The following is a 144,179-nucleotide window of genomic DNA, read 5'->3' on the forward strand; positions in this document are numbered from 1 at the left end:
TAAAATGTTAAGTCTCATTTGACCAGTAATTTCACTAGGTACGGCACCCTTCAGACCAAAACACAATAACATTTACATATTGTCTACTGTTTCACGGCAGAAATAGGCGCCGTTGTGGTACCCATAATCTAGGCGGCATCCTGTGCAATGGAGCCTCCGAGCGTATATACCATGTTGGTACGTTTATTCCCATTAAACACGATTGATACATTATGAACATTGCGAGCTGCCTTCTTCTGCATGGAATTCGCTTAATTCATATACTCCCTTCATATTTCATATTTATCCTTAGGATGTTCTTTACTACTGGTGTTTCTTAATTATATTTTTAAAAGTGAATCTTTTTAAAAGTGATAAAACTAAAAGATGATGTATTTTCTAAGATGCACTGTTAGAATATTTCTCATGAATCTATTCGTTATGAAATTATATATTTTTGACTATTTTTCTTCCAACTTGCATTGACATTAATACCAAAATATTAACATATTATTCTTATGCCGCCTGTAAGAGTTGTTAACTGTACATAATGTTGTTGTAAGCATTTTCATTGTCATTTGCCGCGATTCATAAACGCATGCATTTAATGCTTGAAAATGAAACAATGGTACAAACGATATTTTTGTTTTTTATTTTTGAAAATAAGGGAAGAGACTATCAAGACGTTCAGCTGATAGTAACTGATACGCCCTACCCATTACGATGCAGTGCTGCTCAGGATTCTTGAAAAACTCAACAATTCTGAGAGGCACTACAATTGAGCTCGTCAATAATTTCACTAGCTACGGCGCCCTTCAGACCGAAACACAGTAATGTTTACACATTACTGCTCCACGGCACAAATAGACCCCCCTTGTGTTACCCATAAGCTAGCTGACATCCTGTGCAAAGGAGCCTCCCACTGGTAATAAGGTTAAATTGATTTGTTTTGTTTTTATTTCCTATATATTGTTAGATTTTTATAAAGGGCGATTGCTATCGACAATTTGTAATCCAACTCACAATATAGCAAAGTGATTGTATCTTAAAAATTTTCATACTGATTCATCAAACTATTCCCATCACCGCAACCAATTGAAAACGGAAATTTAAAATTTACAACCGAGATTGCGGGAAGTCGTTAATACCCAATAATTTAAATATATTTAATATTATTTTTGACCATTTCAGTTACGTGATAAAACAATACGAATTAATTTATAACCTTTGTTGTAATTCCTGCAGTGTTAAGTGAATAATTTATGCTTGTCACCATTTTGGAGCAGAATCCAGAGTATTCAGTATTGAGCGAAACAAACAGAGGGCAAAGTTAATGACTTTAAAGATTAAGTTGTGCTTATGTAGCTTTAATGTTGCACTTTTTAATACGAGCTGCATACAACTCTTAGCATATGAAAAATATTAAAAAATATGATTTTACAACAAAACTTCATGAAATCTTATACGATATCGTTATAATGATTTTCGATTTTTGAACGACGTAATGATGAGAAGATTAATTGGCAAATTTTAATTTTTTATTGGCTGTTAACCGTAACCGGCCAATATTCGTCGGTTAAGGGCGTTTTCAATAACGTATCTTTAGTTACGGATACATTGCTGTCACCGTTTAATGACAAGATCTTATCTATCCATAATTATGTCCTATATAGTTTATAGTCCAATGCTTTATGCCGGTAGGTTATTGAAATGTAAGTAAGCGTTAAAGGATGTATACCTCTAGTAAGTTAAACTAAGAATAGATAGGTTTTTGACGGCCGTAAAGCTATTGTTAACGTTAAATAGCTAAATAACGACTTGCCAAAAGTTTCGAATAAATATTCGATATTGACTTGATATTTCACTTTTTGATTTAAAACTTAACTATGCCAAGGAATACGGTGTTGCAACACATTTCACAATCTTATATAAAGTCTACGTTACTGTTAACGTCAAATTTGACTTAATCTTAACTAAAGCAGCTAATATGATTCACCCAGCCTTAGTAATGTTATAATTTAAATTTTACATTCCATTACATTCAATCTGCATTCAATGATATGCCAAAAACAAAATGAGCAGCACAGAATTCCGTGGTTACATACAAAGTGCAATAATTCGAAAGCTAAAATGTTAACTATATTCTATTCAACTTTGCTTTAAACTCAGAGTAAAACAGAGAATCACGATTTCAATGGCGCATTAAAATCTCTTTAACCCAGATGAAAGAATCAGTTACCATTAAGTATTTTTAAATGAAAATCAAAGTTGGTTTCTAGATTCTGAACATCCCATGTGAGTCAATCTATAAAATCCATTAATGATCAGAGATATCCACCTATGTATTGACTCATCACGATATCTGGGGAATGTAGCGTTGGGCAGCGTTAGATAGCTTAAAGAAACGAGGTACTTTTAATGAAATTCTTACTTTTTCCGCCAAAAGTCCCTTTGGGGCAAGCTCCGTTGGTGAATGTAGAGCCTTATCTGGTGAATTTATGCAAAACACCGTTGTCGCTTTACTGTGGACTTAATACACCCACGCTCGTCAGTTATAGCTAGAAGTATTAAACCAGCAGCTACGTCGTAACAGGTTCAGAAAGTATCACTAGAAATCAAATATATGATCTAATACTTTTTAAAGTTGTTGAGAATTCTCGTTTGATAGATGTAAAATATGTTTTGAAGGCAGACACGTAAATAATAAGGAATTAAATTATTTCGCGTCATGAAACGCGGGTCGACTTTCAAGGAATGGGCAATATAATAAGGTTGACGAAAAAGACTAATAATATAGTATGTATAAACTTGTAATAGCATCTGTTTGACTGTACTATTTGTATCTGGCTGATTTTAAAAACATTAAAAAGGTCACATTTCAAAAGAGAAACAAAATTGTTGATCTTGTGAATGGCGTTTATGATATTATAGACACCGCTAAAGATGCTTGTGTGCGTGGCATCTTGACACTCAATGACATCTTTCAAATTTTGTAACTTATATACGCTTCGTGTTATATTACATTGAATTTAATAAAATATGAAATACTTACTGTTGATATTATGTGATCCCCGTGTCTTTGTTATTTCTTGTAGTATTATTTTTACAAAGCTTAACAACGCAACCCGGCATTTTAGTTTCAATTATAACCGAAGGTTAACAGAAAATGTGGCACGTCAACGTCACACCTTGTTCGAGACTGGCTCGAGTACGCCCACTTCGGCTTAGTATTAGTTGTCCCACTTTACGACGACGCCTGCGGTATCTAGTTGGAGCGCAGCGCACCAATCCTTTATCTCAGGCTGAAGCTTTTGAAAATGATATAAAGTGAAACAGGATGAAACCAATTGGGTAACGAAGAGTATATTACGAAATTGAAAGAAAAAATAATTACGGGACATTTGAGCTCGGGAAGTGTAAGGGTAAAAAATAGGTAATCTCGATTCCTATGTACAAGTCCTATGGAAAAAAATTACATAGCAAAGTTATAGATATTAAAAAGATTACTTATTTTTATCTTTTAAAAAAGAAACCTTCTTCTTTAAAAGATAAAAATAAGTCTTCCACGACATTTGGTGAAAAGAAACCTTTTTATATCCCAAATACACTGTAATTTATTTGATTTGAAAAAATGTAAAACTATTACACCTTATTTTCACTCAAGATCGAAAATTTTCAATCAAAAATTCTCATATCAATATATCAGCTTTTTCAAAAAAAATCGGTGGTTTTTTTGTTCATTCAAATATTTACTTTTTGAAAGTGAAAAAACAATATACATAACTTTGGTAAATGTAACCAGAAAATGCACAGAAACGAAAAAAACTCGAGTCCGAATTTTATTTACATGTACATTTTTGACCCATTATTTTATTTAATTTATTACACTTTAATTACTCTAAAATCAAAATTATTTATAAATGTGAAAAAGGATAATAATTTGGTTTTTATTTTCCTTTTAACATTTATAAATAGATTTGATTAATTTGTATAAGATTTATTTTGTTTGAATAATATATTTGTAACCCATATTTTTCGACCTCAGATCGCCCGAAAATATTTTCCCTTTCATTTTTGTTATATTCTCTTCCATTTCCAATGGGTTTCATCCTACTATTATTATTTTTTATTTAAAAAATTATCGACCCTGTTTTTTACGGCTTATAGACATTTTAATACTAATTTTGTAAAATATAACATGGCCAAAGTAGCTTCGTAATTTCTAATATATCTATGCTATTTTTATTGCTGGAAAATCTCTCTTGATTCGTCTAATGCCAGTCTACAAATGGTAGTTGGACAGGTGCCATGATAATCGGATTCTGTCAGTATATTCGTTTGAGATTCGCCAAAGAGAGTGTATCTTATTAGGTTGCCCAAATATCCAAACATTGTACGCATTTGATAATAAACTACTACTGAATGAAATATACGTCTACAGTTGCCATATAGTTGGTAGTCTTGCCTATTTCTCTGCATTTTACAGTACAACCTATACACTGTCTTAGGTTCGGCTAGTCTAGTGAGTCGGTATTACGTGTATAGAGGTAAAGCTATCATTTATTTATTTATTATTTATTACATAATTATTGTATTTCATAATGGAAGCACTTGTGGCTGTTATCGCGACGGCCGCCTTATTGAAGATAGCTACTGAAAATCAGTGTTGGGTGATACCCAACTAATATGCTGAGCAGCAAACCTTTTTGGGACAAAACACTGCAAACACCACCTTATTATGTTGATATAGAATAAGCCTTACTTTAGTTTTTTCTTTGGTTTTTAAGGTATGTTAGTTTTAATTAGATTAGGCATCTAGGTACATATTCGCAATGTGTTCGTTCGTGTTTGTTCCAAATAAATATATACTTACTTACTTACTAAAGCTATCATTTTATAACCCACAAAATATTCTGATGAAGTACTACGAGTACTTTGTAAAAATATATTAAGCTGTTTAATTATACTCTCTGCGCCAATATAAGTGCATTACAACCTACGGTAAATATTTTTACGCTAGAAATAAATCATCAAAGGTTTGATATGAATTTATAAACGCGTCAGTGAGCTGAAAATTGGGATCGCTTAATTTAAATATGCAAGTGTATACATTAATTAAATTAAAGCAAGTTTGTTTATATCAATATAAACATCAGATATATGTAACTGTTCCTGTTATTATTCAAACAAAACAAATCTTATAAAACTATATTTACAATTCTACGATTACATAAAATTAAAACTATCATTACGTGGAAGCGTACAAAGAATATTGGCAGCATTACCGCGTTGGATAGCAAGGCTGATCCGTTGACCGAAATAACTGCCACCGCTTGGGTTTCCAGTAGCCTTATTGAGGCGCGAAGATAGTATTTTGAACATTCTCCGCGCCTCTGGGTCCCACGGGCCAAGTGTCTCGACACCAAACTGCACAAAGATGTATGACTCACTGAGACTAAAATATTTGCGTCGCTTGCTGTCTTCGGCAGTCGAAGCAGCTGCCCCAGCACTAACTGACGTAACTCGGGCATGAGAAGGAGCCAGAGTGTCGACGCAAGTAGCGTCCCACACCAGCGCCCTTCCCCGTGCCCAAGCCACCAGCGTCATTCCATCAGGACAATTGCCATCGCGGTGGGTAATACCATTTGGCTCTAAAACAGCTGGTATATTAAGAGCGGCAAATGCCCTGCGGATGACTTCATTAATGCTGGCGTGACGACTGATACGGCCTGCCGATTTTAGGCAGGATAACCCGTGGCGTCCAAGAGCATCTACCTGAACGCCACATCTACACTGATGTGCTTCATTCAGTTTTATACCTAGCCGGAGTGATACGCATATTGACAATGTCATATTGTCAAGTAGCGTTCCAATCGGCGCAGAAGGCAAGGCTTGTAACCAAAAGCCCGACTCATTTTGTTAACTCCACTTTCAGATATATGAATGTTAATACAATTCCTGGAAACTATTTTTTTTATTATTCCTGTCTGCCAATCTGTTATCGCCAGCTGACTTTTCGTTGGCAGATAGCTCAAAATTTAAATACAGCGTAGAAAATTGTTAAGGATTCGCGATTGAATAAAACAAAAATTCTTTGACTAGTTTATAAAATTATATCATATTTTACTTTACCAGTGGGAGGCTCCTTTGCATAGAATGCCGGCTAGATTATGGGTACCACAACGGCGCCTATTTCTGCCGTGAATCGGTAACGTGTAATCATTACTGTCTTTCGGTCTAAAAAGGCGCCGTAGCTAGTGAAATTACTGGGCAAATGAGACTTAACATCTTATGTCTCAAGGTGATGAGCGCAATAGTATCGCTCAGACTTTTTGGGGTCTTTCAAGAATCGTGAGCGGAACCGCATTGTAATGGGCAGGGCGTATCAATTACCGTCAGCTGAACGTCATGCCCGCCTTGTCTCTTATTTTCTTAAAAAAATATAAATACCCACTCTTTAGATTGTAATAGTATTGTTTTTATAATTACTACTTGTACTTAATACATTATATGCAAATAATTTTAAAACGAGGAACTTAATTAAAATGTTCCGAATTTTGTCTGCACTATTTTGAATTTGGTGGTAATATCTGCCGAAGACAAAATATTTCGTCTTTTCATATTTATTGGGTTGTACTACCCGGTTACATTATCTCTGGAATTGACGTCGATGACGTCACATCTTCGTTTTATTACGGTTTGCAAAATAATCATCACTCGGATATTATTATTAATAAATAAACTATGGTTTATTTCTTCTGTATTATTGATTGATGTAAAGATGTTGTGTTGTGATGCTGATTATTATGAAAATTATTATAATGATGAAAAATCAATGAAAGAATGTGGGTTGAGTCCAAAACGTTTTGTTTTTCTGTTATATATATTATTAGAACTATCATAGCGACAAAGAACAATAGAAACTCCAAAAGTATATATTATATCAAAAGTTGAAACGTAACAATGAACAAAGCAGTGATAGCACGAAAATACCTATATATCTAATATATATACGACATGTATCGCTAATGAACCTGCAAACCGTACTGTCGCAACAGAACGTGTGCGAGGGGAGGTGAGGCGAATGTAACAGGGCATCGTGAAATTAGGTTTATGTTGTTTTTTTTTTTTTAAATCCCGTTATTGAGTTATTTTTCAAACGATTATTGTTTAAATTTTATCAATTTTTGTTGAAATTTTTTCACGCTTTTATGATGATAATGAATGGGAAGAAATATAAACTTGTTAATACATATATGATTTCTTACATTAAACTGGGTGCTTAAGCTGGATTTACCACACGATTTGTAATTTGGTGTACTTAGGCGTTTGAATAAGCAGAGGATAAGTATTTTCTCATAAAGAGGGTTAAGTTTGAATTTACACCAAACATGAACAGAGCTGAATACTAATAACTATTTATTTTATTACGGTTTTTGAAATTGACAACACGATCCTAAGGCAATTTGTATAAATTAAGCTTTCTATTTGTTCACTATTTTACAAGTTCTACTGCAATCCATGGGCAAATACATATGTTTTTTATTTGTACGTATATTTTTTAAAATATTATAGAAAATTACAGAATTCAGGAGTTGATGTCTTTGAAGTAATTGACGACCTATATAGCCGAATGGTTAGTGACCCTGACTGCTACGCTAGAGGGTTCGATTCCCGGTATGTGAAAACATTTATAATATGATGAATATGGATGTTTCTTTCTGAGTCATGGATGTTTATATTATTTATTTATGTATGTTAAAGTAAGCATATATGTCATATATGTATGTATTAAATATATCGTTGTCTTGCACCCATAGTACATACAGGCTATGCCTAGTTTGGGGCAAGATAATTTGTGTAAAAATGTGTAAATATTATTATTTAAAATTACTTTGACAACTATGAATCTTAGATTATTTCTTCGTGAAGATAGTCTGTGAGAGTAAGAGCTGTGAAAAAGTCGAAAAAAAAATTATTGTGACAGTTATCCTTTATTTTGAGCAATGCACGCACACTAACACAAAGTAACATACAAATTGAGAGTGTTAGACGTGGCTTGTAACGTATAACGTAACGTAACAAACCTGGCCTGTTTTCATCGGTTGTCTAACAGCAAGAGGCTCTATCTAGATGTATAAATTATATAAGGTATGAATATTTAATTATAATTAATTGAAGGCTACGATACACATATCACTTAGCCTATCAACATGTAAACTGGTATACATAATTATTCGAAGATTGCGATTATTTTAAAAGTTTCCAAGATCTTCCACTCATTGTATAGGAACACTGCTATAAAATAAAAGTCATATTACAAAAAAATATTTATTTCATTCAAATATTGTAGCAAATTTATTTTTTGGAAAATCTATGTCAGTTTATATTTACGCTACAATTTGAAAAGTATTTAACTTACAGTACAGACTTGTATCTATGATTATATTTAATAAGAAACATAATATCTAGGTAACACTGAAAATGTTTAGAAAATGAAAAACGGCTTAATGTAGATAGTTGTCAATACTTTTATTGTTTTTCGAAGTAATCTCCGTTCCTCTCTAGACATCGTCGCATTCGATGGAACCACTGAGAAAAACTGTTTCATTTTATTGGCGAATTATATCATTAAATTTTATAATTCGTAATAACTATTGACTGTTTCTCTATTATCAACATAAAGCCTCATTATTCGAATTTCCTATAGTGTGCGTTTCGTAGGATTTCTAAAAACTTATGGTTATTTTTAAATAAAATTTTAAATAGAAAATTCATATAGGTTATAAAATAACACTTATGAAGGTCAACGTATGACATTTTATCATTTTCTTTTTAATGAGAAGAAGTGGTAGGAATTCATAAGCACTATTTTAAATGAATATTTACAGCTTGATCGTAACACATATTATTTTAACTACAATCTATGCAAACCGATGGAACACACATACTCGAGTAAAATAAAATAAAAAAGAGAATATAATTTAAAAAAAATATCACATGATTTATTGACTACAGTAGACATATTTATTAACAATGTAAGCACCTATAATTATCTCAGTATTTTCTAAGCTAACTTTATACTTTGTATATAATACAAATAATATATACAAAAGAAACATTGATTTTTCTTGAATTAAGGTATAACACACAAGCGAGATAATAATATAATGTGGTCAGTATCGTGTGTACTCACCCTCTTGGCTTTTAGAGGCATCGTTTCACTCGAAATGTTAATTTAGCCTCACTTAAAGTTAACTGGCAACGAAACCCCTGAGATGTAACGTGATGACAGTTTTGTCATCTAGCTATATAGTTTGTCATATAGCTATGCTAGTAACATAATATGTACGGTTTATTTTGTATGGGCGAGCATATTCACCAGTGGGAGGCTCCTTTGCTCAGGATGCCGGCTAGATTATGGGTACCACAACGGCGCCTATTTCTGCTGTGAAGCAGTAATATGTAAACATTATTGTGTTTCGGTCTGAAGGGCGCCGTAGCTAGTGAAATTACTGGGCAAATAAGTCTTAACATGACGTATGTCTCAAGATGACGAGTGCAATTGTAGTGCCGCTCAGATTTATTGGGTTTTACAAGAATCCTGAGCGGCACTGGATTGTAATGGGCAGGGCGTATAATAACAATCAGCAGAACATCCTGCTCGTCCCTTACTGTCATAAAAAAATATTTTCTTATAGCAACGAATAATAACAAATAAAAATTAACTATAGTTTTATTAAAACACCCGTTTGATAATTAATTGTATTAATTATTATGATGAGTAACATTTTTCCAGTCGATTGCTGAATATTTTTGTGTCCAAAAATTTCGTGAAAAAGGAAGGAAATGTTAAACAGGAAACAGGGAAAGCTCGCTCTATTTGTAGTGACCAACGAGCTCGTACAGTGATGGCTGTAGGATAGTGTCAATCCATTTTTCGTGCATTACAACTAAATATCTAATATATAAAATTCTCGTATCGCGGTGTTTGTAGTTAAACTCCTCCAAAACGGCTAGACCGATTCTCATTAAATTTTGTGTGCATATTGGGTAGGTCTGAGAATCGAAAACGAATCATTACAACTAAATGTTGAGGGTAGTCCACCCCCACATTTTAATTTTTTAATTTGTAAATAATTTTTGTTTTTTTTTTTTTTTATGTTACAACATTAAAAATACATACAACCCTTAATTCTCACCCGTCTACGATCAACGCCTATTTTTGTATCGCGATTTTAATATTCCATCAACAGATACGCAACAAACAGAGTTGCAAGATGGCAATCGAATATAATGATTATTGTAGTATGATAAATTTTATGTACGATATATTCGGTAGATCTGAGAGTCAGTCGTTATTTATTTTTTATACGCCAAAAATATTAATTATTGATTTTTTTATTACTTTTTATGGCACTACAACGTTTGCTGGGTCAGCTAGTAATAAAATAAAAGTTTTAATTATTATTACTACAGTTAAACTTGCGGGAGCGAGCGCATCTTAATAATGAATTTCAAAGTGGATTGCCATGTTTAAAATATATTCGACTAATCTTATGAGGAATAAATTGGCTTTACATGTATTACATCTCAATTCTATAGTGGGATAATATGTCAGCATAGAGGATGCAAATACTGTGTAATAAGAGGCGGAACGGCCTAAGTAAAAATTGAAATTTAGTTTTGTATGAAACAGTCATTTGGCATAACTTTCGAATAGTAGTAATTCCAGTATTGCGATTGGCCACGAAGTATAATCTGGCTAAGTTTGAAAGCGAACAGTTGCCTAGGACGTAGTGGATTTCGTTTGTCTCCGTTTTTTACAAGATTATAGCCGTCATCTGTCAATCTGTCAATGACTGCACGTTTCATACAATCGAGTCAATCGCTTTTTTCTTAGAGAGTTTCACTAGGCTGCATTTCAGATGTTAGACATCAAATGTGACTAGGTACTATCTGTCTCTTGTTTTTTACTTACATTTTTCAAATTAATGTCCATTTTAATAACAAAAATGTTATGTAACCTAAATTTAATGTGTTACCTTGAATTGAATCATACCAGTAAGATTAATTTTAATAAAGTCTTATTGGTTATAACGAGTATATGATAACAGTTATGTAACCATTGTGCAAAATGAAAGAAACATCTAGTACAAATTGGGTTTACTTAATTTATACAATGTCGCATTTTCAAGATTTGACGGAATATTATCTATTATTCTGGAGGCTGAAGCTAGCTCCATGATTTCCCGAGGGCTCAAAGAATGTACAACTTCGTAGGACAAACTAATTAATTAATTAGCCTCACGTAGTCTCAGACTTAGAGGGGTGTGTAAGAACGCAATAAAACACATTTCTACTATTCCAAACTTTAAAAAAAATCGTAGCGTATTTAAAAAAATATGACTGAAGTGAAAATTAAATCAATGCGAGGTTAAAATGCGAATTACAACAAATTATGTTCTATATTCATAAAGTAATAATATTTATTTCATTTCCATTGTCGCTATCTTATAACTATATTTACAATACTATGATTACATAAATTTAAAACTATCATTCCGGGAAGCTTACCAAGAATACTTGCAGTATCTATTTCCACTTTGGATAGCTATGCTGACCCGTTGACCGAAATATCTGCCAGCGCTTGGGTTTCCAGCCTCATTGAGGCGCGAAGATTACTTTGTACATTCTCCGCGCCTCTGGGCCCCACGGGCCAAGTGTCTCGACACACCAAAATAATAACATTTATGTATTAAATTATAATTATGTAAAAACTAGCTTTTATTTGCGACTTCGTTCAAGTTAAACGAGTATCGCGCTCTCTTTTCCACTTAAAAATATTTCAAGTTGTGTGGCAAACATCTGAAGCATCTCAATGAATATTGAATTCTTTGATTCCTAGTCTAGTCCCAAAAGATCTGAATTTTCTCCAAAAACTCAAACGCATAAGTAGCCACCGATACAGAAAAAGCCACGGCAAATTTTCTTCCCTAACCTAAAAGTCTGTCGGTATTCACTGGCCCGACAAAATTTCCAACGATCATCTTTGGCAACGCTGTCAAGGAAAACGCTAACTTGGCTATCCAAAGCAAACCTGTCGGCGGGCTGTCATTGACTGGAGTGAAATTAAGAGAGATGCTCAGGACCGTGTGGATGACCTCTGCCCCAGCTAGGGGATACAGGAACATAAGTCAAGTCAAAAGTCTGTCTGTTCGTCGTTCATCATTCACTTCAACTACTTCCATTCTTCTCCATTCAAACTGCACAAACAAGCACCCTGTGAAATAACGCAAAACTACAAAAATATATTTTAGTTCATAAATACATTTATAAAGGTCTTATTCGATAAACAATTCATTGTCGAGGACATTTTAATTCGTAGAGTCGGCTTTAGTTTATTATAAATTCATTACACGATTTTGAATAGACGTTCCTCCTTTATCCTCTCGCTTTGTGCAATTCATTTAAGACCTTAAACTGATGTTGGGCAAATAAATTATTAATTTAATTAAAGTAGCTTTTTACATTCATCTTCGGAAGTATTATAGGTTGTATAATAGGTTTAGATCATTATGTTAAATCAATAATTGATCATACTAAAATTTAATCCAATTACAAATTTGATTGGATTTCTAACTAAAATTCTAATTTCATACAATTTTCTTAGATCTAACTCCCATTATTGCTAATTATAAGAACGATTCACAAACGAACGATAAATATTTCAGGTAACCTGCTCAAATAAAGTATATTTGACTTTAAAAAACAATTAATTATCTTATATTAAAAGATGAGGAATGAAATTACTGTTTAACTTAGTGATGGAATATTCTAAATATAATAAATAATTGTTGCTTATTATAAAATTATCAATTTTGATTGGTAAGTAAAACAGTATAAAGTATCATAAGTGATATTGTGATAGGCATACTCAATGCCTCATGAAAATTGGTATAATTTTTTAATTCTGAAAGTAACTGTACACGCAGCTGCCGGCTAACACTCTAAGGGTCTTCAATTACAAGTGCAGATCCGTATGGAGTATTGCTGTCATCTCTGGCAGATGTACCCCAATATCAGCTTGAACCAATTGAGCGCTTTGCTTGAATTGCTGTAGAATTGTCGAGTATCAAGTGCTCTGTGACCGACTAGATTACTTGGCGTTGCGTAGGGACGTCCCTTCATCGTGTGTCTTCCAACGCATTTATCACGGGAGTGTTCTGAAGAGCTGCTTGACCAGAATTCCTGCCGCTGAATTCACACGCTATAAATTAGAATGTCATCCCCACCATTTGAATAGGTTTTGTACCTCTACAGTGCGGTTTTCAAGGAACAAGGTTTTTTCCACGTACAATCAAACTATATAATTAGCTTCTTTGTGCGGTATTTTGATAAATTTTTCTTAAAGGTCTGTAACGCTCTTTGGATTCCTCTGGTGTTGCGAGAGACTGTGGGCGGCGGTGACCACTTAACATCAAGTAATACGCTCATTTGTCCTCTTTTTCATAAAAAAACACATACATAACCACGCCTGTCTCCTTGAGATGGGAGAATAATAATGGAAATCTACTCAAAATATCGGGGGGATCCGATACTGTGTAAATGGCTTGCTTGCGTAGATGTATCACAAGGAGAGTTCCAATGAGCTTTTTGACCTAATTTTAGTCACCGAATTCGATACCGATTTCGACGCTGCAAATAGAAATCTTATCATCTGGATGTGTGGCGTTCCTCCACAATGCGGCTTTCATGGAACTTTCCGCAACGTTCAACCAAAACAAAATTTTCTTTGTGCGGTACTTTCAGGACGATACGAAAAGGACACCTTCATAAAGCGTGTACACCTTTGTAAAATCCGGTCCGCTTCTGTGATTTCTCTAGTGCTGCATGAGAATGTTACGAATGATACGTCGTCATAATATCTTTATATCAAGTGAACCGAACACTTGATTGTCCATAAGAACAGTAGGTAAAAATTAAGGACCTCCATCGGCCTTGGTTCTGACAGTTTCCTTGCTTCTAATCCCATGAAGCCTTTCATACGGTCTTATTTATTATACTCCTGAGCTTCTATTTATTCCAACCTCAACGTCAATATATGCCTAGCTTTACTACCTTTCCCAACACATTCCATGAAAACTGTAAGTTCGTGCAGCCAATATTTTATCTCAAAATATTTTCCCTCTACCACTTGTATGCTGATGACTTCGCTTAAATCCACGCAAGACGCAGGCAATCGTTATTGGCAGTTCATTCTATATATCTCGTATTGATTGGTCGAATCTTCCTACAATTTGCCTAAATTGTCATAGTATCCTTCAGTAAGTCGGTAAAAAGTTACACATTACATTGATCAGACATTATCATGGCACACACAAATTGAGAACATCAGTAAAAAGATTTTCGCAGCCGCGGATACCTTAGGTAGACTTTGTAATTAATTACCTATTCCCACCAAAATTTGCTGGCTCAATCTCTTCTAGTCTCTAATCTGGACTATGTAGATACTAGTATCCAAATCTTTCTTACGAGTAAAATAACAAACTTTAGCGTCTTTAAAATTCGCTATTAGGTTCATATTTGGGTGGCGCAAATATGATCATGTATCTGAAACAGTAATAATTCGATTTTTTTCTGAAAATAAGGGACCAGACACCTTTAGAACCTGGAAGAGATCGCTGGATAGAGATAAGGTCGCCTAATTGTGCTACTATAACTGCTACATTCATAATATTATCATAATATGTGACCGAACCACTTCAACATTTGATTTTCTACCAAAGAGCATTCACCCACTGCGTTGTGTATTGAGTTTTACAAACTTTTGGCGCAGCGAATTACAATAAAAGTCTTGTTAGTATTGTATTAAAATTGTGTTTCCACGAACAGGCGCTCTTTCGCAAAAATGCGATTAAAACATGAATTTTTAACAATCACTTCGTCTACAGTATCTTGCAATTTATAACCTCGAATATGATATTATTTTGCTCAATTGTCGAGGGATTTTAAATAAAATTATATTTAAGGTTACGATGAGGAATTGAGGGAAAACATAATTGGAAATTCTTAATATCTTTAAAAAAATATTTAGGTGTGAAAATTGTTGCATAAATAAAAACATAAAAATATTTGACGAATAGGAAGAACAATTGTTATTTATCTAAATAAAAAATTATATTTAAAGTATACTAGTTGTGTCCGCTATAGCTACATATACTATATATACATTAGTGTGGCCTTAAATCTAAACGCAACAGGGCTTTAATACTGATAATTTAATACTAACTAACCAGTGGGAGACTCCTTTGTACAGGATGCCGGCTAGATTATGGGTACCACACCGGTGCCTATTTCTGCCGTGAAACAGTAAGTATAAGCATTACTGTGTTTCGGTCTAAAGGGCGCCGTAGCTAGTGAAATTACTGGGCAAATGAGACTTAACATCATTTGTCTCAAGGTGACGAGCGCAATTGTAGTTCTGCTTAAAATTTTTGGGCTTTTCAAGAATCCGGAGTGGCACTGTATTTTCATTAAAAAAAAAACTAGGATTTCAAGCTAGTCAATACAATCATTATTAGTTTTCACAAGTAATATCAGGGGTACAGAAATCTAAAATTTATTTGCACCCATCTATTGGACTCATCGCGATATCTCTGGAACCATAAGGCGTAGAGTCTTTAAATTTTGTAGGAACATTCATTTGCCAAGAAGAAATCGAATTCGAAAAAGAGTTTTTTTTATTATGTACAGAACAACGTCTGTGGGGTTGCTAGTGTTTGTATGAAATATTATGTAAGTCCGTTATTTTAATAGATATGGAAGCGCTATAAGACTCTTATACGGATATTCTTTTGGTGTTGCAAACCACTAACGGCCGTTCCCAATATTCAGTCTATCTCTTACTTGAAATGAAAATCTTAACTATTTTGACTTTCCTGTCCCAATAAACTTATTGACGGTAACTCACCTTATCCGTGCACACTGTCTGTCAATGGGACGACGTATAGCTTACCAGCGATATAAAGTTTGTATGGAAATTGCAATTCACGCGTCCCAATATAAGGCGATAAGAATGACTTATCGGGTATATTGCGACAGATTCAGATTATTGACAGCTATTTACTGACACTTGAAGGTAATAATTTATCTCTATCTGTAGATAGTTTATTGGGAACGGCCATAAGAGTGCTGCTGATCACCTATAAGCAGGTGGCATGTACGATCGCTTATCCTCCATTTCCCTTTAAATGTTTCCTTTGATAAGGATCGTCCGATCAAAACACTTGTGTAGTGAAAGTTTTTATGACTGAACCATGTGTCGCCCGATACGTGACCGCAAATCAATGCGCTGTTGTTATTGATAAATTCATTCAGATAGATTGGGCATAAGTCCTTTTTATCTTTACCTTTACCTTAATTCGAGAGGTCGCGGGTTCGAGTCCCGCATGGTTCATAAAGTTCATAAACTTTAAAAACATAACAAATTGTATAGATTTGCAAGAGCAACAACTCAAGTCAATTTCCTAATACACAAATATTGGGGTTGAACAGGTTATCAACTGTAAAGCAGATCCTGTAGATGAAGCCACAACCTGAGAGTTGAACAAAGCATACAAGATTTTATCAACGATACGTCACTCGAACGGTTAGCTCAGTTGGAAAGAGCGCTCGCACGGAACGCGAGAGGTCGTTCGTTCGAGTCTCAATAAAATTTTGTTTTTAAAATTTATTTGTGTAAGTAATCTCAGATGTGAGGGTTATCACTTTCAAGTTTTTCAAAACATAACAATTTGTTACATGATTGTCTACATGAGTATCTTCAGATTTTTTTCAATGTCAGAAATGTTATTATTCTTGTAATTGATATCTTATATAATATTTAAGGATGTATAGCACAGTAAGGCTTAAATCACTAAAAGCTTCAGATTGAAAACCACAACTGATGCGTTCATAAATCATACATATCAGATACAAATGAACGTGATTGTGGGAGCGTTAATCATTCTGATGAATGCCTCCGAAAATATGTATTCTGATATCATTCATTGAAATATTATATTTCGTTTTAAAATATTAATATCATGCTGCATTATTTCCAAGCATAAGGTAAGTTAATAAAATATAAGGCCTTTGTCCAGTAGTGGACGTCCTCCGGCTGATGATGATGATAAGGTAAGTTATACTATATAACAATTAATATAACTTATTTTGAGTTTTAAATCATGGTCAATATGGAAAAACTTCTCGATTAGTTTGCAATGTCATGTAATGATTTCTATAATAACATTGTTGCCTTTCTGTATTATTGAAAACATTTTGACATCTACTTTAACAGATCCTAGAATAAGTATTAGGAGTATTCTGATGTATAAGGTTTATGGTTGTGATACTAGGTCTATGTAGATTTATAAAATATTTTAAAACTGTTTCCACATCCGCGCGTTATGAAGAATGAGCCTCTGTATTTATTTATTTAAACTATTAATCATTTACAGAAAGAATCTTAAAAGCTAACATAGTCCCGCAAAACTGTTTGGACAGTTTGTCTGCAGGATCAAGTCTCTTGTTATACATTAATGCTTATTAGAACATTGATTTTATACAAGTGAAATTAACTTGTGGAATCATTTACCTGCTGCTGTTTTCCCGAAGCGATACGACTTTGGGACCTTCAAGAAATGAGCATACTCCCACCTTAAAGGCCGGCAACGCATCTCTTGACACCTGTTGTTGTGGATGTCCATGGGCAGTTGCCTCACGACTCCCCATCCCGTGAGCTTCTTGCCCGTTTTCCCCCTCTTATTTAAAAAAAATGTAACAAAACTTTCTACACGATATCCCAAGAGAGACTTGCATTCTTACAACTGTGATCAACAAGGCTTGAAGGCTTTCAACATACGATTTAGTTTTGCTGAATACATCTGTGGATATCATGGGAGATCAGGTAATTCCACAAATACTTAAATATGCGCCATTAAATATATTACGGATTTGTATTCGCGAGTTCTACGGGGATTGAAATTTTAAATACTAGTTCAAAAACCAAATTAACAACTCTGGTATTAAAGCCAAACATTAAAATAAACTTGTTTGAAGCAACACAGCTGTTGCAGTTATACAAATGTCGAACAACTGCACACGAATGACTGCTTTTGTAAGACTATAGTGACACAGAGGGACTTCTGGGGGTCTTTGATGGTTAGCACACGTATGAACCGAGAACACCCTATCGCACGCATGGTTGCACATACATACATAAACACACAAACACACACACACACACCCTCACACTCGCACACTCTCTCTCCCTCTCATGCATACACACACATTGATTTGATTTTTAGAGCTTTTTTAGACCAGTAACACAGGTATTTTATTACTTACTACACCACCACCACCAGCAATCCACGACCAAAACTTTTGGATCCCCTGTATTTTTTAAGCCTTCGCTGTATTGTAATTTTGGTTGTTGGTGAGAAAATAAAGTTATTATTATTACAACAAAGATTAACAATATAATTCAACTGTTCAAGATTTCGAAACTTGTTTCCTAAATGAGACAATTCAATAGAAATTAGTAACCTAGATAATTCAGTTAAGGAAGTACGCGTCAATAAAGTTAGCTTTAGTTCACTTTCCTCTCCACAATCAAAGCCTATAAACCTATTATGATCATAAAGATACGAGCAACACTGAAGAAATATAAGATTTTTGCTCTTACTATAAAAGCTATTTGCCAATTTATCGGGTTGCGCCTAAACAAACGTGGAAGTAGAGTCTTTAATCATAGAATTATATTTTTTTAAGACATTACTGGAAGAATTTAATGCAATGTCATTTTAATGAAAATATTATGATTTTGAAATATTCAAACGTGTGTTATTAAATCTGAATTCAAATAAAATTTTTGTTTCGTGGCCCGGTAATTCAAAACTAAATTTACCACAGTAATCTAAACATACTTAATTTTTTTTTAAATAGTCTTATTTTGTATTCTTAACCTAGAGTTGATGGAGTTTTCATTTCTGTATAACGGTGTGTGCTTCAGAGACTGGCCTGTACCTGAAAGACACACCTATGGGAAGAAATAGGTATCCATTAAACACATGCAAAGCTGCTCCGTGGTAGTTATTATCGTCACCTACCGCTGCAATTCCTGCCACCTTTGACAAGAGTTCAACAGTGAGGCGCTTGTGTGTCTGCGTAAGTTAAGTGTCATACCAGCGGTCTCCCATTCCAGGAAATCATAGCGCAGGCCCGATGGTGAAGTCCACGCTGCGGTGGCATGCATGATATCAGCTATTAAATTGACTAGTTAAAAACGAACGCAAGTGGGCCGGTTCACGCCGGCTAGATTATGGGTAGTACCCATGCGACCCAACGGCGGCTATTTCTACCGTGAAGCAGTAATGTTTAAACATTTTCGTGTTTCGGTCTGAAGGGCGCCGTAGCTACTGAAGTTACTGGGCAAATAAGACTTAACATCATATGTCTCAAGGTGATGAGCGGAATTGTAGTGCCGCTTTTTTGGGTTGGTTGAGAATCCTGAGCAGCACTGCATTGTAATGGGCAGGGCGTATCGATTACCATAAGTTGAACGTCCAGCTCACCTACTCCCTTATTTCCATAAAAAAATACCGCAATATTCAGTAGTTATCGGCATTTTAAATATTCAATTGGTCCGCCTATGTAGTGTCCCAACTTAATATACTTATATCAAAAATTTTGCTAATAAGAAAAATAATTGTTAAGCAACTATTGCTATATGTCATATAGTCAGTAAAATCTGTCAATAGATTTTTATTCTCTTCGCATTGGAATTTCGTCGGTCCAACGATAAAATATGCTTTCAGTAAAGTGTGAATTGTAAATGGAATATAATGGATTGAGTAATTTCTTTGGGATGATTGAGTGTCTCGCAAAGTGCGATTTACTGTATCTACTTTTAGTATTGTTCAATATTTCATATTTATAAATTTATCGGATTCAGATCCTGAAGGCATTCGCAATAGCGAATTATTTATCAGAACAATTAAGTGTAGATGTTACAGATGCTATCAATATTTTATTGACGTCATTTATTTTGTGCAGCGTATATAAGCTACTTTTACGTAGTCATACCTATAGAAATCTAAGGAGGTACTAGGAACAGGTAACATAGTTGCTTTAAACATGTCTTACAGATCACCAGCGAGTCAGTAGTGATTGGTGAGTAGTGATGGGGCAGTGCAGCCGATATTAATACCATCTTTGTGCTGCAGAAGGGGGCTATGCGCGCTATTTATAACCACTTAGGTCCTAAAGAATCATTAAGAGAAAATTTAAAGAAATATTTTTTTTTACTGTTGCTTCTCAATATATTCTTTATAATGTTCTGTTTGTTTATAAGCACATTTAGGAATTTGTTAGAAACTGTGACAATCATAATGTTAACACGAGGATCAAACATAATAACTTATTATGCCTACTACTCGGTTAAGCCAAGTTAGTAAGGCTTTTATAGGGCGATGTATTTCCTTTTGCAATATGATCCTAGAAAATGTACGAAACAAATGTGTTACGAAATTTAAATTAATTGTTAAAAAATATTTGTGTGGGAAAGGTTACAATAACATAAACGATTTTCTTAATGATAGTACAGACTGGGAAAGAAGCGAACACCCTCAGGCTCTTTCATTATAATATATGTTTATTGTACAATATAACATTTTAATCAATAGTTGTATTAAAAAAAAGCCCGCTGAGTTTCTTGCGCCTGTTCAACTCAGGTCTGAGGCAGGTTTTTTTCTAATGGGTAGTAGCTTTTGACGTTCAATAAGTGATTTTGAATCCAATTTTGAATAAAAATATTTGAATTTGAATTTAGTATTAATCGGAATAGTGGACTTCAAACAACCGTAAATATGAGGTATATTGTAATGAGAAACTCATCCACAACCTGAAATAATATCAATCAAGTAATTTCATTCCATCATTACGTCTTTAACTTAATTGCTGGCTACTAAGCTAGAGGTCCCGGGTTCGAATCCCGGTAGGTGAAATCATTTATATGATGAATATAGGTGTTTGTTTCCGAGACATGGATGTTAACGCTAAGAGCATAGAGGAGCTTTTTAATCGGTAGGGGGTGACACTCGAGTCCGACATATGCGCTCCGTTTCGGGGCCCAAAATACGTAAATGTATTTCCCTCCTCTCGAAAAAAAAATTGTAATTAATACATATAGTTAAATTTATCGCGATCATTTTCCACTAAGACTGAGATCTATAGATTGTACATAGACTTTGCTCAGACTTTACTTATCTAAATCTTGACTAAGTGTATGCTTAGCATTATCTTTGATTTCATTTTTGTAGTAATTTGTCAGCTGAAATTATGTTGAGCTAAGACAGACTAAGCTAAGACAGCCCAATGCAAAAGTCAAGTTTACGTTTTATCATACAGCTAAGTATTACGTAAGTAAACTCTGAGTAAAGTGTTAGTATGCTCGAAAGATCTCAGCGTAAGTGAATTACTTAATTTATTCATTCAAATAGTGTATTTTTCACGACATTACGTATTTAGCAATATTCAACATTTTCATGAAATCATTCTCAAGTAAAAATTACTTCATAATTAGTACGGTAATCATAATATTTGTTGTTTCACCAGTGGGAGGCTCCTTTGCACAGGAAGCCTGCTAGATTATGGGTTGGTGTCTAACGGCGCCTATTTCTACCGTGAAGCAGTAACGTGTAAACATTACTGTGTTTCAGTTTGAAGGGCGATGTAGCTAGTGAAATTACTAGGCAAATGAGACTACATCTTTTGTCTCAAGGTGACGAGCGCAATTGTAGTGCCACTCAGAATTTTTGGGTTTTGCAAGAATCCTGAGCGGCACTGCATTGTAATGGGTAGAGCGTATCAATTACCATCAGCTGAACGTCCTGAGCGTCTCATCCCTTATTTTCATTAAAAAAATCGTTTCATAAGTTACTATTTTTAACATAGGCCCCGATTAAATCGATCTAGCCGTATAGAAGATAAGTCGGAACAAAAAGACGGAAAGACAAATGTATTATAAATAATCTTCCAACCTAACTGAATATGTTAATATGTTAAATTTGTTAAAGTACAACCCCATTTATACATTAAATATAAAGTGTAGAAAACCTTTTACATAAATCTCAACACCTTACAGGTATTACGAATCCCAGAGGAGTAATATTCCAATTCTGTTTTCTTACAGCCGTAAAATTTATTGAAATACGATTATTTCATAACGTTCATTTTAAAAATCTTTAAATATATATTAGATTGAGAATATTCTGTTAGTATTCGTTATTAAATTCGAAGAGCAGCGAACCTTATGCGGCGGCGTCGTGTAACGTCCTTCCCTCAAAAATGTGCGAAGGGAACGATGACTGGTCCATGCGTCAACTTGTGAACGGGTGCTGCTTGTAGTGCCAGGTCGACTGAGATTACTTGTTATGACAGTATTCACGACCATCATGTTCACGAAGCATCTTTACACAACCATGAATGTAAAGTAAACGTTGAAACATCCGTTACGTGATAATTTATATTTATACAATTCTTTATTACTTTTTATGAAATATTTAATATTTAAAACACTTTTAACTTTGATCATGACTCATAAATTGGATGCAGCACCATACAAACTAATTTGTTTTGTATATTACAGCCATTGTAAAATACACTTATGATTGAAAAGAGCGGCCGTTGGGTTACTTGTAGTTTCTTCTCACGAGTTGTACTTTTTCCGAACATTATAATATGGTAGATAAGGTAATTAAAAAGAAATATTTATAGTGACGATTCAAAAGCGCTTAGTTTAAGCATAATTGAATAAAGTTTATTTAACTTTGACTCATCTTAACAAGTACAGTGGTAATTTTATTTCGTGATACAACATGAATAGATTTATAATTTTGTGTTGGGCAAATGCTACCTAAGATCAAGTAGGCCATTGAATAAGACCGTTTCTTCTACATATAAAAAAATGTAAGAATGCTACTGACTGTCAAGTGCAGATTGCAACTATCAGCCTTCAAATTCAAATCAGAATCAGCGCCTGATGATAAAGGCGTGATCATTTCCCATTAATTGATTGATCCCCATGTGCTTGCGTTGATGACTATTACAAGGGTGTGTCATCAACATTATACAAAAATTAAAATAAAGTATTAAATACATAAATAACACACCTTTGGATGATATTATGGTTACTAGGACTGGCTTTTTTAATGTTAGCAGGTAGCTAACTGTTTCAGAATCTTTTATGGAGGATTCATGTTATGGGTTTAGATTAAATCTTGTATGCAACTGTTGATATTTAAGTGTTAAAACATTAATGTGATACTATTATCCCACAAGGCTAAGCCGAAGAAACCCACATTCGTGTTTTAATACCCCTTATTACACAACAGTAACACACATAAATTATTATCATTGCATGATATATTTCATATAACGTTTTACCAATCTAACACACCATTAGACATAAGAAGTTTAATCTCACTAGCCCAGTAATTTCACTATTTATCGTCCTTCAAACCGATAAACAAAATGTTCAAGCACACGACAGGAAACAAGGCGCTACTGTGGAAGCATGTTTGGAGGTAGGCAAACTAGTAGACATACTCTGCATAGAAGCTTTCGCTGGTCACTGACAAATTATATTTTTCATAAAAGTATTTAATATTCAATCCATCAACAAGTAAAGAAAACGCTATATGAACTTTCATAATAATTTTCTGGCTGCGTACCCGACATAGAATTTTATTTTCATGCAGGCTTTCGGCACATTAATTACGACGAGACGCAGTTTCGGCAATTGCCACATTTATCAATAGGGACTTTCCGTGAAAGTGTAATAGAAAATCACATTGGGCTACAAACAAGGTTATCTAAATCAAATCAAATCAAAATATTTTATTGCAAGGCACATTTTACAGTAGGATGGTTGGTACATTAATGGGTAGACAATATGTGACGCCCTGCAAGGGCAAAGCAACGTTATACATAAAATAAATAAGTCTTATACATTCTTATACTATATTGTAACTAATTCTCACACTTGTAATTAAAAAAATCGGGTAAATCGTAGAAGCATTTTGAAACTAAAAAAAATTTAATCTATTACGCGATCTGCTGAAAATGTGTTGAAAAACTACTATTGTAATCATGATAATGTCATACATGCTATATACCAATAAATTTGTTTCAGTTAACAGCTTATAATAATATTTTTAATTCCAATACAGTGTACTCAAATTAAGTTTTATTTTAATAAATTGTCGGTATTACGATATGATATACAAAAATAGTTCTGTAAATAAAAAAAGCCAAAAAAAACATGAAATAAAAACCAAGTTTCTCAACTAACGTTTTCTACTTTAAAAAGATATGAGATCTATGTAATAGTAAGTCGCTCAATTTATTTAGTCAAGGGTCCTTCTGTATTAAGTTAGAAAATAATTAGCTAACCTAACAACATCATAAAGTGACAATAATATCAATATTGAAAATATTTTATGTTTTAAATAAATAGATTAACTTGGCCATCTTGGATTGAAATTTTACCCTCAACAAAGTTAGAACAGGTCGAAAATGGCCTGATCTGCTCCGAGAAAAGGCTTGTTTTGGCTCGACTTGGCGGGGGCACTGCCGAGCCCCCAGATAATCCGTTCCAAATAAATATATGATTACAAATACAATTGAAGGATTATTTGTTTTGATATTCCTAATCACGTTATCCCTTACCATTCGTTAAGATTATTTATATTACGATCATGTACATACCGTACGTAGGTATCATTAAGAAAACAATATAATATATTTTAAGTAATTATATTACGTAAGCGTGGAAAAAATACTTACTTGTTATCTATTTTATAACAAGGTAGGTACTTATTAATTTTTTCCTAGAACATATTTTCGTACATAGTATTTTCTGCTAATAAACTTTAAAAACGACTTAATAGGTACTCATCTTAATATCTTTATATATATAATTCTTGTGTGCGTGTGTATGTCACTGAACTCCTCCTAGACGGCTGGACCGATTTGGATGAAATTTTTTGTGTGAGTTCAAGGGGATTCGAGGATGGTTTAGATTCACAATTGAACTACCTCCTAAACGGCTGGACCGATTTTGATGATATTTTTGTGTGTTCCAGTGAATTTGAGATTGGTGTGTGTCTTCAGGTGGATTCGAGAATGGTTTAGATTCACAATTAAACTACCTCCTAAACGGCTGGACCGATTTTGATGATTTTTTTGTTTGTTTCAGTGAAGTTGAGATTGGTTTAGATTCTCAATTCCGTCCATATAATAAAATTCTCTCCGTCCATATAAATTAGAACTCCTCTTAACGGCTGGACAGATTTTGCAAATTTAAGACGTGTGTACAGGACAACGTCTGTTGGGTCCACTAGTAATATATGAAAATGAATTGTTGTTCGTTAGTCTCGCTTAAACTTGAGAACAGCTGGACCGATTTGGCATTTTAGGTCTTGAATTATTTGTGGAAGTCCAGGGAAGGTTTAAAAGGTGAATAAATGGTGAAAAATGCTGCAAAATTAAATAAAAACAACAAATTTGTTTTTCCTTTGATGTGTCTATACATAATTTCGATGAGAGAATTTATTGACGCACGGTTTGACAGTTCTGCTGTGAAACAATTTCATTACGACAGCAGGGTGCATATTTTACGAAGTAATTTTTGATGTTATGATATATTTTTGACAAATTCATATAAAAACATTATTTTATTTATTATATATACAGAACAATGTCTGTCGGGTCAGCTAGTATAATATATAAAACCAGTGTCCTGATATTTGTTTCCAGTGAACTCTTAAAATAATGAACGAATTTTAATGAGGATTACTTCATGGAGTGCAGTTTAGTCCAACTTGAGATACTTATAGGATAGTTTTTCCTTCGATTTGGTATCCATAATTGTTTTTTTTTCATTATTTGCTTTGACAGTTCTGCTGTGAAGCAATTTCATTATAACAACAGTTAGCTTATTTTGCGAAATAATTATTGATGTTATGAAATATTATTAACAAATTCAACAGTATTTTATTTATTATGTACGGAACAACGTCTGTCGGGTCAGCTTGTAAAATATGAAATATAATGCGATATAAACTTGTAGGTACTTATTACCACTAACTTCTAAATGTAGTGAATTTATATTATTTATTTATTGTCCAATTAGCATGGCAGTGCAACTTACACTGGTAAGACGAAACACAAAAAGGAATATTAATTGATTTAATCATACAATATCAATTCTCTCCGCGTACCTTTATATTTCAAAACCTAGGGAAGTCCACCCATCAATGAATAGATCGCATTGAGCATTCCTTTCACTTAATTTAGTTACCTCATTTCAATTCTTCATCGTTTTATGGCATCATTAGATGGTGTAACGGTGCCTGAATGGCGGATTCCTGGGAATATAAAAATCTACTAGTGGGAGGCTCTTTGTACAGGATGCCGGCTAATTTATGGGTACCACAACGGCGCCTATTTCTCCCGTGAAGCAGTAATATGTAAACATTACTGTATTTCAGTCTGAGGGGCGCCGTAGCTAGTGAAATTACTGGGAAAATGAGAGTTAACATCTTATGTCTCAAGGCGACGAGCGCAGTTGTAGTGCAGCTCAGAAATTTTGGGGTTTTTGAAGTATCCTGAGCGGTACTGCATTGTAATGGGCAGGTCGTATTAATTGCCATCAGCTGAACGTCCTGCTCGTCTTGTCCCTTATTTTCATAAAAAAAAATATAAAAATCTATACATGACTGCATTATAACCACCTTTTTTGATGTCTTAACAAAATACCCCTGTCCATGGGTTACAAAGTAGTTAACAAATTGCAAACTAAATACAGTTGAGATTGTGTTTATAATTACACAGACCGTAATAAAATATAGAGCAATTAGTATTCAGCTCCGATCTTGTAAATTCATACAATTATTACCAAGTTTAATCTACTGTTTAAACTAAGTAACAAAATTGTTGCTTTGGTGCAACTTGCGAGTGTATAACACATATTCATTTTATTATAAACGATTTGTTATTTAATAAAATTACTAGCGGACCCGACAGACGTTGTTCTGTTAAAAAAAAACTCTCGCCGATGGAATTTCCTAAAATCCGTTCTTAGCTGACCTCTACTCGACAAAAGGAATATTCCTACCAAATTTCAAGTCTCTACGCCTTATGGTTCCAGAGATATCGTGATGAGTGACTATATACGTGGAAATCTCTTACATATATCTTAATATATATAAATTACGTGACAGGTTGTTTGTCCGCGATGAACTCCTAAACTAATGAACGGATTCTAATGGGGATTACTTCATCGAGTGCAGTTAGGTCCAACTTGAGAGATAGGATAGTTTTTATTCCGATTTGGGACCCATAATTATTTTTAATTCCAATATTTGTTTTGTATGGACATATTTTCTGTGAGAGAATTTATTGACGCACGGTTTGACAATTCTGTTGTGAAGCAATTTCATTATAACAATAGGGCGCATTTTTTACAAATTCATTCTTGATGTTTTCAAATATTATTGGCAAATTCCATTCCATATTATTGGCAAAACAGTATTTTTTCTTATCTACAGAACAACGTCTGTCGGGTCAGCTAGTACGTCTATATAGACTGACCATGGGAAATGGATTTTCTAGATTCAGACCACAAACTGTCAAGAATTGACCTTGAGATTTGTCAATGGTCATGGCGAATGCAAGACGGATCGGAAATTAAGGATTTGCGGGCTAACTCGACATGCAAAATGTTCATGAAGTAGTTGCTGCAGATCTTGAAGAATTGTTAATATCATTGCTGCATTGCTCTCTTCATGTCATTGTTCCTCCATGGTGCCCATGAAATATTTTATTTTTATTTTATTTTTTTTATTATAAAAGTAATCAACAGCGTACACAACAATTATTTTTACAAAATTAACCTAGGTTTTACATAAAGCCACTAAGGATTACATACATTTTAAATTATAAAAAGAAATCATATATTAACAGAATAGACTTAAAAATGTACTATATATACTAACAAATAAAAGATTACAATAGCGCGCGCGTGTCTGTGTGAGTGTGTGCGTGTGTGGTGTGTGTGTGCGTGTTTGGTGTGTGTATGCGTGTGTGGTGTCTGTGTGTGCGTGTGTGTTTGAGTGTGTTGCGTTACCTATTATTGTTATTTTTTACGATGATGTTTTATTATTTCTGTTTTTAACTTAATTTTTGATAAGTGAAATACGTCAAACTCAGCGTACTGTTTATTATAAATTCGTGACAGACGCGGAATTATGGAATTTTGGGCATAATTTGTATTAGGTTTGGGAACATGTAAAAGGCGCGTGTGACGCGATCTTAAAGATTGAGCGTTTAATGAAAAGGCTGACAGTAGACTAGGACAGTCGATGGAGCCACTCAAAATTGCTTGCAGAAGTAACATGTCACTTTGATTCCTTCTTTGTTCCAGTGTGTCGATACCATAGTGAGAACACGCTTCCTCATAACTGTTGAATTCTTTAAAATCTTTAAAAGTTAAGTATTTAATAAACTGTTTCTGTATGGTTTCAAGCCTTTCGATATGTATAATATATTGGGGTGTCCAGACATTACATGCGTATTCAAGAATACTCCGGACGTACGCAAAGTAAAGTGCCTTTATACATTCCAGATTACTGAAGGAACGGGTCACTCGTTTTATGAAACCTAGTTGTTTGAAAGCTCTATTTGCTACATTATCAACGTGCTCATTCATTGAAAACTTAGCATCGATTTGGATACCCAGGTCTCTAACCGCAGTCACTCTGGGTATACATGTGCCATTAATTTTGAAGTTAAATTCAATTATATTTTTTTTACGAGTCAGAGTAATATGATGGCACTTTTTAACATTAACTATAATTCTGTTCCTTGCGTAGTATTCTGTCAATGCATTTAGGTCATGTTGTAGTTTATGACAATCGTCAAGTGAACGTATTTTGACAAATATTTTTGTGTCGTCAGCGAACATTAAATACTGTGCAAGGTGGAAGCAACTTCCAATATCAAATAGGTAAGCGTTATATAAAAGCGGACCTAGGATGGACCCCTGTGGTACTCCTGAGGGTATTATTACAAAGTTACTTCTAGCACTACCCGTCACAACTGCTTGCATACGGTTCTTAATGTATGAAGTAAACCACCGAAGTAAGCTCCCATTTACGCCTAGCACGCTTAGTTTTTGCAGTAGAATTACGTGATCTACTCGGTCAAATGCTTTTTCGAAATCCGTGTAGATCACATCCACTTGATATTTCTCGTCCATGCTCTGTACTACGTAATCCGTAAAAACAGCTAAATTTGTAACGGTAGAACGGTTCTTCATAAATCCGTGCTGCTCGTAGGGAATAGATCTAGTTATAATGGGGCATATGTATCTATAGACAACTGTTTCGAATAACTTACTCATTGCGTTCAGAATCGATATGGGCCGGTAATTCTCTATTTGGGCTCTTGATCCGCTTTTATGTAACGGTAATATAAGTGCTTCTTTCCACACATCAGGGAAACTACTGAAGACGTTAATGGAGAGATTAAATATTATGGATAGCGGTAAGGCTAAATTGTTAGCACACTTATTTAAAAAAATCGGTGGGATTCCATCACTGCCAGCTCCCTTATTAGTTTTTAAAGCTTTAAGCAATTTACGAACCTCATATACACTTATAGTAATTTTGCAAATGGTTTCATTATGATTTAAGTTTAAAGAACTTGGTTCATCGTACGAGTTTGCTGGTTTTACAAAGATGCTCTCAAAGTATTGACTGAATCCATTACAAACTGAAGTTTCACCTGTGTAAGTACTATTACCAAGTGTAAGCTTAGTGGGGTATCCTTGTTCGCTGTTTCTAAGGGATTTAGTATAAGAGAAGAGAAGTTTAGGATCTTTACGAATGAAGTATTGCATACGCTCAGTGTAGTTTTTGTAACACCTGCTCTGTACGAGTTTTTGGCGAGCCCTGAGCATAACAAACTCGTCGTAATCACGAGGATTTTTATCTTTTTTCCATTGTCTGTGCTTTTGAAGCTTCTCTTGCGCTATATGAATTAGAGACTTAGAATACCACACAGGGAAATTAGTTTTATGTTTAACTTTAACTGGTATAAATTTAATTATTGTTTCGTTTAGAATGGAATAAAAAAGTTTAATTGTTTCATTAATTGAATCAGCTACTAGTAATTCGTGCCAATTGATTTGTGATAAGTATTCATTAATTTTGATATAGTCCCCATTATAGAAATTGGGCCTATTGACGGGTTTCTGACGAATATTACGAATTAGTGAGTTCGAGAGATTAAATTCTAGACATGGATGATATACATCTTCTGTAACGAGGGGAGTAAGGCAGTGGTGAACTTCAAAGTCAATGTTGCTAAATAATAGATCTAAGGTGTTTCGCTTACTGTTCGAGATAGTGTTTTGTTGTTTCAAACCAGAGAGGTTACAAATATCTAAAATATTTACAAAAGCATTTTGCAATTCCACTGGGCCACGTTTTTGCAGTGTAGGTCCGGAGTCAGTCCACGTGACATTTGGTAAGTTAAAATCGCCACATAAAATGAAATAGTCATTGGTATGGGTTGCCAAAACTTCTGCGAGTCGAGAATAGATTGATTCGAGTCTTGTAGGTAACTGTGAGTCAGGTGGTGCATATACTAATCCGATATGGATGTTGCGGTTCCCCGAAATTTTGAGAGTTTCAGCTGGTATAGTTGCCCACAAGGATTCGACGCCAGGACAGGCCCACTCGCGTTGATGTTGGACATGCATCTTCTTAGAAGCACATAGTAGGACTCCCCCTCCCATTTTTTTAGTAGATGTTCCCTGGTTTCGGTCACAACGTAAAATGTCATATCTATTGTCACAGATCTCACTATCATAGATACCGTTAGTCAGCCATGATTCTGTTATTAAAATTATGTCATAATCGTGGTTAAGTATGTTTTGTCTAAATTCATTTGTTTTAGTGCGTAAGCCACGCACATTTTGGTATAGTATTTCTATTGTATTAGCGCCCTTGCGTGTGCAATAAGTACCAAAATATAGAAAAATTATATATGTATAATATGGACAGTAATGTAAGTAAGTTAAGATAAGCTAAATTGTACGGATACTTAAGGTAACATTTGCTTGATGTTCGAAGCGGAATAATTTTGATGTTTCTTTTAAAACTAGAATGGGTGTGGTAACAATATTGTTTAATGTCTGATTTGTGAAGTTGGGTGCGAGTTAAAAAAGAAATATATTTTGTGTAAGAAATAATAAAGTGTGTATGTGTTAATTTATGAATGTAAGTGTTGGTGTATTGAGTGTGATTAAGTAGGAGTTTATTATGTTGTGGAATTTTACAAAAAACGCTAGTAATCTTGAGCAACAAGAAAATACAAATAACCAAATTAACTGTAAAAAGATAACTCAAAAATAGTTTAACGCACAGAGTCACTTTATCTTGGCTAAATCCTTTTCGAGTCGAATGTAAAGGGCCGGCGATTCTTCGTTTTTTCTTAAAAAAATGTGACAATTCCTAACCCAAACAAACTTGTACGCTTTCTCCTTTGCTAAATTTTTAGTTGTTTTTAATAACTGTTTGTTTTCAGGGGTTAGGTGCTCGTTTACGAAAAATTTTTTCTCAGTTCCACCGATGCCTATATCTCTGGTGCAGATGCCCTTTTTGTTTTTCAGGCCAGAGAGTATTTTATCTTTGTAAAGACGGTCCGCTAGCTTGGCTACAATGGGTTTAGGTCTACCAGCTATGGCTTTCTGAGGCTGGACGCGATGTGCAAAGTCAATATCCCCACGGTTAAGCACCACGCCAGCGTATTCAGCAATTTTCAGTACTAAGTCGACAGGCGATTCACTACTGGTTTGTGGCAACCCTACAATTTCCAGGTTATTCATTCTCGCCTGTTGCTGCTGTCTACAAAACTGTGAACGCAGTTCCAATAGTTGATCCTCCGACACGCTGATACGTTCCTGCAGTGTACGTACGTCACTCTTAAGATGGTCGTTTTCGTCCTGAAGTTGACTATAGGAAGTCTGCAACTGAGACATTTGGGAAGATAACGAAGCTATTTCATTTTTTAATTCGGTGAAGATAGTAGCTTTTAATTCTTCAACAATTTCAAATTTAATCGACTGCAGCTTGGCGTCTAGAATGTTTTCCAAACGATTAATTATTAGGTTTGCATCCTTATCTATCGAGGCTGCAGGGACATCGCATACAGACACTGAGATGTCGGAATTGGCGGCTACAGTTCGCGCAGTTTTGTTTATTTTTTCTACTCGTACTGGTGTGTTACTGTTATCTCCACCTTTTCGCTCATTTGCCACGCATTTAGGGCACTTCCACTGCGTTCGTGCGGATGTTGAGTCGCCAGTAAATCGTACACATTCAGAGTGGTATATGTGGTTACAATTGATACATTTTATGCGTTTCATCGTCACACTAATGTGTGCTTGGCACGCTTCACAAGTTGCAACCATTGCAAATTTCGTTCACAATTATTTCCAAAGAAATATAAATTGAAGAAAAAAAATGTGCAACGCGCGGCGAGATTCGAACCAGGTTCCGCGTTGAGCTAGTCGTTGTAGTTACCAACCGGCCGCGGAACGTATTACTTAGCGACGAATTAATAGAGTCGTATTAAGTTTTGAGCGATATTGCGTGACAGCATTAGCAGATTATTTTATAGGTACCCACATTTATTTATTAATGCTACCAAATTCGTCACTGGACCGTGAAGTTTTTACACTGATTTTAGTACTTTTTCAAGATAGTTTGATCAAAAAACACTGATCACCACACTATTTAAATGGTTAACTTTGAGCACTTAACACTTTTAATGTAATTATAGCAGTAAATTCGTTGATTTAAAATTTTAAATACAGGAGCTATCGATATACGTCTACTCTGTTAAATGTCAGATGACAGATATAATTATTAAAATGTATGGTGTGCATCTTCGAGAGATTGCAATGATCCAATTCGATAGTGAATCTGTCCTTGTATCTACAAAATCAAAAGCAAAGTCCGTGTTACTGATTTGTAAACACTTATTTTTAGATTTAGCATACATAATACATAGGAATAAGTATAGAAGGTATGTTATTCTTCTACTGTATTGTGTGAAAGAATACAAATAAATTAATACCCTGAATATCGGATTAAATCGTCGTTCTTAGGCAATGTCTGCCCCAAATGGGGACATTTGGAAACAAACATTGTATTTTTGAGTGTTTGCTAGAAAATGTCGTGATTCGGTGTTACAAAAATGTCAAAATGCCAATCCATACAAAATATATGAGAAAATAAATGATTTTATAATTATATTTTTTTGTGATTTTTTTCGATATTTTATTACTTATTATCCTATTCCGGACTAAGAGTAACCCAAAAAAATTAAACAACAGAAAAAATGGTCTAGCCGTTCTTGAGTTATAAATGGTGTAACTAAGACGACTTTCTTTTATATCATATATAAGATATCCCTCTCGTATAGGATTAACAATTATAGAAATTAAATTTGTAACTAAAATGTTTAAACGATGCGGGACTCGAATACGCGACCTCTCGGGTTCTGATCAGAGCCAACCGTTCAACTTGGATATGGATCGTAAATTTAAGTATGTCTTTTTAATTTGCTTATTATTTCAAGTAAATTTCAGCAACATAAGACTCCATTTGGTGCGATAGCCATTAAAAAAAAACTTTTATCGAATCACCGCGTTTCAACAACTATTATTTATATATTTATATAACACCTTAACAACTCACCCAGTATCGGAATACTTGGTCGCTCGAGGAAATCTCGGATCTCCTGGTAAATTCAGAGTGATTGTCAATTTCAAGGTCACCTGGAAGACAAACCCAAATTGATATGAAGAAATTGGGGATGATAAATAGGGCAAGTTATACTTCAAGGCGGCCTACTTTCTAGCAGTTAACAAGGCGCAGGTTACATCCGGAGTATTACTCTCATCTCTGGACTAGTGCACTCCAGCATTAGCTCAAACCAAATGACCACGTGCAAGTTCTGAGCTGCTCCAATACTTGGAGATACAGTGCTTTATGAGGTTACATCATTGTGTGTATTCTATTGCATTTATCATGGGGAGTGTTTCAAAGAGCTGTTTCTGGTTCTTGTCACCGAGTTCCACCTTCACACGACACGCAAGTCCGCTGTGTTTCAAGAACTATACGACACTTCCTTAAGGACCGACAACGGTCCTGTGATTCTTCTGTGTTGCAGAAGATGATAGGCGGCGGTGATCACTTAACCTCAAGTGAATCGTATGCTCGTTTGCCATCTCTTCCATAAAAAATACTCTCAATAGTTATTATCCATCAAGATTTAAAGTGTTTTAGAAAGGTTAGGTTTCTTAAATTTTACGCACTTATGCACTAGATGGTCTGTGCTCTATTTTTGAGACACTTTATCTCTTAGATCTGAGGGAATTAAAATAAATTATTAAATAAAAATAATATTTACAAAAGATGTATTAAAAACATACACCATATTATTTATCATCTTCACAAGTCTCTTCTCTGCGGCTCGGTGAAAACATAAATATTTTAGAAATTATGAAATGAAAAGTAATTAGACATGAAAACAATTATTAAAATACGGCCTAAAAGTGAGTAGTTTTAGCTGTCTGAAACAATACAATACGCATCTATTTTAAATGATAAATTGTATAATTTTGAGGGTAGAAGTTTGAAGATTAGCGTCTGAAGAAAACTTTGATTATGAGAACTTTATGACCTATTTATATGAAAAGTATTATTATCAAGTCATAAATGTTATAAATTAACTGATTCCATATGTATAGTGGATGTTTATAGTTGTTTCTGTTATATATTGAATTGCGTTACGAAGATTGTTGGATACAAGATTATTTTTTGACATAAAATTGAAATATTCAAGTAATTCATCAGTGAAATCAAAATCACTTACTATTTCAATAACATAATTTATTTATTTTGGTAAGTCTTTGGCTACATTAAAAAGAAACATTCATTTTTTATACGAAACTACACAATAACACAGTCACGGAAAAACACGAGGAAATATTAATGTGAATGAATTGTCTTGGGAGGAAAAATTGCCAGATTTTGCCGAGTACTTCGAAAATATCCTTCCACTACTTAGGATTGCTAGCAGAGAAACGTGAGTAATTGCTTTCATTTACGAATCCCTTCAAATTTTGTGCCATTCTTGAAAGAAGATGAAGCAATAAAATACGAAAATACTTTCTTGGAATTTTAAATTGAGGCCCTATTTTCTTTTTCACTTAATAATTTCATATTTATTGTAGTGAAAACTTCTATAACGGCGTTGAGTACTTTTCTGTGGATGGATATAAAATGTAATAACTCGCGTGAGGACACGTGGCCTGATTGAAAATTCTTAAGGCAATCGTTGGAATTATGGATGAAAGTTGATTTTTCTGAGAGATAAACTTTTTAATGAAAATTATTGTAATAGTTCTGAAATGTTAATTTTTTATGTAATATAAACTGTTATTTCTGTGTATGATAACGCAATAAATGAATATTGTACAAATAAAATTTGAAAAACAAAATTTTATGAACGATGCGGGATTCGAACCCACGACTTCCGGGGATCCGTGCCGGCGCTCTAACCAACTGAGCTAACCGTTCGAGTACCGCCTCATTATAAAATCTTGTATGCTTTGTTCAGCTCTCAGGTTGTGGCTTCATCTACAGGATCTACTTTACAGTTGATAACCTGCTCAACCCCAATATTTGCATATTATAAAATTGACTTGAGAATATGTCGCTCTTGTAAATCTTAACAATATGTCATGTTTTTAAAGTGATAACCCCCACTTCTAGAATTAATACACAAATAAAATTTGAAAAACAAAATTTTATGAACGATGATTCGAATCCACGACCTCCGGGTGTGCCGGTGCTCTAACCAACTGAGCTAACCGTTCGAGTACCGCCTCGTTATAAAATTATGTTTGCTGTGTTCAATGAATATTGTATTTAACCACATAAATGCTAGTACTTTTATATTGATTATTAAAGCATTTCTTTCGAAATTATTCAGAAATGCACAACGTTAATATTCAAGTTTTCACTTGTACCGGCACTCCCGGAGCGTAACCCGTATTTTTGTCGTTAGTATTATTTACGATACTATGTTATAGATTAAGTATATATTAATTTTTCATATACGAATATCATTTAAGTCTTCAAGAATATAATAAAAAATAATATTAAAAAAATATTTCTAAATTTCATAAAATATAAAAAAGAGTTTCCAGGATGGTACGACAAAAAAAGCAAATATACATTTCTGAAAGGCTGGAAATGCTCCTGTAATTCCTCTGGTGTTGCAAGAGAATCTGGGCGGCGGTGATCACTTAAGGATCACTTAAAGATCACCAGGTGACCGGAACGCTCGTTTCTCCTCATCTTCCATAAAAAAAAGATAAATTATAAATCAAGTAGATATGATATAATATTCAAGAAGCCTTTCCCCGTATTTAATTAATATCTCATTTTAAAATGCTTGATAATATCATATTATTCACAGCAGAAACAATTTTAAAGAGCTATTGAAAACGTGACTGCTACACTCCGCGAATGGAAACCTGAATTGAATATAGTTAACATTTGTATACAAAACTACGCTTTGAATATATTCATGTAAATTTGTAATGTTTCTCATACTTCTGCTTTAATGATGATGAAATTAATCTAGTAATCTTTATATTGAAGCTAGTAAATATCTGTGAAAACTTGTAAAAGGCTTTCATGTAAACATTTTCCTGACTATTATTATATTTATCTGTAGGTTTTATGATTATAATAAAATAGAATTAATAGATTTGCATTTGACTGACATTCTTATCTAAGACTTAAACGTAGCATTAACAAACGTGTGTTAACTTTTTCCGTAAATTAAAGTATATATATATATATATACACCAATGTAGGTACAATTAGGATATAGTTAACATTATTGGGCTGAATATTTTCAATTTTACTAATCATAAATGAAGAGTAAATATATACATATTATATACTAGTGGACCCAACAGGCGTTGTCCTGTACACACGTCTCAAATTTGAAAAATCGGTCCAACCGTTTAGGAGGTAGTAGCAATTGTGAATCTAAACCATTCTCGAATCCACCTGAATACACACAGAAAGTTTCATTAAAATCGGTCCAGCCGTTTAGGAGGCGTTCAATTACAAAAGACGCACAAAATAAATAAATGTATTAAGATTGTATTTCGATTGGATACAATTCAGTTTCCAACACCAAATCACACCAAAATTTTAACTGATTTTAATCTATCTGGTTTATGAGAAACCTATAAATTATGTTGGGTATTGTTATACTATTCAAAATAAAATAAATATTTTAATTTCATTTTATTACATTGTCTTGATATAAAAATTTTACATCCAACATTCTGGTCAAAACTAACGATGTTAAAGACGTGCTGAAAACTCAGTATTCGATGAGGATTAAATCTAAAAGTATAGCTTGTTACTTTAAGGCTGTAAATATTATGAAAATAATTTTCCTTAACGACCATCTTTAAAAAGAAGTTTGTCTTTCGACAGATGGTAGCCAATATAACGACAAATTAAATTTTTACCAAAACACTCTCTCCAGTAACGCCACAGATCCAGGTGATGAGGATATCGAAGATTAAATAAAATGGAAATCGGCGGCAAAGAACAGCTCTGAATACCACTCATGGTAAATACGATTAAATACGCACAATGATAGGACGTCTACGCTACGACTCAGCGTGGACTCATCCACTGTAAGTAATGAATCCCCGACAATTCGAGCAGCTCTGTAACTCAGCATCATAATATTACTTAATGCAGTGCAAAATATTTAAAAAAAATCTTCAAACTTAAATTATACCTGTTTTTTGTCATTTATAACTAAAATAAATTGCGAAGTTTCATTTTAATTTCACTGTAAAATTGTTGTAAAGCTGTATAAAATACTTCAGCGATCATTAATCTGTTATTGTAGATGGCATTAAAAGTGCAGCCCGGAAGTTAAATAAACATCAGTTAAGCTTACTAATGACTTTCCTTGTTATTTGCTTTACTCAAGCTTAACATTCAGGAGTTTGCTTTGAAATGGTAACAAGCATATAATATTATTGCTTTAAAATAGTTAAAAATTATGCAGTTTTCTGTATTTTTGGTGGCAAAAGGGGATACCTGATGGGGAGCGAAGACCAGATGCTCAAAGACATCCGAGATGTCACAAGTCAAGAGATGTTTTGTAAGCCATTAAAGTAGGAATATGCTGTAAGCTTGAAGATCTTATTTGACCGGGAATACTGCAGCTGGTATTCCCGATCGTTATGATTTCACAAACAGGCTGTTTTAGAGAAAAATAAGACGTGTGGCACTCGGGGACTGCCGTGGTAAAGCTATTTATCAACTTATGCAATTATAATTATTTATTTATTTTATTTATGCAGTATTTTTTTCCTTTGTTTTTTTTTCTTTGATATTAATTCATATTACACTTTTTGAGCGTGGTAATCGATAAGAAAACAATTTTTTTTCTTTTATTAAATAAATGAGAAGTTAATATTGTTCAAAATATTTTTATTATCTTACAATACATTAGGTTATTCAGGAATATTTATCATTAAAACTTCAGGTTTATGGTAACTGAAATAAGAAACATAAGTTTCAGACTTGATATCTTCTAAATATCTGGAAAATACCGCGTGAATGGTGGTCCCATATTTTGTTGTGGATTCTTGTGGATCATTATTCATTTTCAAATTCAATATTTTCGAAAGAAAAGTTGTCAAACGCTCTGATTTTTTATCAGCGAAGTTGATGTTGAAATTGCCAGGCAAAATAAGGAAATTTATTACGATTTGTACCAAGTATTTTCGACCCTACTTCAGTGTACTCCAGTTGCTAGGATTATTTTTGGGTATACTAAGTGATCCAAAAAAGTGAAAAGAAACAGATAAATTTATTTATCGTATTTTTATATTTTAACACAAGATAGCACTCGTTTCCCATTGAATGGACCACAACTGTCGACTGGCACATTTTCATATTATTAATATTTCAAAAACAACAATGAAAATAAGAAAGTAATAATAATATTGAGGTTAGTATTGATAAAATTAATTTTAAAAAAAGCAAACGGGAATTATTATAGACATGCATACAAATATGTCTTTATTTTATCACAATAGAATGCCGTTAGTATATATTGTAGCAGTTAGGTATTCAAGAGCTATTTCCTCAATTCGACATATACTAGCAAGCACATTTTTTTGTTTGAGCTGAATATTAACTGCACTTTGAATCTATAATCCTTAACAAATTGAACTGACATTTCAAAGGGATGGTTCAGTTCTAATAAAAAAGCGGCCAAGTGCGAGTCGGACTCACCCATGAAGGGTTCCGTAGCAGCAAGTAACATAATATAAAAGTTATATAGAGAGGAAAATGATATTAAATTATTTAAATGAAAAAGGCAAAAAATCTTCGCTCAAAATCTTACAGCAATGAGCTCTCATCATTTATACATTATAATTTTCGGAAGTTTACATTTCTAATGTACATCAAATATTTTTTTTAAGTTTTATCATTCTCTTAGTTTGGAAGTTACGGGGGGGCACACACATTTTACGACTTTGGAAGCGTCTCTCGCGCAAACTATTCATTTAAGAAAAAAATAATATTAAAAACCTCAATATCATTTTTGACCTATCCATAGAAACACCACACGTGTGGGTTTGATGAATAAAATTTTTTGAGGTTCCGTCCTAACTATGGCTCCCAAAATTTATTGTTTTTGTTCTATTTTTGTATGAAAATTTTAATGCGGTTCACAGAATACATCTACTTAGCAAGTTTCAACAGACAGTATCAACAGAATTTTTTTTTACAATATAACTTCCTTAAAAATAAAAGTCGGATCATATATTGTAATTTTCCTCTGATCATGTCTTCTGAGAGATTTATTGATACCTAGTTAGTGTTCGTAATCCATAATTCATTGCAACTATATATTCTTGCGGAGCGGGGGATAAAATTAACATTTCCGACAAAGAAATGCGTTGCGGTTTGTGTACACCTGAAATTTATTCAGTCTGCATCGGGACATTTCGTTGAAAATGAATCAAATTTTCATACTTTGACGGGGCTTGGAAATTACATCAAATTCTACTTCATTGAGAATTTTAATGTTAATATTTAATAATTTGTTACTGGTTATGTATCTAACAACTTATAATAAAAATCCATGAAATTAATATAAAGTCTAATTTTATTAATAAATAAATAGTATTTTATTTGGTTTCTGTAAAATTAAATATTATGCGGTACTTCCTATAATTTTCTTATTTCCTTCGACGCTTTAACATATTGTAAGTATTATAATATTATATCTCTTCAAAGATATTCGCTTGCAATGGCTCTTCAATCTTTGACATTGATTCTTTGATAGCATCTCTTGAAAATAATTTTAATATTTCATAAGATCTTTTTAAGATGGATTGTATGACCCACCTTAGTTTTTGCAAACTTTTACATATTTTAAACATCAATTAGTGTTTTCTGCTTCTTGCGGTGCTCCAAATAGAGATACTTTTCTCTCCAACAGTGTCACTTTTGTTGCGGTATTTTCATAAAAGTATCGATAAAATCATTTAGACAACACGGATTATTAAGCCTCAAATGTCTCTCAATTGAGATATTTTATCATATCAACTATCTATTAGTAGTGGTTTAAGTAGATAATCAAAAAAATCTCAGACTTTTCATACATACTTAATAAAATATAAGTTTGGTCAAACTTTTATAAAAATCAACAAACAAAAGGAGTAATTAAGGCGAAAGATATGATATTTTGCTACAAAATAATGTTGTAAGACTAAGATAAAAAAAAAGACTGAAGTTGATAAAAAGGATGATTTTTATCACGCAACTAAGATGGATGGGCAACATAATACGAATGCGTTTTGTACAGCGGTCACGAATTTACCTGACTGCGAAATATCCTTTCAATATCATATAGAAATCACAGCATTCAATATACCGTTGACATCGAAATATCAATCATTCGTTATAAAGAATTTATTTAATAAGGAAACGCGTTTATATCACACGATTTATCATAATGTAATTAACTTTGATTCTTTTGATCCTGCTTAAGTAAGTTCGTTATAATAGCATAGCTGATAGCACTAGCTGACCCAACAGACGTTATTCTATACATCTTCTAATATATAAAATTCTCGTGTCATGGTGTTAAACTCCTCCGAAACGGCTTGACCGATTATTGAGTGCATATTGGCTAGGTCTGAGAATCGGACAACATCTATTTTTCATCCCCCTAAATGTTAAGGGTGGTTCACACGATTTTATTTTATTTTTTGAACATTTTTTTTTTAATTTTGTATGATTATTAGCCAGCATTAAAAAATACATTGTATTGTATTGCGATTTTAATATCGGCAATATAACGTTTGCTGGGTCAGCTAGTAATAAATAAAATACTGTTTTTTATGAATATGTCAATAATATTTTATTAAATCAAGAAATATTCCGTAAAATTTAACAACAAAAGGGAGTATCTGTTGTAATAAAATTGTTTCACAGCAGAACTGTCAAACCACGCGTCAATAAATTTTGTCATAGAATATATGTACATACAAAACAAATATAGGAAATAAAAATATTTATGAGTCCTAAATCGAAATAAAAACTATCCAATCTCTCAAGTTGGACTAACCTTCACTCCTTATAGGAATCCCCAATAAAATCCGTTCATTAGTTTAAGAGTTCACAGAAAACAAATATCAGTACACTGGATTTATGATAACATAACTTTTGAAATTATTATTATTCTTGTATTTATTTTGTGCTATTATATTTTACGATATCATCAAAAACAATTATTGTACTTAAATAAATTTCATGTGTGCTCACAATAACTCATTGTAATATAATATAACATTTTATTCGTTAAATTGTATTTAAAAAAAATAACTTCTTTTATTATATTCTCATACAGGTAACACGACTTGCTTACAAATTGAATTTGAAAATAGAAACAATAATAATTCTTACTGTTGATACTCAAATTTAACAGACGTTTAAAAAAATCTGTTTTGAAAAATATATTAAATTATACAGTCATGACTTAATTTATCTTATTTATAAATTAACTTTATCATAAGATAATATATCGTAGTTAATTCAGAATTCCATAATGATAATAAGTTAAAGATTAAGTTTACTAAACTTTAAACTTCTTGCAAACTGACAAATACAACATTTCACCCAAAACATCACACCACAATTCGCATTTACTTAGTTTTAACCCATAAATGCAGACAAACTAGCCAAAATCTGAGAAAAATTATCAAAAATAATATAATAATAAAGATTACATTAATTATTTTTTACTTGCACTCTATTGTTCCCTTTGACAAAATGAAAATATAAAAAAACTGTTTCTCATACGTAATAACGTAACACAAGCTTAATGGCTTTTAATGCAATCTTATTTCATATTTTACAGTTTTCTATTTGTATACTTCTCAATAGCACTTCTACCGCTGTTTTCACAAAAAAATCAATCATTACATATTTATTTTGCACTTTCGTGTATAAATTTGAGAATTTCGACTAATCAATTGTGTTATAGCCTAATATTGTTTGTTTCATAGTTGTCCATAAGTCATAACATAAACATACCATATACCAACCATTATGTTATAAACTAAAACTGTTTTGTCAAATCCTTATCACTCTGTAAGGTTATCCATAATTGGTACATAACTATGGAAATTGCTACTAAATCCATCCTTTAACTTAAATGGCGCTTCATCTGCTAGTTAACAATATTTGTAACTTGTCAGATGCAACAAATGTCTTTATTCAATAGATGAGTAGCAAGTAACCTAATCGTAACCTAACTTGTATTTTGTAAAACAGGGCCTAAGTTGAATACAAAATTATTGTCATTTTTCAATTTATTTTAGAAATTGTAACATGTATAACACGTTAAAAAAAAATCTAAAATATGACTCATTTATATAAAAACCGTACACCAATTATAATTAGTGTACCTTAAGTAAGCAAGTGAGGTAACTGAAATTGAAAACCTCTCAACGCTGAAGAATATTTTTATTACGAGTAAAATATGAAGTCCCCGTTAAATGAAGCTGCAAGATACAAAGTTAAGCGGTGAAAGTTTTATGAGTATCGGAAAATTATAAAGTGGATCTGTAGAGTACCTTCCTGCTATAGTTTATATTATTTTCACAATACTTCGTAAATATTTACTAGTTTCTTTACCCAGAACATTAATATTGAATCATGTTTATATATTATATATATTATTATTGTATCAGGTTTAAACTTGTTCTATGACAATTATGAAAACTTAATCGGTAATTGTGCTTAATTATTATTTTTCTTTCACAAGTTTCAACTAAGAACTCTACCTGCTCATAGGTAGTTCTTTTTTTTGTGCCCAGGCATTGGGAAAGGGCTACCCTCCGGGATAACGATGGGAGGGAGGTCGCTCACGTTTGGATAGCCTGGAAGTCTGCTTGTTAGCAGCCTTTGGAAGAGCGGAGCAAAGGGCACGAGGGCATCCACGGTAATTCGCGGGCCCTCCTGCCCGCAGTGCACGCATGCGGGAGGTGTAACCTCATCGCGAGTGCGTTTGCACTTCTTGGTGATGTTAGGCTTTTACGCACCTGGGAGGGGAAACCCCGTTTGTGTTGGGCTTCCACACGTATATTGGAGAGCCCACATACGATGCACTCTCCGTTGAAGAGTTCCCTGGCTTCAGGGACGTTAGTTAATATGACTAACGCGAGAGGATATTTCTTCCCGGTCCTGCTATACATTTTATGCACAGCCTCGATTGTTTGGGAGGACGAGCGAGCGTATCGCCGATTTGCTCGAGTAGCAGTGGATAGAGCCCGGGGGCAAGCTAATATCAAGGGACATTAGTGGTTTGGGAGTTGAAGAGGAGGTTAAATTCTCTTTGGAGGTCGCGATGCGCTTTGACTGGCGCTTGTTTCTGTACTAAACCAGTTGGAATGGTTCACCAGAGGGATGGAGGGAGGTATTGACTACATAACGTGAATGTTCCGTTACCAGAGGAGGAGTGGACTGGACGCTTGCGGCCGCAGGAAGCGGAGTCTGAGAACTCCATGTCCGCAGGGACTAGGGCATGAGCATAGGGCTCATTGTGGGGGAGTCAGTGAGGGGCTGGCTAGGATAAGAAATGGCTGAGAGGAATTTCTGCTCATCAAACTGGATATTATATGATCTTAGGAAGTTCAAAAATCGGATACGCCGTCGTGCGTTTTGTTCGGATTCATCTTGAAAGAGATCTCCGGGTTCAGCTTAAAGGGTCGCTATGAGAGCCTCCCCGCCAAAGGCAGGGAGCAACAGAGGTCGGTAGTGAAGCGGCTATCCTCATCGTCATCCTTAACCGGAAAGCCCAAGTGCAATGGGATCGGGTCGGCCGGTTTCTCTCAGACCTCAGATATAGTTGTCACCGTTAGGTATCCTTCAACTCAAATGCGATGACACGCAACTCACTACAATTAAAAATTGCAGCAAACAAGCAGCGGGCCGGAACAATTGGAAGTAATTAGTCGAACGATACGGAGTGGTACCTTGTAGCACACGTAGCGGAGCGGCGTAGCATATCACTAGGCGTAGCTTGGCAGCGTAGCGGAGTGAGCACAGGAGCTTGTAGTTGACTGCTCGGCGCGGGGGCAGAGACAGGAATGAACGACGAACGTAAAGGTAATCTATATGGGAATATGTATGGTTGGCACAAAGTAAGTATTTAATCGAGTGACGGTGCTAATTTTAATGATTTCACAAAGTAAGTGATAAGTTTTCAAAATTGATAAAAAAAATTGAGACGAGAGTAGCTCAACAGAAGTACAGAAATATTGATATTTTAGAACAGTAGTAGCTTGTACAATAAAAAAAGGATTGTGTGGTTTTATAAAACCACGGCAAAAGTGAAACGTTTTTTCAAATTATAGAATTTTAACTAAAAATTTTTGGAATAATATTCCATTAAGAGTGTATAAATCGCTTTATCAATCTTAATTTTATGCTTGGGAAATGGGAATGATAATGGGAAATAATAAAAGTAGACAAAGTCTCCAACTAATTTTTTTATTGAACTCTCTGTGTCTTAGCCCTGGTTAAAAATTTTGATTGAAAAGGGTTACATTAAAAACTGCCAAACAACATTTACATTAAATACTGAAAAAACAAACAAAATAACGTGGAGCACTGGCACAAATGAGTAATAGTCTATACAATACACGGTCAGCTGCTGCAAACTAGAGGCGCCGCCCGATCGTCACGCGACATGCAACACACAGATGTTATAGTTTGAGACGATGTGATAAAAGTTTCACTTTAATAATGACGTTTTACGTTCACTGATACTGACTGATATTTCAAAAGTTTTATTGTTGAATTTTAATTCAATAATTTGACAGGTACTGGGTATCCACTTTTTCTAGATAAGCTATGCTACTGATTGTAGAAATCTCTCGGTACTGATAAGAAATAATTTAAATAAGTAAAGGTCAACTCAAAATACATAAAGGTAATAAAAATATTTGTATATTCGTTTGCAAAGTAAAATTAGAAATGAAAGAAAAAGACATTAGGAAGGAAAGAGGACTTAGAAAAGGATATCCCTATTATTATTGATAGCTGTATTTGAAGAAGTATTTAACAACATAAACTGGGTAAATAGAGGTATTAAAATAAACAAAGACTTCTTAAGTCAACTTAGATATGCCAACGATATAGTTATCTTTAATTTGAACCCAAACCCACTGGAGACTATGCTTAATCAATTACATGTAGCAAGTGCCATAGAAGGCTTGAAAATCAATTTAGATTAAACAAAAATCATGACAAAGGTCTATTAGTACCAGTAAGCGCCGGATCTCAAAAACTTTAAAAAAAATTGTATATATATCTAGGCAAGTTTATATCTTAAAAAACATCTACCCATTGAAGTAGAGAAAATGCAAAATGAAACTTGACTCCTGGTTAAATCACAAAATTATTGAAACACAGAGCAAATCTGGAAGTGTAAAATACTAATCACTCCCTCATATACCTAACAAAACCACATACAGCACACAAGCACCAAACTTCATATTCAATATACATATCATCATATACGAAGTTGAAGTTAAAGCTGAGAACTCGGAAAAAATGAGGCAATTAACAAACCGCCTCGCGACGTCGCCACAAGCAAAAACATTAGAGTTTAAGACTTAAAATTTTAGTATGCGACAACTTAAGGAAATTAATTGAAATAGTAAACCTGTTAAGTAATTGAACTATTCAGTTGCATTTAGCAAGGAAAACTTTATTAAGAAACTTAATGTATTGTTGTTGTCGGCACAAGAAATACGAGCTCGCCTTCTGATAACGACCTTGCGCTTGTAAAATGAATAAAAACGGTTATGCTAAAGAAAATATAAATCATCATTAATTGTAGTATCTTGAGCATATTCCTACAGTTTAGAAAAGCCCCAATTTTATATGGGTGTATCTAATAAGTAACGGGTTGCGGGTTCCCTCCTCTTTGGGAGTTGTTATTTTATTATAAATGGACGACTTACCGTTAAAAGCTAAATACAAAATAAATATACTATACATAACAGGACAATCATATAAATAATATCATATCATATATAAATCAGATCATACAAACAGGAGTTCTATCTTTAATTTGGTGGGCTAAATCTAAACTTATAATAAATCTGTAGGGATCGAATTTCTGTACAAAGATAAATGATTGCGCAAATCAAGTCAGGGGGATGTGAAAAGAGATATAGAACAAGTTCCGTTTTTTCTTAAATTTTTTTGTTTCTCTGTCTGTTTGTCTCTTTGTACGGGCTTATCTCTGAAACTATTGGGTCAATTTAATTGAAATTTTGCACCATGATACTTTACATCTTAGATACTTTTCGTCCCGAAAACCTAAGGAGTCTCGTGGGTCCGTTAAGATCCTATAGTTACAAGTACAGTGTAGTACACAACAATTATGCTCATAATTTAATAAAATTTGGCATGTTGATACCGACCAACATCTGAGATACTTTTGGAAAATTAAAGAGTTCCCGTGGGACAGTTAAAAACCTATACTTTCTTATATAGCGTAGTACCAAGCAACTTAAGAACATAATTTTACAAAATTTGGCATGTTGATAACCTATATAGCCGGTCAATATCTTAGGTACTTTACATCCCGGGAAATAAAAGAATTCCTATGGGTTAATTATAAAGTATAGGAACTTATACGTGAGTAACACTGAAAATGTTTAGAACTGGCCAGTTAGAAACATTGCTAATGAAAACTTTTTTGAATTTCAATTTTAGAACTCTTTGGTAACCTAATGTAGTATATTGCATTCATTTGTCTTTGTGAATTGGCGGCAGATCTAAAAATCTTGTTACACGTGAAAATTAACCTAACGCGAGAAAATTTTCGGTCAATAATTTATCATGACTTTTGTTGTACTCAACAACAAAGCTATGATAGGCTGCGATTCGCATTTCTTAATGAAGCCCCATCTCGTGCCACTATTTACAATTGGTTTCTCGAGTTTAAGCGTGGGCGTAGCAATCTCAATGATGATCCGCGTGAGGGACGTCCTTTAACAGCGAGTACTGAACATAATATCGGTGCTGTGCGACGCATGATAGAGGAAGATAAGAGAGTGACCTATCAGCAGTTACAAGCAGTTTGAGTCAAGTTAAAAAAATATAACACGATCATTTAGGCGTCAGGAAGCTTTATACCAGATGGATTCCCCATACTTTAACCGACGACCAGAAAACCTTCGCATGGACTGGTGTTGCCAAATGTTAGATAAGTGACAACGGAGGGTGACTCAAATGCTGTATTTGACTTCGTCCCAGGTGATGAACGCTGGATAAAATGCTATGAACCCGAAACCAAAAGAAAATCAGCTCAGTGGGTGTTTCCTTTCGAGGATCGCCCAACTAAGGTAAAGAAAGGCAGAAGTCAAGGAAAAAAGATGATTGCCTCATTCTTTGGTCGTGGCAGATGTGCTAGAAGATGGAAGGATAGGTACTGCAGACAGTTATGTCAATCGCTGTTTGCCTTTTGTCTTGGAAAAAATTCGCAACAGCGCCCTCGAAGCAGGATCCTCCTTCACTACGACAATGCTTCAGCGCACTCCGCAAAACGGACTGTTGAATGTTTTATTTTATAATGAGTCATTCACCATACAGTCCTGACCTGGCGCCCTGCGACTTGAAGATAAAATTCGAGGTATTCGCTTTACGAGCCTGAAGATGCGGTGAAAGCTTACGAAAATGCCATAGAAGAAACCCTTCCTTCTGTCGTGTACATCATGATGGCGGCGGTGTTTGCATATTTGTTAAAAATAATTTAGAATATTTAGAACGTGATATGTCAGTTATCTCTAACGAAATGGTATTTGAAGTATGTGCAATAGAGCTACCTAAAAATAATCTACTACTGATTAATCTGTACTGGCCTAATAGTAGTAGAGAAGTAGAATTGTTTTACAACTTATTAGAAAATCTCCTCATTAACATTAATAAAAAAGAAATGAATAAAAACATTATTATTATGGGTGATATGAATGTTGATTTTCTATATGCAAAGAAAAAAAGCAGACTCAATAACCTCTTGTTGTGTTATAACTTCCATCAAAAATCTCAAGCCTAATAGAATTACTCCTACAACTAAAAGGTGCATAGACATAATGTTTACAAATTTCTATCTAGAAGGCTCAAAAATTGAAGTATATGATTTTAGATTATCAAATCACAAGGGCATCATTTTCACATTACCTTTTACTTTCCACAATAAACAGTCTTTCATTAAATTAAAACGTAAATTTAATGACTTTAATATAAATAAATTTAAAAACGAACTCGCGAATATCAACTGGGATGATCAACTTAAGCCTGACAATAACGTTAACGAAAACTATAAGATATTCCTAAATATAATTGTTACTGCCCTGAATAAATGCATACCTAAATTACTAACATAATTTACTCTAAACCAAAATAAACCTTATTTAACACTAGGAATTAAAAAATCATGTCAAAATAAAAGATTATTAAAACTCCTTAAAAGAGATATTGCAAAGTTTTAAAAAGTTGTATAAATAAATCTAAGAAAATTATAAATATCCGTAAATTCAGCTCAGCTGATAATAAAACACGATCCATGTGGAAAATAATAAAATATGAAACAAATAAAAGTACTATAAGAATAAAGCAAACATAAGTCTTAAATCTTCAGAGAATAATATTATAGTAGATCCGAAAATTATTGCTAATACATTTAATAGTTTCTATTTATCCATCTCATCAAGCCCTAAAGTAAATAACGACAATATAGCTATAAATTCTAATAAATTAATTAATTCGTTATTTCTAAATTACACTGGCCTTCAAAAGTAAGTATCACACTTTTAAAATTGGGATAACGTTTTAAGTTCACAAGATATACTTTCGAAATAAAAAGGACTCCAAAGAGAATTTAATTTTGTACATAAAAACTTTATAGCCGGTAACCTTCTTTTAAGAATTGGCTGAAAAAAAACTTCAAAATCAAAACCATTCCTTTTTCAAAGTGGACGTTTCCGAATTACAATTTTACAATTTACATTTTTCTTTCTGTTTTAAATTTTTTTAAGATCGATGGGTCTTGTTTTAAAAATTTATGCTAAAAAGCACAAAACATTTATTTATCATGCCTCTTTCAGTTGAAGAATGTGCTCGGATCATGGCTTTTCTGGAACTAGGCATCAGTATGCGTCGCACTGCAAGAATGGTGGGTGTGACGGTACGAACGGTCCAGAAGGTAAAGCGAAGATACGAAGAGACTGGACACCATCTGAGGAGAACTTGTAATGGCAGACCCAGATGTACCACTGCCCGAGAAGATCGTTATATTATTTCCACTGTGTTAAGAAATCGCCACCCGAATGCAGTTGAAGTCCAGCATCAGCTACTTCAGACCCGGAGGGACTACATTAGTGACAGTACAGTGAGAAGAAGACTTGCTAGAGCAAATTTGAAACCCCGAAGACCAGCGAGTGGCCCAAAACTCGAGAGACTGCATCGAGTAGCGAGACTGCGATACGCCCGTGAACACATGCAGTGGGATGAAGAAGAATGGTCAAGAATTTTGTTTGCAGGTGAGTCTCGATTCTCCCTTTACACTTCTGATGGAAGGCGAAGTGTTTACAGGCAACCTGGTGAGCGATACCTTCAAGCCTACATCTCAAAAAGAGTCCCATACGGTGGAGGCAGTGTACATGTATGGGCTGGCATATCTTCAGAAGGTCGCACAGAGCTAGAAGCCATAGAAAATGGCACCCTCACTGGGCAAAGATATGCTCAAGAGATTCTCAATGAGAAGGGCGAGAGGCCCTGCAGGCCGTATTTAGCAAATACGGGTGATGGATCGATGCTGATGCATGATAATGCCCGGCCACACACGGCTCATATCGTACAAGAGTATATTCAGGATGTCGGTATCAGCGTGATGGCTTGGCCATCAAGAAGTCCTGATCTCAACCCGATTGAACACGCCTGGGATGAGCTTGGGAGGCTAGTCAGAAATCGCAGACCACCACCTACTACCCTCAGGGCACTCAAGCAGGCCCTGGTAGAAGAATGGGAGAATATTCCCGAACATCGGCTCCGAAACCTAGTGTTCAGTATGCCAAACCAGCTCGAAGCTGTAATCAGAGCTCGAGTAGGCAATACCAGTTATTAAAAATTAAATAACATGTAATACATTTTAGTTGAATTTTTTACACTAAAATAAAAATGTCTATTTTCATTGTTTTATCTTTTTTAAGTTAAAAATGTTACTAATGTATAATTTTAGTTTCTAAGAATTAAAGCCTATAAAATTTGCAACAAAACGTTTTTAATCTTAAATCTCTACCTTCTATAGTTAAGAAAAAAAATTAATTTGAAAAGTGTGATACTTACTTTTGCAGGCCAGTGTAGTTTGAACCTAAAGACATCTTTAACATAATAAAAAATCTTAAGAATAAAAACTCTTTCGGAATAGATGAAATCCCCCCTTTTTTAATAAAAAAATGTGCTGATATTTTAACCTACCCGTATACTAAACTTATTAATCAATCATTCTGTGAAGGATTATTTCCGGACGATCTAAAGATATCCATAATAAAACCGGTATATTAGAAAGGAAACACATCAGATGTAAACAATTACCGACCTATTGCCCTTCTACCTACATCAGCGAAGATATTTGAAACTGCAATGGCTATACGCCTAAGTAGTTTTCTGGAAAAATATAATATCCTAAATGAAAGCCAACATGGTTTCAGGAAAAACCATTCCATAACTTTAGCGATATACAAATACATACAAAAAATATTTGATTCAATTAATAATAAAAAATATTCAGTTGGCCTACTGCTTGACATGAGCAAAGAAAGCATACGATAGAGTCTCTTATAGAATATAGAGTCTCTTATTAGACAAATTATTTCTCTCAGAAATTCGAGGAATTGCCCACAAATGGTCCAAATCTTACCTTAATAATCGTTTTCAATATGTGGAAATAGAAATACTAACTTCGAGACTGGAAAGATAGACCACATAAGATCTAATAAAGCTCACTTATCAGTATGGATTCCACAGGGCAGTGTGTTGGGTTGTATATTGTTTCTCATATATTTGAAATTCAAATTCAAATTCAAATATTTTTATTCAAAATAGGATGTGAAATCACTTATTGAAAGTCAAAAAAAACTACCACCCATTCCAAAGTGAATGCCTCAAGCCTGAGAAGAATGGGCGCAACAAACTCAGCGGGCTTTTTTTTTTCATCAAAAATAAGTTTTACAATTAAAGTAACATTTACAAAGTAACATTGTACAATTAAAATTATTATTTAATAGCCTGAGGGCGGTCGCTCCATTCCCAATCTGTGGAATCATTAAGAAAGTCATTTATGTTATAGTAACCTTTACCACACAAACGTTTTTTAACAATTCTTTTGAATAACGTAACACCTTTGTTTTGAACATTTTCTGAGATCTTGTTGTAAAAGCATATACATCGCCCCACAAAAGACTTACTAACTCGACTAAGCCGAGTAGTAGGCATCATCAGTTTATGTCTGTTCCTGGTGTTAACATTATGGTTATGACAGTTTCTCGCAAATTCACTTTTGTGCCTATGAACATACATTACATTATCAAGAATATATTGAGAAGCAACAGTCAAGATGTTAATTTCTTTGAATTTTGCTCTCAATGATTCTCTAGGACCTAGGTTATAAATAGCGCGAATAGCCCTCTTCTGCAGCACAAATATTGTATTAATATCAGCAGCGTTGCCCCATAGCAATATACCATAGGACATAATACTATGGAAATAACTAAAGTATACTAGTCGCGCCGTATCTATGTCAGTTAGTTGTCTAATTTCTTTAACCGCGTATGCTGCAGAACTAAGTCTGTTCGCCAATCCTTCAATATGGGGGCCCCATTGTAATTTGGAATCTAGAGTTATGCCAAGAAATATAGCAGATTCCACCGGTTCTATCACCTCTCCGTTTAACAAAACATTTGCATTTACATTTTTGACATTTGGTACGGTAAATTTAATGAATTTAGTTTTCTTGCTATTTAACAATAGGTTATTAGCGCTAAACCAGTACACGATGTCAGATAAAATATCGTTCACTTCGTCATACATAGCTTGGTTTCTTTTCACTTTGAAAATCAGTGAAGTGTCGTCCGCAAACAATACTACCTTATGTTTTTTCTCTATAAGATTAGGAAGATCATTTATATAGATAAGGAAGAGGAACGGTCCAAGAATAGACCCTTGTGGTACCCCCATACTGAGACGAGTCCCAGGAGATCTCCTGCCATTCACGTCGACCCTCTGAATTCTATTGTTTAGATATGAAGTCAGAAGATCGAGCGAAGTTCCTTTTATGCCATAGTGGTATAGCTTCCTGACCAGCGTTGAATGTTGAACACAATCAAAAGCCTTAGAAAAATCACAAAAGATGCCAAGTGCATTCTGCGATTCCTCCCAGGCATCAAAAATATTCTTGATCAGCTCAACACCTGCATCCATTGTTGAACGTCCCCTAGTAAAGCCAAATTGTTTCAAATGAAGTAACTTATGAGAGTTAAAGTAAGTAAGCATTTGGCTTAAAATTATTTTTTTTTAAATTTTACTAAGGGTCGGCAAAACCGACACAGGACGATAGTTGTTCGGGTCAGAAGAGCATCCCGTCTTAAATATTGGTGTAATTTTACTATGTTTCAGAAGGTCAGGAAACACGCCACGATTAATACAATTATTAAATACTATTGCAAGATATGGTGCTATGACATCAATTATTATTTTAACAGAAATGCCCTATATATCAGCAGTTTTTTTCATGTCTAGAGATTTAAAAGTTTTAATTATTTCTCCAGGGCTAACAAAACTAAAATTGAAAGTTTGTTGACATCCTATAACATTTTCCAGAAGAAGTGACTCAGCAACACTGGTGGAGGAGACAAGAGTGTTTGTAATAGAAACTGGAATCTCAGAAAAAAAATTCTCAAAAGCAGTAGCAACTTCCTGCTGAGATTGAATTATTGTATTGTTTATTGATAGATTATATTCAATGTTGCGGTCTTTCAATCTTCCAGATTCCCAGTTAATAACATTCCAAGTCATCTTTATTTTATTTGGTGCATTTTTAATTATTTGTCTGATATGCATAGACTTTGCAATAGAATAAACACTTTTAAATAATTTAGAGTATTTTTTAACATACTCGAGAAAAGATGTATCATGATTATACAATGATCTCTCACTATACAGTTTATATAGCCTTTGTCTGCTCCTATGAATGCCAGCTGTTGCCCAATCATTAAATGACAGGAGACCACCCGATTTGACTGTCTTAGAAGTAAATATAGAAGCAAACTCTGTTTTAACTATTTTAAATAACATATCATACATTTAATTTGGATTAATATTATTTTTGAATAAAATCCTAATTTGAGAGTTTAACTGACACATTGCCTCTATATTTCTCCATTCGCCTATTATTCACAGAAACAAACGTAAACTTTTTAATTTTAGTACATTTATTAACCTCAATATTAAAAGAGGCTAACTGACCAAAGTGGCCTGAACTCAGTTTGTTAATTATTGCCTTAGAAATGGGTTTATAATTGGTAAATATGTTATCAATACAGCTTTTGGAGGTGCCAGTTACTCTAGTAGGCTCTAAGAAAATATTGGTTAAATCATATGATTTGAATAAAGATCTGAATCTAATACTGGTTGAGGATTTTTCTAATAAATTAATATTAAAATCACCACATATCATGATATACTTCTTAGACTCAGATAATTTAATTAAAACCTCCTCCAATACTCTTTCAAATAATTCATATACTGCATCTGGGGGTCTGTATATACTAACAACAATGGCGCACTTGAGCTCTGCACAGACTATTTCAATTGTACGTTCAACAGAGAGGCCCACAATATCTTCTCGTTCTTTGAATTTAAATAATTTACTTACAAGAATAAGAGAGCCGCCACGTGTAGCTTTTTCTCTGCTAAACGCACTTGCCACCTGATGACCACTGAAGTTAAAGATGAGCTCATATTTTCTGAGCCAGTGCTCTGTTAAACATAAAATATGTATATCTTTATGATTTATAAATAACTCCAGTTCAAGTTCTTTACCTAATAATCCTTGCATGTTTTGGTGCATCAGGTTTGCAATTTTACAATTATTACTTATTCTAGTACTTGTTATATAACATTGTGTTTTTACACTGCTAGAGGAGACCCCTATTGTCTTATTGTTTAATTTTTTGGAAAATATTCCAAATCTTTGCTGAAATTAGTACACTGCTCAATAGAAGCAGTGGTTATTAAATTATTACTCTGCTCAATAAAAGCGGAGTCCACAAAGTTATCACACTGCTCAATAGAAGCAGTGCTTATCGACTTACAACTAAACTGCTCAAAAGAAGCAGGGGTTGCCAAATAGATGGCTGTGTTATACATAAATGGTCTTCCTAACTTAATAGACGATGATTGTACTCTTTTTGCTGATTTCTATTTTGATCCCATGCTCTAATTTAAAACAACTAGAAGAAAAATTAAATATTACAATGGACAAAATCTTTTATTGGCTAAATAATAATAATCTTGAACTTAATATTAATAAAACTAAAATTATACCTTTTAAACCTTATTAAAAATCCCCCTTAAATACATCTTACAAAAATTCACAACTTGAAACAGTTGACACAGCTACACTACTGGGAATTGATTTAGACTCACACTTGACATGGAAGCCATATCTACAGAAAGTAAAAAGCAAAATGTCATCTTTTACTTATGCTCTTTACCAACTAAAACGCGTAACAGATTTCAAATCTGCCCTTGCTGCTTATTATGCATATGCACATTCTAGATTATCTTATGGAATATTAATATGGGGAAACTGTAGTGAAATAAAAGATATATTTATTCAACAGAAAAAATGTATCAGAATTTTAGAAAATATTCAGCAGATGGATTCATGTAGACCATATTTTATTAAACACAAAATTTTAACTCTTACTTCAATTTACATCCTAGAAGCATGTAAATTTGTTAAAAAACATTCGGACTTATACTCAACACTACCTAATAACAAGCGAAATAATAGAAATTTAAACAAATTAAAAATTCCCCAAACAAGTATGTCATTAGTGTCATCGAGCCCTCACCACATGGCAATTAAAAATTATAATCACATCCCAAACGAAATTAAAAATAAAGAGAAGCCTTCTCTCTTTAAAAGACATCTTAAAAATTTTTTAGTTTCAAAATGCTTCTACGATTTACCCGAATTTTTTAATTACAAGTGTGAGAATTAGTTACAATATAGTATAAGAATGTAAAAAATATATAAGACTTATTTATTTTATGTATAACGTTGCTGTGCCCTCACAGGGCGTCACATATTGTCTACCCATTAATGTACCAACCATCCTACTGTAAAATGTGACTTGCAATAAAATATTTTGATTTGATTTGATTTGACCCCTAAGGAAGGGGAATGGGCCCACTGCATTTCTCAGTGGTTCCATCGAATGCAACGATGTGTAGAGAGGAACGGAGATTACTTCGAAAAACAATAAAAGTATTGGCAACGTTCTACATTAATCCGTTTTTAATTTTCTAATCATTTTCAGTGTTACCTAGGTATAGCCACATAGCTTAGTACACGATAACATACACGGCACCTAATTTAGTAAGATTTAGTTCTAGTGGGAAAGTTAAAAAACTATAGCTTCCTATATACTTTAGTACACAACAACTTATGTATGTTATTAAAAATTTTCAAGTTGATTCCTTATATTGCCGGTAAAACAAAAATTGTCAAGTTGATTCCTTATATTGCCAGTAAAACAATGTGTATTATCAAATTTTAAAATCCCAGCTTTTGTCATTCATATTAAATCAATTCTGTGTGATGAACGTCATTTCCACCTGAGGCAAAGGTTGAGAATGACAAGTTATTTAGGTCAGGCATAATAAATAGGTACATCAATACATCTATATATATAAAAATGAATTGCTGTTCGTTAGTCTCGCTAAAACTCGAGAACGGCTGGACCGATTTGGCTAATTTTGGTCTTGAATTATTTGTGGAAGTCCAGGGAAGGTTGAAAAGGTGAATAAGTAATATGTAAATTCTCAGAAAGAAATAAATATAAACAAAAATTGTGTTCTTCCTTTGGTGTGTCCACCGTCGTTCAGAAATCAAATTGAAAGAAGAGTTTAAAATAAATAAAAAATTAGAATCTATATATCTTTCTATCTCTCAGGAAGAAAAAATAAACTTAATTCTAGCTATCAATAGTTGGTAGAATAACTACAGTTGATAAATATCTATCAGATTATTTTTATGTAGATTAATAAATCATAAGTTTTTTCACAAATTAAATTTCCTAACATAACTATAATATTTGACATTTGACAACCAATATGTCGATCCATCTTCTATGTGGATTGATACCTTTGACAAAGAGTGCATCTTTCTATCTTTGTGGATGATTACCGCTACGTGCGCGAGAACTTTTCACACTTTGATTTATTATAATTAACGATGCCGAGGAGAAGACGACCTGACTAAGGTCGTCGCAGTCAATCAAATGTGCGAAGAGCTACCTCACGTGCTAACCGCAATGATGACCAGAGAGAGACAGATCAAGAAAATAGTCATATTGCTATGTCAGAATTGCATTCTTTAGTGAGTGACAATGAAGTAGATAAGCTTAGAATGCAACGAGTTCGTGCACATCAAACACAAGAACAGCGAGCACGATATAATGAAATTGAGCGATTCCGAGCTGCATTCCACTGTGATCCGGTAATAGATTATTGTGCCGACAAATCGGTAACAATTGGGGAAATGACAATTTGTGAATATTGTAAGGCGTTAAAATAAAGTGATGAATCTACTGGATTATGTTGTGCTGGAGGCAAAGTAAAATTGCCACAATTGGTCCCAACACCAGATCTTTTACACTCTTTACGTTTCTGGGATTGGAAATGATTCTAAGCACTTATTCAGTCAGCCAACATTCATAAATATAACAGCTGTTTTTCATATCCGTAAATGATAAGCTTAGTTAATTATATAAACTAAATATATTTTTTGACATTTATTTTTGTTTTTATTTTATTATGATTCAGCATAAAAAAATACATACCACTACAAATTTTCACTCATCTACGATCAACATCTATTTTTATATCGCGATTTTTATATGCGATGTTCTATCCACAGAAATAGGGTTGCAAGATGGCAATCGAATATAATTTATGTACGATATATTTGATAGGTCTGAGAATCGGTCTTAATTTTTTTTTATACCTCAAAAATTTAAATTACTAATTTTTTTCTTATTACTTTATATGGAAATTTAACGTTTGCTGGGTCAGCTAGTACTAAATATAATATTACGACGCTATGAAAATCTCAGCCCTACCTTCTGAATTGCCAAAGAATATACATTTATAAATTTAAGTGTTAGCTATTATATAATATTATACACTGGCCTTCAAAAATAAGTATCACACTTTTAAAATTGGGATAACGTTTTAAGTTCACAAGATATACTTTTGAAATAAAAAGGACTCCAAAGAGAATTTAATTTTGTACATAAAAACTTTATAGTCGGTAACCTTCTTTTACGAATTGGCTGAAAAAAAAACTTCAAAATCAAAACCATTCCTTTTTTCAAAGTGGACGTTTCCGAATTACAATTTTACCATTCACATTTTTCTTTCTGTTTTAAATTTTTTTCAAGATCGATCGGTCTTGTTTTAAAAATTTATGCTAAAAAGCACATCACATTTATTTATCATGCCTCTTTCAGTTGAAGAATGTGCTAGGATCATGGCTTTTCTGGAACTACGGATCAGTATGCGACGCACTGCAAGAATGGTGGGTGTGACGGTACGAACGGTCCAGAAGGTAAAGCGAAGGTACGAAGAGACTGGACACCATCTGAGGAGACCTTGTAATGGCAGACCCAGGTGTACCAGTGTCCGAGAAGATCGTTATATTATTTCCACTGTGTTAAGAAATCGCCACCAATATGCAGTTGAAGTCCAGCAACAGCTATTTCGGACCCGGAGGGACTACATTAGTGACAGTACAGTGAGAAGAAGACTTGCTGAAGCAAATTTGAAACCCCGAAGACCAGCGAGTGGCCCAAAACTCGAGAGACAGCATCGAGTAGCAAGACTGCGATACGCCCGTGAACACATGCAGTGGGATGAAGAAGAATGGTCAAGAATTTTGTTTAAAGATTAGTCCTCTGATACCTTCAAACCTGCATCTCAGAAAGAGTCCAATACGGTGGAGGCAGTGTACATGTACGGGCTGGCATATCTTCAGAAGGTCGCACAGAGCTAGTAGCCATAGAAAATGGCACCCTCACAGGGCAAAGATATGCTCAAGAGATTCTCAATGAGTATGCAGGGCCGTATTTAGCAAATATGGGTGATGGATCGATGCTGATGCATGATAATGCCCGGCCACACATGGCTCATATCGTACAAGAGTATATTCAGGAGGTCGGTATCAGCGTGATGGCTTGGCCGTCAAGAAGTACTGATCTCAACCCGATTGAACACGCCTGGGGTGAGCTTGGGAGGCTAGTCAGAAATCGCAGACCAGTCGCAGACCCTCAGAGCACTAAAGCAGGCCCTAGTAGAAGAATGGGAGAATATGCCAAACCGGCTCGAAGCTGCAATCAGAGCTCGAGGAGGCAATACCAGTTATTAAAAATTAAATAACATGAATTGAATTTTTTTACACTAAACTAAAAATGTCTATTTTCATTGTTTTATCTTTTTTAAGTTAAAAATGTTACTAATGTAAAATTTCAGTTTCTAAGAATTAAAGCCTATAAAATTTGCAACAAAACGTTTTTAATCTTAAATCTCTACCTTCTATAGTTAAGAAAAAAATTTAATTTGAAAAGTGTGATACTTACTTTTGCAGGCCAGTGTAGTTTTCAATTTCAATTATAGTAATTCAAAGTAGGATTTAAGATCACTTATGTACGTCAAAAACTACCACCCATTCGACAATGTATGTAATATATGTAATGCCTCAGACATGAGAAGAACGTGCGCAACTCAGCGGGCTTCTTTTATTTTTCTATTTATTTATTTTTATCACAAAATCTTTGAGTGTCTGTGAGTTTTAACTTCAAATCATTAAGCATAAGTTATGATGCTTTTTTAAACCATGTTTTAAATTCATTTATAAGTGTAGTTATGTAACATTTTAATTACGTGTCCCAAAATATATGCAAAATAAAAATGATGTTGATCAAAGCAATTTTCTTGGAGCTATTTATTCAATCCTAAGAGCTTATAAAGAGAATTCGGGATAGCAATATTATAATAACGATCGGACTTTAGATAATCCACTTAGAGCAGCCCAATCGTTTTGTCAGGAACTAAAAAGGATAAAGATCCGCTACATGCCCAGTTACTTAAGTAAATTGGCTCAATAGGGCATTCAATATCTGTATAGAGTAATGAACTTAATATATAACTGCTTTATCATTAGAGCAAACACCCATTTTCTTAGTTACACTGACTTAGGTCAGAGGATATGAAATTTTGCGTCTCATTTCATACCTATTAGAAAGAAACAGTATTATTACAAATTAACGTCTACAATATTTTTTGCCAAGTTATTAACGATTTTATTTTACTAGGCTTGATAATAGACGTCTGGGCTTAGATTAATTATGAAGTCAGTTAAAATTACTCAAATTCATTAGGCTGCTTTGCACAGGATGCCGGCTAGATTATGGGTACCACAACGGCACCTAGCTTTTATCGGCTGACTAGCAGCAAGAGACTCTATCGAGATATTTAAATTATCTAAGGTTATAAGTAAGTATAAATAAAAACAGAATTACTGAGTCGTTGAGAACACACAACACAACACAACTACGAAGGTAAGAGTGACAGCGAGACACAATATTTCTTATCGTTTTAATGAAATATCAGTAAGAGGCTCTTTTGCACAGGATGTCAGCTTATTTATGGGTACCACAATTGCGCCTATTTCTGCCGTGAAGCAGTAATGAGTAATCATTACTGTGTTTCGGTCTGAAGGGCACGGTAGCTAGTAAAATAACTGGGCAATTGAGACCTAACATGTCTCAAGGTGACGAGCGCAATAATTGTAGTGCCGGTAAAAAGATTTGTGTTTTTCAACAATCCCGAGCGGCACTGCATTGTAATGGGCAAGGCGTACCAATTACCATCAGCTGTACGTCCGATCAACCCGTATTTTCATAAAAAAATAATTAACAATTGTGATTTTTCATATAATCAGTTTGAGTTTGCTATGAATCAACATCACTAAAAATGTACCGATGTAGGCATTAGCAACCAAATCGATTTTTATGATTGTATGTAGTCCATGGATCCAATATGTCGGCTATCATTATAATTCGTCAGGTACACTCATTTTTAACAGACTTCAAAAAGGAAGAGGTTCTCAATTTGATCGGTATTTTTTTTATGTATGTACACCGATTACTCGGACATTTATGATCCGATTTACGTAATTCTTTCCTTCTAGTTCGATGCGGAATAGATGCCATTTGGTCCAATAAACATTTTATATACATTGGCCAAGTAGTTTTCATTTTATGAACATTTTTTATGAAAATTTTTGTCTACCTGGATGATATAATTGTTTTTTTGTGTGGCTTTTTTAGGAATATTCATTCAGGTTGATGATATATTATTATTTTTAACTGACACTAAAAAGTAAAAATAAAAAAGAAACTACGTTTAAAAAACCACCGACTTAAAACCTATCAATAGGTAGCACATATAAATAATAGTATGTTATTAATATTAAAGGTAAAGGCTTGCTTAAGAGTCGTAATAAAATACATTTTTAGTTATTTGATACTTTTCAGCTTTTGAAGGCGGTTTTTTTAAACTTAGTCTTTTTTTAAATACACGTTTTGATTCAGAAGTGTCCGTTTAATACACATATATCTAAACATATAAATTATCTAAGATTAAAAGAATGTATTTCTAATTTTGTTGCCAAATTGCGAGTTTCAGTTATCAAGCACAATGATTGAATTTAATCAAGAAATTGCTAAGCATATCCAGATTTGTAAACAATTTGAGAACAAAGCTTAGATTGTGGAACTTGTACAAGTGATTCAAACTGTGAACTAGTTCCGGTTGTAACTACAATGTCTACATTGTTCGAAAGGACTTTAAATCGAATCATAAATTAAGTCTTGCTCTAGAATATTATAGTATACTGATCATGGTCTATCTAAACTTTTACATGAATTGGATGTAATTCCTGAAAAACGATCCAAGCCACAAACATCACATTTTAAGGAATTCGTGTTTAAAGTTTAAAAAATATTAGTGTATTCCATACATGTTGGTTGGGCTACTAAGTCATGATGTCATAAAGAGTGACAGTAGAGCTGCCATTTTTTGTCAGTCCGTTAATATGAATCGCGTGACCAGTTTTGTGTTCTTAACTCAATTGCGACATGATTGTGGTTTGGAACGTTTTTCTGGAATTACGTCCAATTATTACTTGGATATTTAGATTGAGGATCTGCTGCGCTACAATGAGATTTTTTATGAAAATAAAGGACGAGACGGGCAGGACGTTTAGCTGATGGTAATTGATACGCCCTACCCATTACAATGCAGTGCCGCTCAATATCCTTGAAAAACCCAATAATTCTGAGCGGTAGATACTACAATTGCGCTCGTCACCTTGAGACATAGGATGTTAAGTCTCATTTTCCCAGTAATTTCACTAGTTACGGCGCCCTTCAGGCCGAAACACAGTAATATTGTATTTGTATAGTTTCATGAAATGATGTTTTCAATATCGTTAATTTATCTATGTATATTTTTTATTCTTTCTCTATGACTCATGTTTTATAAAATATTCTAAATCACTTACATGTTTAAAGTTTTGTAATGGAATTTTGGTTTGTAAAGCTTATTTTTATTATTACATATTATTTTTACATAATTATTACATTATTATGATGGTGTATTGCTAGGGCTTAACTTATACTGATTTTGTACATATTATTTACTATGACATGATAATTAAGATATTATATTAAATCAAAAAAAGAGAAAATTACCCCAAACTTATGGATGGTAGAGGTAACGAGAATGATATTCTGTGTATATCACTGACCTCTGCTATTTACCACTGGACTGGCGGCTGCCAAATTACTTTTGTGTCTGTTTGATAATAGCGAGAGTCTGCGGAACTAAAAATAGTAATGACAACCTCAGCAAAAATCGATAAATGGTGGGAAACTATTAAAAAACAATTGTTAACTTTATTGATTGACTAATTAAAATAGGGGATGGAGAATTCGTTATTTTCGGACATAAAACCATAAACTTCGTATTAAGGCACGTGATATGTAGTTATTAATACACATTTGTTCGAGCATTTTTGTAATTTTGATCAAAACATCCTACATGGGGATGAAATAGGATGTTAACGTTCGTAGGGAAAAACTATTGAAAAGACTGTCCACAATGACGAGGGATATCCGCTGTATGATAGAAGAGCGCCACCAGCAGTGGAAAGAGCAGTTCGTATGTACCTATGTATTATTTGCAAAGAATCCTAAAAAATTAAAATGCTGCCCAAAGTAACTATTCCACGCGGATGAAGTCGCGAGTTAAAGCTAGTATTCAATAAAACAAAGAACGCGTTAGAAATAAACATTCATACAATCTTTTCGTCTCCATATTTTGTCGTAATGATGTACTTGCTTCCCATTTGTCACATACGAAGGTGAAAAATATTCTATTAAAAATATGTATCGGTAATAACCGATTAGGTAGATTAAGTTATATATTGATAAGTATAATAATACTTATATACAAAATTACAGTAATCTAGAAAACGTTGTTCAAGTTCTATCTATGAGTTCTTCGCATAACTACTATTTAAAAAAAAATATATCTTGTAAATGTTTGAAATAATAAAAAAGTTTTAGCTCAATAAATTCAAGGTTATTTAAAATAAACAAAGACAATATTATCATTTCATTCATATTTTATAAAATCTCATAAATGTTTTTATAGAGAATTGTCTAATGCAAGAAACTATCTTATATATTGTACTTGCGGTGAGCCATACGGATACTACTGCAACGTTGTAATGGCACTAGTAACACCATGATTTGTACCATTATAAATAGGATAAAATATAAATTTAAAAATGTAACCTCGCTTTAGATAATCCTATAAAATAGTCTATATTTTGAGTTTGTGATTGATTTCATTTCTAAATTTTTACTTTAGATATTTATCACAGAAAGTACCTTATTGCGATATAGTACTTTATATAACGAAACTGATAGAAATTTAAATTATAAGTATTAAGAAGCAAATGATTGGTTCATGTGTAATACAAAACTTTTTGCACTTTGATAAACTTTTTCGTAGTAATTAGCTGTAACCGGGGTGAACTTTGATCACCGATCGCAATCTGATTTATAAAACTAGTTCAATCCTGACGAATGAAAGTCCAGCCTATGCTGAACTTAATTTAATATTTTGTAACGTATTTTTTTGATATAATTTTGGGATCTGCATTGACAAGTTAGGGAAAATTAAAAAGGGCGTTCTTTCTAATTTGCGTTCAATTTTGCTTATTTTTTCCTCAATGTTATAAATTTATGTATGTTAATGTTCGTATGTTTTGTACCTATTTGTTATGTCAAATTTTACTCAACTTGATATGGTTTTTATAAATTTGATAATTATATAGAGATAATATATAGCCTATCATTTACGCAAGAAAGCTGATTTCCCACGGTCCTTGATTCCACGTATAATACGCACAGTTGACAAACAGTCTCTATTAATTATTTATTAATTTAATCTAATAAAAAATAAATATATATTATAAATCTGTCATACCCTTTCTTTTATTTTTTATATAAATTATCTTCTGATTTACTTTTTTTTACCGTCAACTGTTGTCCGTAAAAGTTCTGAATACGTTGTGACCCAACGAATATAATAACTTTGATCATGTTACGTTTATGAATTCAACGTGCTATGTATCTAGATAATGGCGTCTCTCACTTGGGTGTCTCTTAACTAAATCACTTAGTGATTTGGTCAGCGTAGATTCTATATTAATTAAAATAATAATTTATTTAAAATGGAGGGCTTTCTTGTATGTTGCTCTGTGGGCGTACAAGTATAAACAAAAAATATCTAATATATGAAATTCTCATGTCGCGGCGTTTGTAGTTAAACTACTTCGAAACGGCTTGACCGATTCTCATGAAATTTTGAGTGCATATTGGGTAGGTCTGAGAATCGCACATCTATTTTTCATCCCCCTAAATGTTAAGGGTGGTCCACGCCAATTTTTTTTGACATATTTTTTAAATTTGTTTGATTCATTAAAAAATACATACAACTTCAGATTTTCACCCATCTACGATCAACAGTTACTTTTTTATCGCGATTTTAATACCGGCAATACAACGTTTGCTGGGTCAGCTAGTAATACATATTACTAATAAATATTAATAAAAACAAGAAGAAGGTGAATGATTTTTAAATGTGTTCAGAACACTATTATATTATATTTAAGGTATTATTACGATTTGTAAGAAAATTGCTTCTCATCGTTAAAATATTATTAATATAGTGAATAAACATTATTGAAAATTGCCTTTTGATCCGCTACGTTTAATTTCATATTGGTAATGTGAATGACTCAATCTTAAAATTTTAAAATGCGTCGGTGGCACAACAGAGGGCTTGTTATTTTTTTAGTGACAATTCACACTTCTCGGATTAAGTATAGAAATGTAATATCTACCAAAATTAATGGACAATGTGGTACAAATATTGGCAGGTGACTATCACAATAGTGCCACTGTTAGACCCTCACTCGCCACGTAACGCGTGTTTCGGTTTTTAAATTTTTATCTTCGTTTATATTTTGACGCTTTAGAAGGTCGGCAACGCTTTTCTTGACACCTGTAGTGTTACAAGAGCCGTGAATACATACCGTCAGGTGACCCGTATGTAAGCTAGTTTGTAGAGAACAAAAATTCTCAAATTACTAGTCAATTTGTTATGTTTATAAAGTGATAAACCTCACTTCTGGGATTAATACACAAATAAAATTTGAATTTTTTTTTATGAACGGCATGGGGCTTGAATCCACGACCTCTCGCGTCATCAAGAGCGACATCTCAAGTCAATTTCCTACTATGCAAATATTGGGGTTGAGCAGGTTATCAACTGTAAAGTATATATCCTGAAGATGAAGCCACAACCTGCGAGTTGAACAAAGCATACAAGACTTTATATCGATACGTCACTCGAACGGTTAGCTCAGTTGGGAGAGCGCAAGAAGTCGTGGGTTCGAGCCCCGCATCATTCATAAAATATTGTTTTCAAATTTTATTTGCAATTTACTAGTGTTTTATTGTTCATATTTTAATATTTATTACTTATTATTTAATGAAATATTAAATTTATCTTACGTTTATTTAACCCAACTTTCTGTATACAATGCTAATAGAATTTATTATTTTGCAAACCGTATGTTTATGCATACAAGCTTAGCTAAAACCATTTAAGAGAAAATGCTTCTTCGTAAAGACTGTGCAGTAGTCACGCGAGAGTAATTAATAGGTCGACAGTCTGTAAATAGTCACCCTTGTTAGCGTGTCTAATGAAACAGGTTTTCACTCCTGGGGCTAATCCAGCTCTTATTAAATTTATAACCAAAAACTATATATTATCTATAAAGTACGTGGACCCTGGAATCAATAATAAATCATATTAGGGACTGTATTTAATATTTATTTACCATTTACACAAAAAATACAAAGAGTAAAAGTGAAATATGAAAGAACTTCTGCTAAATTAGTTATTATGAAACTTATTCTGTGAAACCCATCCATCAATGATCCAAACTGACGTTGTGTGTGTTATTCCAACATAAGAAGAAAGACGTATCTATTCATATATACACCATACGCACGTCTAGATCATTTACGTTTGCTAAAATAAGGGAATTGATCTTTTCTCAAAGAAATAAACCAATCTATTGATTCACTTATGTAATAATCTTATCATATTGGCTCATAAAATTTCCGTGTATAAGTAATTTTATTATTTATTTACAATCTTCTCACGTCTGATTTATTCTATTATTGGTATAGTTATATCTATAAGTTTAGCTCACCGAGGTGGAACCTTGAAATGGAGTCTTTGTTCATCAATATATAAAAAAGATTATGTATGTGTCTATGCATGTGCACCTATATATTACTACATACTACTACGTACACATAAATATATACAGGGTGACATGACCACTACGATGATCTTATATATATACTTATTTTACTTTATTACTTATACTTATTTTTTTTAGATACCTTAATTATGCCATTGCAAAATACTCTGTTGATTGAAAAGAGTGGTTTCTTGTATGTTCTTCTCATTAGCTCGACTCTTTCTGAACATATAGTAGATGCAGTAATTTATAAGAAGTATTTAGTGACGATTAAAAGCGCTTAATTCAAGCCAAAGTTTACTTTGACTTTAGGTGAAGTACAGTGCATCATCACCTACAAGTAATCAAAATATATTATACTGAAATACTTTGAACCATCCATCAAATGTTAGCAATGGTTTTAATTAGTATAGCAAATATATCAACAAATATAATGCAGCAATTAAAGTTTCATTAAACATAAATCCCTATAGGCTTTATTATTTATCAAGTTAAGAGATTTAATGATAATTTGTGGATTTTCATTGATATTTCCTCGGTGTTTTAATCTGTTTCCCTTTGGGAGTAATTTGCTCAATAACGTTTTCACATTGGTGTGTCATGTCATCATAATTTTAATAAAAGGCATTTATTTTTCTCAAAATTGATAACTTTGCAATAGCCCTTTCGAAAACAAATGACGCTCTGAGAGAGAAGAAGTGGCGCAAGAAACTCTCCCCGTATTCTTTTTTCCGCTACCGTCAATGTTATGACTATAAATAATCATAATCTCCCAGGCTGTCCGATCACTTAGGTAGCTGTGGAGTAGTAGGATTTACGACAGAGCATTTTTTTTTATAAAACATTTATAGATAAAGTATCAAAAATAGATATTATATTCTGACAAATAGTTCATTAATTATAGAAGCAAAAAGAAACACAAATATATTGTGGACGAGCTTGTTACCTTCAAATAAAATGTTAAGTCTCATAATGACCTTCTATACATATAGACAAATCACGTCGTATAAATCAAATTCGAAATATGAAACACGCCACAAATGACACCATAATAAGCATCGAATGCTATAACTATACATTGCCAAAATTTCTCCACTTGTTTTAAATATTCTTGGTCAAATAAGCAGCGATGTGTTGAATTTAGAACCCGATTCGGACAGTGATAGTTGACTAAGGAGAAAATTGTGCTTACATTGTCTTTAAGCACACTTTGCCGTTCTTCTATCATACTGCGAATGGTATATATTTATATTTTGTGTTTAGAATGTCAATGCTCACTACCCTAATAAATTTTACTAGCTACGACGCCCTTCCAACCTAAACACAAATAGTACTATCATACTACGTCTTGGCAGCAGCAAAAGACCCCGGTTTGGTTGCACATCAAGCCAGCATCCTGTGATAGTGAACCTCCCATTAGTCGTTACAACCACTTGAGGCAATGGGTGAGAACGACAAGTCATTTAGGTCAGAAGGACAGACATAATAAATAGGTACATCGATACATACTAAACTAAATCTTACAAACCTGTGAAATTCAAATTCAAATATTTTTATTCAAAATAGGATTTAAAATCACTTATTGAACATCAAAAACTACCACCCATTCAAAAGAGACTGCCTCAGACCTGAGAAGAATGGGCGCAAGAAACTCAGCGGGTTTTATTTTTCTAATATAAAATATGGATTACAATATGATATCGTACAATATAATTAAAGAAATTTAAAAAATTACATTTATAATTAAAGAGCCTGAGGATGTTCGCTTTATTCCCAGTCCGTGGTGTCATTAAGAAAATCGTTTATGCTATAATAGCCTTTCCCACACAAAGTTTTTTAACAATTCTTTTAAATTTCATAACACAAATGTGTTGTTTTATACATTTTCTGGGATCATATTGTAGAAGCATATACACCGCCCAACAAAAGACTTACTAATTCGACCCAACCGAGTAGCAGGCATAACAAGTTTATGTTTGTTCCTCGTGTTAACATTATAAATGAATACAGAACATTATCAAAAATGTATTGAGAAGCAACAGTCAAAATGTTTATTTCTTTAAATTTTTCTCTTAATGATTCTTTAGGACCTAGCTTATAAATCGCGCGAATAGCCCTCTTCTGCAGCACAAAGATGGTATCGGCCGCACTGCCCCATAACAATATACCATAGGACATAATACTATGAAAATAGCTAAAGTATACTAATCTCGCCGTATCTATGTCAGTTAACCGTCTAATTTTCTTAACCGCATGCAGAACTAAGCCTATTCGCCAATCCTTCAATATGGGGGCCCCACTGCAATTTGGAATCAAGAGTAATGCCAAGAAATACAGCAGATTCCACTGGTTTTGTTGGAGAGGTGCTCCATTTAATAAAATATCAGCCCTACCTTCTGGCTTTCCAAAGATGTATACATTTTTAAATTTAAGTGTTGGCTATTATATATTGTACATATTATTATAGCTTTCAATTTAAATTATTGTTATTTAAAGTAGGATTTAAGATCACTTATGAACGTCAAAAACTACCACCTATTCGATAATGTACCTCAGACGTGAGAAGAATGCGCAGAAACTAAGTAGGCTTTCTTTCTTTCTTTTACAATAAAATTTCGTTATAAAAATTGCCTCGGTTGCTTCATTCCCAACGTGTAGTATCAGTAAGAAAGTTATTAATGTAATAATCACCTTTACCACATAAAAGCTTAAGTTACACTTCCGTACAATCTTCAAAATACCTATTTGGCTTCCGTGTTGTTCGCGGAAGCGAGTTTTCTTTTTATAAAAATTATATACAGTTTTTATTTTTACGATTTTATTACTTGTATATTCGTTCAGGATGATTTAAATAGCTGAATAAAAATACATTAAAATAATTGACCGTCGACCGTCGCCTTACTGAGTGCACCAAGCTTTTTAGAGGCCAGTTCGGCCTTCTCTTCTAGGTGACCACGGAACTGAACGACGCTCGATATATCGAGACCAAGTATGCTAATACAAGCTGTGGCTGTTAGAGGAGTGATCTCGAATCGAACGACAAAGGGTGACTTTTAAGCGGTGAACGCACAAACATGTGTCTTCTTGGGGTTGAATTGAACAAAATTTTTTCGGCAAAGCATAGTCTCGATTTCAGACACAAGTTTGTTCCAGTTCTCGTCGACGCTATCCCGGGACATGTTGGCACGCCCGGTGTAAAAAGCATACCCTGTGCTGTCGTCTGCATAGCAATGGATACTGCTCATTTGCAGCATATCATTATATGAAGAAGAAACAGTCTAGGGGATAGCACGCAGCCTTGCGGGACACCAGCGTTTATGGGTTTAAAGTCGGAGGATGAACCGTTGATAACAACCTTGATGCTCCGATCGGCCAAAAAAGCTAGTGACCCACTTGCACAACCTCTGAAGGTATTTTAACGATACTGGTAGACTTACATATATGTTATTGCCAGTTAAAAAATGGCCGCAACCAGAGGTTGCCATGATTCCAAAAAACGATTCTTGCTCCAGTTAAGGGTGAACAAGTATATGTTTTTAAATCAATATTACGTAATTTTAAAGGAAATTATGTTAATAATAAAAAAAAAGTGTGTGTCCATATTAAATTAATCATATAAATTTGTATGAACTATATTGAAGAATTCAATATTTAATAAATACAAAGCACACATGTTTATTGTATATACTTACAATACATGTCATAGTGTTGTAATGTACGAATTGTAAATTACTTAGTAGGTACCTACGTGCTTATCAGATTTTCCGGCACTATTATTTACAGCACATTCTTCCATAATTTATAGAATTTTCACTTAACTTTATGAAAGTATAATAATAAATCAATTTCAATAATATAATAAAGCTTTGAAATACAAGACAGTGAAAGGTGCGCGAGAAATGATGCGCACTAAAAACGTTACTATGAGATTTGATGAGCAGATTTTACTATCCATATTTTTCTCATACCGGGCGCCTTATATGAAAATCGATTCTTAAGGAGTAAACTCCAAAAAAAGTAATTGTCAGCTCTCAGTCAGCTGGAACGTGCAGCCAGGTGTAAACAGGTGTATTATTGTTAATTATCTATAGTTATCTGTTTTTTTTTTCAAATTTAATACACAATTGAAGTTTTATATTAACAGTAAACCATGGTTGCCAGTAAAAAAAATTTCTTTGTAATGCGTTAAACCGATTTTTGCACAACTATTTCTACGAATTGCAATAATAAAATAATATAAAGTTATTTTATTTGTAAAGAGCATATTGCTTCCGCTTGTATTCGATTTTTTTGTATTCTATTCTATTTGTATTCGGGCGCATAGATCATAGAATCCTTCTTCAGAAACTTGCTGGTCTTGGTATCAGGGGTAACTTATTTAGATGGTAGAGTTCGTACGTAAAAAACAGAACTCAGGCAGTTGTTTTTTTTTAATATTGACACACTTTTTACACAAATTATCTTGCCCCAAGTTAAGCATATATAGCCTGTGTTATGGGTTACAAGATAATGATATATTTAATATAATATACTTACTTTAACATACATAAATTCATATAAACATACATAAATACATTTATGCATCCATGACTCGGAAACAAACATCCATATTCATCAAATAAATGCCTGCACCTACCGGGATTCGAACCCGGGACCTCTAGCTTAGTAGGTAGTATCGCTAACCACTCGGCTATACAGGTCCGCACTAAATCTTAACTTTTAATGGCTACACCTCCTCTATGGACCACGATACCTTCTGGAGTTCCTCAGGAATCACTCCTAGGTCCTTTATTATTTATCTGTTTCATAAACGACATCGATACATGGAAACTAGTTCTAAGCATCTATTTTGCAATACGTTAATGATTGATATATATCCTCTATTAAAGATTCTGAAACAGTTAGCTTACTGCTAACATTAAAACACCCAATATCCTAATAACCATTACATCATCCAAACGAGTGTTGTAATGTTGTACTGAATTTCATAACAACACTCCTTTGTTTTTTTTTCGATCCCTTCATGCACAAAGAGTTTCAACAGACAGCCACATTCTTATTGCTCGATGCGTGGTATCAAGAATTTCAAAAAAAGTTGGTTTACGCGCGTTTCCACACTGCAAGAAAGTCGCGCGCCGTAAAACAAAGTAGGATATTCGAATCCCCGCCATTTTTATCCAAAAAATTAGCAATTCAAGTTTTGACATCACACTGCCGGATAATTTATATGCTGCAAAAGAACAAAATATTCAAGTGAATTTTAATAATTGCATTATACATAATGTAAATTACTACTAATATAAATAATTCTAACATTAATACTTAGTTTATTTGTATATAATCAGTAATGGATGATATTAGGTTACTACTCGGACTGGCTGTTTTAATGTTAGCAGTAAGCTAACTGTTTCAGAATCCTTTAGAGGAGTCGCATTCTGGGTGTAGATAATGTCTTGTATGCAACTGCTGATAATTAGGTATAAAAACACTCATGTGATACTATGATCACACATATTCGTGTTTTAATATCCCTTATTACATAACAGTTTGATAAATAACTAATGTGAAATATTATTATACGATGACCTGTCTATTCTCATGGTTCACTATAAAATAAATTACGCTAACTGTAACATCTCAGAAATGTATTTCTTTAACATAAAAGATACAAATGAGCATTCACTATAATTTTAATGCAATGTAAATGTAAGCATAAAATTTAACTCATTCAAATGAAGTTCCGTGTATTTCTGTGAATATTTAAATGAACTATTAACAAAAGCGTGTTAAGTTACAGAAATGTATACTTTTAAATTCATGTTGCAATTTGTATAGCAATTTTTTTTTTTGATGTAGCATTTTAAAGAAATCCCCTTTTATTTTTTGTTTGTAATCACATTTTCTAGTAGGCTAAGCCTTTCGCATAAACTACTTGAAAATTTTAAGTCAAGTCATAAGAGTTTTGAAGTACTTCAGGTAGAACGAGTAACTTTTACCTTTGAGCTTTTAAGTTCATAAATTGATTTTAGTCTTGGTCTTTTAATAATTTATTTTCACGAAATTGCTGTTTTCACTTAATTTTTTTAGGCTTTGGATCTAAATGATACCTTCTTGGTACTTGTAATAATACAATTAGTCCGGTCATATTCTTACAACTGAAAAACTTGAAATTCAAATTTGGAATACGTTTAATTTTTCACAAACTTCGAATATTTCTCGCTTTTACATATTTTTTCGTTGTTAATATTAAATTACAATGATGGAACGGGGTATTCTAGAAATCAGTATTACAGATATTTAGTAACCTACATTCAGTTTAAATTCAAATATTTTTATTCAAAATAAGTCTTAAAATCACTTATTGAACGTCAAAAACTATTACGCATTCCAAATGGTATACCTCAGACCATTTAGTATGGTATCTCTTACAAGTACGCAGTTTTAAAAGTACATTAACAAATACCAAGTCTTGCCTAGTCTAAGTTTTCCATTGCAAATAACATTTATTGCTGTTGAAGTGTGTTAGTTAAATACATAAATATATTATAAAATAATTTAAAATATAAAAAGCTTATTCGAAGTGGTCTCCATTGGCTGCAATACAGTCCTTTAAACGTTGAGGCCAGTTATCAATAGAAGCACGTACTTATTCCATGGGAAAATTCTTCACTGCCAATCGTACGGATTGTTTTAGGGACTCCAAATTATCATGGCGTTTAGAGCAAGCCGTACTCTCTAAAACTGACCATAAATCAATCATAAGTCATCTTTTTTATACGCGACATGGATCTAGGTGCTATCTTTATCTCCCGAGATAAAATCGTTTCCTGTCGGACAGGATTTCTTCGAATTCTTTCACTTACTGCTTTGACCACCTTTTTCGTATGAACACTACGTGGACGGCCAGATAATTTTAATTAAGCAACCATAAATATGTATATGTCACTGATGAGGCTGGACAGCTATTAAATAATATGTTACCCTACTTGTATTTATACTAATTAATACATACACTACTTTCAAATATTATGTTAGCTATTTTCTACTTTATCTGTTACATTTAGTTCCTTCCTAGCAGCAAATAATTTCTTTGTCTTACAATTGTGGCTTGCTGGTGACAAACTAGGTCATATTCTTGCGCCCTATTTGAGCAAAACAATGTATTAACTTTCTTAATAAAGTGTGCAATTTGCGCTGCAAGTGCATTTATTTTGTGAATTACATTTAATAAGCAATTGTATTTAGTAGAATTTCTTGTTGATATAAACCTCGATAATAATTATATCTAATTTATCATATCATCATAGCTAATCATAGCTAAATTATTACATGTATTTTAGTGATGTCTAAACTAACTAAGTAAACTACTTGCGTCTTAAACATCAAATTGTCAAATAATTCCAAATTCAAATTCAAATATTTTTATTCAAAATAGGATTTGACATCACTTATTGAAAGTCAAAAACTACTCATTCCAAAATGAATGAATGCCTCAGACCTGAGACGAATGGGCGCAACAAACTCAGCGGGCTTTTTTTTTCATTGAAAAAATATGTTTACAAAGTAATATTGCACAATTAAACTTATTATTTAATAGCCATTTAATTTCTTTGAATTTTGCTCTCAATGATTCTTTAGGACCTAGGTTATACATAGCGCGAATAGCCCTCTTCTGCAGCACAAATATTGTATTAATATCGGCAGCGTTGCCCCATAGCAATATACCATAGGACATAATACTATGGAAATAACTAAAGTATACTAGTCGCGCGTATCTATGTCAGTTAATTGTCTAATCTTTTTAACCGCGTATACTGCAGAACTAAGTCTGTTCGCCAATCCTTCAATGTAATTTGGAATCTATAGTTATGCCAAGAAATATAGCAGATTCCACCGGTTCTATCACCTCTCTACACCTCTCCACACACCTCAACATATCCCTAACATGTTATCCTTAAATAAAGCTCCAACAGATTTTAAAGTTTCCTCTTTGAAGTAAAGAATAGCTTTTGTCTTGAAAGTAGTTCGAAAAATATTCTTAGACACACAACATAAAGACAAATACGGTTACTGTGAGTAATACTTCGAACGTAAACATTTGCTGTCGAGAATATTTCCCGTATCTTTTCTAAAAGAACAAATAGTTCATACATCATATTCAAGCAATATTGCCTCAGACACCGTTGAAGTATAAGATTTAATTGTATAATATTGATATATTAATGTTAGTATATTAATAAAGTACTAGAAGAATTAGTACCTGTGTGTAGGAAGTGGGAGGCTCCTTTGCACAGGATGCCGGCTAGATAATTGGTACCACAATGGCGCCTATTTGTGCCGTGAAGCAGCAATGTGGAATCATCATTGTGTTTCAGTCTGAAGGGCACAGTAGCTAGTGAAATTACTGGGCAAACGAAATTTAACATTTCATGTCTCAAGGTGACGAGCGCAATTTTAGTACCGCTCAGAATTTTTGGAGAAGTTTTTCAAGAATCCTGACTGGCATTGCATTGTAATGGGCAGGGCGTATTACTGAACTTGCGCTGAACGTCTCGTCTCGTCCCTTACAATCATAAAAATAGTATGCAGACAACAAGTCTAGTCCGAGACAATGTAACGATTGAGTGTGCGTTTTGTATCTATTTTGTCGTGTCACATGTCTTCGACAACACTCCCTTACGTCGTCAAGTATCAGAATGCTGGGTGTAGAAATCCTGAGCGATTGCCATTCCTGTGGTCATCTGGACGTTAAGCAAAGCTAAGTTGCTTCGAATAAAATTGGACTAATCAATAGAAACGCAATAGCATAAGTCCACACACATTCTAGCACTCTCCAAAGCACAGGCCCACATATTGGTGCACCTAGTACCGAGTACCTATTAGTCTCATCTTTAGTTTGGCGCACCTCATCTTCAACTCAAACTATTTAACAGCGTGGAATGCTTTTCGCATATTTAGGGAGCCTGTGATTTCTTCGGTGCTACAGGAGAATGTGGGTGGTCGTGATTTTGCATCTGTTAACCATTACGCTCGTTCGGGGTGGACAAACATCCATAAATAAATATATATTCAGCAAATAAGGAATTTTACTGAATAAGGCGTTATTGCGCGCAAATCCAATACAAAACTAGCCCTGTCGTTCAGTCTAGCCCGGTAGAGTTCAGCGGGAACTGACTCTTCAGTTGAGGACACGACATTCAAATAATTAGCCTTAGATTAAGGATTCGTATCCGCTGCGCTCCAACTAGATACCGTAGGCGTCGTCGCAAAGTACGGCAACGAATACTACACCCAAGTGGGCGTACTCGAGCCATTCTCGAACAAAGCGTGACGCTAACGCCACATGTTCTGTAAAACTTTGCTAATAATTTAAGCTAAAATTCCGGGTTGCGCAGTAAACCTTTCTAAAAAGATTACTACAAGAAAAACACTAGGATCACATATCATCAGTAAGTATTTTGTATTTTATTAATTTCAATTTAAAATAACACAAAGCGTGTGTTACAATATTTGAAAGATGCATCATTGCAGTATTAGGAAAGCTATTGTTCTTGGTAGTCCTGTATCTAGTTTTAGGGCAGCGGAGACCAATGCTTAGTCTAAGTAATTAGCAAATAATATCAATATTTTCATTGTTGTACGTTATGTGATATAAATTAGAGCTTCAAAACCAGCAGCTGTTTGCTAGGTACTAGGTTTGGTGCTAAGGGATGAGAGTTGGATGATCTTTAATAACTAAATTGGTTAGCAAATCCTTGAGCAAATAACTAATCATCATATGCCATAAAGGGTAAAAGGATCCCAATGTTCCCTCCATTTACAATAAAATCATATCTATCAATTAAAAAAAAACATTTTTTTGTGAAAATAAGGGTCGAGACGAGCAGGACGTTCAGCTAATGGTAATTGATACACTCAGCCCATTAAAAAGCCATTTATTTTCTCAAAATTGATTCCTTTAGTATTCTTTTTGATGGTATTTCTAATATAGAAGACACTACTACCGCTTCGGAAACGAATGGCGCTCTGAGAGAGAAGAAGCGGCGCAAGAAACTCTTCTAATACATTACAATGCAGTGCCGCTCAGGATTCGTGAAAAATCCAAAAATTCTAAGCGGCACTACAACTGCGCTCGTCACCTTGATACATATGATGTTAAGTCTCATTTGCTTAGTAATTTCATTAGATCCGGCGCCCGTCAGGCCAAAACACAATAATGTTTACACATTACTGCTTCACGGCAGAAATAACCGCCGTTGTGGTACCCATAATCTAGCCGGCATCCTGTGCAAATAAGTCTCCCACCGGCTTTTCCACTTTTCCCACCAGATCAGCATACCAAAGTCTACATATGTAGAATTATATTGATGATTATAACATTTAATTTACAATTGCAAATTTTTTAATTAACCACCCGAAGAAAACTTTATGCAACCTAATCATAATTTAAATAAACGAGGAAATTCAATCAGCATGTTATTATCTTTATTTTTTAATATTTAATATTAAAAAGTATCTGAAAATAGAATTTAAGCGAGATAAAAAGAGTGTCGTGAGCAAAAGAGTATACGCAAACAAACAATAAAGCAATTGTAAGTCTACCCTTTGTACGTACACATTAAGAAAAATAAATGATAAGAACAACAGCAAAAATTATAGCGCAAATGTTTTCATCGTTTTGCTCTTTGTACAAAAATTTAATGCACATATTATAGTACAAGATCTCACCGCTCGATTCTATAGGTACGTGTTTCTTTGATAAGATAATATTTAAATGAACATTTAGGGAGTATGCAATGTATAAGCGATAGGTTACCTATAAAAAATTGGCTGTAACTACCCGTAATTTATTTTGGTGTAATTAATTTTCTAATGTAGATTGCGCCTATATATTTTTTTTAATAAATTGTTAAAGGAAATTATGTAAAAAATTAAAAAAAAAAATGGTTGCCTTCTCTCAGTCAGCCGCAACTTAAAGGTTGCCAGGTGCAAACTTGTAATAAAATAATTTGTAGTTTATTAATTACTATTTATTTTAATCAACATATATATATTCTAATAGGACATTGAATAATACCTAATATCTTTTTCAATATTCCAGTTCAAAGAGACAAAGTTTAAAATAGTTCATAATTTCATACACAAGTGCTTCAATTACCAACTTTTCAGGGATGCGTACCTCAAAAGGAAAAAACGGAACACTTATAGGATCACTTTATTGCCCATTTGTCTGTCCGTCTGTCAAGGCCTTTTATCTCGGGAATTCGTGGAGGTATCGAGCTGAAATTAAAACGAGTCGATCAAGTCTACAGTCTCTCGAAGCTCTAAATCAAACTTCAAATGTAAAAAAGATACGGCCGTTTATGTCGTAAAAAACGTATATTTCGACTTCTTCAAGGGAATCAGAATTGATAGGGTATTTTACCTTGACCTGGAACTATAAAAGTTGGCAAGTAATACCGCCTTACACGACAAGTATAGGGAAAACTAATAGATTTGTAATTAAGTTTTTAAAAACTGGGTCTTTATGGATGGAACGGCGGTCCAAACTGTGAAATTAGTTAGCTGTGTCATGTGGGCACAAACACGTATGAAAGGGCTACATGGGCACAAGGTTTTTTTATTTTTTTTTTATTTTATGGAATAGGAGGACAAACGAGCGTACCGTACTGTTGCTAAGTGATCACTGCCACCCACAATCTCTTGCAACACCTGAGGAATCACAGGAGCGTTGCCAGCCTTTAAGGGAGGTGTACGCGCTTTTTTTGAAGGTACCCATGTCGTATCGTCTCGGAAAAACAGCACAAGGTTAAATAGATTTTTAATTATTTTATGATGTATAGTTTTCGATTTATGACGAAGTGTGAAAATAAAGGGCTTTTTCTTTTTTTATAAGTAAAGGTAACTAATAATATGCACGGAATCATCGGTGAGCTAGTCCAACCAGCTCTTGTACATTTTCTTTCATTTAATAATTATATCGAAATGAGATGAACTTATATTTTACAAAGAGAACAAACCTCCAATTGTCAAATTCACAGACAACTTTTCAAATTACTTCGACTGACTTCGAATGTTAATATTTCTTACAGTATTCAAGAAAGATTCGTACTTCTTTTCTCATAAGGAATCAATGTAATATGTTTAATAAGAATTTATTTGAATAACGGACTAACACATAATTATTTTAATAAGTTCAATAAATCCTGTTTTTTAATACTTAAAAAATAATTATTGTTAAGTAAAAGTTAAGAAGATTAATTTTGTAACTACTTTTTTGTATAAATTATTTTAACTTTACATCACAGATACAATAAATCTGCTTAGTACAAAATATTTAAAATTTCTTTTACTCAAAAGATAGACAGTAAATCCAGTAGTAAAATTAACGGTACTTGCAGGCAATATCATCATCAAAATTTACCATGTTTTATGAGGCTTGCACTTTTAAATGCAACATGAATGCTGCACATCCGAAACTTACCCTCTCAATGGCTTTTTCTTTTGTCAGCTTAACTTCAAGCTATAAAATTCCAGAGTTTATTACTAAAGTGGTGACAAGCATAAATTATTCCATTCGCTTCACGCAATTTTAATTGAACATAATGATGAGTCGTTAAGAAATCAGTTATGTGCAAGTGTTGTTTAAGATGTGCTTCCTCGAGACGTAAAAGGAATAGGGAAGTCCCAGGCCTGTCGTAAGAGGTGAATAAGGACTTTTTGATGTGAGAGAGTCACACTGCCGTTCTTTAACGACAGGATAAACGACTCGATAGGATTAGTGTCCTACTAAATACACGTCACTGTTGATACGTATATTTTTTTATATATATATTTTATACTCAATCGGCGTGACTACGGACTCATTAAATTCAACCTTTCTTCATCTCGTCTTTAAAAATAGTCCAAAATCAAAAATAGGATAGTTATCTCCTATTTCTGCTTTTGGCTACCTCATTAGTTGATCAACAATGGACATTACGGTTACTGATCTTCTGGTCTATCTAACACATCTCTCTCTGTCTAACAGATATCTCACGCCTCTATGGAAAGAAAGAGAAAAGGCCTAGTAGTTAGGGTGGATTTGCAAAGGCCTTTAATCATGTATGGCACAAGGGTTTTATTTATTTATTTATTTACTGATAATCCAACAGCTTTATATACCATTACAATAGACTTACAAATAATTTTACAAATATGCCAATTTAGGATTAAGAATAATAGTTACAAAACTTTAATAGGTAAACATTTGTTATTTTATGCTAATATTATTACATACGTTACTAATAATATTATTTAATAGTTGTGTGTGTGTGTATAGTGTAGGTGAGTGAGGGTGCAGGTGATTGAGTGTTTTCGTGTTTATGTTATACAATTTTATTTTCGTGTGTTTTAAGTATTGAGTTTTCGTGTTAAAGTGTTGCTTAGACGTCGCAAAAATGTCAGTACCTGCGTACTCGGTAATATAATACGTTTTAAAATATTGTTCTGGGCATAATTTGTAGTTACTTGGAGGACTTGAAACAAGGCAAGGTCGGGTTCTGTAGTCTGGTACGCTTAGATATATAGATTCTAATAATTCCGAACAGTCTATAAGGTTATTTCATAACATATGGAGTAACAGTACATCGCTTTTTTTCCGCCGTCTAAACAGAGGTTCCATTCTAAAGCGTATGACATCGTCAAAGGTGTCGAAATGAGATCCATGAAGCACAAGAATCTAACAAACTTCTTCTGTATAGACTCAATTTTGTATATATGTACTGCATAGTGAGGTGACCAAATACATGCATAATCAAGGATACTCCTTACGTATGTTGAGTACAGAGTTTTCATGCATGTTATATTAGTAAAAGATCTACATGTACGTTTGATAAATCCGAGTCGTTTAAGAGCTCCATTAGTTATAATTTCAATGTGTTCAGACATAGTTAATTTAGAGTACAGTGTAACACCCAGATCCCGAACTGACTTTACTTCTTTTATTAAGGAGTAATATAGGTATATTGTAAGGAGCAATATAGGTATATTGTACGTAAATTTAATCGGACATTTTTGCCTCGTGAATGTTATTTTTTGGCATTTGCTGCCATTTATACATATGCGATTCTTGGTGTAATATACTGCCAGATTATTATTCAAATCCTTTTGTATGAGATGGCAGTCTGCAGTTGAATCAATGGCATAGTATTTTTTTTATCATCTGCATACATTAAGAAACGTGCGTGTTTGAAACAGGTAAATATGTCAAATAAGTATGCGTTATATATGCGTGGTCCTAAAATAGATCCGTGTGGAACTCCAGATAACGCATATACAAAATCACTTTTGGCACCACCCAGAACTACAGCCTGTCTTCTGTTTATTATGTAGGAGTAAAGCCATCTATGTAAATCACCTCTTATACCAAGTGCATATAATTTTTTTTGCAGAATAATGTGATCCACGCGGTCAGAAGCCTATTCAAAATCCGTATAGGTAACATCCACCTGTTTTCCTTTACTCATTTTATCGACAGTGTAATTAACAAGCACAGATAAGTTTGTAACAGTAGAGCGCCTCTTCATGAAACCATGTTGTTCTGGTGGTATAAATTTATGTACGAGAGGTGTAATACGCTTCTGTATTACAATCTCGAAAATTTTTGCCATCGAGTTGAGGATTGATATAAGTCTGTAGTTAACGATCTGGTTTCAATGTCCAGTTTTGTATATTGGCACAATGAGGGCCTCTTTCCATTTTGCAGGGAACTCTCCGTAACGATTAACAGACAAGGTGAATATAATTGATAAGGGTAAAGCTAAAGTATCGGCACACTTTATAAGTAACACTGGAGGTATTCCATCACTGCCCGCGCCCTTATTTATTTTGAGTGATTTCAGAATGCGTTTTATTTCATGTGCACCTACTGATCTTTTCGATATAAGTTCGTTGTTTAGGCAACCCGATTGAAGTTCATAATCATCATAGGAATCTGCGGGATTTTCAAAAACACTTTCGAAGTATTGACTAAAAGCAGAGCATATCTCGGTCTCATTATTGAAATCTTTTCCGTTGTATGACATAGTGTTAGGATGACCTATATTACCCGTTCTTAGGGATTTAACGTATGACCATAGACGGGTAGGATCTTTATTGATATATTCTTGCATACGATCGATATAAAATTTATATCATTTTTTTTGTAAAAGTTTTTGTCTTAAACGAAGTAAGCAAAGTTCATTGAAATCTAGCGCATTTTTATATTTTTAGCCATTTTTTGTAAAGTTTTAATTTATCTTTTACCACGTGTATAAGTGCTCTACTATGCCAGCATGGAATTTTTTTTTTGATGATTTATTTGTAATTCTAGATGTAAACAGAGCTATCAGATCATTAATCTGCTTATATCGTTGATGTTGTCTCCTAGTAGAGTGTTATGCCAGTTTATTTTGGAAAGGCCTTCATTTATTTCATTAAATTTTGATCTATGAAAATTAAATCGAGAGATAGATTTATTTTTCAAAAATTTAATATTAAGATCAGTTGTGTCTATTTCTAAGGACGGGTGATAATTATCTTCTGGAACGAGTGATAACTTAGCTCTCAGTATATCAATATGGAAATTGCAAAATATTAAGTCAAGAGTATTATGTGCTTTATTAGTCAGAAAGTTGTATTGTTCCAGCCCAGCTATGCTGCACATATCCAAAAATTCTATGGCAGCATTTTGAAGACCTATTGAACCTTTTTTTAAGTGACTTACCCTGTTGAGACCATTTCAAGTGAGATAGATTGAAGTCCTTAGATGTAGATAGTTTTCAATAACGTATCTCTAGTTACGGATAAATTGCTATCACCGTTTAGTCACAAGATCTTATCTATCCATATTTATGTCAAATATAGGTTAGATGTTAGATGATAGGTTATTGAAATGTTAGTAAGCTTAAAAGGATAGATTTGTCTACCTCTAGTAAGTAAAACTAAGGATAGGTTATTAAAAACATAATTTCTAGGTAAAATTAGTAAAGTCCTAAAAGATTATGCATAGACTAATTTTAATTTATTTATTGATAGAAGCTCTGTTTAGGTATTTTCTCCACACTGCCATTCAGTAATTTTTTATGTTTTGTCTGTAGTCTACCTCTAGTCTAGTATACCCTATATATAAAGTATGTCACAATATAAGCAAATCAAGACAACATTCTCTTTTAACTAAAAATATGAATACTTAAGATATTTGTTTAAGTCGAGTCTCACGCCATCGCTCCGGCTATAATTTTAGGAGCATCTTGATAATTATAGGACATAATATAACTGATGGTAAATATATTTAATAATTCTTCCACGTACTACAAAGCTGTGGCATTCCATAGCTTCCTTGTGCGGTGTTTCCGGGACAATACGACATAGGTACCTTCCACCTTACTTAAGAGCCGACGACGCTCCTATGATTCCTCTGGTGTTGCAAGGTAATGTGGGTGGCAGTGATCACTTATAACCAGGTGACCCATACGCTCGTCTGTCCTACTTTTTCATACCAAAAACGTTTTTGCTACAAAAACCTACATACCTGCGAAGAAATTAAAAGGTTGTGTTTATTATTTCAAGAGTTCTTCAACTCGCACTTGACTCATTAAAAGACTTGAAACCGGAGCATTTTCACGCTAAATACCTAAACAGTTCACGTCGAGAATGGGTTGCTAGTGAATAATTAAGTAAAAAATAAAGATGAAACAATCGAAAAAATAATTCAAAGTCGATGAAACGAAAAAGCGCGACAGTAAAAAGAGACGTTTACATAGATTAATAAGATTTAACGTGGGAGGAAATGAGATAGGAAGCAATACACTGTATTTTGATACCAGGTAATCATAGATGTTTTATGTATGACGCGAGTATACCTTAAGATATTCTGACGCCATGCGCACGACGTATTACTACATAAACACCAGAAGAAAATATATATATTAGTGGTGATAGTAATGTCTTTAATAGCGGTTGAAATCATGTGTCACCCTAGCAACATGTACCAGGACTTCATATTATGTAGTTTAGAGGTGCATACAAAATAAAGGCTTCATTTCTGACATGTATACTTCGTACGCACGCAATTTTTTATTTAATTTTAACTTGAAAATCTTATGAATTAAAAGGAGATTTATTGCTAAACACGTTGTCTCTGTCATTATTTCTACTCCGTCCCGTAAAATATTATGCTTTCAATATTCCGGTAGTATGTGGATTATTAATGGGATGATATGGGTTTAACTATGTCTTCAGGGACAATTAATGTAAAGCATTCTCGGCAAAGTAAAGGCTGTAGAAAATTGATATGTACCGCAACGAAAACTGATTAAGTAATGAACTCCAAAGCGTCTTCAAAGTATATCGATAATACGAGTACTTATTTAAAAATTGTATGCTATCATAAGTCAATGTCAATAATATTAAGTCTGATGGGTTAAGACCATGGGTTAATTAAGATTCAGTAACTCTTAGAGTTTAAGACTTTTTTAGATTAAATTTTAGTAACAAACCCATCACCGTAATTTCACACACCCTCGTAAGAATAATATCGTTTAAACATATTTACATTAAATTTTGAAACACGTTTAGCTGCCCTTATGTAAATATCTTGAATCTTTTCTATCTTTTCTTTCATATTTTACAGGAATAGTCAGTCTAAAATTTTGACTATGAAATAATGTCATGCTCACGAATTGCTAGATGCAATTAAACAATATATTATGCTTGGTGCTGCAAGTAACTTAATATAAAAACAGTTTAACTTTCTAGAACTTATTCATCTCTCATTTTTAACCGACTTCAAAAAAGGAGGAGGTTCTCAATTTGTCGGTATGTTTTTATTTTTTTATTTTTATGTTTGTTACCTTAAAACTTTCGACTGGGTGAACCGAATTTGATAATTCTTTTTTTATCGGAAAGCTGGTAATTTGGTCAAGATCTGACATTGGCATCCACGAGAAAACAATAAAAGTCTTAAATTTGCTATACACACGTATAGGAAAGTGGATGATAAATTTACGAATAACTCAATTTCGCGCCAACCGATTTCGATGATTCTTTTTTATTGGGTAGGATATACTTCAAAGATAGTTTGATGAGAGTTTTGGTTAGGTTCTGATAACAGAATCCATAACAAAGTAACGGAACTCTTCAATTCTTAGGAGCAAATTAACGATACTCGGCCGAATCTTTTTTATGGTATCCGGATATTTAAGTCATCTACGATAACAAAGTTATGGCCAAGTAATTGTCGTAGTCGAAAATGATGATCAATGGGACTCCTTAATGACTTATTAAGGTTACGATCTGTGGCAGAATTTTTTACTGTCTTTAATAAAAAATTTGTATATCTACACATATTTAGCCAAATTGTTAGTTAGTGTTCCAATTCACTAAAAATCATAAAAAAAAATAACAAAAAAACAACCGACTTCAAAAACACTATTTCAAAACAATAGATATAATATGCACTAAAAAGTACAAAAATCATTACGTATTTTTATACAATTTAATTAATTAATCTAATTCTAGTTAAGATTATTGTAATTTTTGGAGTCGGTGTCGGTATAGGTGAGATGTGCTTGAGTTGTGAGGAGGCGAGAGGCGAGAGCGAGTCGCGGCGGAAGGACACCGATTCCAAAAATGACAATAATTTTGTGAAATAGTGTATTTTAATTCGGTTGTTTTTTTGTTAAAAAATTTTGTATGCAACGCATTTAATAATAGTAAACGTGAGACATCACAGAGTACATAGAACAGCATAAATTCGGAAAGTCGATCAATGTGAAAAGCTATTAAAAAAATGTGTGCGTGTAATCTTTACGCGCGATTGAAATTTAACTTAATAATAATTAACTTTAGAAATAATTAACGAATACATTATAATTATAATTTTTCTCAGAAACGGTGACGATGTAACCTCATCTCTTGAGCAAATTTGGCATTTCATTCTCTACCACGAATAGAAAAAATTATTCATTAGCAAATAAACACTTACACTTTTTACAGATCAAGTCATTATCAGGTTCATGATTTTCTCTTTTATTCTTATTTATTGATGAAAGAGTAAAATGTGTCTGGGATTCCACCATTTCTTTCAACTGATTATAATTTTCATTTCACATTCCATTTATAATTCATAATACCACTTGCATATTTAAAATTTTCTCTCCTTAAATAAAATTATTTAAAATAAGAAATTGAAGGTTAGATAATTACTTACCATATATCAATATGATGTTGTTATTGAATATTAACGAATATGTCTGTATGGGCTCGAACCCTTTGCCTATCTTAATAATGGACGACGAAACCAAAACCAAGATGGTACAGTACCTCGTAGTCACACCTAAAAAAATATAACTTCAAAATAGTTAAAAAAATAGTTTAATGGAAATTTTTAAATAACGGTTTTGTCCATACCTGAAACAAGAACTTAGTTTATAATATTTTATATTGTTCTTTTTAATTTTGTATAGTTTAGAACAGCTTGTCAGTGTATCTAATATGACACACAAACGAGAATAAATAAAATGCTTTAACTAAGTATAAGGACTATTAAATTGTTTTTTTTATACTTAAAACTTACATATTTTAAATTGCTTAAATTTCTCTAAACATTTAAATTAATTATTTTGAGTTCTGCATGTTTATGCATATATTAATTAATAAAAAGTATATTTTCAATTTCGTATTAAATTTATACACCATTATTTAGCGGGAATCTATTGCTATTGTTATAAACTTGCTAAATGCTGGAACGAGAGTTCTAGTCTCGAGTCAACAGCAGCTCTTGAAGATGTCTCGTGTAGAAAACGTGTCGAATTGCTTAAGTGAAACTTAGCAAAACTAACTCTGGTAGTTAACCTGGTTAAATTATTGTGGAATATTAATGGACTGTAGATTGCAGGATGAGATAAGGCGTGAACTAAATGATAGATTAAAGGAAACAAGCGCACTAACCTCGAAATATCAGTGGGAGCCTCCTTTGCACAGCATGCCGGCTAGATGGGTACCACAACGGCGCCTATTCATGCCGTGAAGCAGTAATGTGTAAGCATTGTTGTGTTTCGGTCTGAAGGGCGACGTGGCTAGTTAAATTACTGGGTAAATGATACTTGACATGTTATGTCTCAAGGTGACAAGCGCAGTTGTAGTGCTGCTCAGAATTTTTGGGTTTTTCAATAATCTTGAGCGGCACTGCATTGTGATGGACAGAGCGTATCAATTACTATCAGCTAAACGTCGTGCTCGTCTCGTCCCTTATTTAAAAAAAAATTAGAAAAAAATCCACGTGTTCCAGATGGTATGCTCGCGAGCAGTTGAAGTCTCAATCGTCTCTTGTCCGACAACTGTTCACTTTCACTTCACTTTAACTTATTGAAATTTTCAAACACATATCTATACTAATATTATAAAGCTGCAGTGTTTGTTTGTTTATTTGAACGCGCTAATCTCTGGTACTACTTTACTACTGGTATGTTTTTTTTCAAAATTAGGGATCCGTAATAAGATTGCTATTTTGTAACACAAGGTGTAAAATCGAAAACCTATTTTTGCGTGCGCTGCAAAAACTATTGACAATAGAACAAAATGATGTACAGGCTATAATATAGGCAATATTTTATTACTAATAAAACTATCGCGTGAATTATACTTTATATGGCAAAACAACGTTTGCCGGGTCAGCTAGTATTATATATTTTAAATAACAAAATTTGAGTCACCCTTACGTGGTCGGATAAGATAGCATGAAGTGGGTGCTACTACGCTAGAGCGCGGCTACTAGATTTCTTACAGGCTGTTCCAAAATGATATTATGGTAAATTAATTTATTTAGGTGAATTATGTATTTATAAGTATATGATATATTTTATGTATATGTGATATGTTAGTTTTCAGTAACATATCCACGTGGAGTATAGAGTATAGAAGTTAAAGTTTGTTAATATTATGTCACAGCAGGTGCCCTACATTTCATTATCGAGCTGCCAAGTTCTCGAAATTACTGAAGTGTTGGTAGAAGGACTTGTATAACGAGGGTAAATTAATTGCGGGTGTTAATTTTCCTATTAAGGCTAGACTCCCTTAATTATATGAGATTTTTGCGAGATTTTACATGTAAAGGAAATATCCTATCAAAGGGAAATTTAAATATTTGTATTTGAAACCTTTTTCTTTCCGTTGCCAAAACTAAAAACATGATTGCAAGATATTTGTTCAATATTTTCTTAATCGAAAACGATCCTTACTTTTAAGAATATGGTAATTTGCTTGAGAACGTTACAATTATTTTTGGGAGCCTGTATTAGATTTAATATTGCGTCCAATTATTTAAGCTTTACTTAATCGTATTCGCCACACCTAGGTGTTTCATGAAATCGATGAATGAAATCATTTTTTTTTAAATCCTGATGAGATCATCAGGATTTAAAAAAAAATAAGCAAGATTGCTTAGAAAAGAAAGCCAAAGATATTAAAAAATTTAATGTTCATATTTTCCAGTAAATAGAGGTAGTGTTAAGCCTATTTAAATATAAGTCTCAGAATTACCATAAAAACTAATTGTTAAGTAGGCACTGAAAGTTTATTATTATTAAAGGATCAATACATCTTCTGTAGAATTAAATATTTTTCACAACATAAGTCATTTGTTCATAATCACGCAAAACTCCACATAATTATTGTATTTTTATCGGTATTTGATACTGATTTTCAAGTAAATTTAAAAAAAATAAATAATTAAGTATTCCGTTTTATACATAGATGCATAGGTACATATAGATGATACTCGTATAAAACATAAATAAATGGTTTGTATTAATTAACTGGATAAAATGACGTCATATACCTACAAATTATTATAAATATTGCTTACTATAAAAGTTTTATCTATTTTTATTATATTATCTATACCTCTATGTTATAATATTATACAGAGAAAAGATTTGATTATTTGTTTGTTTGCATTGAATAGGCTCCGAAACTACTTAACCGATTTGAAAAATTATTTCACTGTCGGGAAGCTACACTATCCCCGGGTGACATAGGCTATGTTATATTTTAATGTTAAATTGTTAAATACCCGTGTGAAGCCGGGGTAAACTGCTAGTCATTAATGAATGAATTAATCAGAATGAATGCAATATATATTAAGTTCTGTGTGAATGTCTGAGAGGCTAGCCTTGTCTGAGTGACGTCAGTATGCATAAGGTACTTTGATTGGTGATTTTTTATGTCTGTATCTGACGTAACTAAGATGGCGGTCTATTCTAAATTCAAATATATGATATTCACCATCTAGCCTATTAACTGTAAAGTAAAACCAGAATCTCAAATAACCCTCTTCTAATTCTCACTAACCATTAGAACAAAATTAGCATTAACTTTCATTTGGTGATTCAGTATATTTTAAATTGCTTTTACTTTATCTATTTATAATGTAGAGTTAAAATCTCATGCTCATTTAAATATCATACTAATTAAATTTATAAAAGAACCTACACGCTCAAAGAGACCTGGAATGTCTTGGACCGAAGTGGGAAAGTTTTCATTGAAAAGCTGTATATAAACTTATAGCTTACTCGGTGTTGGAACCATTTGCGTTTAGAAGTTTGTACAAATTTTGTACCAAAATGAGCGCATTAAGGTGGAAAATGGCACATACTTTAAACAAAATTGCATGAGAATATGGCAATGCTAGCGTTAAGGTAATTGACAATTTTGTTGTAAATATGAAGGTAGTATTTTTCAAAATTTACAGAAAACGGGAATACAATTTTCACTATATTATTATTAAAACTATATTTTCTTTGATTTATGCGAGTGGTACACATTTAAATAAAACTTTTTAAAGGATTAAAGTGCGTGTTATTGTGAATAGAACCCAGATTGAAAGCTAAATTTTGAGAGAACAATAACTCGCATATTGGCCGAAGAAATGGAGTCCGGCTCTAAATTTTAATCTCCATAAATATACCGGTGGTAGTATACGTATCATATTAAGTATGTACCATTTTAATAAATTTCACTAAAAGAACACTCATGTGGTAGTGGATATGTCAGGCCCAGTTTCACGCGGGGCCTGTAGCAATTTCTACTGTTGCTACGTAGTAAGTAATCCGGCACTGTATTTTTTTTAATGACAATTAGGAACGATATGAGCAGGACGTTCAGCTGATGGTAATTTTTTTTTTTTATGGAATAGGAGGACAAACGAGCGTACGGGTCACCTGTTGTTAAGTGATCACCGCCGCCCACAATCTCTTGCAACACCAGAGGAATCACAGGAGCGTTGCCGGCCTTTAAGGAAGGTGTACGCGCTTTTTTGAAGGTACCCATGTCGTATCGTCCCTGAAACACCGCACAAGGAAGCTCATTCCACAGCTTTGTAGTACGTGGAAGAAAGCTCCTTGTAAACCGCAGTGTGGAGGACCGCCACACATCCAGATGGTGAGGATGATATCCTAACTTGTGGCGTGTCGTGCGAAGATGGAATTCGGCGGCAGGAATCAGGGTTAACAGCTCTTCGGAACACTCCCCGTGATAAATGCGGTAGAAGACACACAATGAAGCGACGTCTCTACGCAACGCCAAGTGATCCAGCCGTTCACAGAGCACTGGGTCCCCGACAATTCGAGCTGCTCTGCGTTGCACGCGGTCATATGGATAGAGCTGATACTGGGGTGCGCCAGACCAGAGATGACAGCAATACTCGATTTCCCGAGAGAGACCTGCATGGCCCGTGTATATGGCATCACCAGTGCTGTCGTCTGCATAGCAATGAATGTTGGAGGTGTCCAACATATCATTGATATGCAGAAGAAACAGCGTGGGAGACAGCACACAGCCTTGGGGCACTCCAGCATTCACGGGCTTCGGGTTCGAGCAATATCCTTCGTCAACGACCTGTATGCTACGCCCAGTGAGGAAGCTGGAGGTCCACTTGCACAAGCTCTCGGGAAGCCCAAATGATGGAAGTTTGGAGAGGAGCGCCTTGTGCCATACACGATCAAAGGGTTTCGCTATATCCAGGCTAACTGCCAGGCCTTCCCCCTTGCTTGGAATAGCCGCAGCCCATCTATGTGTCAGGTATACCAGAAGATCACCTGCCGACCGACCATGGCGAAACCCGTATTGTCGGTCGTTGATCAACTGGTGACCCTCTAGGTATACCAAGAGCTGACGGCTAATTATGCTCTCCACGATTTTGGAGAGCAGGGAGGTAATAGCAATAGGCCTGTAGTTTGCCGGATCCTACTGTCTCCTTTTTTTTGGATCGGATGGACAAGGGCAGACTTCCATGAGTCAGGGACTACGCCTTTAGAGTAAGAGTGCCGGAATAAACGCGTTAGCACCGGCGTCAACTCAGGGGCACACGTTCTAAGCACGATTGGAGAAATGCCATCCGGCCCGCTCGACTTCCTGACGTCCAACGAAAACAGAGCTCGCCTAACAGTTTTCTGTCTGAACTGTACTTTAGGCATAGAGCTCTGACGCCGCGGGATGGTCGGCGGTGTTCTTCCGTTGATCCGGTTGATTCCGTTGAAATCCAATAAGGACGGCATGTGGCTATCCACATCCGGGAGCCGAGTTGGCGACTCAACCAATTGGGACAGACCATACGCCAATGCAAAATTATGCACAGATCGTCTTGCGTAGTCTGTGGTACGTGATCCAAGCCATTCGGCATTGTGCCCGTTGAAATCACCCAAGACTACGATTTCAGCGGAAGGGATCTGTGCAAGTACGTCGTCAATTGCCGCTTGAACGCAGCCCATGAGATGATCGGTTTCTGCGTTACCACTATGGGACCTGTAGACACACGCATAGATGCGGACGCGGTCCTCTAAATCTACGCGGAGCCAGAGAGTGGACAGGTCCAATTGATACGCCCTGCCCATCGCCCATGTAGTGGTACTCAGATTTCTTGAGAAACCCAAAAAATTTTTAATTACAATTGCGCTCGTCACCTTGAGGCATAAGATGTCAAGCTTACACATTACTGCTTCACGGCAGAAAAAGGCGCCCTTGTGGTACTCATAGTCTAGCCGGCATCCAGTGCAAAGGAGCCTCCCACTGGTAAAAGTTAAATTCTCTAATTTTCCTATGTACATGTACAAGTATGTACTTATATTGTTGTGGCAAACTCGCAACTTGGCGGGCCGTGCCACATTGGGAATTTAGACACACGAGGTCTAACGATGACATGACGATGTTGAACACTTTGATCTAGGCAATAACAATACAATGCACGTACGTACCTTGAACTACTACTAACACTTGATGATTCTACACCACTACGGGGAATCTTGCGTGGTCGATAGGATCTTGGAGATGATACGCGCGCGCGACGTTTAGTACCAACCGTTGGATTTCAACTCGCGTTGACAGACGTATGTAGACTGATCTTGCTACGTCGGAGTGTGTTAGCTCTGACCTCTGTCAAGAACGTCGTGCTCATGCACGAGCTAGTTTTTAGCTGCATGTTGCCTTACACTAAATTCAAGTGCCAACTATCGTTCATCGGTGGCGCGAAATATAAAAGTGTTACGGTAACGAAACATATATTATCAACAATATTTTAAGAGGCAGTAGATAACATGTAAATTTCTTTAATTTTTATTCATATTGATTCGCTGTAAATAGCCTTCTTCCACAGTACAAAGATGGTTAAAATAGTGGCTGCATTGCTCCATAATAATATACCGTAACTTGGTGTAATATTTACAAGTATAAGTAGAAATATTTGAAGTAAATGATTACATTTACCTTTTATTATTGTGAAGAGTTTAAAGAAAATGGTTCTTAGGTTAACGTAGTCAGAAATATATAAAATTCAATTAAAAGTACTCATACTTTTCTCATCTATGTCATTTTAACATGTCATAATCCAACTGTGGCCATTGTTTTCTGGAAAGATGTTGATTCGTATACTTTTCTAAGTTTATAGCAATGATAAAAATAAAGTTTTAAAGCTCTTGAGACTCTCAAGCACATCAAATATTTAGTGTAGGAAACCTTTTACATGAATCTCAACAGTTTACAGCCGCAGAGAATCCCACAGGAATGCTCCTATTCTGTTTTCGGCAGTAAAATATATTGAAATACGATTATTTGACCACGCGGAGGGTAATTGTTGTAAGAATATATTTTAGTTTTACTTTGAAAATTTAACACATCTCGTTGACAAAGAAAATTTTATGTCTGCGATTCAAATTTGAAATAACACTATTCATATTAAATTATATTCCTGTACTTGGAACTATATTAGATGGAACTGGTCCAAAACTCAAAATATGCAAAAAGTTAAATGTATTGAGTATATTAGAAGCGGTAATTTAATCTGTAAAAATGGTATCGACAACTTGTTTTATGATTCAAAAATCGATATTTTTTTCAATTGTTCGCAATAGCTTTCTCCGTTCTTTGTGAGTGAGCAGTAGAGGATAATCACTAAGGTCCCTTACAGCCGGTTTCACTACTATCTAATACTGAATGCTAAAATACTTAAAAATAGAAAGTAACAGGGCAATATTTCGTAACAATATGTAAAAAATAGAGAGATAATAGTTAAATTTAATTTTAAAATACTGTTGTGAGAGCTTACTGCTTATTAAAGATAAGGGGATATAAAACACGATTAACGATTTTAACAACGATTGTCACGGTTTTTTTCGCCTATTTCTTGGGAATATTAAAATTCAAATATTTTTATTCAAAACAGGATTCAAAATCACTCATTCAAAATAGACTGCGTCAGACCTGAGAAGAACGGGCGCAAGAAACTCAGCGGGCTTACTTAAATAAAATATGGATTGCAATGTAATATTGTTCAATAAACTTTCATAGTTAAAGAGCCTGAGAGTGTTCGCTTCATTCCCAGTCTGTGGTCTATTTAGTCGGACACTCTTGTCAGAGTGGTCGTGGTTGCGCTGACGAGGTACACGGTGGGTCAATATCCTTTCTGAGGGTAGATCTCCTGGCGATGTGCTTCCATTTCTGACGGTTAGAGGCGTTGCGAGTACACTGGACCATGGTGGACTCAGTAGCCTTTGTGATGGCGTCTACCCAGCGGGTTGGCGATTGACCGCATGCTCTCTTGCCATCCACCTGGCCCTTAACTACCAGTCTCTCCATCGAGTTCTCATTTCTAGAGACGTGACCAAAGTCTGTGGTATCTTTAAGAAAATGGTTTATACTATTGTAAACTTTCTCACAAATGTTTTTAAATCTCATAACAAATTTGTTTTGTACATTTTCTGGGATCATGGTAAGTGAAAGGATTTTCGTAGATTTTTGTTTGAATACATCAATAATAATAATACATCTTTTTTCATAATAAATAATGGATATTATGTTCAGTGTGAAAGTGGTAATGAAAAGTATGTGACTGGTGTATTTGAGTCTCAAGCCACAGTTTCTATTTACTGTAATCGTTACGTACTCAGATAAACTAATTCAGTAAATTTTCTAAAGCCGAATTTATATTTACATTCATATTCATACATTACTCACTGAAATTTCATCAACCTTAAAAGTAACTTCGTCACGGTAAGTAAACCAAATATTTATGGTTATGTTCGGATATAAGAATATGATATTGCATGAACAGTCATTTTAACCAAATGTTTACATAGATACAAAATTTTCTAGGAATAATATTTTTTTTTGTGAAAATAAGAGATGAGACGAGCAGGATTCTTGAAAAACCCCAAAAATTCTAAGTGGCACTACAACTGCGCTCGTCATCTTGAGACATTAGATGTTAAGTCTCATTTGCCCAGTAATTTCACTAGCTACGGCGCCCCTCAGATCAAAAAATAGTAATGCTTACACATTACTGCTTCACGGTAGAAATAGGCGCCGCGGTGAGTCACTATTACACCAGGTATTATTTACATTGAGATTCTATGCATGAGTGTGTAAAGCATCCTCTACGCAATGAAAGGGGATATGACTATCCATTTAACAATGCTGGATACCGAATAATCTGAACAGTTCTGTATTTTACAAAAAGTTGAGTTAAGTTCGTCTTATATTTAGATTTATTTATGTTGACGTAATGCTTAGAGCTTCAGTCTTTTATTATTGAAGTTTAACGTCGTAAGGCTTAAGCATATATGAGTATATTTCTAAAACAAAAGACGTCTACATTTATTTACAAATTTCATGAGTATATTTCCTCGAGTGCCTTTATCTCACAACTGGAGTAACATTATGAAATATAAAAGAGCAAAGGCGGTAAGTGGGTATGTGATTTAGCAAATGGATAAAATGTAATAACGAGATGTTGCATCCAGTTAACCGAAATTTTACAAGATACAAAGTTTTATATTGTAATATGTAATGCAAATCTTTACGGCTGCTGTTTTGTTTGGCAATGTTTTCTTATAATTTGGAACGAGATGAAGTGTGTATAAATGGTAAAATTATTTTATAACACAACTTATGATTTGAATTATATTCATTATTTGCTGACCCGACAGACGTAGTTCTTTACATAAAAAATAAAATACTGTTTTTTTATCAAATAGTCAATAATAATATTTCTTCACTTCAAGAATTATTTCGTGAAATATTCTCAGTGTTGTTATAATGAAATTGTTTCACAGCAGAACTCTGAATCCGTTTGAAAATAAAAATAATTAGGGGTCGCAGATCGAAATAAAAACTACCATATCTCTCAAGTTGGACTAACTGCACTCCATGACGTAATCCCCATTAAAAATCCGTTCATTAGTTTAGGAGTTCACTGGAAACAAAGATCAGGACACTGTATTAATATATATTAAGATACCCAAATAACTATAGATGGTTAGCTCTATTCACGAAAAATAAAGTATTTTAATCAGTAAGTATCGCAGTAAGGAAAGCGTAAGCATAAAAAATGTCACGTACTATAATCGACTCTAATGTGACAGAGAAGAAGTTTTTAATTATCGTTTAAGAGATAATAAACTTAAGGCTGGGGACTGAGCCAATGGCCTTGAGGAATCGAGCGGAGCTAGGTTACCCCTCTCGCACAAGATCGCCATAGTTTTAATTCAGAATAAGAAGCATTTTTTACAAACTCAATACAATTTTCTTTATAAAAATATTAAAACTATGTAATGAATAGTATAGGCAAATAGTAAATAATTTTTCATACAATTTTTATCTAGTTTCAATGATTGGCATGACTCCAACTGTACGAGTGATTTTTTGGTGATTTTTTTCGCATTGTCTATTAAAGATAGAAATGTAAAGAAAACTTATTTTTCTTCTCATATTCTGTAGATATGTAATTGTTTTTTGGAAAAATAAAAGCTTTATACAAACCGTTAGGAATTGGTTTCAACTATGCGAAATTTTGACGTTTTCTTGGGAAATTTTGATGTCAAACGGAATCATATCACAAAGTAAAATAAATTCAAATTTCTTCATTCCCTAATAGTAGAATTATAATGTTATTGTGAGAGTTCAAAACTAATTTGACTTTCATCTGAGTTTGAAATTAAGAAAACTTTCTAGGAATATTTTTTGTTTAATTCGGTTTGAGTTATCTATCGTTTGAATATTAATCGAGTCCTATATTACCTACGCCTTGAATTAACTTGAAGATTTTCACTCTACGCCTATTTTTTTTTCTGTATTTTAGGATTAATGCCCGCTAGATTATAGGTAACGCGCCGGCTCCTATTTCTACCATGAAGCAGTAATGTGTAAGCATTATTGTGGTTCTCTCTGAAGGGCGCCGTTGCTAGTAAAATTACTGGGCAAATGAGACTTAACATCTTATGTCTCAAGGTGACGAGCGCAATTGTAGTGCCGCTCAGAGTTTTTCGGTTTTTCAAGAATCCTGAGGGGCACTGCATTTTAATGTTCAGAACAAAAGTATAACGATATTCAAAGGAATTGTTTAAAAACGTTTGTGTGGTAAAGGTTACTATAATATTAACGACTTTCTTAATGATTCCACAGATTGGGAATGGAGCAACCGCCCTCGGGCTATTAAATAATAAGTTTAACTGCACAATATTATTTTGTAAACTTTTTGACGAAAAAAAAAGCCCGCTGAGTTTATTTCGCCCATTCTTCTCAGGTCTGAGGCATTCTTTTTGGAATGGGTGGTAGTTTTTGACAATCAATGAGTGATGTCACATCCTATTTGAATAAAAATATTTGGATCTTAAATTGAATGGACAGGAGGTATCAATTACCATCAGCGTAACGTCGTGTTCGTCTCGTCCCTTACTGTCATAAAAAAAACATTATTAAAAATACTGTTTACAGTTCTACATTTCAAATGATATAGTTTAGACACGCTATCGAATAAATTTGTTTTATATAATAAATTGTATTTTTATGTAATGTGCATGGTTAGAACTTGATGACTATTCAAAATCGCAAAATACATCTATCTCAACTTTCTTAAACACAACTCTTGCACCAAGCACCTGAATGGGTGGCAGTAGTTATTATTTATTTTTGGACCTTACTTGAGACATAATTGCTTACAAGTCTTAACTAGTCTTAAAATTATTTTCAAATATTGTGATTATGCCTTGCATAGGTTTCCTTTAAATGAGCTCCGATAAAAAATGGACAATTAGATCCGTGGCATATTATTAATTATAGTTATATAAAAATTAGTTATCACGAATTATCAATTGCCTCCTCCGTTTGTGCTTTAATAATAAATAAAATAATCAATATAATAGGGAATTTTTTTATCATTATTAGCCGCAAGCCGAAAGATACGAACGGAACAATAAGAGAAAGGATGTCTGCACTTAATAGCCTAAATTAGCATTAGTCATTAATTTTTTTAAATTATTAAAAGTGGATGTAGTCCATTCAAAATGGTAGTGAATATAATATTCGATTTAGATGATGTTTATTTTTTTATCTACACCCATGCTTTTAATCCTCTATTAATCATTCTGAAACAGTTAGCTTATTGCCAACATTAAAACACCCAATGTTCTAATAAGCATTACATCATCCAAAAGAGTGTTGTAATGTTGTACTGAATTTCATAACAACACTCCTATGTTTTTTTTTATCCCTTCATGCGCAAAGAGTTTCAACATACAGCCACATTCTTATTGCTCGATGCGTGGTATCTGTATGAATTTCAAAAAAAGAACATTTTCGATTACGCGCGCTCCACACTCCCAGAACGTCGCACGCCGTAAAAAAAGTAGGTTATTCGGGTTTTGTTTACAAAAAATGAGCGATTCATTTTAAATGCTGCAAAAGAACATTATATTCGAGTGAATTTTAATTATTGCACTATACAAAATGTAAATTACTGCTAAAATAAATAATTGTTTCATTAATACTTAGTTTATTTGTATATAATCAGTAATGAATGATAGGTAATATTAGGTAAGTAAGCTAACTGTTCCAAAATCTTTTAGAGGATTCATATTCTGGGTGTAGATAAAGTCTTGTATGCAACTGTTGATAATTAGGTATTAAAACACTCATGTGATACTATTATCACACTCGGCTTCGCCTCGTGTGATAAATCCACATTCGTGTTTTAATACCCCTTATTACACAACAGTTGCATAAATAACTAATGCTGACGTGGCATTTAATAAAGTTATAAAAAACATTCTTGAGGCATAATTGACTTTATTTATGTAAATCGGCTTGATCTACTCACGGTTACTCACACAGATGCGCCCTTTTTTCGATATCGAATATTTTTAATCGGGTTTCGCACGTACCTGCTCCTGCCACCTAGGGACTGTCGAGCTTATTATTAGTACTTTCAGTTTTACCCGGTTTCGCGATCGTGATAGTTAGCGTCAGTGGAAACGTCCGTCTGCTTAACTGTTATTTTGTGTTTTTCCTATTGCTAGGTACTTTAATATTCTTATTGTTATTGATATGACCACGTATCAATAACATTCATGCCCAAACAGGACTACACTAGCTTAGCCGAGTTGGCCTTGGTCGTACAGAAATATTACCGAATAGCGTTTCCGCTTTTCAAAAAGCTGATTAGGGAGATCGACCATGAGTCTATGGAGTCTTAGCGGAATCAGATCTCCGAGATATATCTGGAGCTAGATTTCATGGTTTCCCCGCCTGATCCTCCTATAGTCAACTGGCGCACCTAAGAACGTAGGCCCAGTAAGTCAGTGATAAAAGGAAACTGAGGAAGCGGTCAGCTCGCCTGAGAAGAGCTCAGCGGAGTCGACCGTGGCCCCACCAGGTTTCATGGCAGCCGCTCTCATGGTCTCAAAAACTCCCCCACTACCACCTACCGTACCACTCCCATCGACATTGGCGTCGACGTCAGATGAAGACAGCTTCACGCTAGTGAGACACCCAGTTTGGCGAGCACAAGCCTCGCTGTGTCAAGTGCGTGGGTAACCACGGCACTACCGAATACACGAATACAAGTCACGCGCCCGGCGCGAGCCCACCCGCCTGCATTCTTTCCGGCGTTTAATTTATCCCCCATTCTGTATGTAGATTTTCTAGTCTTGATAGATGAGCGGGTGAATACGGGTCTATACCTAGTACAGGGGATCTTGCGACTATCTTGGAATAGAAATTCCATTAAGTTAATATTTTTTTTTTATTTATATAAGTAAATTTCTCATTAACATAATTGAGAATTTAGTGTTAAAAATGTATTACTTGATAAAATTGAAAACCCACATTTCCTTAAGTGTCGACAATTCCCCGCACCCCATTACTTTCATCACTAACATCAATTTGGCTTCAGAGATAAGCGGTGAAACCACTTCCATTATGTTCTCACACATTCATAGGTGTTAAATAATTTAATATACATTGTATACGATTTTTTTTGAGCTTGATTGGAAGGTATTAGTTTTTAACCGACTTCAAAAAGGAGGAGGATATCAATTGGATCGGTATTTTTTTTTATGTATGTACACTCTGAGTTTTATGATCCGATTTACGTAATTTTTTAATTCTATAAATTCGATGCAGAATAGATGCCATTTAGTCCCATAAAAATTTAACATAGTTTAGTTTAGTAGTTTTCATTTTATGAACAATTTGAATAATTTTTTTTAAAAGTCATAGTAAAGATATTTTTGTAAACCTTATTGTACCGTTTACGACTTATATTTTAGTACTAATTAAAACTATCATTACGGGGAAGCGTACCAAGGATACTAGCAGTATTTCTGCGATGGATATCTTTGCTGATCCGTTGACCGAAATACACACATCAAAAAAGTCTAAGCAAGAAGTACTAATTTAAATAATAGGATGGTTTTTCACATTATAACGTTCTATTTTATTTTTAAAATAATATTTTTAGGGTCTTATGATGTAAAAATAACAGCTGTTGTCTTTATAAGTTCTTAAATAACAGAAATTAACAATATTAGAATATACTGCAGAAACTAAGGTACATAAGCAACTAAATATTTTTTTAACAAAATGAAGTTTCTAAAGATAATGAATTTATTGTGAAAGAATAGGATAATTTAATATAAAGTGTGGCCTCCTCTGCTATTCAGAACTTGTCGGCAACGATTATTCATTGAATGAATGAGACTGTTTATGTCATCTTGCGGTATTCGCTCCCAATGGAATTGTAGCAAATCCTTTAGCTGTTGGGTTGTTATCACTCCGTCCAAGTCCTTCAAAACACGTCTCTGGAGCATGTCCCATGCGTGCTCGTAGGGCTGAGGTCTGGCGATTGTGCAAGCCAGGGCAATACCCGTGCGTTCTCCGTTGCCAAGTATTGACTGGTCCGCCGAGCTGTATGAGAACGCGCATTGTCATGCATTAACTTAAAATCGGAGCCAAAGGTTTGTGCATGAGGATGGACATAAGGTCTGAGAATATACTCAACGTAATTTTCAGCGTTCATGTTTCCATTTACAAAAGAGAGCTCAGTTCGCCTATTCTTCATAATACCCGCCCATACCATAACTGTTTTAGCCGCTGTTTGGATGAACTTCCTGAATGCATCTGAGTCTTTCAGTATTTCCTGGCCGACGATACTTGTATCAGGCCTCAAACCGAATCGCGACTCATTGGAAAACATAATTTTATCCCATTGTTCCTGCGTTCTCTACACCATTCATTTCGACGAGCGCGATTCCCGTGACGTATCGGTGGGCACCTAATTGGGCGTCGAGCTCGTAGGCCGTACTCATGCAGTCGATTTCGCACAGTTTGGGGACTTACATCAACACCACTTGAATTTAGTAGCCTCAAACTTATCTCTCGAGCGGTTAACATCGGCTGGCGTCATGCAGTCAGTTGTATGTACCGGTCTTGCCGAGTCGTTGTACTCCTTTTACGGCCTGAATGCTGTTCAGCGGGTTCCCTTGTATATTATTGTAGTGCTGCCAAAGACGACAAATAACACTTCTATACCAAAATGCCGAGATACCTGAGATTGATTACTTTCTTCTTGCAACATCCCTACAGCTCTTTGCATTTAATTTGCCGTCAAATGACGTCGCTCCATGACCTAAAGAATATCTAACAATTCAATTTTGTCGCTAGATTTATTTAAATGGTTGGTAAAATTATAAAATCAAGACTAAGACTAACGTAGCAATAAAAATATACCTAAATTCAAACAAATTCCCTTTCATTTAATTTTGTGAAAAAAAAAAACAAAACATAATCGAATTTTTTTTTACAACCAGCCAGTATGTTTTTATTTTCACTTTATTCACTCAAAGTTTACATACCTATGCACTTTGAGTGAATAAAGACTTAGAAATTAATTAATATAAATGGTAAATTTGTAATATCATGCATATTGCTTAGACTTTTTTGATGTGTGTAGCTGTCAGCGCTTGGGCTTCCAGCTGTAGCTCTATTCAGACGCAAACATAGTACTTTGTACATTCTCCGCGCCTCTGGTAATATGAACCCAACCCTAGTATATTTATTAAAGCATTTCGTTTTATTTATTTTAATTTTTGTTTTGAATATGTATAAATAAATTTATATAAATTATGTGTGTTTTTTTACATGTTAGAGCAATTTTTTGCAAATGCAATTTATTCTATTTAAACTTTTAATTTGATTGAATTAAAATTTTTGGTTTGAAAGTGTTAATGATATTATATTCGCCTTTACTATTTTATTCAAATACAGTAAACTGATCTACAATAATTCATAATATATTTCTGCAAATAGCTATGCATATAAACGCAGTTAACTTTTTTATGGACGAGGAGAGCAATCGACCTAATAACAAGTGATAAACGCAACCCAAATTGCCCTAATAAGCTAGCAGTCGCCGTTTCAAGTTACAATTGTAGTTGCAATGCAACCTTTGTTGAATGAACATTAATAATTATTTTTTTAAAGAAAATGTTACGAGACGAACAAGACATTAATCTGAGAGTAATTGATACGTCCTGCCCATTGCAATGTTGTGCCGGTCAGGATTCGCAATTACGCTCATCACTACTGCAGTAACTTCACAAGTTACGGCACCCTTCAAGCCGAAACATTATGCCTGCCATAATAATTATAAGTACTACTTCACCTTGCTGTCGTACCCTCTATCTTTCTACTGATGAAGCTCATTTCATCAGTTCAATATAAATATCGATACCTCAGTAACAAAGAGAATAATTATAACAGAAAAGGTTCCAAAATAAAATAGCTCGAGTTGTTTCTTCTACTTCTTCCTCTTATCGAGTCGGAGGTAATCACGATAGCTCGGTCAGTAGCCTTTTTCATAGACAGCTTAGCAAGTAAAGTTGCTTTGTCTGAGGAGAAACCCTCGATGTTAAGAGAGAGCACTGTCAAGGCGGGCTCTAATAACGGCCGTTTACAGTGAGCTTCGTTCTTAGAGGTAGCTATCGTGGTGAAAAGATTAGTCAACCTACTGATTTTGTTTGTGTAGTGCTGCTTCCAGCCGGATGCTTGTGATCGGTATCAAACTAAGCACCACCAGGCCCTTTTCATGTCTCCTCGGAGGTATTGATATATACAATTGTAAATATTCATGTGCGTATATTGTATGTAATATGTTATTGTTTGGTACCCACAGTCCAAACCTTAATATACCTAATTTGCAGCTAGTTTAGTGCGTCAAGTTTTATATACAAAAAAAAAGTTGCATATAGTCCGCATTTCTTGTGTCCGAATAAAAATGTTAAAATATAACGCGATGATCATTTTTGGCTATTTGACTTGGCAACCCCATGTAACATCAATCTAATCTGAATTGTTTTGTATTATAACTAATCGGTGAGCTGTCGCAGACAGCTGAGGGCATTCCTATATGACTGTCTGGAAACTTTATAGCATTTCATTGTAGTTCTATGATTAAAGACTAAGAGAAAGAGGTATTTATTATTTTAAATTGATTCCTTTTTGACGACAATAATTTCGATAGCATTTTTACCTTATGGCGCTCTACACGTATTTTTTGAACTATTTAAAAAAAAAGCAATACGAAGATAAGCATTATACGGTACATAATGCTTACGATACACCTACCAGTGTATTGAATTTTTTGGGTTTGGTAAAGTTAATGGAAATTTCTAGTAAGTTCAGGATCAAATCGAACAGAAAAAAAGGGATGGAAAATGTGTAAGCAGGATAAAAATAGTTAAAAGAATTTTCTAGTACAATTTAAATTTAAAGATGGAATGGGTGAATCATTTTGAAAATGGAACAGATCCGGGGGTATATAAGCCGTACTAAGCGTGGCCTACGGCAGTTCTAGTTCTGACTCGAAAGTGTAAAGAAGAAGAAGAAGAAGAAAAGAAGAAGTAGTGAAAAGTGGAAGTGTTCCAAGAAGAAGAGACCTAGTGTTCGGTGCAGTGTGACGCGTTGCAGGTACTGTCTTCCACAAAAGGAACAGTGGCAGACCGGCAAGTGCAAGTTCAGAAAAAGTGAACGCAAATAAAGACTCGTTCCTATAAGCGGAGTATTATTTCCAATCCCTGACCCACTCCCGTGTCAATAATATACGTACCTACTGCTATAACGTATGTAGAATCTTTTACTATGAATACGATAAGAAGTCATCAAAATATTTGTTCTCTTACACACTCTATCATCATCATCAGCCGGAAGACGTCTACTGCTGGACAAAGGCCTCCCTCAAAGATCTCCACGAAGACCGGTCCTGCGCTGCCCTTTCCAACGTATTCCGGCGATCTTGACCAGGTCGTCGGTCCATCTTGTGGGAGACTTACCAACACTGTGTCTTCCGGTACGTGGTCGCCATTCGAGGACTTTTCTGCCCCACCGGCCATCTGTCTAGCGAACTATGCGCCCTGCCCACTGCCACTTCAGTTACGAAATAAAACTCTATTTTATTATTATTATAAATGTAAAATTTTCACACTAACAACCAATCGTCTTAGTCACTTTCCAAAAAAATCACAAAACTTATACTTTCAGTTACATTATTTGCAAATAATACGTAATTTAATTATCTGAGTTTCATATTGTGTGCAATTTTATTGATTTTGCCTAGCACATAATTTAATGTGTTCAGTTTCCTACGTGTTGATGATTAAAACAATATTTCAGATCACCATTACAATAATCATTTATCGCCATAATTTCTAATCTTCAGTCAATCACACGCTATACATCTCCATCAAGTCTTACCTGCACTATTATTCAGTAAGCAAACTTGATTCACGACCAAGAGATGGGTTTAGTTATGTCACAGTATAAATATTTCAGTAGGTAAAAACTTTGAATATACTGCTTAAAATTTATTTATGTCCGTGAATACCTAAGTTTGAATATTACTAAGGTTTAAAATATAGAATCACGAATATATCTCTGATATGCCAACACGTCCTGCGCGCCCGCAGAAGCCAACTGCTGAGCTATTTTGGCGCCAAACCCGGCGCGGCCACTTGAAATGCGATACCCACCTGTGTTTATAATACTCGAGGTATCATGATGCGGTTAATGTTACGGGTTGCTAGATAAACAAGCTTGGTCATTGTAAACAAAAAACGTGATTTATGATAGATTCGTGCTGTGAATGACGCCGCTCTTTCAGAGTTGTACAATAAATTGACGATTTCGCTAAGCGCGTCAAAATAAAAATATTCCAATTGATTTCTTTGTTTTAATTTTTTACTAAAGTGGATACGTTATAAAATGATCTAAATGATTTCTTTCAAAAAATATACTTTTTTTAGTTAAAAAAAATTTTGAACTTTTATATGGAATTTTTATAATCCAAACCAGTGGATACTCCATGGGGAGTGCCGCTTGAACCTCTCTCTCCCCAAGAGAAGGTCGCCTTTGATGAAGGATTACAGGGCACTTGCCCAAAAGCCAACCTCAGGTGTTTGTGGGTAGGCTCTTAGGTTTTACGTGAGTCCCACATAACCAACGCAGACTAAGGCTGCGTTGGTATGCACGAGCATTCGCCAACTACCTCCCGGAGAGTAGACATTTCCCTAGACTATAAAGAATTTCCTTTCAGAAATCCGAGGAACCCTGCACTATTTCTTCACTGCCAGACTTATTTAGTTACACAGTTAATAATAAATTGGTTGAAATATGTAAATAAGGCAGCGGCGAGCTCTTGACTATAATATCTTATGTACACGGAACTCAACTAATTTCTCGAATAACGCTTTTTCGTTACGTTATATTGCCTATAAATTATACTCGACGCTTTAAACATATACTGGACTTAAACAATTATTTCCATTTAGATTTTTTTTATTATTTGCTAACGAGGCGTCCATTAATCACGTGAGGCATTATTGAGAAATTTCCTGAACTATCCCTTTCTCCCCTAAATTTACGCGAGATTCCTCAAAATTTATGTTTTACCGTTAAACGTATTGGAATAATGGGAATAGGGAGAAAAAAAAACAAAAACACAACTTCTATTATTTATATTGATGACTAGCAAATACTAGTATTTATGAATATTACCGTAATTTAAAATATTAAACAAAAACTGAGAAAACATTAATTTATTCCAATTCAGTCCATGGAGACTCGTGCACATTTAACACCGTTTTCTGCTAGAAAAATAATTACGTGATATTTCCCAAGACCCTCCCCCCTAAGTGAGATTTGGTAAGATTTACCTTGATCCCCTTGCCATGCCCTTATGACTTTTATGCCTTTTGCACCCCTAGAACACCATAAGTAATTGATTGACGCCCCCGAACTAGTATAATTCTACTACATTGTAATACACTCAACAAAGTCAACCATTTTGGTTGTCTTTCACACTTGCTTGAATTTGTGAAACCAATCTACCTTAGCTAACATTGAATGGTTGTTTATTTGGTTACAATATGCATTCAGTTTGCATATAATTAAAGCTTCATCGCGTTACCGAACCATTAGATTAGATTATAACTGAGACATTACACAATATTGAAGTAAACTTTTCAGTCAAAGAGTCAATAAAAATCGGGAAGATTAATTTTTTTATAATGATAACATATAATAAAGTCCCAGCCACTGTTCAGGCATTATCTTAATTTTTATTTAAATTTAAATATTTTATTAAAACATGGCTCTGTTGTAAATCCTACTACTCCACAGCTGAATATCTAGATAGTGATCCGATAGCTTGGGACTAGATTATGATTATTTTATAGCAATAGCAATGACAGTACAATGTTGTTATTTCATTAAAAAGAGCACAAAAAAAGAATCGCCATTTGTTTCCGAAGTATCTAGTATATTAGAATTGACATCAAAAAGAATTCTAAAGGATTAAATTTTGAGAAATAAATGCCTTTCCAATGCCTTTGTGATAATTTTTAAGATTTATTATTTTACTCATTTTACTTCATACGAGGGACGCACTGAAAATTTCGGGAATCAAGGATTACACGACATTACTATTTAAAAATGTATTTATTGCTTTTCGAAGTATTCTCCGCGAAATTTGACATTTTTCCATACGATGGAACCAATCATTGAAGCATTCCATTCGGAAGTTGGGGTCTCCATAATGGCCGTTTTGTAGGCGGTTGTTCTGTGCGCGGTGTGAGAACTCGCATTGTCGTGATGGAGTTGCAGTTCTCTTTACGGAGTTCAGAAACGACCTGTGGCAAACAAATGCTAGCATACCATTCTGCATTAACCGTTCTTTGTCCCTCAAGAGGAATAGTCGCAACATGGCCGGTTTTGGAGACAAACGTGGCCACCATTTTTTTTGCAACACTCCGTGAACGATCAATTCTTGTTGGCTTTAACTTTTTTTTCGAACACTCAAACTCGTGATTCGTTTTTTGTTTCGGGTTCGTACACGTATATCCAGGATTCGTCACCTGATACGATGTTGTATACAGCATTTGAGGATCCTGCGTGGAATCTTTCGAGAGTTCTGACGCACCAAGTAACGCGAGCCGCTTTTTGCTCTTCACAGAGCAAATGCGGTATCCATCGGGAAAACAACTTTTTTACACCCAATTGTTCATGCAAGATTATTTGTATGTGACTCATGCCAATATATAAAGTTGCCTGAATTTCGCGGTATGTCACATGTCGATCTTCCTCAATCAGCTTACGCACAGCTTCAACGTTTTCTTTGGTGACTGCAGTTTTTGGACGACCTTGACGGGGATCATCACATTGCTTGACACGTCCACGTTGAAATTCAGCAAACCAGCGATAAATTGTGGTTTTGGATGGAGCTTCATCACCAAATGCAGAAATCTTCCGGTCAACACACTGTTTTTGTGTTAAACCACTTCGAAAGTCATAATAAATCATCGCTCTAGAATTTTCTCGAGTCAATTCCATTTTCTCAACTACTAAACATGTTTGCTAAGACCTTGTGACAAGACCGAGAATCTTTTTTTAAATAAACAAATAATATTCGATTTTTAAAACCAAGCAGTTTTCAATTAAAAAGATTTTAATATGACAGGGACAGTGGAAATATTCTATTCCCGATACTTTTAGTGCAGCCTATGTATACACAGTTTGACCAACCACAGATTTTTAGATGATTACAGATGTTCATGAAAAGCAATATATATTTTTTTTTTCTCTTTTATGATAGTAAGGGACGAGACGAGCAGGACGTTCAGCTGATGATAATTAACACGCCTACCCATTAAAATTCAATGCCGCTCGGGATTCTTGAAAAAGCCAATAATTCTGAAGGGCACTACAATTAAGCCCAGTAATTTCACTAGCTACGCCGCCCTTCAGACCGAAACACAACAATGCTTACACATTACTGCTTCGCGGTTGAAATAGGCGCCGTTGTGGTATATAGACGGCTTTCTGTGCAAAGGAGCCTCCCACTGGTGAACTTTATTGAATTTGCCATATTGAACAAAGAAACACTAGACATAATAAAAACTTGCCCTTATATGAATAAATTTTCTAATAAAATTTCAAAATATTTAGGATATTTCAATTTTTAGCAGACCATCGATTCTTACTAGACAGCAAAAAAGTTTATACTCTCCTTTTAAAATCGCTTTCATGAACTGACACTTAATCCTTTGGAAAAAAATACTTCTATCTTGAGATAGTTATCTCAATATTACATTGTCAGACTTAATCCTATGAAATAAACACTTATTGTGAGATCATTATCTTAATATATTTTATTTATGTCCGTGTAAATATCAATAATAAAAAAAAATTGAAAATTTTCAATATTTTTACCTTTATTTTTAATATTCATTTCGAACTCTCGTTCCCGCAGAATTTAAACTAAAATCCTTATATAATTTATTCGTCTAGATAGGATCTCTTGCTGTTAGACAACCGATAAAAACAGGCCAGGAATATTAGGTTAGTGTCGCTACAAGCTACGTCTTACACTCGCGATTCGTGTGACACTTTATGTTAGTGTGCGTGAATTGCTCTAAATAGAGGTAAGTTCTAAACTCAATTTTTTTCGATGTTTTCACAGCTGTGATAGTCTATCTAGACGTATAACTAATATAAGCTAAAATCATTACTAATTTTTTACATCTATATAAATAAAATGATAGAGGTATTCATTTGCTTATCCCGTAAAAACTTCTGGATGGATTTCAATTAACTAGGTCCTCTTAGTTTTATTCCATTGATACTTGGCCTTTATACAAAAAAAGTATTGCAAATCTTCATTTAATATAAAAGTCTTAAGACACAACAATTTTTATACGCCATACGTGCTCAGTCATGTGTAGACGAAGTCGCGGCTTCTAACTAGTTTTCAACAATTACGAATGGGTTCTGGCGAGAATCGTCAGAAGATGCAATCAATCTCGATCGGTCAACTATTTATTCTGGGCTCTGTGTGGAGAATCTGGTGCTGGAATTCTTACTCGTAAAGAGGGTCACAATATTGTATAGCTGATGGTGACAGGCAAGGTAAATGGCAAACGTCCCAGTGGACGCAGTCCCACGAGATGGTCGTACCAAATACGATCTTCTCTGAACATCAACTTCCACAATTCCCTTCACGAAGCTAAGGATCGCAGCAGATGGAGGGAAATCGTACGCGAGAAACTGATGCAGCCCACTCCCCCAGGAGTCACGACCCTCACTTATGAGGAAAACGACGCGAGGAGGAGGAGTGTGGATAATAGGAGAATAGGAGAATCCTCTTCAGGTATCAGGTTACCCGAACGCCCATTAGTTCTCCAATCAAAAGAAAACCATTTATTTCTTCATCTTTACAATCTTCCAGCTCGTGTATAGTCAATTAACGCTTGTTAGTATTGTTAAAATAAATTCTAGAATTTACTACTGAGAATAAAGCTAACAGGAGTCAAAGCCATTAGAGAGCTTAAATTTAGTTTGTTTATTTAGTTTTAGCGCTACGTACTTGGCGCTAGGTAGCTTCAAGAATCGCCGTAATTAACAAACACAGAAAATTTTATTTGACATAATATTATTTCATTCATTTATATTATATACATTTAAAAGCAGGGCTATGTTAGTAAAAATATATAAAATTACTAGTGGACCCAACAGACGTTGTCCTGTGCACACGTCTTAAATTTGCAAAATCTGTCCAGCCGTTAAGAGGAGTTCTTATTTATATGGACGGAGAGAATTATATTATATGAACGGAATTGAGAATCTAAACCAATCTCAAATTCACTGAAACAAACAAAAAAATCATCAAAATTGGTCCAGCCGTTTAGGAGGTAGTTTAATTGTGAATCTAAACCATTGTCGAATCCACCTGAAGACACACACCAATCTCAAATTCACTGGAACACACAAAAATATCATCAAAATCGGTCCAGCCGTTTAGGAGGTAGTTCAATTGTGAATCTAAACCATCCTCGAATCCCCTTGAACTCACACAAAAAATTTCATCCAAATCGGTCCAGCCGTCTAGGAGGAGTTCAGTGACATACACACGCACACAAGAATTATATATATAAAGATATTAGGTTCTCTTTTCCAAATCTGATTCAAAATACAAACGAATTTAAAACACAACTTAAAGTCAGTATAAAAAGCAGATTGCAAGGAAATAATATTACAATTGTTCTCTTAAAAGTTTATGTCTGTGATTTCCCAAGGGCCCATGAAGTGATATATGTCTGGTTAAATAGGGCAGTGTGACGCTACTTTTTGGTTTGCAAACGTGCGAAGTTTAAGGCACAACAAACCTGTTTGTAGGTATAGTTCGCATGACGTTAAGGCTAATGGTTTAACATATTATGATTAAAAAACAATCTTATAATAGTAACACCATCGATTAAAGGTGTGATAAAAAAAGCAAAATCTGATAGTACCTATACAATATAAATACAATGAAAGAAAAGTAATAAAAAAAAGATGGTGACCGAAAATTCAAGAAAAATTTCAGAAGTATTTTGTATTCGTTTTTTTGTTTTTTTTTTGTTTATAAAAGTTAAGGGTAAGGCATAAAAAAGTTTGGAATAAATCTTCATTAGTGATAAGTGATAGCAAAGTCACTTTGGTCGCCAGAATGAGTGATGTAAGGTTATTAAAGTTTAGACAAATTTATCTCATTTGTAATGGTGTCGCAATGGCTAGACGTTTGTTATAGTATAAGACCATTTTGATAATCTTTTAAACCTAGATTAAGGATTGGTCTCCGACTAGATACCGCAGACGTAGTCGCAAAGTGCGACAACTAATACTACGCTCAAGTGGGCGTACTCGAGTCAATTTCGAACAATGTTGACGTTAAACTAATGTTAAGCTAATAATTGAAACTAAAATGTTGGGTAGCGTAGTAAAACTTTTTTAAAAATAAAACTACAAGAAATAAGAAAGAAACTGGGATCACATATTATCATCTGTAAGTATTTTGTATTTTATTAATTTTAATGTAAAATAACACGAAGCGTTTGTTACAAAATTTTAAAGATGCCATTGAGTTTCAAGATGCCAAGCACTGAATCATCTAATAGTTGCCGTAATAAGAATTATATTGTTATTAGATAGTGCGGTATCTAGTTGCAGCGCAGCGGAGACCAATCCTTAATCTAAGCTTTTAAATATTTTAAAATTTCTTGTCACGTTGTTATCATCGCGGACAAACAGTTTGACGCGGAATATGTTATGTATATAGAATATTTTTATGTAAAGACAAGAGACACGCACGAATATTATGGGTTCTGCTACTGGTGCATTTACTGCAAATATAAAAAAGGTGTTTTATTGTTGGTGGTATTAATTGTTGGCTCTCCGAGCTCAAAATATAATTTTGAAAGCTCAAAAATCTGATAAAAGTTTAATAAAACCCTATTTTATAAATAGTTTAACCGCAATTATACTTTTGAATGAATAAACCAATATTCACGCAATTTTCAGTCGATAGCTAAAGCCGTTTAAGAACGCCATAAGTACATGTTGAAGGTTTGTGTATGGAACGGATGTGCATGTTGGTCAGAATCGGTCTAAATTATATTCAAAATCTTATAATATATAATAAAAAGGTTTGGACAAGCAGTTTCGATTGACGCCAACCGGCCGCGGCGGCACAAAGTTAATAACTATTTTACAATATGATCTATGCCAGTCAATCCTGATCTATACTAAGCTTCTAACTAAAATAGGAAGAGCCCAATGAGCAATATTAAAATTAGCATACAAGCCGATGAGATATCCAACTGACACCCTCAGAATTTAACCCTTTTCGAGTCAGATAATTATTTATATTATCATCTACATTACTTTTATGCAAAATGCCAAGCACGAGTCTCTCAAAACATTTCAGCATTTCCACATTGGATAGCTAGGCCGAGACATTGGCCGAAATAGCTGCCAGCACATAGCACAATACATCGCACATTCTCCGCGCCTCTGGAACTCTCTCGAAACCAAACGGCACTAGGATGTAAGACTCTATGAGGCCGATATATTTGAGACGTTATTAATTAATTATTAGTATTTAATAACACTCATATTTACTATTTAACCTTACGAAATTTATTTGGCAACAAACAAGTTTATCCAAAAGCGATTAAATGTAATTACAACTATATTCTTAGAGACAACTTTATATTTAATTGTTAATCATCGAAGTTGCTAGAAACAATTACATGATTACAAAAAGCGACACTTTTAGTCATAATTCTCCAGGACAAGCCACAGTTTACTTAATATTATTTTTGATTTAATACCCCTAAATTTATTACCCAACAAAGTTGTAACTCTGACCGTCTCTGAAGATAATCCGTTTCAATGACAATAACGGAGAGTAATTTTCAGATAAGTTTTGATTAAATGGGTATTATGAAAAAGGTATTGTAATTTTATGGGGTATATTTAAATGGTAAGCGTATATTGTAATAAATATATACATATGCAAAAACTATTCAACAGATAAGAAATAATTTAAGCAAAAAAGAAATTCTTAAAAGATCTTTATTTTCAATGAATTTGGTGGCCAAAATGGCAAATATAAAAGCTCGCCTAGAAATACTACTATTTCTCCATTGTAATTGTGAAGTTTAACTCGTTATCTCTTAATGCTCGTAATAGTGAGGACGAACATTGGTTAATGTGTCACTTGTACTGAGTTCAATTAGCAGTACTTACTTGAATTAAAACGCCAGAACTTTAGAATTCACAGGGATAATCTTACTGGATTTTTTAGTTACTGAGAGTAACAAAATTTTTTTTTAAAGATTTGTTTCTAAGATACATGGAATAGGTTTACAGACAGATTTATTCCAAACATTTACAGTATTTAATATTAATAATATTGAAGAAAATTCATTGAATAAGGTGTTATTCTTCAGAAATTTATAATTATCCACATATTAAGTGTAGTCTTAATTTTTTGTACCGCCAAGATTGTAATCAATAGAATAAAACTCGGGTTTTTATCATAAAAGGAAAATAAAAATCTGTTTTTCCTTGTGAAAATAAAAGCATTATTGAGACTTAACTCCAAAAAGACAATTAACTCAAACAAGTTACAGTTTACTTTTAAGTTTTCTCTGAGGTCTCAAGATACTTTAACAAAAACAGAAACAACTAACTTTAAGCTTCGTTACTTGTGCAGTAGTAACTTAAAAGATTATTGAGAAAATTCAAGCTTAGGGGTCTGCAAACGTGCATTTTATAAGTAGTACAAATTATAATATATCTGTCCACACTCGAGGCGTTCGTGCTAACGTACGGTACGGACCTCTCTAAGGCGTCGTTATGCTAACCGTGGAATATACGAATGTGATCAAATACTTGTTGCAGTTTTCTTTCTATGATTCATTTAAGAGTGATCACCAGCAAGTCAACAATTGTGACGTTAGTAATGCTGGCACTTTTTAAAAACAATATAGAGGTTAATTTTTCTAGGATATAATATATATATATGTCGCAGGTATATTGTCAAAGCCGTGATATTATAATTCCAACAGTGATTTTATAATTTGCCGGTAGATTGTCAATCGAATTAATTTCTTACAATTTAATGGCCTGAATCTTCTGACATAGTACAATGTCACTAAAACCAGTAAAATTTTAAGAAATGAAGTTCAATAAAAACGGATCATTCTATACTTATTAAGCTATTGCATAGCTTTAATCGCGGGCTTTGAGCGCGGCGACCGAATCAAGAAATTCCGTAACGAAAATAAAATCTATCACCCCCCATTGTTCCGTGATCAGCGCTATCTATCGGAAACTGTTATGTTGTATTACACTCGATGGATCCAACGTTCGATTTGGACATACGAAATAGTTTATGAAAGTGATAATAGATGTCGCATAAGCTAACACTATTTATTTTTAAATTCAACTTGGAGTAAAATTATAAATTTGTGACCATTAAGAGTGTCTGGCAAGGGGTTGCCACTATGGTAAGTGTCTGGCAATGAATTACGTGATTTTAATAATATTCTGAAGGTAATACGGAAAATTATTTTATTTTGCAACAAGAAAATTAAATGTTGTGTGTAATGTCGTTAGTGTAATAAACTTTATTAGATGGCGTTGAACTAGAGACACTCCATCTAGGTTGAATTTAAAAATAAATCGTTTTAGATTGTGTGACATCTAGTGTCACTTTCATAAACTAATTCGTACCTATGTCCAAATCGAACGTTGAATCTATCGAGTGTAATAAAACATAACAGTTCCCGATAGATGGCGCTGATCACGGAACACTGGGGGGTGTTAGGTTTTAGAATTTCTTGATTCGGTCGCCGCGCTCAAAGCCCGCGATAAAAGCTATGCAATAGTTTAATAACTGTAGAAAAAGCTTTTATTTATAATTATGGCGGAACGACGACGTTTTGCTGCTAAATGGGACTATTTTGAGCGAAGTCACTGTAGACAGTCCTAAGCCTGTTTAAGTATGAAGTAAAATTCACTGATAGATGTCTATTTAAATTCAACACATAGACCTAGGACCTCTCGCCAAGCCTAGTGACCTGATCAACCAGTAACTGATTCATAAATACGAAAAACCTACGTAGGTAGAATGTTTATTAATGTAATTAATAATAACTAACTGCTACAAGAATCCACAACAAAATATGGGACCACCAATGACGCGGTATTTTCTAGATATTTAGAGGATATTATCAAGTCTCAAACTTATGTTTCTTATTGCAGTTACCATAAACCTATATTTTCAATTATAAAAATTCCTGAATAACCTACATGTATTGTATGATAATAAAAATATTCTAATCGATATTAAGTAACTTCTCATTTATTCAATAAAAGAAAAACAACATGATTTCTTATCGGTCACCACGCTCAAAAAGTGTAACTTGTGTGAATTAGTATTAATATTAGTAATTAGTAGTAGTAATAAAGAAAAAACGTAAATTATTATCAAAGAAGAATAAATAAATAGCTTTACCGCGGCAGTCCCCGAGTGCCACACGTCTGTTTTTTTTTGAATACAAAATTACTATATTAATTTACTACATTTGAATTAATTATAAAAAAGTATTCCGTATTATTATAATTATAATACGATTAATATTTTCATTTATATTTACGTAAACTTACTAAAAATAAAATTGACTTGTCTTTCTGATATTAAACTATAGGTAATCTATTTAACGATGCTATCAGTAATTCAATCAGAAGAATGTATGTTAATTTGAGTGTTCTAATTCAATAAATGCGATTGAATATAATATTGTTAGTTCATAAAAAGTTTAGAGATATGTTGTCGGCCTATAAAGTGAAAGAATATTTGTTTTTCTTGCGTCGTTGCTAGTAATCTGTTTTTTTTTATGACACTTGCCTTTGATAAAAGTGCATGCTGATACGATAAAATTATTATTACCCAATTCACATCGTAAATTACTGTTTTCATAGAATTATATTGATTAAAGTAAATTAAAATATCAATTTCCTTAGTTTGCACTTCTGCTAAGCTTACTCGTATATTGTATCAAAATATTAGGTCGTCAAGTAAGTTTAGAAAAAATAAATTCTTGTGAATACGGTATATAAATATGAAGTAGTATTCCTATGTGTAAATGCGATTGGACAGATTTTACTGGCGTATAAAGAAGAATTAGATCATTGTCCATTTGGTATTTCAGACGTTGTAAAATATCGAGATTTATACGCAAGGATCCATAAAACATTTTATGTCTTTTTATCCCGTTTGCTTGAACGAAAGTTGTTTGGTTCAAATGATTATTTTTCCGCAAATGATGTGGATTTTCCCAAAAATTCAAAAATGATTTCTGCTAAAATATATTGTCCCTACAAAATAAATTTATGGAAATTGTAATGGAACAAAAATTTCAATGTTTTAATACTTTAATTTATTTTCTTTTATGTTTTTTTTATGCGTGTGTCTACAGGTCCCATAGTGGTAACGCAGAAACGGATCACCTCATGGGCTGCGTTCAAGCGGCATTTGATGACGTGCTTGCTCAGATCCCCTCCGCTGAAATCGTAGTCTTGGGTGATTTCAACGGGCACAATGCCGAATGGCTTGGATCACGTACCACAGACTAGGCAGGGCGATCTGTGCATAATTTTGCATTGGCGTATGGTCTGTCCCAATTGGTTGAGTCGCCAACGCGGCTCCCGGATGTGGATAGCCACATGCCGTCCTTATTGGATCTGACTACACATTCCGATGGTAACCAGGTCTTTGTCGACGCCCCTCTCGGAACGTCCGACCATTGCCTGGTCAGGAGTGTAGTGCCTATCCGACGCCAACGTCGCAGACCACCAGCGACCCGCCGCGTTTGGCACTACAAGTCAGCAGATTGGGATAGGATGCGTTCCTTTTTTGCATCCTACCCTTGGGGCAGGGTTTGTTTTCCTTCGGATGATACATTGTGTGTCTTCTACCGCATTTATCACGGGGAGTGTTCCGAAGAGCTGTTTAACCTGAGTCCTGCCGCCGAATTCCACCTTCGCACGACACGCCACAAGTTAGGATATCATCCTCACCATCTGGATGTGTGGCGGTCCTCCACAGTGCGGTTTTCAAGGCGCTTTCTTCCACGTACTACAAAGCTGTGGAATGAGCTTCCTTGTGCGGTGTTTCAGGGACGATACGACATGGGTACCTTCAAAAAAAGCGCGTACACCTTCCTTAAAGACCGGCAACGCTCCTGTGATTCCTCTGGTGTTGCAAGAGATTGTGGGCGGCGGTGATCACTTAACAACAGGTGACCCGTAGGCTCGTTTGTCCTCCTATTCTATAAAAAAAAATCATGCTCATCATAATGCGGATGTACAGCGTTTTTCTATAATAATTTTTTTATCGGTTTTCAAGGAATTTCCTGCCAAGTACAACCAAACTCCCTTAAGTGCGAGATATAAACATCGAGCAGCTGGAATTGCCGGGGACCCAGAGCCCTATGAAGAACGGCTGGATCATTTGGCACTGCGTTGAGACGTCGCTTCATTGTGTGTCTTCTACCGCATTTATCAAGGGGAGTGTTCCGTTGTTGTTCAGTTAGAATATCATCCCCACCATCTAGATGTGTGGCGGTCCTCCACAGTGCGGTTTTCTAGGAGCTTTCTTCCACGTATTACAAAGCTGTGGAATGAGCTTTCTTGTGCGGTGTTTCCGGGACGATACGATATGGGTAACATCAAAAAAAGCGCTTACACCTTCCTTTAAGGCCGGCAATGCCCCTATGATTCCTCTGGTATTGCAAGATAATGTGGGCGGCGGTGATCACTTAACACCAGGTGACCCTTACGCTCGTTTGTCCTCCTTTTCCATGAGACAATAATAATAATAATAATAATAATAAAATATTTTACAATAAACGAGACGATAAACAAAATGTAAGGAAGAAACTAATATAAAGCTTTTAAGGAGAGGATTATTAAACACTTAAGAGAAAAACACGATCCCTACTATAATATTACATTACAATTTATGTAAAACTTGATATAATTTTCCGTACTAATTAACGCTAAAAGCTCAGTCGTCTGCACAATACAGATGTAATAAGGTTAGCAATTTATAATCGGAGCGTATTGTTCATTTCAGACGACGAAAAATTATACTTCATTTTGCTTAACTTTCACTAACATTTTCAGGCCTAATCGTTTTTTCTTCTACTCGAATAGAATTGTTTGACGGTTTTATTTAAGACTTGCTTTCGTTTCTATAGTTAAATCATTTATCCTGTATCTATAATTACAAAAAGGAAAAAGTTACTTTGTAAATGCATAATATGCACACTCGAATAGTTGCAACATGTTAGCCCGAAGATTTGGCAAATGCAGCAATCCCGTCCAGATTGTACTGTTTAACGCGTATTGCCAGTGCTTCTCCACCTGACCACTTTGGACGAAGTTTCTCAGAAAGTCATACACAACAATGCGCATGTAGTACAATTATGTTTTCTATGCTGTGATGAGAATAAGATTTGCTTCCTTCTGGGATAGACTTCGCAAATCTCAGAACGGCATTCTCCCAACGGTTTGTGATGGGATGCCTAGCAATAATTTTTCATATTGGCTATCTGTGCATCAAAACAAAAATAGGAAATAAAAGAAGGTGCCTGGGAAGAGCTTTTTTAACCTTTCCAGATATTTTATAAGTTTTATTTATTTTGACTTTAATTAAAACTTAATACTAAGCAAGTTGAAGTAGCACTAAGCAGGCCACCACAGAACCGATAATCGGTGGGTACAGAAGGTTCTGGAGTGCAGACAATGGATGGGAAAACAAAGTAAAAGACGGTTTCACCACATGATGTAGAAATATCCTGAAATAAGTAGCGCAGAACCGTCCGATGAAAATAACCCACAATAGATCGTTGTGGAACTTTTTGGCTATATTCATCATATGCAGTTGACGTCCAGTTCAGCATTAGGCTAATGATAATAATGATGAAACCCTTTCATTTCAAAAAAACTTAAAGCAGATAACATCTAACATCCACTTACCAAGAAACAATATACAGAGCCTGGTACACAGTCTTAATAAATTCAGAACGCTGAGCTTATAATTAATAATAGCGCATACTTGGAGAAACGCGGTATTAAGTTTATTTACATGCTCATTTAGTGCTTTGTGCTCACATTAGTCTTCTTAATATTGTTGTTTGTCTCTGTTAAGTTATAAGTATTAGCTTTTGTGTTTAATATTATAATACAATATTTCATTCATTTCAAAAAATATATGATAATAGAGGCTTAATGAAGTTACGTGGAATTCTGTTATTGAGCTCTAAATTATTCTACTTATTTTTTTTTAAATATTATTGGCAAATTCATAAAATATAGTATTTTATTTATTAAGTACAGAGCAACGTCTGTCGGGTTCACTAGTCATAATATTTTAATAATTGTAACGTATTCATAAACTACTAGTTGAACAAAGTAAAATATCTATTTTCTTTAGCTCTTTTTAAACATCAAATTACTGAATCCTGATTAACACTACCCAACGCCTGTGATTCACAAATGAGTTTCACAAACTGCCATTTAAAGTTTGTTTCCAAATTCCACGGAAGTTGAACCAACTATTCTAACTAGCAAATTTCTACCAGATACTTGTTGGGTTTTAGTATGTCAATTCAGGGTTTATCTTCAGGCTTCTGTTATCGGCGGCGCAGCTGTGAGCTGTTATTAGACGAATTAATGAAGTAAAGATATTAAATTGGGACGAATTTTATCTTTTATTTAAGAAGGGTTTATTTACACTGTTTATGTAGGTGCATCTTTATTATAAACATTGAATCGTAACTTAAAATATTAAATGAAATCCATGTGGACACACATTAAAAACATGAGAAAGAATAGTTCGTTGTATCCAGTCCTCCCTGCGTCGTAATCCTCAGTAGTGAGGGTCGTGACCACCCCACTGTATCACTTTCTCACGTATGGTCACTCTCCATCTATTCCTGTCTCTGGCGGTGTGAAAGGCATTGTGAACCGTAGAGTCGAGGGCGGAGCGGATCTGGTCGGACCATCGTGTTGGACTGCGTCCACGACGCCTCTTCCCATCTATTTGCCGACCACAATGAGCCTCTCTAGGTTTCCATCGTCCTTCCTTGCGATGTGACCGAAGTGTTCTAAAACTCTGCGCAGACATTCGGAAGACAATCGCGAGGAGATCCTGAGTTCACGCAGTATGGAGAGATTAGAACGAAATGCTGTCCAGGCACTATGACCCTAAACTACAATATATCATCAAATCCAAACGATATACCAGACATGCTTGGAATGCATTTCTCTTCAGTATATGAAAAAGATATTAGCGATAACAACAACCACACAAAAAATCTAGAAAATGATGTGGTGTCGTGGGACACCAGGTAGGAACGAAGTTCCTTCGGCTAATTTAGAATCGACACAAATTGCAAAAAAAATCGTTCTAATATTGCTATAATCGTTATCATATATTAATATAATAATATTGAAAATATATACACTACTCGCTTGTGTATGTGACTGTTGCGCCTGCGCACGTCTCATTTAACGGTTTTATTCCACGCACTTTTTTCCGCGGAATTTTTCTTGCGGTTTTACTATCACATTTTTTTCAGTTCGGTCGCGCAGCAAAATCCCTATCCCCTTCAAGCCTGCCGTAAGGAACTTCGTTCCAATAATGGACTGAACCACTATACGTCATAGGATATTTCGAATTCACACCTCAAAGAAGTTGCAAAGAAGCTTAAAATGATTGAAACCACTCAAGGTAGAAGTCCAGATAATATACATCCACTATTCTTAGTAAATTGTGCTAATATGCTAGGCTTTCTTCTCGCATATTTGTTCAATGAATCCCTGCTGTCAGGAACATTCCCAGATGTCTGGACGGAAGCAAGAGTAGTCCATATATACAAAAACTGAAAGAAAGACCAAATAACTAATTACCGCCCAATCTGTATCCTATCTTCAATATGCTAAGTATTTGAATCACTGGTGCATAACCTTATATATTCACATGTACAAAAATATATTACCACTAAACAACATGGGTTTATGGCTAAGTGATCGACTAATACAAATCTTACATTTTTCGTGTCCGAATTGAAAGAATCCGTAGATCAAAATGTACAGGTAGACACGGTCTATACTGACTTTTCAAAAGCATTTGACAAGGCACGCTATAAAATTCTCATTGGAAAATTACATATATTCGGAATAACTGATAACCTTCTTGAATGGTGTGCTTCATACCTTTCTAAGCGATAAGCGAGAGTAATAATGGATGGAAAAAATCTCAACCATTTTTTACGTCTTCTGGCATACCTCAGGGCTCCATTCTGGGGCCTCTATTTTTCAATGGCTTCATCAATGACATAACACAAGCTGTAAATCACAGCGACGTTTATCTTTTTACAGACGAGCTCAAGTTGGTCAAGATAGTGAGAAATAGCTCTGACGTGAAATGCCTTCAGAATAACATTGACACAATTCATGATTGGTGACAAAGAACAAAATGTTTCTAAACACCTTAAAATGTCAACATATAAAGTATTTTAGAAAGCGATGCACTTTGCAATCCGAATACTTCATTGACGGACAAAAACTACATGAATTACCAAGTATTCGACCTCTGTATCCAAGTAGACAGCAAGCTATGTATTTCGGATCATATTGATAAAATCTCGGCTAAAGCAAATCGATCTCTGAGCTTTATTTTAAGAAGTACAAAGGGCTTCAAAAAACCAGCTACGGTAATTAAATTATATGGAATGAAAATAAGGGACGAGACGAGCAGGACGTTCAGGTGATGGTAATTGATACGCCCTGCCCATTACAATGCAGTGCCACTCTGGATCCTGAAAAACCCAAAAATTCTGAGCGGCACTACAATTGCGCTTGTCACCTTGAGACATAAGATGTCAAGTCTCATTTGCCGAGTAATTTCACTAGCTATGGCGCCCTTCAGACCGAAACACAGTAATGCTTACACATTTCTGCTTCACGGCAGCAATAGGCGCCGTTGTGGTACCCATACTCTAGCCGGCATCCTGTGCAATGGAGCCAACTGGTATATAACTGTTACGTGAGGAGCAAGCTTGAGTATTGTAGTACAGCTTGGAACCCAACTTATAAGGCGCATATAGATAGACTGGAAAGGGTAAAGAAAAAGTTAATTAGAATTTTAATATACCGATTCAAGAGTCCATATACAGTCAGGACATATGCTGATAAAATGGAGCAGTTTCATTTACAGCAGCTATCCTCGCGACGACGATCTCATCTCGACATGTTTTTTCCTAACCTATGGAAGGTTAATCAGCAGCATTGATTGTCCGGCTCTATAACTTAAATTTAAATTTCCTGCCAGAATACCACGACATCTATATGATTTGTTTCTGTAAAAACAATCTAGGACGTGATTCACCTGTGGTACGCATTTCTCATCGCTATAATGACAATACACATAAAAGTCCAAATATCGACATTAATTTTGTTAGTCTTAAGACTAACTTTAAATAAAAGCTCATAAAGTGTGACCTATCTACAGCCTCAGAATGTAATACTTAGGTAGTCTTATATAATATATTGATTGGAATATTGCATTCACAGAACTGTAATTAATATAAATAGCTCTTAATTTACTAATTTTAATTAATATTTTTCTAGATGGCTCTTTATGATTGAATTGCTTGAACAACCCTCACAAAGCGAAAAATTTCTGCAATGTTGCCATTTTTGGTAAATAACTGTCTAACACATAAAAGCATTATTGTGTTTTTGTCGAAGTTATTTTTACTCATTGGCACGCCTTAGTCGTTTATATATTATTACAGTCTTTATTTTATTTATCAAATAAACCAAATTATTGATATCTAGGTTATTGTTTGTTTTAATGATTGCCTATCCTAGAAATATCTCCAAATATACTAATTTCATTACTATTTCTTATTTTATCGTTTTTTTTTATGAAATTACGGGATTAGACGAGCAGGACGTTCAGCTGATGGTAATTGATATGCCCTGCCCATTGCAATGCAGTGCCGCTCAGGATTCTTGAAAAGGCCAAAAATTCTGAACGGCACAACAATTGCACTCGTCACCTTGAGACATAAGATGTTAAGTCTCATTTGCCCAGTAATTTCACTAGCTTCGGCGCCCTTTCGACCGAAATACAGTAATGTACACACATTACTGCTTCACGGCAGAACTATTTCTGTTGTGGTATACCTACAATCTAGCCGGCATCCTGTGCAAAGGAGCCTCCCACTGGTACGTCGTACGTGCTCGTTATAGTGATGTTTATGTATTTTTGTGACTTTAGCATGATTGTTGCCGCCAAATTATTCAATCAGCTATACGTGATAATATAAATGCTGATCTCATCAGCTGTAGCGTTCAAGTAAGGTTTATTTGTATAGAAGAGGGCACACGATACGGTACGGGTCATCGCCGACTAGAGTTTAGTTCATAGATCTATATTTCACGTACAACAATATATTTCCTTTGAGATATCTCCAGCTCAAGATGACTCTCAAAACTGGTCCAGTATTAGGCGGACACGCACATCTAAGCTTCCGTATCATCATGTAATCCTGAAATACTTATGAAAATTGAATACCATTTTGGAATACTCCTACATAGTAGTAGTACTACTACTACTTGGTAGAAAATTTTTGAAACAATTCAGACACAAAGGAAAGAAGGTTCAATTCTACTATTTTTTTTTTTCACTTTTTATCATTTTCAACGGGTTCAACACTGCTGTATAAGTAAAGCATACTGTCAAAATTTTAATCAAAATATTTTGACGAAAATATCTTCACTTTAAAAAACATTTCTATTTAAATTCATTCTTTTTTAATTCAGGCATCTAAGTAAATTAAATTATTCGAGGGGATTGGCTCTGTAAGCCGAAATACAGGTTCCTCTTAGTTCGGAACCAGCTGCTAAAACTTATATGTACCTACATACTATTGTTCATTGCATTTACTTATTTGTTTATTAATTAAAAGTGCTTTTTGTGACACAAACAAATAAAAATAAAATTCATTATTTCTATGTATTCATATTTAATAATCTCGTATGCTAGAATAATTCAATATCCGTACGAGTCTATTTTAGCCGACCTATATATTATGTATGTTTACATAACCAATAAAATAATAATATTATTATGTTGACCTAAATTATGCGAGCCAAGTTGCCGTATAAGATAATAAAAAATGTTATTTCAGACGTCATAATAAAACGTAGAAGGCATAGTGAGATTTTGTTTCTTTTTGTATTTTCATGAAATAAAGCTGAAATATCACTGACCTGTATAAGTACCACTGGACAGGCTATTCCATATGCTTGACAGCAAATTTTTTGTGCCAAAGCGCCACTCGCGAGCATCCAGAGAACTAATTTTGACGTATAATACAAATGGCTGCGAACGAACGTACAATACTGTGAATATTTTTGCATTTTGAATTAATTTCGTTCGTTTTCCGTGTTATTCATACTTCAAGAATCAACGTAATAAAGTACACAATTTTTTTTGGTAATAGTTTACCACCATCTATCGATGTTTGCTGAGGTTGTCATCACTAGTTTTAGTACCGCAGACTCTCGCTTCATGGCCAACAGCGCCAAAATGGCGAATATCAAACAGGCACAAAAGCACTTCGGCAGCCGCCAGTCCAGTGATTTAAAGTATAGGTCTGTGTGAAATATTAATATTTTTATAGAAATGTCTGTCATTGCAAGCAATAACGTTCTACACACATATAAGGACATGTCATTCGCAGTCGGATAGCGGAACGGCAAAAGTGTGCTTAAAGACAATGTAAGCACACTTTTCTCCAGAGTCAGAATCATTCTGAACTAAATGCTGCTTACATTGCTGCTTATTCACAAAGAATATTTAAAACAACTGGAGTAAATGCGGCAATGTATAGATTAGCAGTCGATGATTGTTATTTGTAATTTGTGGTGTGTTCCATATGTTTTTATATGAAGTGATGTGTCTATACGTATAGAACGTCATTGGTCATTAGCAATAACATATTAAATAACTGACTAACTCATCATCGTGGAGCCTAAGGCTTGGCCTTCACAGATGTACCTTACTTGCAGAAAAGCACTATGAAATAATTTTAGAAAATTTCATTGCCTTAATCCAATCTCTTACAACGTAAACAAATATGAAATGAAAGTATAATTTAAAAGTCTTTTGAGGATATATAGAAATATTCACAAATGACCTGTTAAGGCCATAGAACATGGAAGGGATACAGGTGTGGCACATACTATCGAGCCGAGACACATTTGGAAGCCCTCGCCTTCGACTTGGGCTTGTTAATGACTGCTCGTTTGCAATAACCTACTTTCCACCCTTGTATCACAATTTACAATTGAAGATCACTGTATAAATTTTTTTAATACTTTATTGAATGATGTTCAAAATTTGGCAATTAATATTTAAATACCTTCATTAATGATAAGGCTACTTGTCAGTGAAATAGATTGCTCGCAATCATTTATATTGAGTATCTCTGTTATTATTAATTATTAATCACAACATTTTTTTTTGCTCACTGAGACTTGAGACTTCTTTTCAGCCGAGTGATATTGAATACTTAATAAATTTAGCGTTGAAGCCCTACGATTCAAAGCGTTAAGATTGATATTTTTAAACAAATGTTGAATTATGAATTTTTGCGCGTACATCCGTCTTAAAGGCCAAGGCAACCCTCTTGTGCTCCTCTGCTGCTTTGCGGCGTCTATCTCTTACCATTTTTTACTTTACCATTTCTGCCGTGAAGCAATAATGTGTATTATAATGTTTTGGTCTGAAGGGTGCCGTAGCTAGTGAAATTACTGGGAAAATGAAACTTAACATCTTATGTCTCAGGGTGACGAGCGCAATTGTAGTGGCGCTCAGAATTTTTGGTATTTCAAGAATCCTGAACGACACTGCATTGTAATGGACAGGACAGGACCAATTACCATCAGCTGAACGCCCTGCTCGTTGCGTCCATTATTGTCCCCTCTTGTGTGTCCTCCTCTCCCATTAAAATTGTAATGTTAAATGTTTTATTATACTATTCTACATAATCAGTACTACACGATTGTGACCCAAGTTAATTACTTAGTTTGTCCAACCTAGCTGTACATTCTTTAATCCCTCGGGAAATCATGGAATTATCTTCTTACTCAAGAGTAAGGTAAAGTACATCTTGCAACACTTGAAAATGAGATGTTGTATGAATTAACAACACAGTTTGTTCTTCACTTACATTTAGCTTAATGAATACGAATCAACATTTGGTATTGTATTAAAATATCTGTAATTTATTTATTTATTTATTTTATTAGAAAAAAACAAACAGAAATACAAATACAGGAGTAGACAATGAGTTCTAAGAATTATAATACATGTATTCAAAACCACGTGTTCCGCTGATTTTTAACAATATTGGGTTATCAACACCAAGTATAATATTAGTGTTAAAAAATTAAGATTAAAAATAATATTTTTAAGTAATAGTAATAGTGACATAATATATACATATAAAACATTCACACAATAAAATAAAAATAATATAATCAAAGATATATAATATGCGTATAATATATTATAGTAACACACTAAAATATATACCTATTATGTCACCGCGAGCTTCCGTCAAGAACTAACATTTAAGTTTAATATTATTATGTGTTAGGATTGGGCGGGGGTATCGTCAGTGAATCGATATAGATATTGACTGACGCAATCTCTACTCCCAGCGTCTGGCGAATGGTCTAGGGGAGTTCCATTAAAGTGATCCCCTAAACAAGGCCAGTGGACTATCCTTCACGAGGTTGCCGCCCGTTCTTTGGACAATTACCTTTGTAGAGTTACAAATATTTACGGCAATTGGCTAGAAAAAAACCTCTGGCCGCCCCACAACCTTTACCCACCCCTAATCCCTTCCTCCTTCACTTCACCTCATGTAGTCGTGAGGTCGAAGGCTCATTACACTAATGGGTAAGGGACTTTCGACCACCCACGTGTTTGTGCCGTGCGTGGATACGTGGAGGGAGCAGGGAATCCTGGTGGTTGAGCGGATAGCGGGTCGGTCAGTTACCTGCTTGACGTAACACACCTCTTTGGTCCTGGGCTTCCTCTTAAACTGGCGGTAGAGGGCCAGCCACCCTCGATCAATCGGCTGTGGCTTCCCATCAGAGGGCTGCCGGCGAGCTACCTAAAATCCATGTGGGTGTCTATGGCCCGGTCGCGGGTGCTGGGGTGAGCGCGGGGGGCTCTCTTCTCCCCGTATGCAGCTCCTGCATTTCTCGACCATCAGTCATCAGTTATTCACTGTGAGGGTTGCTATATCCCCGCAGAAATCCTGGCGTCCATGCACATCAGGGTGTACGTCCTCAACTGAGGCTCCATGGCGGGTGGAGCGCTGTCGGGGATGAAATTTACAAAATTTCAAGTATGGACAAAAAGAGAAATACTGACACGCCTATCGATCCAGCTGCTCTCCCGGGAGCGCTTATTCAGGTGACCGCAAAATTGGCTAAGACCCAAACTTCGGCTGCTCCTACAGCACCAAAACAGACTTTAGACCTCTCCACTCTTAAGGAAGCTATACCGGCAACAACCTTCACGGACGATGCCTGGACGCTTCCTATCAGAAAAGAAGAGAGCAAGCCCAGCTACAAAGCACCTAGTAAGGCTGCACGCAACCGCGCGCGAGCTGAAGCTAGGAAGGCGAGGAAAATTGCCGCCAAAGCCAACCCTCCCAAACCCCAAGAGGTTAAATGAGGTGGCGCGGTGGGAGACAAAGGCAAGCCTAACGGACAGCCTCACATCCCACCATAAGAAACAGGTACAAAAAAGGCCGCGCGGGAAACGCGCGGGCAGACTGCACTAGTCGTAAGGGCAGAAGCTCGAGTTGCTTCCGGGCAGGGATCACACCCTCCCAAGGGCAACAAACGAGCTCGCCCTGATGACACTTTGTCACCACGTTATGACGCAAAGCGCACGCGTACGAACCCGCGGGTCACTCCCAAAAAGGGCCTCATAAATTATGCGGACATATACAAGTCTAACGACATATGCTAGTCGCTATAATGAATGAGCCCTTTAAAGACATCAAAGCTGAGCAAGCCGAGGCAATCCAGATGGCTATAGAGGAAGCGATAGAATCAGACATATGCGCCGCCACCTCCTCTACAGACCCGCTAAGGCTGCCTAGCTTCAGAGGCAGAGCCAACCACGGTGAGGGTACCCCAAGCTTTGGTGCGAGGATACATACACCGTGGAATGGCTCAGAAAAACGGTCGTAAAGATTAGCTGGCCACTGCCACACACCAGACTGGTTGTTCGGCGCCAAGCCGATATTCCCAGGAAGGTGAAGGCGGTGATGATCATTCCGCGGTTCACCAAGGGCGAAAAGCTGAGCCTACTTCAAACCAGATTCGCCGGTCAGAATCCCTGGTACAACGTCCGCACCTGGAGTCTGTACCATATTCCAGAACCAGACGAAAATGGAAAAGTACGCATCGTCCTTGGTATTCCGGAAGAAGACGTAGTGGAGCTCAAAAAACGAGACCGACGAGTCTCGTACAAATGTGGCTCCATATATGTACACTTCCCCGACGAGGAAGGTAAGGGCAGCGAGCCTCCGAAACCCAAATCGGACTCGGCACCGCAGCCGAATCTGCCTACCTCGTCTGCTCCTGAGGCATCGCCCGGCATCCGTATGGATGACGAGCCGGAGGGTGGACAAGACCTCAGGCACAGCCCGTGCGGCCACCCGTCAGGGGACAGACGGTGTGACCACCACTCCTAAAGAGGGTGGAGCTCCCACAGAGACCAAGCCGCACTCCAAGGAGCTGGAGGAAAGTCTGCTGCATAGCGATGGCAGCCCAGACCCATCCACCTCCACTACTTACAATACTGCAAACCAACCTCCAGCACAGTTATACCGGAACGGCTAACCTGCGAAGGGTGCTGGAGGAAAACACCGGGACCATAGCCCTAATCCAAGAGCCGTGGATTAGACATGGCAAAATATGTGGTAGGAATAACATCGGAGGCAAAATTCTAGTGGACACTGCCACCGAAGGTAAACGACGTTCATGTATCTACACAACGAAGCATGTAACGACTACCATTATAAACGAGCTAGCTATGTTCCAGAGATTTAACCGCTGTCAAGCTCCAAGCAGATGACCGCCTAGGCCTGCCAAGTGTGGTCCTAGCATCGGTCTACATGCCAGGCGACGAAGAAGTACCATCGTCGGAGCTCTCTGCGCTGGTGACATACTGCGAGACAGAGGGTCTCGAGCTCATCATCTCCGCAGACTCCAACGCGCATCACACCATCTGGGGCAGCCAGAACACCAACAAAAGAGGTGAGGATCTACTGACTTTTCTCTTTTTAACCAACCTTAACATACTAAACAGGGGCTCCGAGCCGACCTTTGTCACAACGCGAGCCCAAACCGTTATTGACCTAACGCTAGCAACCGATCATGTATGCACACACATCACCGACTGGCACGTGTCGGATGAACTCTCATGGACCATAGGTGGATTAGGTATAACCTACACATAAACATAAAACCTGCCCTACCAAGGCGTAATCCGCGCAAAATGGACCGCGCCAAGTACAGCAAATTCACGAGGAATGAGCTTCAGTCCATCACCCTACCGTATGAATACACATATAACTGACTTACTTAGCACGGCGGGTATTAACACACATATAACTGACTTATCTCATGCATTAATCAACAGCTTTGAACAGACGTGCCCTCTTACTTTGACAAAGTCCATTTCAAGCAACAGATCTGCGTGGTGGGGTCCAGAGCTGGAAAAGCTGCGAGGCAAAGTAAGGAAGCTGTTCAACAGAGCCAAGAACACCCGGGCACCAGACGACTGGGACGCGTACAAGCAGGCCCAGTACCGGTTCAAGAAGCGTATCCGCGATAGGAAGAGGGAAGGATGGAGACGCTTCTGCACCAGTATCGAATCCACTAATCAAGCGGCTAAAGTTAAAAACATACTCTCACGCGACCCAGAGCGAGACTTAGGTTGCCTGAAAAAATCTGACGGAGCATACACCAAATCCGACACCGAGACCTGCGAATTGCTCCTGAAAACTCACTTCCCTGGCTGCCGCATCACCAACAACCAGTCGTGGAATGAGGCGTCGCAGAGTAGCACACCGGACCGGACGGATTGGACTACAGCTCACAGGGTGGTAGACACAGATAAGGTAATGTGGGCAATCAATAGCTTTCTTCCATTTAAAACAGGTGGCCTTGACGGTATTTTTCCGGGGTTGCTACAATAGGGAGACACCGGTGTGCTGGCCCTGCATCTCACGGCTATATACAGGGCCTGTCTAGCACACCGATACGTGACACTCTAATGGAGGGAGGTGAAAGTAGTATTTATCCCTAAGCCCGGCAAGAGTGACTACACGAATCCCAAATCGTTCAGACCAATAAGTCTTACATCCTTTCTGATGAAGACTTTAGAAAGACTTTGTTATAGGGATATCAGGGAAAATGCTCTCCTACACAAACCACTACACATCAACCAACATGCCTCAAGGCAAATCGACTGAATCTGCCCTTTACTGCGTAACATCACTTGTAGGTAAAAGTCTATCACGTAAACAATAAACTTTAGGTGCATTTATTGATATTGAAGGCGCCTTTGACAAAACTCTTTTGAACACAATGTCGATCCTATAATTGCCGGGTGGATAGACAACATGTTGAGGCACAGAGCGATACGTTTTACTGTGAACACCAGCACGAGATATGTGGTGACAACTGGATGCCCACAAGGAGGGGTACTCTCACCACTCCTTTGGAACCTTGTGGTGTACTAGCTCATCGCGGAGCTAAACAGAATGAAACTATACACAGTAGGCTATGCGGACTATCTCGCCATTCTAATAACAGGTCCATTCGAGAATATCCTATGTAATCTCATGAGATCTGCTTTTAAGATAATCGAAGAATGGTGCACACCACATCGGCTAACCGCTAATCCATCAAAGACTGAGCTAATACTTTTCACTAACAAACGCAATTTTGGCAATCTTACATTACCTAAGTTGTTCAATACCGAGATAAGCCTTACTAAAGAAGTTAAATACCTGGGGGTCATACTGGACAGTAAGCTGCTTTGGAATAAACACATAGACCACAAGCTGGAAAAACATGTATAATATTTTGGCAGTGTAGAAGACTCGTAGGGAGAACCTGGGGTCTTGCTCCAAAGATATGTAAATGGCTATATACAGCAGTTATTAGACCAATTATCACCTACGGAGCAATAGCTTGGTGGCCCAGGACAGAGCTAACAACCGTACAAACCAAGCTGCAGCGATTCCAACGGCTGCCCTAGAAACCATTCTAGGGCTCACACCGCTTGACATACATATCCAACATGAGGCGACAATGTCGGTTCTCCGCCTGAAGCTGATGGGTGTATGCAAGAATGATGACTGCCTCACAGGAAACCTCTGGAACAGAGTAAGGAAGGATTTCCCATTTTGTGAGGCACCCTGTGATAGAATACCCAAAACACACATCTATCAAAAGAATTACCGTATTCAACTCTTCGAAGTGGGAGCAGACCAGTCAGGTGTAAATGAACTTAGAATTTACACAGACGATTCCAAAATGGCAGCCGGAACTGGAGCTGGCATCTTCTCACAGGAACTGAATATACACACCTCTATACCCTTAGGCATACACATCTCCATATTCCAATGCAAATGCATAGCCATCAAGGAAGCTGCAGACGCGATACTAAGAAGGAAAATACATGGATATTATATCCGTATTCTATCCGATAGTATGGCAGTACTGACTGCACTGGGGAGCAACACCTATAACTCAGCGCTGATATACGAGTGTCACCGATCCTTAGAACGAGCTGCCTCTAACAACTGGGTAACTCTGCAATGGATCAAAGGACACAGCGGTTCGTTGAGGAACGATGCAGCGGATGAACTTGCAAGGCGGTGGTCAGAAACGCAAGTGGCTGGCCCAGGGCCAGTCCTGCCGCTACCCTTCAGCCAAATGTGGACATGGATACGCTCTCTCACCAACAACCTACATAGAACCCGATGGAAAAATGTCTCAGGCTGCAGACAGTCGAAAGAGGCGATTCTTGCACTATCGCCCAAACTGACACGTCGACTTATTAGCCTAAACAGACATGACATCCGAATTATGGTCGGCACCCTAACGGGTCACACATCACTGAACAAACACCTATTTACAATCGGCGTTACGGACAGTCCTAAGTGCAGGGGCTGTCTAACCGAAGAAGCAACGGTCACTCACGTAATCCTGGAATGTGCTGGGGTGGCCAACCAACGGGCACAAACCTTAGTAAATACAAGGTCGCTCCAGGAAGTCTGCGAACACCCCAGGAGTGTTCTGAACTTCTGGAAGGAGCTGGGCTGGTAGAAATGACAGGCCAACACTGCACGCAAAATGGACCCAATTAAGCGGTCTAATTGCGGAAACAGGACCCCTTTACCAATACCAATACCATGTGTTAGGATTTAATTTCAAATTACTTATCATCGTTTGCATTGAAAACCGTGGAGTCGATGATCCGTCTGATTCTTATAACAATAGACAAACTATTGTTATAAGAATCAGCGCCACCTATCGGTAGTTTCATGTACGTCGAATTAATTATAACGCCATCTGTATGATTACTTGCGCAACTGCAGGCATTGCTCCCACCGCCGCGCCGGTAATTTTCCATGACTTAATGTCAGGTGGTGGGGCAAGCGCTTGGTAAAGGTAGGGATTTGAGACGGGGAGGCACTTTGGCTCGAGGTTTTGCAGAGAAAATATTGTAAGTAGAAGCTTTGTCGGTTTTAACTAAAAACTGTAACTATTTTTGTAAATTTGCTTTAAATTCACTATCTGAAAACGATTATGTGATTATCTTGTTAAACTAGCTGCTCGATACTTTTACTTTAACGTTAGCTTTAATTTAAGCTTCCTAATTCAATTTCTATCCTAGATTATTCATTGATTATATTAGCTGAGTAAAAGTTAGTGCAATACCCTTAGATCTCCGACATATATAATAAATAATATTACTGTTTTATATTTTCCTACCACGGTGGTAAGGTAAAGATTATTGTTCTTAAAACTATTATACTTTATAAAGTAAAGTATAATAGTTTTAGAGAAAGACCTAAAAAAGCGAGGAACACGCCTTTTGAAGTGAACACATTCAGAATAGCACAAGTGTAAAAAAAATTATGACATCAACACGAAAGCATCGTTGAGTTTTCTTTCAGCAGTTGAGGTGTCGTTATAAAGTCTTTTGTTCTGTAACTACACGTTTATCTGTGCATAATGCATAAATACAAGATTCTGTTCTCAAAATCGTTTGCGTGGACTTAATAACTATTTATAAAGTATGTTATAAATCAACCGATTGAAATGAATACTATATGTTTCCTCAGGTTTACATCAAGACATTATTGAGGGTGGCCGTGAGCTCAGCGAATATCGCCTAGCTAAACAGATCTCCATTCGGTCGGAGATATTTCGGAGCCATTACTTATTTCCGTCCAGTGCGTTGGTTTCTCTCTATTTTGATCATGAGTATAAGTTGTAGAAAGCCGTGTCTCTCAGGCGGTAAAGACATGGCCGATATATTCATTTTTCAGATTTCCTTTTGAAAAGAGTCGTAACTTTTGAAATTACGTCTCAAAGTGGCGAGCGCTAGTAGAGTTTCCAACCCTACTATATAATATAGTATCCTACTGCCTTAGATGCCCGACTACTATATTTTTGAAAATGTATATAGCACGTGAAACTCAATGAATGGCATCAAACTCAAAGTTCAAAATGTTGAGTTTCACAGATTGACAATCTCGATTCGCGCTGTCTAATTTGTGTTCAAAATTTCTATTTTTGACCGACAAAAAGTTGGCAAACATTATGACTATCTCAGTTACTAAAAAATTAGGTTGCGTGCCTGTGTTAAAACAATAACATTATCAAGACTATTTTTAAGAGTTAACAGTTAAAACTATTATTTCTTTAAAGATGTCTCTTAAAGCGAAGAGTAAGGAGAAAACTCCAAAACTAGGTGTTTTTAGACACGTTTTATGGGCAATATATAGCATTTGGAGCTATGAACACTACTTTATCCTGTTACATTTAAGGGTATCCTTAAGTCTTATTCTTAAGCTACCAATGCTTGCTGTTGGTTATAGTTAACACTCCAGAGTTATTTTTCACTACCATTTTTATTTACAGTTACGCACGCTGTTTCTCGGTATGGCGCATTTGTTTAGTACGAAACTCAGATGGGTTATTCTTATAGCTTGTACATTTATTGTGTAAGTCCATTTATTAGGATTAGTAATCAATAACAAGGATTATAAGCATATTTCTGTTTGCGCCTTACTTTTCGAAAAAAGTAAAGTAAGAAAGTATTCGCTCTCAAAATATGATCAGGCGTTACATTTTTCATGCTTTGCAAACCAGCCAATTGCCAGAGTCCAGACATAATTTACACAGAGCTTGCCGACTGCCGTACTTCACTCAGCGCGCGTGTGATATAATTACCTCTCACCTATCTGTATCAGGCAGTGGTATACTATTGATTCTGTGTTGGTGTAAAATATAATAATAATGGGAAAAAAGACAGGACGTAAGCCGAGAAAATTAGTGAAGTTGTCCAGAAAACGTAAATCAGTTTTTGCAAACGACGTAAAAGGCGACTCCAGCAAATGCGTGATAGCGTTCAGTAAGTACATAACTACCTATGTATTTACCTAATATAATAATTGGCATTTTAATTGATAATAATTTTAAAACCAAGAATTTTTGCCGTCGTGCGCTTGTTAGTACTAGACGTGTATCTAGAGTGTTGAAACTTTGGCGCAGCGACTCCAGACGTTTATTTTTTTTCCGCCCAGACAAAGGGAAAGGGCTACCCTCCGGGATAACGACGGGAGGGAGGTGGTGAATGCTCATGCATACCAACGCAGCCTTAGGCTGCGTTGGTATGCAGTTGGTATGCTGCGGTTATGTGGGACTAACGTAAGAACCTAAGTGCCTACCCACTAAACACCACCTGAGATTGGCTTTGGGCAGTGAGCCCTCTAAGCCTTCATCGGAGGCGACCATCTCTCGGGGAAGAGTGGCGCAAGCGGCACTCCCTAGGGAGTGTTCGCTGGGAATGCACTGAAGGTGCTATTTAATAGGGACTTGGTCAAATCAGAAGCATGATCACAAATGGGAGGTGAGGCTACATGTATCTGGTACCTGTCAAACCAGGTCAGACGAAAGATTGAAAGAGGAGAAAAAAGAGTGATTGGTTAGATCGAGTGATACGCCCCTAGGCTTCACTCGTACCGCACTCTGTGGTAAGCGTTAAGCGCTTTAGGTATTACATGGAGGCCACCAAATGGTGGTGCTCCACCAGCGCAAAGGGAGGACTTGGAGGACTTAGCCGTCCTGAGTTTCCGTGCCAGGACGGAGATTTCGTGGATGTCCACTTCACCTAGTGAGGCGTAGATCTCTTCTTCTTTCAGGGTGCTTTGCACCTGTGATTGAGCCTGGGGAGGTACTACTGCCCGCCTGGGGCCACTGAAGGTGGCCGGTGCGGGGCGGGAGTAGGCATTTAATGCCTGAGAGGGAGGGGCTGATTGTATCCATGAGGTGGAGAGTTGGGGCCCGAAAGTTTTATTCCTTATATGAGGAAAATGGGATTGGGAGTTAGAGGCCGGAGGTGGCCTTTGTTTCGGTGGCCTCGAAGTCTGCTTATTAGCAGCCTTCGGAGCGGAGCGAGTGGCACAAGGGCATCCGCGATAATTCGCGGTATGGCCCTCCTGCCCGCAGAGCACGCATGCGGGAGGTGTTACCTCGTCGCGAGTGCGTTGACCATACATCTGGCCGTGGTGACATTGACCGGGGAACCCCCGCTTGTGTGAGGCTTCCACACGTATGTTGGAGAGCCCACATACGGTGTGCTCTCCTTTGAAAAGTTTCCTGGCTTCAGGGACGTTAGTTAGAATGACTAATGCTAACGGGTACTTCTTCCCGGTACGGCTGTACATTTTATGTACAGACTCAACCCGAAATCCTTTCTTGACAAGGTCCTCCTGTATGAGCTCATTAGAGAGCTCGTACGGGAGGCCACGGAGGACAGCCTTGACTTTGCGCTCTTCCGGGAGCGCATAAGTGTGGTAAGGCACGTTGTTACGCGAGAGGAGGAGAGTGAGGTTGCGAAAGTCGTCCGTGGTCGGCACGACTATGCGTATTGCCTCACCTGTGTTTGAGGCACGGGTGTATCGCACCTTGTGATCGGTGCAAAATTGGGCTACGTATGTCCACTTTGCCTTATCTCGGAGAAAGATTGGCGGTGGAGGCTTGTTATTAGGGTGGACGGGCGAGCGAGTCGCCGGTTGGCAAGAGGAGGGGACAGCGTCCGGGGGTAAACTAATGTCGAGCGACATTAATGGTACTGGGGCGGAAGAGGAGGTTGAAATCTTATCGGATGCGATGTGCTTGGACTGACGCTTCTTTCTGGACTGAACCAGTTGAAATGAATCGTCTGAGGGACGATAGGGACGGAGAGAGGTGTCGAGTACGGAACCAGTGAGTGTTCTGTTATCTGAGTCCTCCGAGGAGGAATGGACTGGCCGGCCGCAGGAGGCGGAGTCTGAGGACTCAATGTCTGCAGGGACTAGGACATGAGCGTAGGGCTCTTCGGGGGACGCGGGGGAGTCAGCGTCGGACAGATGTGGGTTTGGCGAATGTTCTAGGGGAGTTCCATTAAAGTGATCCCCTAAACAAGGCCAGTGGACTATCCTTCACGAGGTTGCCGCCCGTTCTTTGGCCAATACCTTTGTAGAGTCACAAATATTTACGGCAATTGGCTAGACAACAACCTCTGGCCGCCCCTCAACCTTTACCCACCCCTAATCCCGTTCCTCCCCCCCTTCCTCCTTCACTTCACCTCATGTGGTCGTGAGGTCGAAGGCTCATTACACTAATGGGTAAGGGACTTTCGACCACCCACGTGTTTGTGCCGTGCGTGGATCCCCGTATGGAGGGAACAGGGAATCCTGGTGGTTGAGCGGATAGGGGGCGGTCAGTTACCTGCTGGACGTAACACACCTCTTTGATCCTGGGCTTCCTCTTAAACGGGCGGTCGAGGGCCAGCCACGCTCGATCAATCGGCTGTGGCTTCCCGTCAGAGGGCTGCCAGCGAGCTACCTAAAATCGATGTGGGTGCCTATGGCCCGGTCGCGGGTGCTGGGTTGAGTGCGTGGGGCTCTCTTCTCCCCGTATGCAGCTCCTGCATTTCTCGACCGTCAGTCATCAGTCATTCACGGTGAGGGTTGCTATATCCCCGCAGAAGTCCTGGCGTCCATGCACATCAGGGTGTATGGCGTCCCCTACTGAGGCTCCATAGCGGGTGGGGCGCTGTCGGGGATGAAATTTACAAAATTTCATGTATGGACAAAAAGAAAAATACTGACACGCCTATCGATCCAGCTGCTCTCCCAGGAGCGCTTATTCAGGTGACCGCAAAGTTGCCTAAGACCCAAACTTCGGCTGCTCCTACAGCGCCAAAAGAGACTTTAGACCTCTCCACTCTTAAGGAAGCTATACCGGCAAGAACCTTCACGGACGATGCCTGGACGCTTCCTATCAGAAAAGAAGAGAGCAAGCCCAGCTACAAAGCACCTAGTAAGGCTGCACGCAACCGCGCGCGAGCTGAAGCTAGGAAGGCGAGGAAAATTGCCGCCAAAGCCAACCCTCCCAAACCCCAAGAGGTTAAAGGAGGTGGCGCGGTGGAAGACAAAGGCAAGCCTCAAGGACAGCCTCACATCCCACCAAAAGAAACAGAAAAACAGGCACAGAAATGCCGCGCCGGGAAACGCGTGGGCAGACTAGCCCACGAAAGGGCAGAAGCCCGAGTTGCTTCCGGGCAGGGATCACACCCTCCCAACAAACGAGCTCGCCCTGATGACACTTTGTCACCACGTGATGACGCAAAACGCAAGCGTACGAACCCGTGGACCACTCCCAAAAAGGGTCTCATAAATTATGCGGACATATGCAAGTCTAACGACCTGCTAGTCGCTATAATGAATGAGCCGTGGATTAGACATGACAAAATATGTGGTCTGAATAACATCGGAGACAAAATTCTAGTGGACACTGCCACCAAAGGTAAACCACGTTCATGTATCTACACACCGAAGCATGTAACGACTACAATTATAAACGAGCTATGTTCCAGAGATCTAACCGCTGTCAAGCTCCAAGCAGATGACCGCCTAAGCCTGCCAAGTGTGGTCCTAGCATCGGTCTACATGCCAGGCGACGAAGAAGTACCATCTTCGGAGCTCTCTGCGCTGGTGACATACTGCGAGACAGAGGGTCTCGAGCTCATCATCTCCGCAGACTCCAACGCGCATCACACCATCTGGGGCAGCCAGAACACTAACAAAAGAGGTGAGGATCTACTTACTTTTTTCTTTTCAACCAACCTTAATATACTAAACAGGGGCTCCGAGCCGACCTATGTCACAACGCGAGCCCAAACCGTTATTGACCTAACGCTAGCAACCGATCATGTATGCACACACATCACCGACTGGCACGTGTCGGATGAACTCTCATGCTCGGACCATAGGTGGATTAGGTATAACCTATACATAAACATAAAACCTGCCCTACCAAGGCGTAATCCGCGCGAAACGGACCGCGCCAAGTACAGCAAATTGGTGAGGAATGAGCTTCAGTCCATCACCCTACCGTATGAATACAACGGCACGGCGGGTATTAACACACATATAACTGACTTATCTCATGCATTAATCAACAGCTATGAACAGACGTGCCCTCTTACTTCAACAAAGTCCATTTTAAGCAACAGATCTGCGTGGTGGGGTCCAAAGCTGGAAAGGCTGCGAGGCAAAGTAAGGAAGCTGTTCAACAGAGCCAAGAACACCCGGGCACCAGACGACTGGGACGCGTACAAGCAAGCCCAGTACCGGTTCAAGAGGCAGGGATCACACCCTCCCAACAAACGAGCTCGCCCTGATGACACTTTGTCACCACGTGATGACTCAAAACGCAGGCGTACGAACCCGCGGGCCACTCCCAAAAAGGGTCTCATAAATTAGGCGGACATATGCAAGTCTAACGACCTGCTAGTCGCTATAATGAATGAGCCCTTTAAAGACATCAAAGCTGAGCAAGCCGAGGCAATCCAGATGGCTATAGAGGAAGCGATAGATGCAGACATATGCGCCGCCACCTCCTCTACAGACCCGCCAAGACTGCCCAGCTTTAGAGGCAGAGCCAACCAAGGTGGGGGTACCCTCAAGCTTTGGTGCGAGGATACGTACACCGTGGAATGGCTTAGAAAAACGGTCGCAAAGATTAGCTCACCACTGCCACACACCAGACTGGTTGTTCGGCGCCAAGCCGATATTCCCAGGAAGGTGAAGGCGGTGATGATCATTCCGAGGTTCACCAAGGGCGAAAATCCGAGCCTACTTCAAACCAGATTCGCCGGTCAGAATCCCTGGTACAACGTCCGCACCTGGAGTCTGTACCATATTCTAGAACCAGACGAAAATGGCAAAGTACGCATCGTCCTTGGTATTCCGGAAGAAGACGTAGTGGAGCTCAAAAAACGAGACCGACGAGTCTCGTACAAATGTGGCTCCATATATGAACACTACCCCGACGAGGAAGGTAAGGGCAGCGAGCCTCCGAAACCCAAATCGGACTCGGCACCGCAGCCAAATCTGCCTACCTCGTCTGCTCCTGAGGCATCGCCCGGTGGTCACAGTGACACGTCGACTTATTAGCCTAAACAGACATGACATCCGAATTATGGTCGGCACCCTAACGGGTCACACATGACTGAACAAACACCTATATACAATCGGCGTTACGGACAGTCCTAAGTGCAGGGGCTGTCTAACCGAAGATGAAACGGTCACTCACGTAATCCTGGAATGTGCTGGGGTGGCCAACCAACGGGCACAAACCTTAGTAAATACAAGGTCGCTCCAGGAAGTCTGCGAATACCCCAGGAGCGTTCTGAACTTCTGGACCGTTCTGAACCTCATCGTTATTTTAACTCAGATCTTATCCTCATCGTAACTCTTAACTCAGATCTTACCCTCATCGTAATTTTAACTCAGATCTTACCCTCATCGTTATTTTAACTCAGATCTTATCCTCATCGTAACTCTTAACTCAGATCTTACCCACATCGTAAATCTTAACTCAGATCTTATCCTCATCGTAACTTTTAACTCAGATCTTATCCTCATCCTAACTCTTAACTCAGATCTTACCCTCATCGTTAATTTTTACTCAGATCTTATCCTCATCGTAACTATTAACTCAGATCTTACCCTCATCGTAACTTTAAACTCAGATCTTATCCTCGTCGTAACTCTTAACTCAGATCTAACCCTCATCGTTATTTTAACTCAGATCTAACCCTCATCGTTATTTTAACTCAGATCTTATCCTCATCGTAACTCTTAACTCAGATCATACCCACATCGTAAATCTTAACTCAGATCTTATCCTCATCGTAACTTTTAACTCAGATCTTATCCTCATCCTAACTCTTAACTCAGATCTTATCCACATCGTTAATTTTTACTCAGATCTTATCCTCATCGTAACTATTAACTCAGATCTTACCCTCATCGTAACTTTAAACTCAGATCTTATCCTCGTCGTAACTCTTAACTCAGATCTAACCCTCATCGTTATTTTAACTCAGATCTTACCCTCATCGTTATTTTAACTCAGATCTTATCCTCATCGTAACTCTTAACTCAGATCTTACCCTCTACGTAACTTTTAACTCAGATCTTATCCTCATCGTAACTCTTATATCAGATCTTACCCTCATCGTTATTTTAACTCAGATCTTATCCACATCGTAACTCTTAACTCAGATCTAACCCTCATCGTTATTTTAACTCAGATCTTACCCTCATCGTAACTTTTAACTCAGATCTTATCCTCATCGTAACTCTTTACTCAGATCTTGCCCTCATCGTTATTTTATCTCAGATCTTATCCTTATCGTACCTTTTAAATCAGATCTTATCCTCATCGTAATTCTTAACTCAGATCTTATCCTCATCGTAACTTTTAACTCAGATCTTTCCCTCATCGTAATTTTAAGTCAGGTCTTATCCTCATCGTTACTCATTACTCAGATCTTGCCCTCATCGTTATTTTATCTCAGATCTTATCCTTATCGTAAATTTTAACTCAGATCTTATGCTCAACGTAACTCTTAACTCAGATCTTATCCTCATCGTAACTTTTAACTCACATCTTATCCTCATGGTAACTCTTAACTCAGATCTTACCCTCATCGTTATTTTAACTCAGATCTTACCCTCATCGTAACTTTTAACTCAGTTCTTATCCTCATCGTAACTCTTAACGCAGATCTTATCCTCATCGTAACTCTTAACTCAGATCTTACCATCATCGTAATTTTAACTCAGATCTCATACTCATCGTAACTCTTAACTCAGATCTTATCCTCATCGTAATTCTTAACTCAGATCTTATCCTCATCGTAACTTTTAACTCAGATCTTTCCCTCATCGTAATTTTAAGTCAGATCTTATCCTCATCGTTACTTATTACTCAGATCTTGCCCTCATCGTTATTTTATCTCAGATCTTATCCTCATCGTAATTCTTAACTCAGATCTTATCCTCATCGTAACTTTTAACTCAGATCTTTCCCTCATCGTAATTTTAAGTCAGATCTTATCCTCATCGTTACTCATTACTCAGATCTTGCCCTCATCGTTATTTTATCTCAGATCTTATCCTTATCGTAACTTTTAACTCAGATCTTATGCTCAACGTAACTCTTAACTCAGATCTTATCCTCATCGTAACTTTTAACTCACATCTTATCCTCATGGTAACTCTTAACTCAGATCTTACCCTCATCGTTATTTTAACTCAGATCTTACCCTCATCGTAACTTTTAACTCAGTTCTTATCCTCATCGTAACTCTTAACGCAGATCTTATCCTCATCGTAACTCTTAACTCAGATCTTACCATCATCGTAATTTTAACTCAGATCTCAAACTCATCGTAACTCTTAACTCAGATCTTATCCTCATCGTAACTCTCAACTCAGATCTTACCCTCATCGTAACTTTTAACTCCAATCTTATCCTTATCGTAACTCTTAACTCAGATCTTACCCTCATCGTAATTTTAACTCAGATCTTATCCTCATCGTAACTCTTAACTCAGATCTTACCCTCATCGTTATTTTAACTCAGATCTTATCCTCATCGTAACTCTTAACTAAGATCTTACTCTCATCGTAACTTTTAAATCAGATCTTATCCTCATCGAAACTTTTAACTCATATCTTATCCTCATCGTAACTCTTAACTCAGATCTTACCCTCATCGTAATTTTAACTCAGATCTTATCCTCATCGTAACTCTTTACTCACATCTTGCCCTCATCGTTATTTTATCTCAGATCTTATCCTTATCGTAACTTTTAACTCAGATCTTATCCTCATCGTAACTGTTAACTCAGATCTTATCCTCATCGTAACTTTTAACTCACATCTTATCCTCATGGTAACTCTTAACTCAGATCTTACCCTCATCGTTATTTTAACTCAGATCTTATCCTCATCGTAACTTTTAACTCACATCTTATCCTCATGGTAACTCTTAACTCAGATCTTACCCTCATCGTTATTTTAACTCAGATCTTACCCTCATCGTAACTTTTAACTCAGTTCTTATCCTCATTGTAACTCTTAACGCAGATCTTATCCTCATCGTAACTCTTAACTCAGATCTTACCATCATCGTAATTTTAACTCAAATCTCATACTCATCGTAACTCTTAACTCAGATCTTATCCTCATCGTAACTCTCAACTCAGATCTTACCCTCATCGTAACTTTTAACTCCAATCTTATCCTTATCGTAACTCTTAACTCAGATCTTACCCTCATCGTAATTTTAACTCAGATCTTATCCTCATCGTAACTCTTAACTCAGATCTTATCCTCATCGTACCTCTTAACTCAGATCTAACCCCCATCGTTATTTTAACTCAGATCTTACCCTCATCGTAACATTTAACTCAGATCTTATCCTCATCGTAACTCTTAACTCAGATCTTATCGTAACTCTTAACTCAGATCTTACCCTCATCGTAATTTTAACTCAGATCTCATACTCATCGTAACTCTTCACTCAGATCTTATCCTCATCGTAACTTTTAACTCCGATCTTATCCTTATCGTAACTCTTAACTCAGATCTTACCCTCATCGTAACTTTTAACTCAGATCTTATCCTCATCGTAACTCTTAACTCAGATCTTATCCTCATCGTAACTCTCAACTCAGATCTTACCCTCATCGTAACTCTTAACTCAGATCTTACCCTCATCGTTATTTTAACTCAGATTTTATCCTCATCGTAACTCTTAACTCAGATCTTACCCTCATCGTAACTTTTAACTCAGATCTTATCCTCATCGTAACTTTTAACTCAGATCTTACCCTCATCGTAACTCTTATATCAGATCTTACCCTCATCGTTATTTTAACTCAGATCTTATCCTCATCGTAACTCTTATATCAGATCTTACCCTCATCGTTATTTTAACTCAGATCTTATCCACATCGTAACTCTTAACTCAGATCTTATCCTCATCGTAGCTTTTAACTCAGATCTTATCCTCATCGTAACTCTTAACTCAGATCTTACCCTCATCGTAATTTAAACTCAGATCTTATCCTCATCGTAACTCTTAACTCAGATCTTATCCTCATCGTTATTTTAACTCAGATCTTATCCTCATCGTAACTTTTAACTCAGATCTTATCCTCATGGTATTTCTTAACTCAGATCTTACCCTCATCGTTATTTTAACTCAGATCTTACCCTCATCGTAACTTTTAACTCAGATCTTATCCTCATCGTAACTCTTAACTCAGATCTTATCCTCATCGTAACTCTTAACTCAGATCTTATCGTAACTCTTAACTCAGATCTTACCCTCATCGTAATTTTAACTCAGATCTCATACTCATCGTAACTCTTAACTCAGATCTTATCCTCATCGTAACTCTCAACTCAGATCTTACCCTCATCGTAACTTTTAACTCCGATCTTATCCTTATCGTAACTCTTTACTCAGATCTTACCCTCATTGTAACTTTTAACTCAGATCTTATCCTCATCGTAACTCTTAACTCAGATCTTATTACCCTCATCGTTATTTTAACTCAGATCTTATCC

Source organism: Leptidea sinapis, chromosome 38, assembly GCF_905404315.1.
Source record: "Leptidea sinapis chromosome 38, ilLepSina1.1, whole genome shotgun sequence".
Lineage (NCBI taxonomy): Eukaryota > Metazoa > Arthropoda > Insecta > Lepidoptera > Pieridae > Leptidea > Leptidea sinapis.